General features: G+C 34.7%; 11 protein-coding genes and 2 long non-coding RNA genes across 14 annotated transcripts; 3 read left to right on the top strand and 10 right to left on the bottom strand.

The window, feature by feature from the left end:
* Positions 1-7,642: 7,642 nt before the first annotated feature.
* On the bottom strand, positions 7,643-9,242 carry LOC135138686 (uncharacterized). Its single transcript, XR_010282036.1, has 6 exons — positions 9,160-9,242; positions 8,965-9,099; positions 8,683-8,887; positions 8,481-8,626; positions 8,100-8,380; positions 7,643-7,974 (listed from the first exon to the last, which is right to left on the bottom strand). It is a non-coding gene; the product is annotated as an uncharacterized LOC135138686 (long non-coding RNA).
* A 104-nt stretch (positions 9,243-9,346) lies between these two features.
* On the bottom strand, positions 9,347-11,028 carry LOC135138385 (putative nuclease HARBI1). Its single transcript, XM_064068353.1, has 4 exons — positions 10,691-11,028; positions 10,137-10,631; positions 9,931-10,078; positions 9,347-9,874 (listed from the first exon to the last, which is right to left on the bottom strand). Exons 2-4 carry the CDS (start codon positions 10,266-10,268, stop codon positions 9,471-9,473), a joined length of 684 nt encoding a protein of 227 aa, XP_063924423.1. The 5' UTR covers positions 10,269-10,631; positions 10,691-11,028; the 3' UTR covers positions 9,347-9,470.
* Positions 11,029-34,030: 23,002 nt separating this feature from the next.
* Positions 34,031-35,182, bottom strand: LOC135137924 (serine/threonine-protein phosphatase 6 regulatory ankyrin repeat subunit C-like). Its single transcript, XM_064067704.1, has one exon. The coding sequence runs from the start codon at positions 35,180-35,182 to the stop codon at positions 34,031-34,033; it is 1,152 nt and encodes a 383-aa protein (XP_063923774.1).
* A 4,382-nt stretch (positions 35,183-39,564) lies between these two features.
* LOC135137922 (uncharacterized) lies at positions 39,565-40,288 on the bottom strand. The gene is made up of 2 exons (XM_064067702.1): positions 40,201-40,288; positions 39,565-40,145 (listed from the first exon to the last, which is right to left on the bottom strand). The coding sequence occupies exons 1-2, from the start codon at positions 40,286-40,288 to the stop codon at positions 39,565-39,567; spliced, it is 669 nt and encodes a 222-aa protein (XP_063923772.1).
* Positions 40,289-49,454: 9,166 nt separating this feature from the next.
* LOC135137921 (cyclin-dependent kinase inhibitor 2A-like) lies at positions 49,455-50,388 on the bottom strand. Its single transcript, XM_064067700.1, has 4 exons — positions 50,353-50,388; positions 50,279-50,298; positions 49,727-50,142; positions 49,455-49,642 (listed from the first exon to the last, which is right to left on the bottom strand). The coding sequence occupies exons 1-4, from the start codon at positions 50,386-50,388 to the stop codon at positions 49,455-49,457; spliced, it is 660 nt and encodes a 219-aa protein (XP_063923770.1).
* Positions 50,389-50,452: 64 nt separating this feature from the next.
* LOC135137920 (uncharacterized) lies at positions 50,453-53,898 on the top strand. Its single transcript, XM_064067699.1, has 8 exons — positions 50,453-51,248; positions 51,729-52,081; positions 52,413-52,441; positions 52,786-52,980; positions 53,023-53,174; positions 53,244-53,549; positions 53,622-53,803; positions 53,851-53,898. Exons 1-8 carry the CDS (start codon positions 50,453-50,455, stop codon positions 53,896-53,898), a joined length of 2,061 nt encoding a protein of 686 aa, XP_063923769.1.
* A 1,026-nt stretch (positions 53,899-54,924) lies between these two features.
* On the bottom strand, positions 54,925-61,501 carry LOC135137919 (uncharacterized). Its single transcript, XM_064067698.1, has 5 exons — positions 61,340-61,501; positions 61,148-61,278; positions 61,038-61,094; positions 55,211-58,664; positions 54,925-55,140 (listed from the first exon to the last, which is right to left on the bottom strand). Exons 2-5 carry the CDS (start codon positions 61,154-61,156, stop codon positions 55,076-55,078), a joined length of 3,585 nt encoding a protein of 1,194 aa, XP_063923768.1. The 5' UTR covers positions 61,157-61,278; positions 61,340-61,501; the 3' UTR covers positions 54,925-55,075.
* Positions 61,502-62,327: 826 nt separating this feature from the next.
* Positions 62,328-73,748, bottom strand: LOC135137917 (uncharacterized). The gene is made up of 3 exons (XM_064067697.1): positions 73,631-73,748; positions 73,521-73,577; positions 62,328-66,671 (listed from the first exon to the last, which is right to left on the bottom strand). Exons 1-3 carry the CDS (start codon positions 73,637-73,639, stop codon positions 62,328-62,330), a joined length of 4,410 nt encoding a protein of 1,469 aa, XP_063923767.1. The 5' UTR covers positions 73,640-73,748.
* Positions 73,749-79,674: 5,926 nt separating this feature from the next.
* LOC135138714 (uncharacterized) lies at positions 79,675-80,814 on the bottom strand. Of its 2 annotated transcripts, none has more exons than XR_010282041.1 (2): positions 80,474-80,814; positions 79,675-80,426 (listed from the first exon to the last, which is right to left on the bottom strand). It is a non-coding gene; the product is annotated as an uncharacterized LOC135138714 (long non-coding RNA). The 2 variants fall into 2 exon arrangements; XR_010282040.1 differs by having other exon boundaries at positions 79,675-80,418.
* Positions 80,815-80,852: 38 nt separating this feature from the next.
* Positions 80,853-82,847, top strand: LOC135138713 (zinc finger Y-chromosomal protein-like). Its single transcript, XM_064068698.1, has 2 exons — positions 80,853-81,062; positions 81,110-82,847. Exon 2 carries the CDS (start codon positions 81,120-81,122, stop codon positions 82,767-82,769), a length of 1,650 nt encoding a protein of 549 aa, XP_063924768.1. The 5' UTR covers positions 80,853-81,062; positions 81,110-81,119; the 3' UTR covers positions 82,770-82,847.
* Positions 82,848-93,337: 10,490 nt separating this feature from the next.
* Positions 93,338-104,371, top strand: LOC135138394 (transmembrane protein 53-like). Its single transcript, XM_064068364.1, has 5 exons — positions 93,338-93,951; positions 103,386-103,593; positions 103,644-103,796; positions 103,843-103,971; positions 104,029-104,371. Exons 1-5 carry the CDS (start codon positions 93,659-93,661, stop codon positions 104,188-104,190), a joined length of 945 nt encoding a protein of 314 aa, XP_063924434.1. The 5' UTR covers positions 93,338-93,658; the 3' UTR covers positions 104,191-104,371.
* A 73-nt stretch (positions 104,372-104,444) lies between these two features.
* Positions 104,445-105,903, bottom strand: LOC135138395 (cyclin-dependent kinase 1-like). Its single transcript, XM_064068365.1, has 5 exons — positions 105,773-105,903; positions 105,509-105,669; positions 105,341-105,457; positions 104,864-105,292; positions 104,445-104,822 (listed from the first exon to the last, which is right to left on the bottom strand). Exons 2-5 carry the CDS (start codon positions 105,634-105,636, stop codon positions 104,570-104,572), a joined length of 927 nt encoding a protein of 308 aa, XP_063924435.1. The 5' UTR covers positions 105,637-105,669; positions 105,773-105,903; the 3' UTR covers positions 104,445-104,569.
* A 139-nt stretch (positions 105,904-106,042) lies between these two features.
* On the bottom strand, positions 106,043-113,181 carry LOC135138252 (T-complex protein 1 subunit zeta). The gene is made up of 4 exons (XM_064068183.1): positions 112,983-113,181; positions 111,585-112,675; positions 111,383-111,534; positions 106,043-106,390 (listed from the first exon to the last, which is right to left on the bottom strand). The coding sequence occupies exons 1-4, from the start codon at positions 113,114-113,116 to the stop codon at positions 106,175-106,177; spliced, it is 1,593 nt and encodes a 530-aa protein (XP_063924253.1). The 5' UTR covers positions 113,117-113,181; the 3' UTR covers positions 106,043-106,174.
* Positions 113,182-120,505: the final 7,324 nt, after the last annotated feature.

Below are 120,505 nucleotides of genomic sequence, written 5' to 3'. Positions count from 1 at the left end.
CCTTTTTGTGCTAAAAAAATTAATGCTAATTGTCTTGATCGCATGTTATTTAAATTCTTCACTGACGGAATACTAGACTCTGTTAATGTGTAATCTTTTTTAATTATTATGTTTATCTTTTGTTTAGCTGACTGTTCCCTTTTGGTATTATGAGTCATTTTCATTTATTATGAAATAATATCTTCCTAATAAATGGATAAAAAAGTTTGTAAAAACTGCAATACTGAAAAAGATTTGGACAATTTTTATCCAAATAAAAAAAGCAAAGGTGGTTATTCAACTTTGTGTAACATGTGTTGGAATAAACAATATAGAGGTAAAAAAATATTATGTAAGTGCGGTAAATTAGTAGGAAAGCAATACTATCCAAAACATATCTTACTAACATATTATAATCATTGATAAAGTTTAAGAGTTTTGAAAAAAATATTTTGCAAAAACTTTTTTCTTATAAATGGAGATACAGAAAGATCAACTTCTTAAAATGAGTCTTGAGGAAATTGTAAAACTTACTAAAGGGGATTTAAAAAAAGTGGGTGAGATAATTGAACAAATGAATAAAGATATCCCGTCCTCGAGTTCACCTTTGGCCGGCGGAGCAGCATTGATGAATAAATATTTTTTAACACCAACATCAGATAATGAAATTGTACTAAATAAACTAAATTTGAAAAAATTAAAAACCGTTGCAAGAAGGCAAGGTTTAAAGAACTACTCAAAATGTAACTCAAAAACTAAATCAGATCTTGTAAAATTAATTTTAAAAGAAGAACTCAATGCTGGAGATTGGCATAACAAACTAAGCAGGATTAGTATTAAAAAATTAAAATCAATTGCTAGCAAACTAAACTTAAACATAAAGAGAAATAGTAAAAAAATAGATCTATATTGAATCAAATTTCAGATAATGTAAACAATGATAATATAAACATTCTTCTCAACGAAATCAAATCACCTAGTTTGAAAGAATTATTGAAAGAAGAACCGAAGACTGGCAGAGCCAGCCCCGAGCCAAAGGCGAAGACAAATATGTATCAAACGTTAAAAGAACTAAGAAAAATTGCTTTTGATACAATTGGTAGTATGATAGCTTTCTATGGTCAATCTTATTATTGTAAAAAATGTGATAAACCATATCAAAACAAAGATAAACATAAATGCAAAACAAAGGATAAAATATGCATAATGTGTTTCAAATCTAATCACAAAGAAGACTCTGCTAAAAGAATATATTGCGAAAAATGCGATAGATACTGTTTTAATCAAGAATGTTTAGAAAATCATTCTGAAGTTTGTGAAAGATTTCATAAATGCTTAAAGTGTAATAAAATACTCAAAAGAGGTGATAAAATGGTTGACGAAGGTAAAAAAATGATTGAAGAAGGAAATAGATTAATTTGTACAAAACCGAAAATGGTCCAAAAATGTAATAAAATTATTGAAAGAGGTAATAAAATGATAGAAGAGGGTAGTAAAGAACACAAATGTGGCTGGGAAAAATGTATAAATTGTTATAAAGAGGTTGAAACACGTAAACATAAATGTTACATGCAATGGAAGCGGCAAAAAGGTGGAATCTGTCAAAGAAAAATAAAAGACGGTGGTAAAGAATACAAAGTAAAAGGTTGTAAAAATTGTGATAGAAAAGGTTGTACAGTAACTTTTCCTGATAAAACAAACAAAAGAGTAAAATATCACATTTATCAATGTAAAGAATGTGAAAATTGTGTTAAAACACCAAGAAAGACTGGCAGGGCCAGCCCAGAGTCAAAGACGAAGAACGAAAACGGTTATCAATGTTTTAATTGCGGATGTTTATTTAATACAACTAAATGCGCTTACACACAAAAAAAAATATTCTTTGAACGTGCAAACACGTACCTAATTTAGTTATAGCTCACGATTTTTACGGTAATGTTGATTCTTTTAAGACTAACAAAGATTTCTGTAAATGGTTAGTTTCTAGAGATCATAAAGGATACACAGCTATTGCACATTATGGAAAAGGTTATGATTCTTACTTTATTCTAAAATATTGCGTTGAAAACGGTATTAAACCTTTCTGCATATATAATGGATCTAAAATAATGTTAATGGAAATAAAATCAATTAATTTAAGAATTATTGATAGTAGTAATTTTGTTCAAGGACCTTTAAAAAACTTCCCCAAAACATTCGGTCTAAACGAACTTAAAAAAGGTTATTTTCCACATTTTTTCAATACAACAGAAAATCAGAACTAGGTATATTGGAAAAATACCAAATACAAAATACTATGGTGTTAATTCTATGAAAATAAAAGATAGGCAAGAGTTTTTAGAATGGCATAAACAAAAAATTGGTCTAAAGAGTTTAGACAGTACTTCCCTCGCTGTCGGAAACTTGACGACTGCATGCCTATTGTGTTTTTTTTTCTCATTACATTTTTGTAGTGGGAATTTAAAAAAAAAATGTTTTAATTGTTGACGGTGAAATTCACAATTGGTTGATTATAAACATGTCTATTCCACATTCGCGGAACCAAGTGAGCGCATAAAACAAATGCAGGTCTGTAATGTTAAAGTCGATGTAAATAAGCGTGCTACTCTTATGTTTCAACCGAGTTTTTCCTTTAACAAATTTTGTGTCTACCAAATTGGGTTGGTTGGGGTGTAATACTAATAATAAGTGTTGCCTTTAATTTAATCAATAAAATAAATTGACTTCATTATTTTTTTTGAACCACCTCTTAAGAAAATCTAAAAAATATGAATGGAATGATAAATCACAAGTACAAACTCATCATATTTTTTGCATTTTAGATAGGATTTATTCAGCAAAATTTAAGGGTGACGTCATCAATTTTTTTAGGAGGGATGAACAAATACATTTTGAACAAAAGTTTACCATGCTTATAATAACTTTAAAATATTCCCAAGATTTCAAAGCATTCGGTTTTGTAATTCCTGATTAAATCGATAAAATAAATTCACGCATTCATTAATTTTTTTGAGTCACCCTGCATATGCAAATCCAAAAATATGAATGGAATGATAAATCACAAGTACAGACTCATTATATTTTGTACATTTTAGATACGATTTATTCGGCAAACTTTTGAGCTGACGTCATCAGTTTTTTGTAGAAGATAACCAAATATATTTTGACTAAAAATCTATTATGCTCTTTATAACCTTAAAACATCTGCAAGATTTCAAAGCATTCGGTTTTGTAGTTTCTGAGTAAATCAGTAAAATAAATTTACGCATTCATTAATTTTTTTGAGTCATCCTGTATATGCAAATCCAAAAAATATGAATGGAGTGATAGATCACAAGTACAGACTCATCATATTTTGTACATTTTAGATATGATTTATTCCACAAACTTTTGAGCTGACGTCATCAAGTTTTTGCAGGGGATAAGCAAATATTTTTTGACTAAAGATTTATGATGCTCTTTATAGCCTTAAAACATCTGCAACATTTCAGAGCATTATGGTTAGCAGATTAAAAATTAAATTTCAAAATGTTGTTTTATAATTTTGATTTTTTTTCCAAAAATCTGGACGTTTCGGGTGAAAAGTCGATTCAGAGTTGTAAACTACATGTGTAGGACTATGTTATTTTATACAATTGAAAACCCATTTACTATGTACAATTTTGAAGTGACGTCATCGCATTAGTGGTGGGGATGATTAGACAAATTTTGGTTAGCGTTTTACCATCTACATGACATACTTAATATAAGTACAAAATTTCACAACAATCGGTTGAGTCCTTTCGGAGATTATCTGTCTAATAAAAATCCGGGACGGCAGACGGACAGACGGACAGACGGACAGACGTACAGACGGACAGACGGACAGACGGACGGACGGACAGACCGACAGACGGACAGACGGACAGACGGACAGACGGACGGACAGACGGACGGACAGACGGACAGACGGACAGACAGACGGAAATGGGAGACCTATTTCTTCGTCTTCTAGGGGTCATGAAAGATCGAGAAAACGTAAAAGTAGAGAGTCGGCCGACGGACTCGATTACAATACTTCCTTTGCTTACGCTCGGGAAGTAAAAATATGAATGGAGTGATAGATCACAAGTACAGACTGATCATATTTTGTACATTTTAGATATGATTTATTCGGCAAATTTTCGAGCTGACGTCATCAAGTTTTTGGAGGGGATAAGCAAATATATTTTGACTAAACATTTATTATGCTCTTTATAACCTTAAAACATCTGCAAGATGTCAGAGCATTCCGTTTTGTAGTACCTGATTAAATCAATAAAATATATTTACGCATTCATTAATTTTTTTGAGTCACTCTGTATATGCAAATCCAAAAAATATGAATGGAGTGATAAATGACAAGTACAGACTCATCATATTTTGTACATTTTAGATATGATTTATTCGGCAAACTTTCGAGCTGACGTCATCAAGTTTTTGGAGGGGATAAGCAAATATATTTTGAGTAAACATTTATTATGCTCTTTGTAACCTTAAAACATCTGCAAGATTTCAAAGCATTCGGTTTTGTAGTTTCTGAGTAAATCAGTAAAATAAATTTGCGCATTCATTAATTTTTTTGAGTCAACCTGTATATGCAAATCCAAAAAATATGAATGGAGTGATAGATCACAAGTACAGACTCATCATATTTTGTACATTTTAGATATGATTTATTCCACAAACTTTTGAGCTGAAGTCATCAAGTTTTTGGAGGGGATAAGCAAATATTTTTTGACTAAAGATTTATGATGCTCTTTATAGCCTTAAAACATCTGCAACATTTCAAAGCATTCTGGTTAGCAGATTAAAAATTAAATTTCAAAATGTTGTTTTATAATTTTGATTTTTTTTCCAAAAATCTGGACGTTTCGGGTGAAAAGTCGATTCGGAGTTGTAAACTACATGTGTAGGACTATGTTATTTTATACAATTGAAAACCCATTTACTTGTTGGCGGAAATGAAAACACCACGGAATCGGTTACTAACGTATATTACATTATGGCACATTACAAGAGAATATTCGACGAGCGTAACATAGTCGCGCTGGTAGCCACGCGGACGGACGTACCAGAAGTGTCTAAAAATATGGCGTCTTCAAGTGGCGCTGTGTCGCTCTGCGCAATATAGCCATCTCGTGAAGGCGACTACACGAGCGAGCCTCGCACGGCCGACACTAGGTGTCGCTCCAACACTTCCCCTCGAGGTGACGGTCGTGTAAAAATGTCCACTAATCAACAACGTCAAGTCCGCACGACTTCGCGCGCCTCACATGCTTCGGCTTTGACAGTCCTTTAGTTAAGAAGTCCGAAACTTGATCGTCTGTGGGCACATAACTAACCCTGACTTGTCCGTTCTTGAGAACATCGCGCACGAAATGATGGCGGATGTCTATGTGTTTGCTTCTCCCGTGGAAGGTGGGATTTTCAGCAAGCTGCAGGCAACTTCGGTTGTCGCAATGAATGACCAAGTTAGCTAGGTCGTCAAACCCCAGCTCCCGGAGAAACCTCTGCAAGTACAGACCCTCCTTGACGCACTCCGACAGGGCCATGTACTCCGCCTCCGTTGTGGATAATGCAACCGTCCGTTGCTTCTTCGCTTCCCACGACAAAGGCCCACCGTTCAAAAGGAATACATAACCGGTGTACGATCTCCGGTCCTCAGTGCTCGCTCCCCAGTCGGCGTCGGCGAATGCCCTGATTGGCCCATCGTCCGCTCCGAATGCGAGCCCCACGTTCATCGTCCCCTTCAGGTATCGCAGAACTCTTTTGGCTGCCCTCCAGTGCTCTGGGCCATAGCAGTTGTTAAACTGCCCCAGACGACTCACAGCGAAGGCGATGTCGGGCCTCGTAGTCGATGATAAGTAAATGAGCGCCCCCACGAGCTCGCGGTACGGGAGCGCGAGATCCTCTTGACTCTGGTCGATGTTTTTCTCTAGCTTCGTCCCTAGATCGATCGGCGTTGCGACCGGCTTGCAGTCAGACATGCCGAATCGCGAAAGTACGTCCTTTATGTACCCTCGCTGATGCATCGTTACCCGGCCGTCCTCTCTCTGAAACTCCACGCCCAAACAGTGCTTTACATCTCCCAGGGCCTTAATTTCGAATCGTTGGGCCAACTCTCTTCCTATTTCGGCGATCTTCTTTCGGTTGCGGGACGCGATCAATATGTCGTCCACATAGATCGCGATTAACACCACGTCCCGCCCTGATTTTAGGCGAAACAAACACGGGTCTGAGGCCGTCGGGATTGCGCCGAGCTCTTTCAGAGTCGAGTCCAACTTTGTGTAACAGTTCCTACCGGCCTGTCGTAGGCCGTAGAGCGATTTCTTGAGCAAACAAACTCTATCGCCTTTGCGCAACTCCTGGAGCAGACTGGTGGCCTTCGCTACAGTCGAGCTGTCGGTCTCGTTGTCGATGATGCTGCCAAGGGCCCTCTGAAGCTCCTTCGGCGGTTCCATGAATACTTCCTCGTTCAGCTCGCCGTTCAGATACGCAGTTTCGACATCAAACTGCTTAATTGCCATGTCGTGGCGGGCGGCAAGGGAAGCCATCAGCCTAATGGAGCTGAAACGAGCAACAGGAGCAAATGTCTCGGTAAAGTGTATACCTGGTTGTTGGCTGAAGCCCTGGGCGACTAATCTAGCCTTCCTTCTCTCAAAGGTTCCGTCCGATTTGTACTTGTTTCTGAGGACGATGCGACTCCCCACCACCTTGTCTCGCTGTGGACGCTCCACCAAAGCGAAAGTGTCGTTCTTGATGATGGACGTTAGCTCAGCCACTATGGCCCGTCGCCATTCGTCTGCATCGGGACCGCTCAGCGCCTTTTTCATTGCAACCTCGGATACGAAGCTTTGTTCGATGGCATCGACGATGTTGGCACCGGGATTCGGCACCGTCCGAAATTGCTTCCTGGGTCGGCCACGTCGACCTGTTCTTACAATTCTCGGGCGACCTGGAGCCCTCGCACGATCCGCATTGTTGTCATCGTCGATGATGTCGCGCTCGTCATCTTCTTCAGCAGTCGTCACGTCCCGCTCCGACCTATCGTTCGATTCACCGTCGGCGTAGACGCCGTCTGGGACGTCGGCGGGGCGATGGACCTCGACCTCGACCTCGATGACGTTCCGCGGGTCGTTGACCGTCGCCGGCGGCGCTCCACCAGCTGGAGGAGGGTGCACGATCTCGACCGAACGCCGAACCTCCGGCGAAGTCTCTCTGCTCTGTTGGGTCTGAGCAGGATTGTCGACGTGACGCCGTTCCTTGTCGTCCTCTACGAACACGACGTCGCGGCTTATCAGTACGGTCCTTTTTACTGGTGACCAGCGGTGGGATTTTGTTTCTCACCGAAGCCGAAGCGAAGCGATAAATATCGGTTGAGACGTCATAGTTTTCGGTGCCTACCGTAAAACGGAATTTTGTTTCTCATATTTATCGCATCGGTGTATTAATTTTTATGGGTTGGTAACCCCCAACCGATAAAATGACATAACCTAACTTTTTCACGTTATGCTAGGCGACGCCAAGCGAAGGCGCCAAAAAGAAGATTGATTGAGCACCAGACGAGTGTGGTGTTCCTTCTTTCAAGTTTTATTTGCGTTGTTTTTGGAAGGTTGAAACCGTGTGCGAGGTAATTGCAGTATTTATTTAACATATCGTGTATATTATAAATAAAACATGATTAACATAAACATTTTTTTATTTAAAGAACAGTTTCAGTTTAATTAAGTTGTAGAAAGATATTTAAACGAATTTCTGATATTTAGATGGAGCCAAAGCGAACTGCAAAGGCTTCACAACAACAGAAGGCAATAATGCTGGAGTTTATGCATGACCATTTGCCTTTTGCCAGGGGTCAAATTTCAGATTCGGCCATGGTATCAAAACTGTGGAGTAATCTAACCATTGAACTAAATGCGGCAGGAGGTGCCATGAAGGATCGAAAACAATGGCAACGGGTTTGTACTCCTATTCCTTAAACAAAATAGACCTTCACTCCTACACTCACTTATGTAAACATGCCTCATTCATCCACTTAAAACTACATTCCCTATTTTCAGTAATACACAAACTATGATACATTTACAAAATCAATTTACCTATAAATTTTTAAATATAAAACTTAGTGTTGGAGTGACTGGAAGTCAGTCGTTAAGTCTAAAGCTGCACAACTGAAGGCAAAACAGCAAAGGACTGGAGGTGCTGGGCCATCAAATGATTCGACTCTCTCTGGTTTAAGTGAAATGGAGTGCCGAATTTTAAGCATCATTGGCCCAGATTATTGTGGTGATGGGAAAACTCCAGAGTTTCCCTCTGTTTCAATAGTAGAAGTAGGTATTTCGTATTTGATGTTCACATGGGTTGTTACCCATAAGGAGTCCTGAAAAAAAAAAATGTTTTATACTGATTCACATTCAATTAACTTAATTTTAAGCTTTCATATGCGACATTTCACACACATACAAAATAAAATAACTCACTCATTTTTAGAATATTCCTTCTGTTCCTGTTATAACACCAGTCATACCATCTGGCTCCAAAGCTCCCATTGTTGTACCAACAGCCATACCATCTGGCTCTGAAACTCCTCCTTCTCCTCCACCAATGTCAGGTTCACCAGTGCCTCCTGAAGAAACAGCAATTGTATTGATTTATGCATGCAAAGTTTGACAACAGTAATACCTTTCATTTCTAGAATTCTGTTAACATCTCACCATCCCCATATTTGTCCTTACCTTCACGAAAAAGAAAGCGTCCAAGCCCAGAAACCCTACCTGAAAATCTGCTCAAAGCAGAGAAAGAGGCCAATATTCTTCGTGAACGGCAAGCCATTGCTTTGGAGCGAATAGCTGATGTCAACACCAACATTTTGCAAGCGTTGCGGGAACTAATTGATGTGATGATGTTGCGTTAATTAAGCTTCGTTTTTTTTTTGTTTTTTTTTTTTTCTAACTGTAAACTCACCAATGTCTTGTAGTAGTTTCTCTCATTGCAAATTCATTTCGAATGCTTCCTTTACACATTAAAGAAAACGTGGTCTGTGAATACATGTAACCACCAATTAACCAAGTAGGTATAAAATATGAATCCTGAGTAGATCTAAAACACAATTCAGAAAAAGTGCACGTATGTACAAGAATAGAGAAAACAATCACTCACCACTTACGGCCTGCAACCCATTTTACACCTTTGTATTAAGTTAAGTTATCTTCTGCAATGTTTAATCTTAAGAGTCTTTAAACAATAAATATTAAGCTAAGAAAGTTAAAGAGCATATTTTCTGCTGCACACACAATTAGAAACTAAAGCACTTTTAACAACAATGTTGTAGAAGTGAAATTTTTGTTATTTAAATCTGCGCGGTTACACGAGCTGGTAGATACCGTGAACCGCTCTCGTAGAGATAATTTAAGACATTTAACAAACAAACAAAAAACAAAGAAAGAATATGTCGTGTTCTGTGCGTAAAACTAACGGAAGTAATTACGTGCAATACGTGCACGATTTTGCGCTGCAGCAGCTCGGTTCTCAGGGGCTTCAATTTGATGGTCGGGGTGGTCGTCATCTTCGTCGGCCTGGTGTTGGTAAATTGCATTTAAAATATCAACCTCCGGAGGCAACGGCAAATCGCGCTCAACCATAATGTTGTGCAGTATCACACAGGCATTGATTATGGTGCCGGCTTTTGGTGGAGAGTACCGTAATGCGCGCTCAGACAGAAGGCATCGAAATCTGGCTTTTAGAATCCCAATGCACTGCTCTATACAAGAACGAGCCCTACGATGCGCATTATTAAATCTCGATTCTGGGGTGTTCTCAGGTGGATGTGGAAAAGGAGTTAGTAAGTAGGGCATGAGAGGATACCCAGAATCACCTGGAAAGGAAAATTATAAATTTACAAGTGATTTAGTGTACTTGTTTATAGATTACCCAAAAGCCAAGAATTTCTGTCACCATCTTCTGTGAGACGCATTTGTAACATGGTGTTAATGTTACTCGTTCGCCAAATAAATGCATCATGAGATGCGCCTCCGTGTGCTGCATTTACTGCATATACTCTGTTGTTGGGACCACAAATCTGAATGAAGTGTAGAAGGTAGTTAGAAAAGGTGAATATAATAAAGGAAAACAGTTACAAGTTGAACATTCTTTGAATGGTATCCCTTGCGGTTGAGGTATTGGTGCTCTCGATCTCTACCTGGATTCAAAATAGCAACGTGCGTGCCATCAACAAACCCAATGACACCTGGCAAGTTAAAACGTTCCATTACTCTATATAGACAAAGTAAAATAGAGAAAAAGTTCTTATAGAAAACATGAGACTTTCATACGTCCGTTTTATGGCAGGGTATTCTTCTTGACTTGGGAAATTAATAAAATGGTTCAGATGGCGCTCAATTACATGGGTTACTTCATTAACAGCAATAGAAATTTGAGATTGCGATAAATTAATGAAGCAGTCCTGTCCCACGCAACGTTGGTAACTTCCACAAGCCAAAAACCTTATTGCTGCCAAAATTCGAATTTGCCTACTGATTCGATGACCTCGTTGGCCTGGCATCATGTGAGGCTCGATCATGTCAATCACCTCACGCATTGTACGTTTATCAAATCGAAATAATTCAATAAATCTGGAAAATTGATGTATCTTGTGTAATACATAAGTATTAACTAAAATTGCTTTTATTACCGTTGATTGGGCAAATCGAAAGGATCATTTGTGATTCTAGCGCGTCTTTTAAGTCTCCGTAAATAATTACGGTCGTCGTTGACGAAATAAGGCAGAAAACGTGCCATTTGAAAAAAAGCGCAAATCTAAATTAAATTCGAAACTGTCAAAAAACAATAATGAAGGTAGCTGCATTATCGGAATATATGTGGCAACACTGCACAAAATATCGGTGCGGTCGAAACGTCAAATCATTTATCGCTTCGGTTGCCCACGAGAAACAAAATACCGATTTCGTCGACGAACGTTAGCAGCCTACGATATTTTAGCGGTGACCGATATTTATCGGTCGAGAAACAAAATTCCACCCCTGATTCGGTATGCCTTGGATTCGTCGGCATAACCCAAGAAAACGCCTTCTTCTCCTCGCGGGTCGAACTTCCCTTTCCCCGGTCGCCTGTCTAGGTAGTATACCCTGCTGCCGAAAGCTCTGAAATTGGAGATGTCTGGTTTCTTACCGGTCCATGCCTCGTACGGGGTTCCACCACCCAGGCATCTGGTGGGCAGGCGATTTCGCAGGTAATTGGCAGTGTTAACCGCCTCCGCCCAGAACGAGTCCGGTAACCCGGCGTCAATCAAGAGACACCTGGCCGTGTCTAGTAGCGTGCGGTTCTTCCGTTCTGCGGTGCCGTTTTGCTCCGGATTGTACGGCGCCGTCAGCCTCCTCGTAATTCCTCGCGCCTTGAGGTACCGGTCGAAGTCGCGGCTTGTGTACTCGCCGCCGTTGTCCGACTGTAAGCACTTGACGGTTTTCCCCGTCTGGTTCTCGACGAGAGCCAAGTACTCCGTCGTGGCCTGGAACACCTCGTCTTTCGATTTCAGGAATCGAGTCTCGCACCATCTGGACTTGTCGTCGATGAACTCTACGAAGTACTTCGCGCCTCCGAGAGATGACGTCCTCATCGGCCCGCAGACGTCGGTGTGCACCAGGTCCAGTAGCTGCTCTGTGCGCCGGTTAGAGCACTTTGGGAAGGGGGACCTGGACAACTTCCCCTGGATGCAGATGTCGCACTTAACCGCCTCCGCACAATCCTTCAGCTGGACGCCGCTCACTCGATTATTTCGTATGGCCTCGACGAGGTCGCTCGCGTTCGCGTGTCCCGATCGCTTGTGCAACAGTCCGAGCGGAATTTTGTCCTCACCACAAGCCGAGCGCGCATCATGCTTGTGTCCGCTCACGTAGTATAGGTCTCCTATTCGTTCCGCACACAACAGCACGTTGCCGTCTGGATCCACTACCACCGCTTCGTCGCGCCGAAAATTAACCTCGAGTCCGCGGTCCGTGATTTTGCTCACGGACATTAGATTGGTCCTCAGATCGGGCACATGCAGAGTCTCACTCAACGAAACGTTTGCTGTTTCGCCTAGCACGCGAGCCGCGAACTGCACCGTACCAACACCCAATGTCGCGGTAGACGATTCGTTCGCGAGGTTCAAAATACCTGTTTTCGATCTATCGATCTTCGTGAATTGGCCCCCATCATTGCACAAATGCGCTGAGGCCCCACTGTCCAGGCACCAGTCCGAGCTTGAGTTGGCGGTTTCTTCGCGCTCACTCATTCGCAAACATACGTTCCTTGCGTGTTTCGCGCTCCTTTCCTTGCTCCGGCACTCTGATGCCTTGTGCCCTAGTCGCCCGCATTTGAAGCAGCGAAGTTTGGAGCCCCCGTTGTTCCGTCTTCCGTTGGGACTTCCGCCAGCTTCCGCTCTCTCCTTGTTTTCCCGCCAGCCGCCATTTTTGTTATCCCGCCAACCGCCATTTTTGTTGGCGACCATGGCGCCGGACGTGCCGCTTCCGCCGTGTGCGCAGTTCTTGCGCGCGTCGCTCTCTTCCACGACCTTAATGCGCAGCGCTTCCGGCGACGGTAAATCATCTCGCGATTCGATCGCACATCTAAAAACCTCGAAACTCGCGGGTAGGCTGTAAATTAGTAAGATGGCCAGGAGATCCGGATTGATGTCGACGTCCATGTCGTTCAGTTTATCCACGGAGTCGAAGAACTCGCGCAGATGCTCGCGCACGTCGCCCCCATCGTCCATTTTGCATAAGATCAAGCGTTTCAAGAGTGTCGCATTTCTCGCAGGCCCCTTCGACTGGTAGATCTCCTCCAGGCGTAGCCACATGCTTCTGGATGTGTCGCAATTTTTTATTTGCTTCAGTTCTGTCGGACTGATCGAGAGCACAATATCCGACCTCGCCTTGCTGTCGTTCTTGACCCATTCAGCAATGGCCGCCGCGTTCGTCGCTGTTGCCTCAGGCATGGGCGCCCATAGGGGGGGGCCAAGGGGGGCGATGGCCCCCCCTGAGATTCTGCGTCAATTTCCTTTTTATTTGTCAAAATTAAACTTCAGCACATTTGTAAGAGTAGGTACATACCCTACACTTTCAGTTTTATTGCCACACAAACACAGAAATGTGACAAACTTAGACCATTTGGTTTTGAAACCCTCTGTTCGGCCCAGATTTGCCTGGAAACATCATAAATCTATCCTTTTTAACCGGTACTGAATTATGGGTTGTTTCGTTATTTGCTTTTTACAGTTATTACAATACAAGAGCAAACATTTTATTGCTTACGTCCAAAAATTCAATCCGTTTTCACTTTTTATCTGTGGTGAAGTGACGTGTAAAGACGAGCAGTTGTTAAACCGGCGTTTTGTTGACTATACTTTTTATTATTTATTTATTTAAAAATACAAGCTTAAGTACTCTTGATTAAATGTCTGTTTAAGTTTTAAGTTTAATATTTTATTTAAAAACAGAGAAATATAGATATTTGAAATTTCTTCAAGAGAAAAATTACAAATACTGATGATGATACTTCAGCTAATAAGAAGTATAAAATAAGTGGTGTTATTTATTACTACTGATGGCGGTTTTTCAGAGTAGCCATCGACTTCGAGTGGAAATTTCGGTTGCTCCAGAACTGTTTCACCTGTGGGCGTGCGAACTACAACACAGATAGCATAGAAAATTATTTTGGCACTTTTATTCCATACCTGGATCATTTCATTATTTCCTTAACGACATGAGTTTCCGAAACAAAAGTGTCATCATACTCATTATTTTCCTTACATCCAAAGAATGTACATAACTTAAAACCAAGTTGCTTTAAAGGGTTGGGCGAATTTTACTCCACTGACAATTTATCGGACGAAATCCAAAATTGGCAGGATTTTGTTATTATTTTGAGAGTTAATGCCGAAGAAACATCTATTGGTACAGTAATTGACGATTTTGGCCAAGAAAAAAGAAATTAGCAATTTGTTTTTGATTAATTTTATATTTTTATAACTTTTTAATTTTAATATTTTACACTGTTTTGTTAATAATAAGAATAATGATGTTGTAGGGTTATTTGCGAGTAGATTTGATTAACGTGGTTGATGATTAAAATATATATTTATAATAGTAAAGATTTCTATCATTATATTATTTATATATACAAGAACAGATATTACAAAAATTTCAGGGTGGCCCCCCCTGAGAAAGGTTTCTATGGGCGCCCATGGCCTCAGGCTTGACGCAAGTACCGCTCACGTACTCCCACAGGTCGCCTTTGATCAGCACCGCCTGCATTTGTAATTTCCACGTATCGAAGTTGTCCTTCCGCAGCAACTCGATGCGCGACGAATTTCCGGCGTTCATCTTGACGGCGTACTTTAACACAACACGTGCACACACTTCAGTACCTTCGAATATACGCGATTCCGTTTATTCGCGCTCTGGGCCCATAACCTGTTGGCGGAAATGAAAACACCACGGAATCGGTTACTAACGTATATTACATTATGGCACATTACAAGAGAATATTCGACGAGCGTAACATAGTCGCGCTGGTAGCCACGCGGACGGACGTACCAGAAGTGTCTAAAAATATTGCGTCTTCAAGTGGCGCTGTGTCGCTCTGCGCAATATAGCCATCTCGTGAAGGCGACTACACGAGCGAGCCTCGCACGGCCGACACTAGGTGTCGCTCCAACATTACTATGTACAATTTTGAAGTGACGTCATCGCATTAGTGGTGGGGATGATTAGACAAATTTTGGTTAGCGTTTTACCATCTACATGATATTCTTAATATAAGTACAAAATTTCACCACAATCGGTCGAGTACTTTCGGAGATTATCTGTCTAATAAAAATCCGGGACGGCAGACGGACAGACGGACAGACGGACAGACGGACAGACGGACAGACGGACAGACAGACGGAAATGGGAGACCTATTTCTTCGTCTTCTAGGGGTCATGAAAGATCGAGAAAACGTAAAAGTAGAGAGTCGGCCGACGGACTCGATTACAATACTTCCTTTGCTTACGCTCGGGAAGTAAAAAGAAAAGAAAATTATTTATTTGATTTTAAAAATGAACTTTATGATTATTGTAATTCTGATGTGGATGTATTAAGAAGAGGATGTCTTGAATTAAGAAAACAATTTCTAGAAATAGCTAACATAGATCCTTTTAGATACATTACAATTGCTGGTGTTTGTATGGCTATATGTAGATCAAAATATATTAAGAAAGATATAATTGCAGTTGTTGATAATCTACAAAAAGATCAATATTCTCAACAATCAATTTCTTGGTTAAATAGTTTTCATAATCAAAATATAAAACATGCATTAAACGATGGTGAAGTGAGAATATGTGGATCAAAAGTTGATGGCTTTGATGAAGAAACTAATACAGCCTATCAATATCACGGTTGTTTTTGGCATGGTTGTACAAAATGTTATAGTTCAAATTTTATTAATAATAAGAATAAAACAACCATGGAAGATCTTTATGAACAAACAATAGAAAGAAGCGAGCAAATAAAAAAAGCTGGCTATAATTTAATAGAAATGTGGGAATGCAATTGGATTAAATCTAAAGAATATAAAGAAGAAATGAAACAAATTAAGAGCAAATATACAGAAATTGAAGAACTTAATCCTAGAAATGCGTTCTTCGGAGGAAGAACTAATGCTACAAAACTAAAAGTTAATGGAAAGAAAATGAAATATATAGATATTTGTAGTTTATATCCAACAGTACAATGTTATGATGATTATCCAGTTGGACATCCTACGAAAATATTCAAACCTCCTACGTATAATTCAAAATGGTATGGTTTAATAAAATGTGCAATTTTACCACCAAGAGGTTTGTATCACCCTGTTTTACCTGTTAAAAATAAAAGGAAATCTGGCGATGAAAAACTAACATTTCCATTATGTCAATTCTGTGCAAAATTAAACAATCAAAAAGATAAATGTACTCATACGGAATCTCAAAGAATTGTCAGAGGAACCTGGTGTACAAACGAAGTAAAAAAAGCAATTGAAAAAGGATACAAAATAATAACTATTGATGAAGTTTGGCATTTTGAACAAAAATCGAGTTATTTGTTTAAAAGATATGTAAAAGCATTTATGAAAATAAAGTTAGAGACAAGTGAATGGAGAAATGATTTTGAATCAGAAGAAGAATATAGAAAAGCCGTAAAAAAAAATCTAGGTATTGAATTGGGTAAAATAGAAAATAATCCTGGAAAGAGAGCTGTTGCAAAAATCTGTTTAAATTCCTTATGGGATAAATTTGGTCAAAGATAAAATATGGGCGCAACAGAATATGTTACAGATATTAAGAGATTTTATGAAATTTTATTAGACGACAGACTTGATAATATACATATCAATGAATTAAACGAAAATATGTTACAGATTGATTACAAGTATAAAGGTTGCTATGTAGAAAATGATTTCAATACCAATATATTCATAGCTGCTTTTACAACTGCAAATGCAAGGCTAAGATTATACGAAATGTTAGACATATTAGGAGAAAGTGTAGTATATTATGATACTGACAGTATTGTATATATAGATGACGGGAGAAACACTGTCAAAACAGGATGTCTATTGGGAGATTGGACCGATGAATTAGGTAAGGGCGTATGGATTGTTGACTGGGTATCAACAGGTCCAAAAAGTTATTGTTATAAGACTAATATAGGTAAAGTTGTTTGTAAAATAAAAGGATTTACATTAAACTATGAAACGTCCAAAAAGATTAATTCCGATAGTATAAATAATATTTTACAACACAAAGACAGTAAAATCAGTACACAATATAATCGAATTACCAGAGATACTAAAACTAAAGAACTTTTAAATAAAATAGAAACAAAGAAATTTGGTTTTGTTTATGACAAGAGAGTTATCCTAGAAAACTTTGATACAATACCGTTTGGATATTAATCCTTTTCGTTAATAATGAATAATTTATTATACCGGGTGTAGGATAACTTCAAGTATATAACTATAACTTTAGAGGAGGAAGGTGCATCTACAGTTTAGTATAAAGTAAATAATGACAATCTAGACGAAGAACTTTTTAAAACAGGTCGGAATCTTTATGTATATACGCAACCAATCAAACTTAGATGTTTCCACTTATGATTCCAATGTAAAAATCCCTAGAAGACACTGGCACAGCATAGATATCAATCAGTAGAGACAGCTCGTGTCGGCGCCTTTGTTCTTTCTGACCCGAATTTTAAGCCGTCATGGATGGTCGTTGCCTAAACTATTCCTAGATGTCGCCACCCAATTTAAAAAGTATCACTTCATTTACAATTTCAAAAATTGATTCGTGTACGCAATATTGCAAACGGTGTAGTTTGCTCAAATCGTATAATCGTGAATCGCAATAAGAAAAAAAAAAGTCGATATTTAAATTATAAACACGATGATTTGTTACAGTTTTTATTTTATTACTTATACAATTTGACAATTCGCACATTCTTTCCCTGAATACTTGAGGTTTAATTATCATTGTAAAAATAATGTAATAAATACATCAAAAAGAAAGAGGTTTATTTAAGAAAAAATAAATAAATAAAATAAAAATTAAATTACAAAAAGGAAAAAAGTTAATGCTGTCAAATTATTTTTTTTCTATTAATTTTTTCACCTTTGGCATTTGTAAATTTAAAGCTAGCATTTACAAATCCGGAAATGGTACACTTTGTAATGGACCGTAGGTAAAGAAGTATTTTATGAGGACTAAATATTTTTCGAGAATAGACTCTTTTAGTTATTAAAGAAAGTATCCATCTTATTTATATATGTAGAAAGCTAAAAAAAAGTAGAGAAATAAACAGACAGGCATGATATTGTAATTATGGTAATTACTTTAAACAAGAATAAATATAAAAATAAGAACAGCACCTGTTAAATTGTTTAATAATTTCAAAAATTTTACGAAAAAAACGCATTTTACCTAACAACTTAACCCGTAAGCGTAATATCATATAAAGTGAAATTTTTATTTAAAAAAAATTATTACAAAAAAAATACATATTTGTCGACTCGCATAAAGTGCAGGTAATTGGTATGGGTCGACGCAGGTAAGAATAATTAAGGAAATCATGAAACCGGAAGTCCATAGGAATTAAGCGAAAAAAGATATTTGACAAAATGTACGGCTTGGGTCATTTTTACCCACGTGCGACTGCTTATGGGTTAAGCAACGTCTCAAAATAAAACTCAAGATTGTGTAGGTCAAAAAAAATATATATATACATGATGAATAAAAAAATTGTTTATTGAGTGAAGGTCTGCTTATATAATTTTTTGTTACGTGTAGTTTGTTTCTTATTATTTTTATATTTAATTTTACCCAACAACGGAATCATATATAATAAATTTTTTATATTTATTTCATAACCACCGTTGTTGTTCGTTTGCGACGACTTTTTAAACAAAAAGTGTGTTATGTTTACTATCTTTTCCAAGAATTCCAAACACGAGGGAGAGAATAAGGCGCACAACAGGGATCCTGTATGAAAATTCATCGGACAAAGATTTTACCTTTTATTGTGAAAATTACATTTTTATACTATTTGTACAATTCTACTGGAAAAGCAGTCTTAAACAAGCAAAACCGGCAAAAATATTGTAACAAAACTGCCAAATTTCAAATATTTTAGACGTCAGTTGGGCGCCCTCATTCGGTCATAAAGCGAACGACCACCCACGAAAACGGGTCACGAAAAACGGCGAGCCGTCTCTACTGATTGATATCTATGCTGTGACACTGGTCAGTAAAAGTGATAGTTAACACATGATAACAATAACAACAATGTTATCAATTCCTAAAGTTTGCTAATATTTTTACATTAAATTTTTGTAAGGTCCTAACGTTTTTTTAGTAACAACAATAGCTTTCTGTCACTGTTGAGCAGCATGGAGTATTATGATGGGTAAGTAATATTGAAATATGTTGCACACTGTATCATTTTAAATTTAATATAGTGAGGTTAGATCAATGATCGCAAGTGATTATTTTTTGTTGGTATAAGTTGCATTTTTTTTATTATATTTTTTAGTGGTGTCAAACTATCACCAGCACTATCACGTGCATTAATAGAAATTCGGGTCAGGTCAGGTCAGGTCAGGTCAGGTCAGAGTTTTGTGCAAAAAGTTTGTGCGAAATCGCGAAGTGCTCTTTGTAAAATTTGACCGAAATTCGCTTAATACAAAGAGAAAGATTGAAAAAGAAAATGACTGACCAATGTACTATTGGGGATGTCAAAGTAACTTATGTGGTTAGTGCAATGTGCAATAAAACATATAATGGGGCTGTAGTCATTGAGAGTATTGGAAATGATTTTGTAATTGTTTTACGTTCTGGGGGCAAAACACTTGTGATCGTGCCATGTGGGCAAATAGTAAGGCACAGTATACAGAAGTATATGGTTATTGTGCAATTAGCAGAGGCAGAGGCTTATATAATGGAGAAATGCAGTTTCGAATTTTATAGTGAAGAACAGGCCCAGGTTTTCACGGACAAATTAGCACCTATTGCAAGACCCTTAGAGCATAATAATTCGTCCAAAAGGTAAGAAAGGCTTGAACTTGGTTATTTCTAAAATCTTCTTTGCAGTTGGGATACAGATTTCGATGATTCGGGGAATGAAAAAACGGAAAACTTTGAAGAGAACTCATTCGATGAAGATAATCCATCTGATGAATGAGATAATTAGGGTGGATGTACCAGTAGCAAACCGATTAAGCGACATTTTGAAAGTAATTTTGATGCTGTGACTCAATTATCACAACAATCATTACATGAAAAGAATAATGTACTCCTTGTATACCATAGAGTTATATAGCTTACTCCGATTTTCTTAATAGTTGTTATTATTATTATTATTATTATTATTATTAATATTATTATTGCAAACATAGAGCAGAGGCTGAAGCCTGTTATGCTCTCCGAACACATAATGAGTAGCTAGGCATTTACTACTTGTCCAAGAGAGGGTGTTCGATTTACAGATAAAGTTTTATTGTGTTTTAATTTACACTATCCACCTTTGGTTGGATCTACCATAAGCAACCGGCATGTTGGTCAACACCTTTTTATAACATTATACAGTTTTTAGGTTATTCCGAAAGATTGTCTGAACTCAATTATTATTTTACAATTACGACGTAATTAACAAGATAATTATTGACTGAATTAGAACGAAAAAGCTAATACATGAAATGGAACTAAGTAATATTTAAAGAGTTTGAACTATGTATTAAGATGAATAAATTATTAGATAACTATACTTTCAATGACACTTTCGATCAGGGGCGGACTGGCCAGGCGGGCTACCGGGCATACGCCCGGTAGGCCGTCTAACTGACGGGCCGGTAGGCTGGTTACGCTGAATAGACAATATCAATAATTTCTCAAAGTCAAACTTTTAAATTTTGTTTAACCATGTTGGCGCCACCGCCGACGAAATATGATACACCGTGATATTAAGCACGTACTATTTTCACACTCTTTTAATTAATGCTTAACAAAATATACAATCGGCCTAATCGAAAACTTATCTTTCTCTAAGAATCAGTCTTATGTCTCTGCTTAACCATTGAGGGTGTACGTAGATCGTGAGGTTTCCATTAAGTGACAATTTATAATCATCACTGTAAGGTAAATTACTTTTTTTTATCTGCAAAAATAGTATTTGCATTATGGCTTTTTCAAAACTAGTTTGTCGAAATGGACAAACCAAGCACAAGTGGGAAGGGTGTTAAAAGAAAAGCGGTTAAAGGCGGTGCGGAAAAATTACGCGAAAAGAAAAAAAAAGCTTTGGAGGAACAAGCCAAATTTTACAAGCCCTTGTCTTCATTTATTAAATTGCGTAAAGAAAATGTTGAAGGTGACAGTCAACCTGCACAATCTACAAGCACTACTCCTATTGAACCTGTTGAAGCGGTGGAACTTGGATTGAAGCAACCTACTACTTCAACGATTCTGGAAGATGTTTCTTCACAACAAAAAGTATCAGAACAAGAGTTTCTGCCACCCGTCGAAAGCAATAAATTTTTTTCTATACCAGCAAAAAGTGACATTGATAGCTTTTTTAAATTTCATCCAATTCAACCATGTGATGTAAAAGACTTACCATTCAATCCGATTACACTGTTTCGCAGGAAAAGTGGGGTGCGGCGTACTTGGTTAACTTATAATGAACACTCAAAAACTTTATTTTGTACAGTTTGTATGGTTTACAGCAAAGAATCTAGTATATTTAAAAGTGGTGTAAAAAGTATTCATCCTAAACATATTTACAGCAGAGTGGATGAGCATGAAAAAAGTCAAAGTCACAAAAGTTCTGCTGAAGCACATTTGATGCAATTGAAAAAATTAAATATACTGTCTTACGTACCAAAACAAGAAAATATTCGTTTAAGTCAAGTTCAGAATAGAAGAGATATTTTACTGCGAATTATAGAAGTAATAAAAGTAATTGGTAAAAGTGGTATTGCTTACAGAGGTCACAGAAATGAGGATATTCTTTCTTTGGCCAATTCAAAAATTAATCATGGTAACTTTTTGGAACTTATTTTACTGCTAAAAAAATTTGACCCCTTATTAAATTCACATATTAATCGTGTTATTTTAGAAAAGCAAAAGCGATATACACGTGGCAAGAAAGGTAGGGGTAATATTGTGTCTTTTTTGTCCAAAACAACTATAAATTCCATTGTAAATATTATCAAAAATTTAATAACGCCTAAGATTTCAGAAAAAATTACCAATATCGGAATGTATTCAATTCAAATTGATACAACACAAGACATTACAGTTAGAGATCAAACTTCTATTATTATTAGATATGTAGATGATGAATCTGTGCATGAAACATTGCTTGCATTAAAAAGTACAAGTTCTACAAAAGGCCAAACTCTTTATGAGTTAATAGCAAAAGTGTTGGCCGACAATAATATCAATTTAAAATATTGTGTAGGTAGTAGCACCGATGGTGCTGCAAATATGCAAGGGCAATATAATGGTTTTAGTTCTTGGATGGCTACTTCTAATCCTGAACACATACATCTCTGGTGCTATGCTCATATTTTAAACTTAGTAATAACAGATATTACACAAAAACCACATCAGTGTACATCTTTATTTGGTTTGTTAAATGGTATTGCTGTTTTCTTTAAAGAATCTCACACTAGAATGGACATTTGGAAAGAGTCTTCTCGAAAAGTTTTAAGTACAATACGAGAAGCAAGATGGGATTCTAAATTTAATGCAGTGTTAAAAATTTTTGAAAGTTATGGTGACACAAGTAATGTCCTTTTTGTTACAATTATAGAGGTTCTTGAAGGTATATCAAAATCAGAAATTTTAAATTCTGACACACGATATAAAGCAACTTCCTACTTAAATTCACTTTCAAAATATGAAACCATTTTAACCGCCAATATGTATTTGAGAATTTTTCAGAATACTTCACCTACATCAAAATATTTACAAACATCTAGACTAGATCTAATTACAGCGCAAACAATGATTACTGAAACAAAAAATTCTTTAACTGCAGTCTCCAGAGATTTTGATCATTTAAAGTTAACAACAGATAAATTTGTAGAATGGGCAAATAATGAATTGGGAAAAGAAAACGACGCGTCTACGGTAATAATCAATTCGCAATTAGATATTCTGCGAATTCGTAAAAAAAAATGTTGTCGGGTGAAAAAACTTCAGACTATTGTATTGATAACCCCTATGAAAAATATAAAATTGATGTATACAATGTAGTTATGGACGTTCTTGTGCAAAGTTTTAGTACAAGATTTACCAAAAACGAAAAAATTTATACTATGCTTGCTGTATTTAATCCCCGACAATTCAACAATATAAGTTCTGAAACTCTAAATTCAGATTTATTTGTTCCACTATGCAATATTTTACTAAAATTTAATGCCGAAATTACACCGTCTCAAATACGAGAAGAGCTTTTAGATTTTGCTGCAAAATGGGATCAATTAAAACAAACAGTATCCGAAGAGTCAACTTTACTGACGATTGTGGTAACCAAAAATCCTGCAAATCCTGCAAACAGTGTACTTTGTGTTGTTATACATTTTTAATTAAACACAATCTTTATTCAAGTGCTTATGAAAATCTGTTTCTTGTGTATAAATTTTTGTTAACTCTATCTATTTCGTCTGCTGGTTGTGAAAGGAGTTTTTCGAAGCTTAAAATTGTCAAAAACAGATTACGAAATAGTTTGACGGATGATCATTTGGAAGCATTTACAATGATGTTTGTTGAAAGTATCATGTTAGATGACATTGACTGTAATATTGTTATAGATACACTGTCGGGTCAAAGTGCCGTTATGGCTAAATTATTAAAATAATGTGTATAATATAGGTATAATGCATATAAAAAATAAAATTGCTACAACTTTTTACTTCCTGAGCGTATTTCTAAATAAAATTCGTTATTTTAACCTTATTAATTAATAGATAAATGTAAAATTGTTGATTTTACAATATATCACAGAAAAAATTTACTATAAGTAGTAAATGAGGGTCGCCTCCAGGGCCGGTTAAATCTTTTGCCCGGGCCACTTTCAAAGTGCCAGTCCGCCCCTGCTTTCGATTTACTATTAAATTACTTTAAATCAATGGAAGTTAACCGTAGTGGGCCACTTCACATACGCAAAATAAGTCTAAATAGGGGACTTATAATAATGACTTAGCTGCTACGCAAGTTGGGACTTCAAGCTGGATTTGCCTCGAGACCTGGGGGACCTTCTAGTCGTTGTGGTGGGACCAACGAGTAGATGGAGAAGTTTGTATCAATCCGGCCAATTTCCTTCCAACACGAGTTCCAGGAAAAATCCACGAGATGTAGGGGAAAAAGATATATCCCAGTGGGAGAATAAAAAAAAAGCCTGTAAGTGTAAATACTACTAGTATGAAGGCCATAGGAGACAAAAACAGACGCCACGAACAGGGAAGACATCTCGACCACATGGGGAAGCCCAACACCTTGTGGTAAGAGGAATTTCACGGAAATACATATACCATTTACTCCACCACATGAAGAGACTCATTGACAACAGATAATTACCTTTGGATGATCCAAGGCTCTTTTAATAATTACGAATTTCCAATTTTCAATAGCCGACCAAGGTCGAGTTGCTCCCAGCGTTATAATCCGATAGAATCGAAGGGGAGGGCATCAAACGTTGCTTGAATGTACAGGACATCCAATTAAAATATCTAAATTCTGCACCTACACCCGGAAATCACTTGGAGAAGAATTTGGAAGATTCGACGTGGTTGATCACTCTTCAACAGAAGGATGGAAAATAGTCTCGCCCCGTTTCCGCTACTGATTTTATTGAAAACCAAGGAAGAAAAAACCGGAAACGACATTTTGACGCAGATGGAGTTGGCCAATAGAAGAGCACGGGGATAGTAGAAGGAGGGAGGAGGGATTCGATTTCATTCATAAATCGAGTTGTTTACATTCTAGAAAAATCCTAACCTATTTTGTGAATCGGACAGATGGAAAACAATAATTATAATCAAAGCCCTTAGTTGTTGTATATAAAAGTGATTTTCATAAAATATAGGGTATGTGGGTGATATAATTATTGATCAAGTTATTGTTTAGGTGGTCTTTTCAGGTTCTTTGACTTAGTGGTATTTTTGGCTGTTACAGCTAATCTCAGATCATTTTTAAGGATATTTATTAGCGTATTTACGATGCTGGTCATAATCGAATTGTGAACCAGAAATCTTATGTCTCCCATAGTAGCTTTTTTGTCTTGGCTCTCTTTATAAAGTATTGAGTAATCCAAGGTTTTGCAATATTATATTTAGTTTTGAAGACACTGGTATTTTTTTGGATAAGGTTTCCTAAAATGCAGGTGAATATACTCCACGCTTCAATACTTTCTTGACTGTTGTGTAATCTTTTCCAATTTGCATCTAGGAGGTCAGAATTTAAACTTTCAAAATTTATTTTTGCAAATTGACGGATGTTATATCGTCTTTCAGATGGTGTGTGGTACTGTATTGAAGTTTCTATGACACAATGATCTGAGATACCGATTGGTGGACATTGCTTAATATCTCCTAACATATTTGAGTCGTTTGTTAGAATTAAATCAAGTATTACAAGCTGGGCTAAGCTTGTTTCAAGGATCATATCGGTAAACAGAATGGAAGACTCATCGTTGTCATGTAACTGCATATTTGGCCACGAAATGTTAGGAAAATTGAAGTCTCCAAATATCATTAGGTTTTGTTTTTGGCCGCTTAGTAATTTTATCTTGTCACACAGCATTTGGTCATTATAGAGAGAACTAGATGGAGGTCGGTATATGCACACCATGGAGAATATTTGAGAATCGTAGGTGCAGTCAACACCAATTACCTCTATGCTACCGTAGTTATAACTAAAACTGTTGATAGTAAAGTGTTTGAACACAGCTTTTTTTAAGAATATACAAACGCCTCCACCACGCGAATCACGGTCTGTGCGGTATAGGTCGTAGTCAGGTATTTCAATCATAGAGTCAGGTATAACAGGGGATAACCATGTTTCCGATAACAAAATACAGGCAGGGTTTTTCTCATGGACGTACAAAGTGAAGGAGTCTAATTTGGCTAGTAGTGACGCTATATTTGTATACATAATTGAAATGTTGACTAGTGTGTTGGTTTCATGTGAGGATGGTGTAATCTTATGCTGAGGGAGATTTGTAGCTCTGAGCTATGCGGAAAAAATATCCGTTTTCAGTTTCGAAAGGGCCGCTTGGTATACAGTACAGTTATGGTCCCATACCGCGTGTTGCGTGTCAATTTGTTTATTTTCTTTTGAAACTAATCTAGTGCAATTGACACATTTGAAACTGTCAGATTGGCAGTCGGCTATTCTGTGTTCACAGCTACATTTTGGGCAGGAGATTTTTTCTTTACAAACGCGGGACGAGTGACCGAAATTGTTACAGTTAAAGCAACGGTTGACCTCTAAACCTTCGAAAGCATTGCAATAATCGTAATCTGCAAAAAGACCACCCGCAGCCATTAATCGGTCGTATGATATTTTATCGACTTGTAGAAGGGCTTGGTATACCGATGGTATCTTCTTAGTCGGCCAGAATCTTAAAATTCTACATGTAGATTCGGGATTAAATATGGTATTGTTGACTACCATAATACGATCAGCTAAATCATTTAATTCATCTTCAACCGATCAGCATGCCCCCATTTTTTGTACTTTTTACTCTCTGAATTGTATTTTAGCATAGACCGGGTCGATACGAGATGTAACGTCAGTTTTTGTTTGGACAAAGTTTTGTTCCCGATTTTTTGGTTCAACAATGATGGCAGGTTTTGTTTTGCTTTTAAGAATGACAGAAAAAGGTGTCACAGGTTTGGGATCATGAGAGGCGTCCTTTATTTGACGTTCAGCGCTTTGTACGAGATCAGTTTTTAATTCAGTAAAAGTATCTTTTAGATTGTTAATCATTTCATCAAGTTTTTGTACAAGAAAGGCATTCAGAGAGTCCGAATCAAGACAAAAATATTTTTTTTCGCATTCTGCACACTTCCAGTGGAGACCGAGAACGCTAGCAATATCAGGTAGGAGGCTATCTGGAATATCTACGCATTTAGAATGAAATTGTTTTCCACAAGTACCTGAACAGGTCAAATGATTAGTACTTGGGGGCGTTTTTATAGCGCCATGACATTTCCCGGAGATCGGTAACATCTCAACAATAAAGTAATACCGACAGGTGTACAACTAAAAAATTTGTTTGGCTTAACAATAATAAAATATGATTAATGTTAACTCGCAGTGCAGGTCAGCGTACCATCCGCAAAAACGGAGGTCGCTGGCCAATCTAGAGGAAAAAAACAACGCTGCACTGATAAGCGACAATGAGCGATATACTACGACGTGTAAATGTAGAGATCTCACCAAATGATGATTGTCAGTAAAAACTATTGGCTTATGTATTTTGACGAGGCTGTGTTGCCTTCCAAATTTTCTTCAAGGGTTGAGATTTAATTCGGAAAGTCTGAGCCACATTCACTATTAAACCGCAGAGCCGCGCACACACCACACCACAGTTAGCGAATATGTTAGGTTTTTTTTTATTTAAAAATTAATGTGGAAAGTCGTAATGTGCCTAAGGTTGACCAGATTGTACCAGTAATAGACCAGACATTGTGCCAATAGTAAACCAGTAAATAAAATGATTGCTTTTAATGAAGAAAATTTTTATTGTTAATACTAACAAGTTTAGTACTTAATAATCATCACAATTTTTCATCAGTCTACAAGTTTTAAGTAATACTTAAATACTACAAGGCTTATAATGTTGTTTAACTAATTTAATAACTAGATAATTATTAAGAGATCAATATCACTTACACAAGTATCACAATCATAACTTGCAATAAAGTATTTATGAATTAACATGAATAAAAAAATATGAAATAAAAAGAAAACAATGTAAGTACTTATAGAAAAATTAAAAAAACAATTACATTTTTGGCATAAATTTATCCATTTCAGGAATTCTATAAAAACCTCGATTATTAGCCAAGGTCGGAACTGCGATCTTCTCTTCTATCGCATCTTTCAGATACCAGATTTTATCACATTTTTCTGACCAACGAAAAGTATTTCCAGCAGAAAATATCATAGTACTTATCTCATATAGATCACCATCAATATTCTCTACAGTCCCTGGAAAATATTCTCCTTCATACCTGACAATCACGTAATCGCCTTTCTTTGGTTTTGCAGTGACCTCCAAAGATTTATGTACAATTAAAGGTACATTATCATCATCAGAGTCTGAATATATTCGAAGTCGTCTCATCTTTCTCGGAGCTGCTGGTATTTCTTCGTCTGAACCTGTGTCCTTTTTTTTATTCTTCGTTGACATTTTTCTATTAGCTGCCTTAAGAGCTTTTTTTTCTTCTTGTTTTTTCTTAATGTCTTCTTTTTCATTCCAATATTGCATCCATTCGCCGCTATCTATTTACTGCATCAGGTAGGCGAACTTTTTTACGCCTTTTCTGATTGCCTTTAACTGGAGATTCAGAGGGCCACACAATTGCTGATGCAAATGCAGGGCTTATTGGTTGAAGATGTTTTCTCGTAGAAGGAGATTCTAACTCGATGTGCTTTGTGTTAATAATGACTGAAGATTCAGGTTGAGATGGCGTTCTAATATTTAAATAGTCAACATTGCTATTAAAATCCTCGTTTATTTGTTCTGTTGTTATTTGGTGATTTTCTTCCAAATTAATGTCGTTTTCACGAGGTGTAACATTTTCTTCCAAAGTGGGTATATTTTCTTGCATTGTCTGTAGAGTTTCTTGCGGTGTCTGTGGATTGATTTCCAACTTAGGCTCTTGTTCCTCTGCTACTTGCATTACTCTCTTGGCTATTTTTCTGCCACACATAAAACAACTCCTTTGCTGATTCGTCGCCAGTCCACGAAGAATCTTGGTTTGCACGGAATTCTCGAACATGGGAGCAAGACATCAATGATTCCAAATACAATAAATGTTCAGGACCAATAACAGCTGGTTTCTCTGGTATGCTGTGTCGAGTAGTATCAGTCATACATTTTTCGTAGCTAATTGCGTTAGCATCGAACGGATACAGTCCACATTTTCTAAAACCATTGCAGATGACTTCTTTTGAGAGATCATTGAATGTGGCTTCTAAAAGGGGTGCAAATAGAGCTTTGGTAACGCATCGATGCCCAGTTTTTAATTTCCAATCATTAACAACTTTCTTCCAAGAATTCTTCAGTGGTCGAAAAACAGATACGTCAGCTGGTTGAATGATGTGTGTAGCGTTCGGATAGAGTGAATATAAAATAATACAATTATCTTTACACAATTGAGACACTTCTCGATTAATGTGAGACTTGTGGCCATCTATCAGCAACAAAACAGGAAACTTTGTATTGTTTTCTTTTAATTTTGGGATGAGAGTATTTGCTATATAGCCGTAAAAAACTTTTGATGTCATCCATCCCTTTTCTGACTTACCAACGCTCCATTCTTTATTAATTTGACTAACGATTTCAGATGGAATTCGTGCATATGGGTATATAATCAAGGGTGGTAATATGGTACCAGATGCTGCAAAGGTTCCCAGTACGGTTATGTTCTCCTTCTCTTTTTCTTTGATTTCATAAACATTTTTAAATCCTCGCGGACCTAACACTAAATCAGAAGAAGGGCTTGTTTGAAATCCGGATTTTTTTAGCAGGTCGGATGAATTAAAATTCTTCGTTTTTTGTTCAACATTTGAATAAAAAACGAAAAATATTTGCCAAAAAATTTCAAAGAAAATTGACATAACGTACCAACGTCGCATCAGAACTTCAATAGTAGACTGTGGTTTGAGAGGTCAATTAAAGTATGTAAACTTGTACAAGTGTTGTATTTCAAAAAGTAAGTTGTATGTTACGCCTTAAAACACAAGTGTTGCTTAATTTTTAATTTTAGAGTGTAGTTCTCAAACAACCGTACAACTTAGGTCTTTGACTTTTCTTAGTCTCACCCTGTATGTATGGATGTGTTTAGCCACATTAATTTTCATATGGCAGATAAACCAGTGTTGCCATATACCGGGTGTCCCAGCGTCCCTGTTCCACTCAAATATCTCAATTATTTTTAAACATAAAAAATTGAAATTTGGCATGTTGAATATACATAACATAGTCTATTAAATGGAGAGATGAAATGAAGTAAGTTTTGTTTTTTTTTTATACAAAAGCATGTAATTTTTCAATACATCAAATAATACTCTTTTTTAATTAAGATATACAGAGTGAGTCAGAAAAAAGGTAAAAACCAAAGTTGTGCGGTTCTTTCAGGACTATATGCTCTAAAATTGCGTTTAGCTCTCCAGAGTGTTGTGTTCTGTTTTTACGGCGCAACACACAATTTAGTTTTTCTTTCAATAAAACACTCTTTATATTTTTAGAAATTTTGACTGACCTCTTCCTAGGCTTTACAACCACAGTTTATTTTTCAAATTCTAATGCCACGTTGCCACATTATTCCAGTTTTCTTCACAAAAAAAATCGCAGTTGGGTTATTTTTAAAGTCTGTGTTATAATATTTTATGCAAAGATAAATAAATGTATGCACTTTGTTGTGGTATAAACGGAATGACATTGTCGCATACAGGGTGTTTATAAAAATGTTTGATTATGATAATTTCTAAATATCAATATTTTAGTTTTTTTTCAAATAGAACACCCTATATTTTATTACTGCATCTGTTTTTGTTTTTTATTATTGAATTTTTTTACTTTTTTAAGACACATCGATGGATTATAATACTGAGAACAAAAATATATAAATAAAATATGTTCTTTCTGAAAAAACTAAAACAACTAAATTTGAAAATTATAGAGTTTTTGAAACATTCTGTATTTTTAAATTGTGATTTAAGTGAGACCACAAGAAAGCGCATAGTTTATTTATTCTTCCACAAAAGATTGTAGCATAGATATAAAAAATAACTCTGTTGCGAATTTTTTTGTGAACCCTTCCATTGCTAAAAAAATTCAACAGAATTGGAAATTCATGACAACGTCGCAACAGCATTTAACAAGGAAATTATGGTTATACAGCGTAGGAAATAATTGCATCTCACATTATAATGACTGGTTGCTTATTTAGCCAATACTCGTAATGCATTGACACTATCATTTTAAAACTGAACGTACCCCAAAATTACCTATGCTAACACATAGAAACTATACAAAAACGCTAAATAAAGCATAAAGTCAAACAATTTATTAAATTTTGCAGGTGATCTAGCACTTATAAAAATTTGTGTCTGTTTCACTATCTGGTGCAGGTTTTTATATATCTTATTTATAGTTTCAACTTGTCCGTTTTTTGGTGTATTCGAATTGTCATATACACTGCGTTTCAAATAAAATGCACCACCTAGAAGGAGTAGGCGTAGAATGTTGAAATTTGGTGGAGAAGACTGTTGCATATGGACAAACATTTGATTAAAATATGAAAGAAAAACTACAATTTGTCTAGATAATATACCAGATGTTATTCGATTTTTATTAATTTTTTGATTATGTTTTAAAGACACTTGAGAAAGACTTTTTTGCAATTTTACTTGACGTTTGTCATTAGTGCGCTTGCAAAAATGCTACGAGTTCGCACACGAGGTAATTTTCAACAGATAACACCTATTGAAAGAGGGCGAATTATTGGGATGCATGAGGCTAGTTTACCATTTCGGGAAATCACCAGAAGACTAGGCCCAACGCATTCTACGATATTAAGAACAAGTCGAGACTGGAACAACGAAGAGCTACAAATGCGTCGCAGGGGTACCGACCGTTTCAGAATCACCCATGAACGCGAAGATCATTTGCTAAGAAGAAGTGTTATTCAATACCCTTGGTAACCATAACGATCAGTCGGGATGGACTGGATGACAGCAATTGGGCACAGAATCCGAGGAGTACCATCTACCGCCAAATTCGTTCCTTTGGCTTGAGATCTTATCGTCCAAACTACAAACTTCCCTTACCACAAGAACACAAAACTACCAGGCTTCACTGGTACCAAGACAGGCAGCAATGGCTGTAATAGTGGAATGTCATAATGTTTAGGAACGAGTCTAGGTCATGTTTGTGGCACTCTGATGGACGCATACGTGTTCGAAGGCCTCGAGGCCAAAGGTAAAATCTGGAATTTCTACAGAGACGTCATATTGCTCTAACACCTGGAGTGATGATATGGGATGGTATACACATCTGTTGAAGTACCCCTTAGTGTTCATTCCAGGCACGCTAAATGCCCGGCGTTACATCGTTAACGTGTTAAATCAATTTCTTTTTCCTTACCTCTAGAACCGTCGAAGAACATCTTTTGAACAAGATAATGCGTGGCCTCATGTGGCCATATTAACTTAAAGAGTGTTTGACGAAAATAACGTCAACTTCTTACCCTGGCCTGCCCGATCACCAGATTTATCAACAATCGAAAATGTTTAGGATTTAATGCATAGAAGGCTGCGCAATTTACCACATCCTCCAAAGACTTTGGAAGAATGTCTACAACAAATTCAAAATGCCTGGAATGAGATGCCCCAGCAGGCAATAGATCATCTCATTTTAAGCATGCCTAGAAGAATACAGTCTTGTATTCGTGCACGTGGAATTTTAACCCATTATTAACATTTCTTGTGTTAGACATTTTATTTTTTCTTTGAAATTTTAATCAAATGTTTGTCTACGTGCAATAGTCTTCTCCACCAAATTTCAACATTCTACGCCTACTCCTTCTAGGTGGTGCATTTTATTTGAAACGCAGTGTATTTTACAGAAGTAATTTTGCAACAAGGTAATGCTCGTCCTCATATCGCTAACATGAGTTTAGACTTCTTGGCCGAAAATAATGCCAATTTTTTGCCATGGTCGCCACGGTCACCTGATTTAAATCCAATCGAACTTGTCTAGATAAAAGACTGCGTCGTTTACCGTATCCTCCCAATACATTAGATGGATTACGTATACAGTTGCAGACAGCCTGGGACACGTTGCCTCAAGAAGAAATCCATCCATTTTTTGTAAAGAAATATTATTAGTTTTTGTGTAAAATTTAATCAATTGTTTGACTTTATGCCTTACTTATGTCTACACGTCATATACCATAAAATAAGTCAGGTTTAAGTGATGTTTTTGAACAATAAACTAACATTTATTATTTATGACTTACTGAGGAAGAGTTTTGAGATGGATCATTCATTTCGTCGACATTTGTGCTTTTCGTAGTCTGTAAGTTTTATTACAAATAGTTTTATTTAAAAAAAAATGTATTAATAACTTACGTTTGTCATCTTGAATTACAACAAAATGTTATTATAGTTATAGCATGCTATTTTTATGTACCTGTGGGTGGAGATCATAACTTCATATCTATAATGTGTATAATTGGTTGCCTGATTTTCTCATTTTTAATTTAAATTTATTAAAATACTTTGCATAATGCTTAATTATCATATTTTTGTTATTTTTGTCTTTTCTATCTTCTTCCTTTTACGGTTGTTTTGTTGTTTAAAACATCTCCATCCCCTTTGTGTCTGTTCTTCGTCGACGCTCCAATCGGAACATTACAACCTTTCTTCTAACTTTCCCAACTTAACTATCTCTTTCTCTTAGCTTCTTGCTCTTTTCACACTGTCCCTCTGCAAGTCAAACCCCTAGAATAATTGCAGATTTCGCTTATCTAACCTAGAAAGCTGGGTACTTTACCAAATGTAAAATGTGTCATTCTGCCATCTTTGCACCTCACCACTCAATAAACACGTTTGACTGGTGTTAAGTAAAGTCGACTCTATATACGGGACACAAAAGATCGAACCAGGACGGTTCCATGGTAACGAATGCGGTAAAATAGAGAAATGGAATAAAGTGTTAAAGGAGGTCGCTCATATTATTTTCACATTTTCACTCCGGTAACCACCCATCAGGGGAATCATAGCGAGGAGACAAGTAGTTAATGCTGTAGTTTCGGAGTTTTTTTCTTTTCTAATAAAATTGAAATTTACAAAACAACTTTATTATCAAGTTTACAAAAACCAATCACAAAAAAGGGTACATTTAATTTTTAAATTATTCCATTTTTATATAGACAATTTGCGCCCCCATACCTTGTCCATGGACACTTCTACTCACACTCATACCACTTATACTTTTTTCATCCACATGATGCGCATTTATATGTCTGTTTAAGTTAGCTGTTGCCAAGATTCCGTTGGACAAATAATTATGATGATAAATTTCAAAATTTGACTAAAAAACCTCGACGACAAAGTGCATAAGATAGAGAGAGGACAAGTTTTACCTGGGTATTTCCACCACTATACTTGTTTGTGACTAATTCTGTAATTATTTTGTTCGGTACGATGTTTTAGACTTACGGAATTTCATTTTGCTCTGTCAAAAATTTAGTGATTTCTTTAGCAAAGTTTTCATTTTTACTTGCGTAATCCACCGGCAGTTGCCCATCACCGTCCCGAACCGTCACTTTCGCACCATTCGTTACCAGGAATTTCACCAGATCTAAATTTCCATGTTCACAGGCATAGTGAATGGGTAGTCGACCATCCCCATCTGGAGAATCCACTTTCGCACCTATTTCTATCAAAAATGGTATAATTTTGTACCAATAAGCGTCATTTAAACACGCGTAATGCATGGACAGCCGACCATTTCCATCCGGAGCATCCACTTTGGCTCCATTAGTTACTATTGACTCCACTTCAGTCACAAATCCATGTTCACAAGCATAATGAATCGGCAGTCGACCATTTGCGTCTGGGCAATCTACTTTAGCACCTTTTTCGATCAGCAATGATATAATGCTCCAGCCGAAGTAAAAGTGTTTACATGCATAATGAATAGCTAGTAGACCATCTTTATCCGGAACATTGACTTCCGCACCATTCTCTAGCAGGAATTCAACTGATTCTAATTTGGCATTGACACAAGCATAATGAATCAGTAGCCGACCATCTGCGTCGGGGGAATCTACTTTAGCACCTTTTTCGATCAAAAATTTTATAATTGTAAAACCGTAGTGAAAATTTTTACATGCATAATGAATGGGCAAGAGACCATCTTTATCCGGAGCATTGATTTCCGCACCAATCTTTAGCAGGAATTCTACTGTCTCTACATCTGCATCGCCACAAGCATAATGAATCGGTAGCCGACCGCTTCTATCCGGAATGTCCAGTTTCACACCATTAAGGATTAATAAACTTAAAGTCTTAATTAGGCGGTACTCAGATGCAAAATGTATCAGCAACTGACCGTCCGAATTTGGAACATCTAATTTAAACTCTTCTAACTCTAACATAAATGCAAATATTCTCTCCGTTTCCATTAACGAAACCCGTAAATCCAAGACACAGTCCCATTCGAAGTAATCTTTTTCTTCGGAAAATAGTTTGTTCAGAATTTTCTTCGATCGATTATCAAGAGCTACAGCTAAAACACTCCTTGTACTAATATTACTGTATGTGTTTTTTAACGGGAGAGAATTTTCGATGCACTCAAAAATCATTGAAAAATCAAACCTAACTGAATAGTACAAAACTACTCCTAAATAATCATCAGCAAACTGATTCCCGTCATACAACGGAATCAAAAATGGCAAGAAAATCAGCAACTTTTGAAAACAGGCACTAGTGGAAGAACTAAATTTGATAAATTTGGGCCCTACGTCACGATAACTTAGATAATAATAATAATAATAATAAATTTATTGCTCATATGTAACAGAAGTACATTAAAGCTCGTCAAAAAAAAAGTTATATAATTGTTTAACATATAAGATTGTACACAAAACATATATACATATATAGATTCACAAACACTTAAAAAATGACTACATTAAATTTCCGTTAGCACAAAAGTTTATAAACTCGCTAATACAGTAAAAACTATGTGATTGCAGCATTGTTTTGATTCTACTTTTAAAGCAATTTCTTGGAAGACATTTGACAGTGTATGGTACAGCATTAAACAATTTTACAGAGATGAAGTTTACCGACTGTTGTGTCTTTTGCAAACGGCAATAAGGAATAGTTAATTGACTGCGATTTCTTGTATTGTAGCAATGATTGTCAGAGTTTAAAAAAAATTTGGATTGATTATCAAAAATATAGATTAAAGTGTAGTAGATAAACGAACAAGGCAGTGTTAATATATTTAGAGATTGAAAAAAATTTTTACAAGAAGTTCTTGAACTAATTTTACAAATTATCCTTAAGGCTTTTTTCTGAATTTTAAATATTCGTATGGCACTAGAAGATACTTTTCGACCTTTTCATTTTTAAACATCCAATCTGGGTTAAAATCGCAATCTTTTAAAGCTGTGTTATTTTTCGCAATCGGGTAATTTTTGGTCCATGCACAAGCCACTTCCAAAATGTCTCGACCAATGACATCTTTTTGCTTTAAATCTGCCTCAGTGAGTTCTCTCAAAATCCCAAGATTTTTGTAAATAACACCTACGAAACCTTTACACTGTAATTGTTGTCGTCGAATTACTAACGGAAACGGTTTTAGTACAGGTTTATTTACAATACCAACTACAAAAATGATAACAAGGCCCAAGGTTGTATGTGTATGTCCACGTGGAGGTCTTGAAGAGGAGAGGACGTCTGTACACGGTGAGTGGTCGGAGAAGAAGAGAGTCTGTTTTACGTTTCCACCGTGGCGTTTCCTCTTTAGGCTTGCGCGTTGTAACTGCCAATCCGGAGGCTGCATTATGTATGTATAACTGGTTGCCTACTTCCAGGCGGCCACAGTAGTCCCCTCCCAGTGACTACGTTTCGTAGTCGCGGAATTTCACTGGTGGCCTGGCTGTTCTTCCTGACCTTGTAGTGGTGCTCGTCGACGCAGGTGTTGTCGGGACCTGTTGCGTTGGGGGCTGTACATGAGGCGGAGTGCAGGACTCTGCCGATATGAAAGCCGGTTTTACTCGGTCCAGGCTCACTGTGGTTTCTCTTCCATTCATGCTTATGACTATCACCTTGTCTGTACGTCGTAATACGTGGTGTGGTCCGGTGTATGGTGGTTGTAACGGCTTCCTGACTGAGTCATCTCTGAGGAAGATGTGGGAACAGTCAGACAGCTCTGGGTGTACAAAAGTCTTGTGGTGGCCATGGTGGGTTGCTGGCCTTGGTCGGACGTTGCGCATGTGGAGCCTCAGCTTGTCGACGAAATTGCTGGGGTCGACTTCTGGCTCGTCGTTTGCGAAGAAAAATTCCCCCGGGATTCGTAGTTGCGTGCCGTAAGTCAGCTCGGCTGGGGAACACTGAAGGTCGTCCTTGATTGTTGTCCTTAAACCTAACAGCACCGTAGGTAGGATGTCGTACCAGTCACTGGTCTCGTGGCACATGATGGCGGCTTTGATCGTTCTGTGCCACCTCTCGATCATCCCGTTGCACTGTGGTCGGTATGGCGTGGTTCGGCAACGTTTAGTGCCCAAAAGGTCTGTGAGGGCGGACATCAGTGTGGCCTCGAACTGCCGGCCTTGGTCAGTTGTAATACGGTGGGGGCAACCGAACCGCGCAACCCAGGTTGCGTAAAAGGTTTTCGCCACCGTCTCCGCCGTCATGTCCGTCATGGGAATTACTTCTGGCCATCGGGTGAACCTGTCTGTCATCGTGAGGCAGTACCGGTGTCCCTGTGATGGTGGTAATGGCCCAACGATGTCCATGTGTACATGTTCGAATCGGCATTCTGTAAGTTCAAAATGTTTTAGGGGTGTTCTAGTGTGCCTACTTACCTTTGACCGCTGGCAAGGAAGGCATTCGCGCGCCCATTTTTTTATGTTGCGTTCCATGTATGGCCACACGAAACTTTTATGTACCGCCTTGAATGTGGCTTTGCCGCCTGGGTGTGATTTAGAATGTACCATGTCAAATACCCTTTTTCGTAAGTGGAGGGGTATGTAGGGGCGAATTCTCCCCGTGGCTGTGTCGCACCAGATCGCCGTATCCGAGTTCATGGGTGTGAGATTCTGGAGTTTCAAACTGGTACTGGAATTCAGCAGGTTTCTCAACTCCAGGTCTTGTTCTTGGGCGGAGGCGAGTTCGTCCGGGTCGATCACTGCTGCCGTGTGAACTTCGCTGATTCGGGATAATGTGTCCGCCACCACGTTGTTTTCGCCCGGTATGTGTTCTATCTCCGTAGTGAACTGACTGATGAAGTCGAGTTGGCGTAGCTGCCTCGGGGAAGCTTTCTCTGAGTTCTGTTTGAACACGTAAATCAAAGGCTTGTGGTCCGTTCTAACCGTGAAGACTCTCGCTTCTACCATGTAGCGAAAGAATTTGATGGCTTCGTATATCGCGAGCAGTTCGCGGTCGTACGTGCTGTACCTTCGTTGGGTGTTGGTCAACTTTTTTGAGAAAAATCCCAGGGGTTGCCAGTCGCCTTTAACCTCCTGCTCCAACACAGCCCCCATGGCTGTATCCGAAGCATCGGTGGTCAATCTTAATGAGGCGTTCTCGGAAGGGTGTGCTAGCAGCGCAGCACTGGACAACTCGCTCTTGCACTGGCTGAACGCTTCTTCCGCCTCGTTGGTCCAGCTGATTGGCGTCTTGTCATTTTTTTTCGAATTTCGCAGATACACATGTAGAGGTGCTTGGATAGATGCGGCATTTTTGACGAAGCGACGATAAAAGTTGATCATGCCGAGAAACTTTCGTAAGTCCTTCACAGTTTGCGGCTTAGGAAACTCACTTATCGCCGTCACTTTCGCGGTTGCTGGACGGGTCCCGTGAGTCGAAATGCTATGTCCTAGGTACTCCACTTCGCTTGCCCCGAACACGCACTTTGCTGCATTAACCACGATTTGGTGTTGCTTCAGTCTTTCAAAAAGCGTTTTTAAATGTCGCACGTGCTCCTCTGGGTTCGCGGAAAAAACTAAAATATCGTCTATATATGCGAAACAAAAGTCTAAATCGTTGAGCACATTATTGAGGTGTCTTTGAAAAGTTTGCGCGGCATTGCGTAGGCCAAAAGTCATCACTGTGAACTCAAATAAACCGAATGGCGTACACACTGCAGTTTTTGGGATGTCCTCGTCGGCCACTCGAATTTGGTGGTAAGCACGTACCAAATCTATTGTGGAGAACACCGTTTTTCCCTCTAGTCTGGCCGAGAAGTCCTGGATGTGTGGTATGGGGTATCTGTCTGGGATTGTTACCCCGTTCAGCCTCCGATAATCCCCACAAGGACGCCATTCCCCAGGATTCTTCTTCTGTACGAGGTGCAGTGGGCTGGCCCATGGACTGCTGGAGGGGCGACACCACCCTTGCTCCAACATGTACTGGATCTCAGCTTTGGCAGCCTTGAGTTTCTCCGGTGGTAGTCTGCGTGGTGTTTCAGCTACAGGAGGGCCGGTTGTGTATATGTGATGCACTACGGAGCTGGATATTTGACTTCCCGGACGTGGTGCTTTCGTCAATTCCGGGTATTCCGCCAGCAGGTTGTGGTAGCTGGAGGTTTTTGCCACCGTCGTAATACGTGGTACGGAGCAGGCCAATACGAAACCAGGGGAAGAGAGATGTGTCAAGGGGTCTACCAGCTTCCGGTTTCTCAGGTCCGGTAGGAGGTGGTAGTACTCGAGAAAATCGGCCCCTATTATTGGCTTCTCGACGTCCGCGAGGATGAAAACCCATTTAAAAGTTCTGCGTAGTTTCAAGTCAACCACCATGAATTTCTGGCCGAACGTGCGGATGGGTGTGTTGTTCGCTGCAAATAGGGCGGGTGTATCTTGTGTCTGTGACTGAGCCTTACCTGAAAACGTTTTCGGCAGGACTGAGACCTCTGCTCCGGTATCGACTAGGTACCTGATACCGGATTTGGGATCCGTGACGAAGAGACGATGATGACGCGCGTCGTCGTGTACCGCCTCGATACCCGACGGCGCCTCTAGTTTTCCGGCTGTACAAACGTGCAGGGTTTGAAACACTTTCGGGCGTTTACACCGAACTTGGCGTGGTAATAACAAACGCCATTTTGATCCGTGCGTTGCCTGCTGTGTGTCCTTGACCGATTTCGGCTGTCATTTTGCCGTGCTTGTGGACTGCGCCCTCTCGTGTTGGTTAGATGAGTTACGGCTACCGATAAGGCCGCCATCTGTTTCTGGAGGTCTGCAATTACCGTAATGAGGTTAGTTTCCTGCGTTGGTACGATGGTGTTCTGCCGCGTCGTGTCGCTGGTGGCGCCTATCGCGTTGATACTGGAAGCCATAGCGTTGCTTCTGTGTATTTCCGCCAATTTGTCCGCGATTTCTGCCATCTTTTCCAGCGGTACTCCCTCGCTCGCCGACAGCACGAGTTGGACATGTGGTGGAAGTCGCTGTAGCCAGAGCGTTTTTATGACTTCGGTATTCATCTGTTGCCCCGCGAGTGCCTTCATTTCGCGGAATAACTGGGATGGTTGTCGGTCCCCTAGCTCCATCTCGTTTATCAGCTTGCGTAGCTGCTTCTCCTGTGAGTCGGTGTAGGCGGCTATCAGTTTCTTCTTAATTGTGTCGTACCTCTCTTTGTCTGGTGGGTTCGCTACGTCTGTGACCGGCTGGAGTGTGCTCTAGCTTCCGGATGGCTTCTTGCTGTTTTTCGAGTTGCTGTTGCAGTTCTTCGGCAGTCGGCATGTTCGTACCCGTAGTTCTTCGATCACGTCGGGGTCACCAATTGTAATTGTTGTCGTCGAATTACTAACGGAAACGGTTTTAGTACAGGTTTATTTACAATACCAACTACAAAAATGATAACAAGGCCCAAGGTTGTATGTGTATGTCCACGTGGAGGTCTTGAAGAGGAGAGGACGTCTGTACACGGTGAGTGGTCGGAGAAGAAGAGAGTCTGTTTTACGTTTCCACCGTGGCGTTTCCTCTTTAGGCTTGCGCGTTGTAACTGCCAATCCGGAGGCTGCATTATGTATGTATAACTGGTTGCCTACTTCCAGGCGGCCACAACACTTTCTCGTCAACATCAAGTCTAAAAAAAATCGAATATTGTTATAACGACCGTTCGAAATAAATTTCTTGTCGCGTGCTTTTGAACTTCGATGTTCAAAGAGATAGAGAGCTGCAAAATATTCCCCGTAATGTGGTGAACCGGAATTTCAACCCTTAAATTAGCCCTACTGTGGCACACAGTATTTTTTCATAACGAGCCTACTCTTCATTATCAGGGGAACCAAAAGTCCGAACTTCCCAGTATTGTCAATTAACATAATCTTCAAGGCAAGCGATCGCTTCCCATGGCCCCACACAGTCACACTTCATTCCAGGAATAATCAGCAAAATGCATTCCATGCCCAAATATGGAGAACATCGTCACGTCCAATCAAATCAATCCAGTTGCAACTAATATGCACATTTGCATGGGAAACTTGGGGTCAATACAAACACTTGAGATCAAGGCCAATAAGTCTGACGAATGCGTTATCATTCTGGGTGGTCCGATGCCAATTAATTATGGGAAATGCACTGATAAAAACACTTGCCGCCGTTTCCGGTGACGGAATTGCGAGAAATAGATTTTTTTTGCTACATTATCTTCGATATTCTCACGCTCGAGAACCCTATAAAAACAACCGGATTAGAATTAGAAGGCAATTCGATTCCGATTCAGTCTCGCGTGCGGATGGGCCTGCTTCCTAGTCTAATCGTGATACCCAACTTCCGGCCGCTGTGCTAGTGCCAAGTACGGAAGGACAGCTTCCAACACGACCTTCTCCATTGAGTGACAGTGGCGCTTCGCCGAGGTTCCCCCCCTCCGACTTTTCCATACAATCGCTGAACTGCTGACATGTAAGTCCCACTGACCTACTTATGCGGTTCTGCCCTTGCGAAGGCCGCCTTATCGGCGCTTACCGGCGATTCGACGGTGACTCAACAGGCCCGCGGTATGAATCTGGTTCGACAAGTCAATGATCCACCGTATCGGATCAGCTTCTTCCGGCTTGATGTGGGCCCTCCATGCCGAACCGCAAGGGTTCGTGCCCCCCGTTTTTGCCCAACGCTGTATCTTGTCACCGCCCTCAATTTAATAAACGGACAGTTCTACGTTCTCAAGGCCCGGGTGCCACCTGCAGGCTCGCCCATACACTTTGAGCGCCTGGAGTAACCAAAAGCGAGACCCGCTACCCTTCCAGGCACTCGTGACCCTGTTACCACGATTGATCGCAACTCCCCCCCCCCCCCGACAACCCTCAGTTAAAAATGTTATAGGCTAGTTTAATGTTCATATGTAATACGTTTCTATGTTCTTCCGTAACGAAGGCATAAATTTATACTCTTATAGATAAGATTCCGTCGCTTACTGCTTGATATGCGTTTATTCAGTAATCTTAACGAGATACCGGGGTTCACCGCCCTGGTCTCTCTATGTCCATATATTAACGTAAGATGCACAGTTAATGTTCCTAATACTGTAACCGTAATCACCCCTTTTTCTTGTTTGAGTATGTAACTCTCCGATAACTGTTAGCTCGTCAAAAATGTGTTACCAATTTACAATAGATAACCTATGGAGCGAGACTGCGTCTCATTTGCCCTTCTCATTCCCCGAATCGGCCCTCACGGGCCAGGACCTAAGGGGCACTCTTTTGTGACGGCCCTCGGCACAAAAACTCGGACACTAAATACAAATAAGCAAAATAGCCAAAGACCCGACGGTGCCGCCACAGTAAGAATTGTGGGCGAATTCAACGTCGTCAGATGTAACCCGGGATATGAATCCTACATCATCGCCCTCACTTTTAATTTTTTCAAAAAAACTTTTAACCTCTTTGTCGACACGGCGATTTATCTTGAAAAGTTTTTCCACAAATGAGTTGTAAATGTAAGAGCTGGCAGCCAAACGTTTGTAGTAATTCATTTTAGTTTCTTTTTCTTTGACAAAAATTGTTTCATTTTGTTCATTCGATAGAACGATTTCTTTTTTCTCTTCGTACAAAACCTTGAATTTTTCGTCGACAAAGTGTTCATACAAATCGAGAACAGTGAAAATGTAGTTCAACAAATCCAGATATTTTTCTTTGTCTTGTAAAAACAATTCTGTCAACATATAAATTTGTAGAGGAATGCCCAAGATTTCATAATTCGGAAAAGCCATTACATTTTCTCTTATTTTAGTAATAGTTTGAGATAACTCTTCCTCAGGGAGCTGTAAGCGACTCCTGATGTACTCTCGTTGCTCGTCGTCGTCAAACTCCTTTATACTTCGTGAAAACGTAGCAAGTGTGTTTTCTAACACACTTTTCAAGTTATTTCGAGAAGTTACCCACTGTTTCACGTTTCTTTCCGAAAAAGTTTTCACTAAACTTAAAACCGACATTTGAGTGGCATCAGACGCTTCATCCAGTCCATCCCATGCTACTTCTATTCGATCCTGCTCCAGCATTGTCTTAAAAACTATTTGGTGCAATGGGTTTGAGTACTTCTTACAAGTGATTTTCAGCACGTATTTCAAAAACTTGTCCATATCTGATTTGTTTTTTCTAAAGTGGTGAGCATGATTCCTTGTGTAGATTAAAATGATCCACTTCGACGAAAAACTGACACTTTTCAAGCTCTTCATTAACGTGCTTTTCCCCATACCAGGATCTGCACAAATAATGTTAATATTTTGCCTCGATTCACTGAAATATTGTCGTTCGTCTATGAATCCCATGTATTCGGTTTGTCGCTGGAAATTCTCAAGTTTTTCAAAAGATTCACAATTCTCACTTCTTAGCCACTCCAAACGATGTTCGTCCAAATATTTAAAGTGATGAAATTGAAAATCTGAATTCTTTTTGCACAAAGTATCAAATTTCTCGTGTGACATATCAGTTTCACTAGTAATGTAAATCTTCAGACTATGAATTGTGTCTTGAATCGTGTCTACATCATTTATTATGGTGACTACTACATCTGACAAATTTTGTTGAAATGAGTTAACATTTGTCACAGAGTCAATTAAAGCAACTGCATTCGGGTCAGTATTTTTCAAAAAGTTAACATCTATCAAAATTTTTGTTAATCTTCTTTCGATATGACTTGGTGGCAGAACTTCTTGTAACTTTCCAATCAACAATGGAGTATCCAACATTTCAACTAAATCATCTGTAGAAATCAAATTATCAACATCGCACATTTCTACTAGAAATTTCAACTCAATTTCTCTTTGACCTTCCAACGAATACGTAAAATTCTTTATGATTTCTTCGTATAATTGTGTGTGTTTTTTTAAATCGGACAAATTTTGAAGTAGAAACGTTTCCCTTTCTACGATTTTGTCGTTAAACGTCTCTTGGTCGTCGAGTATGATGAGATTTCGAGCTTGACATGTTTTTATTGCTTGATAAACTTGTGGGCAACCTTCAACGACCAATGGGCTTTTTCCCAGTAACCACATGAGCCTCGATACTTTCAAAAGATCTGCACTATATAGACTTGCTTTTGTGCTTATATCGTCTTCTATAAGTTCGTACAAGTTATTAATTTTGCTCGTGCTTTGTACATCGTCTAAATCGTCGACAACGTCTGACCAAATCGATTCGATTCTTTCAAAATTATGTTCATCAATGACAGCTAAATCACATTTAGAAACAGCTTCTCTGAAAATTTTTTCTTTGTCATTGACAGATTTACCCTCAACGAAGGACAGTGGTTTAGTGAACGGAGAAAACACGCAAAGGGCTATCACGTGTTTCATCCATGTTTTATTCAGTTTTAATTTTTCACCTTCTTTCATACTCCACTGAGTTATGAAATCTACGTACTCACGACAAACACTTTCATTACTACCGAATTGTGTCTCTAGTGTCTCAAATATTTCCTTTTTAAGCTGTCTGACATCTGGTTGATCACTACAGAGAGACAAATTTTTGAAAAACAATTCATACTTCTCCAAATTGTCTTCACTTGCTTCGAATGTATAGCAGCTACCTTCCGAATATGAAATCAAATTATTTTGTTCGCATGGTGTCAATTTTCCAAATTTAAACCGATTTAGGTGCTCAGTGTTCAATTTACAATTAGTGAATAGAACCATTTTCACAGATGGTTCCTTTAACTTTTCATGCTTTTTGAAATTTTCGTAGTACTTTTCGATGCTAAATTCACCACTCGGTGAGTTTAGTCTCTCAATGAGTACTACTTTTCTTGTGACGTGTTTCAGCTGGACGGCGTATGTTTCTGTACGATCTTTGAGTATTATTTTGACTACAACGTCGTCGAAAGAACCAAATTCGTCATCATTCGAAGACAAATAAAAATTTTCGACGGTTTCGTCAATTATTAGTTTTAAAACTAAGCTGGCAATGTAGAGGTGTTCGTAGTCTTTGCCTTTGTCAGTGGTGCCACGTCTCTTTACGAACATCTGTAAAAAAAAACGTTAAATTATGTTTTTACTAGAATATACCGGGAGTTTTTGAAACAGGACCATGTTCAGTTTCAAAACGATAGAAAACTTGATAATTAGGCAACCCACAATTACACTCTAAGGACAAATTGTAGTTATAGTATTATATTATTCAGCGACCACATAATGTAAGCTATTATTCAAGAGGAGTGAATAATGCAACTCTAATCACATAACTGAGGAAAATCTGGAGTCCTCTGAGAGGCAATGTCCAAATTCTTGAAAGTAGAATTCAACGAAAGTAGCAAAAAATTCTAAGTTGTATAATTTCAATTTTTAGAGGGTCGAGTGATTTAAAATTCTTCGTTTTTTGTTCAACATTTGAATAAAAAAAGAAAAATATTTGCCAAAAAATTTCAAAGAAAATTGACATAACGTGGCAACGTCGCATCAGAACTTCAATAGTAGACTGTGGTTTGCGAGGTCAATTAAAATATGTAAACTTGTACAAGTGTTGTATTTTAAAAAGTAAGTTGTATGTTACGCCTTAAAACACAAGTGTTGCTTAGTTTTTAATTTTAGAGTGTAGTCCTCAAAGAACCGTACAACTTTGGTCTTTGACTTTCTTATTAGCGTCCTATTCTGTACGTACGGATGTGTTTAGCCACATTAATTTTCATATGGCAGGTAAACCAGTGTTGCCGTATATAGGATGTACCTGTTCCACTAAAATATCTCAATTATTTTTAAAAATAAATATTATTTCAATATACATAACATAGTCTATTAAATGGATAGATGAAATGACATCAATTTTATTTATTTTTTTTTATACAAAAGAATATAATTTTTTTATACATTAAATAATATTACTCTTTTTTAATTAAGATATACAGAGTGAGTCAGAAAAATGATAAAGACCAAAGTTGTGCGGTTCTTTCAGGACTATGCTCTAAAATTATTTTTAGCTCTACTGAGTGTTCTGTTTTTAAGGCGCAACACATACTTTAGTTTTTTTTTCAATAAAACACCCTCTATATTTTTAGATATTTGGACTGACCTCTTCTTAGGCTATACAACCACAGTTCTTTGAAATTTTAATGCCACGTCGGCACATTATTCCAATTTTCTTCCCAAAAAAAATCGCAGTTTGGTTATTTTTAAAGTCTGTGTTATAATATTTTATGGAGGGATATATAAATGTATGCACTTTGTTGTGGTATACACGGAATGACATTGTCGCATACAGGCTGTCTATAAAAATATTTGACTATTACAATTTCTAAATATCAATATTTTAAGTTTTTTTTCAAATAGAACGCCTTGTATTTTATTACTGCATCTGATTTTGTTTTTTATTATTGTTTTTTTTTTTACTTTTTTAAGTGACACATCGATATATTAGAATATTGAGAACAAAAATAAATAAATAAAATATGTTCTTTCCGAAAAAACTGAAACAACGAAATTTGAAAATTCTAGAGTTTTAGGATTTTTTTAAACATTCTGTATTTTAAATTCTGATTTAAGTAAAACCACAAGAAAGCGCATACTTTATTTATTTTTCTACAAAATATTGTAGCATAGATTTAAAAAATAACCCTGTTGCGAATTTTTTGTGAAACCTTCCATTGCTAAAAAAATTCAATAGAATTGGAATATCATGACAAAATCGTAACAGCATTTAACAAGGAAATTGAGGTTATAAAGCCTAGGAAATAACTGCACCTCACATTATAATGACTGGTTGTATATTTAGCCAATACTCGTAATGCATTGACACACTTTTAAAACTGAACGTACCCCAAAATTACCTATGCTAACACATATAAACTATACAAAAACGCTAAATAAAGCATAAAGTCAAACAATTTATTAAATTTTGCAGGTGATCTAGCACTTATAAAAATTTGTGTCTGTTTCACTATCTGGTGGAGGTTTTTGTATATCTTGTTTATAGTATTAACTTGTCATTTTTTTGGTGTATTCGAATTGTCATATATTTTACAGAGGTAATTTTGCAACAAGGTAATCTCCGCCTTCATATAGCTAACATGAGTTTAGACTTCTTAGCCGAAAATAATGTCAATTTTTTGCCTTGGCCGCCACGGTCACCTGATTTAAATCTAATCGAACATGTGTTGATAAAAGACTGCGTCGTTTACATCACCCTCCCAATACGTTAAATGAATTACGTCCACAGGTGCAGACAGCCTGGCACACGTTTCCTCAAGATGCTATCAATCAATTTTTTGTAAAGAAATATTTATTAGTTTTTGTGGAAAATGTAATCAATGGTTTGACTTTATGCCTTACTTATATAACAATAAACTAACATTAATTATTTATGACTTACTGAGGAAGAGTTTTGAGATGGATCATTCACTTCGTCAACATCTGTGCTTTTCGTAGTCTGTAAGTTTTATTACAAATAGTTTTATTTAAAAAAAAATTATTAATAACTTACGTTTGTCATCTTGAATTACAGCAAAATCAGTCGTTATATATAGTATTAAAGGAATGATACAAAATCAACTGTTATTATAGTTGTAGCATGCTATTTTTATGTATCTGTGGGGGGAGATCATAACTTTATATCTTTAACGTGTATAATTGGTTGCCTGATTTTATCATTTTTAATTTAAATTTATTAAATTACTTTGCATAACGCTTAATTATCATATTTCTGTTCTTTTTGTTTTTCCTATCTTCTTCTTTTTACGGTTGTATTGGTGTTTAAAACATCTCCATTCCCTTTCTTTCTGTTCTTTGTCGACGCTCCAATCGGAACATTACAACCCTTCTTCTATCTTTCCCAACTTAACTATCTCTTTCTTTTAGCTTCTTGCTTTCCTCACACTGTCCCTCTGCCACTTTACACCTCACCACTCAATAAACACGTTTGACTGGTATTAAGTAAAGTCGACCCTATATACGGAACACAAAAGATCGAACCAGGACGGTCAATAGTTCCATGGTAACGAATGCGGTAAAACAGAGCAATGGAATAAAGTGTTAAAGGAGGTCGCTCGTCTCACTTTTACTACGGTAACCACCCATCAGAAGGATCAGAGCATGCAGAGTTTATCACACCATCATAGCGAGGACACAAGTAGTTGATACTGTAGTTTCCGAGATTTTTTTCTTTTCTAATAAAATTAAAATTTACAAAACAACTTTATTCTCAAGTTTACAAAAACCAATCACAAAAAAGGGTACATTTAATTTTTAAATTATTCCACTTTTATATAGACAGTTTGCGTCCCCATACTTTGTCTTTTATACGGATACTTCTCACACTCATACCAGCTAACACTTTTTTCATCCAAGTGATGCGCATTTATATGTCTGTTTAAGTTAGCTTTTGCCTTAGCCTTATATGATAATAAGAATAATAGATTTATTTCCAACGAGCACAGCACGCAGTTACAGGAAATTAAATATACGAAAATTAGATGTAAGTCAAAGTACAAAGTAAAATAACAAAAACAAAAGTAATTATTTTTACTATTATAGAAAAAGAAATGAGAATCAAAATAACTAGTTCTCTAAAGAATAAATAATACTGTGCGAAATAAATTTGAAGGAGTCACAATTGATCCAGTCAGGATTAAAAAACTCCCGGCGGTTCCTCTAAAAAAATCCAAATATTTTATAAAACTTTATTCACTCAATCAACAATGTGTTTATTTTTCTAGAGTAAGTGCCTACGAACCATTTCTTTTTGTTTAAGCATAATTGATTCTGAATACTCCAAGAGAACAACTGGTTTAAGTTGGTCTGCAAACTTTAACAATCTTCAGTGGAAATGATTGACAAATACCTAAAGTTTTAAATCGTCGGCAAAGAGTAGCTTCTGATAGAAGAGTTCATTTGCAATGTCGTTAATATATGTCGTTAATATATATACTATATATAATAATATATACGCATAATACGAGGAGCAGAGGTATCAGGTTGGATCCTTGTGACACCCCCGATGTAGGACAGAAACGATCGGACAAGAAATTACGATACTTGACAAAAAGAATTCTGTTAAATATGTAAGATTCGAACAACGATATTAAAGAACTGGAAAAGCCAAACAAATTGAGTTTACGAATAAAAATATGATGGTCTATTTGATCAAAAGCTTTGTAGATACAGTCCACTTGAGTATTATGGTCCAGCGCTTCTGATACATACTGACTGAAACAGGCAAGATTTGTGACAGCGGGCCTTTTAACCTTAAAATAAAGTCCTTTATAGAGAATGATTTCAAAATTTTTTGAAACGTTGGAAAGTATGCAGATAGGTCGGTAATTTTTAATAATTGTGGGATCTCCTTTCTTGAAAACTGGTGAAATACTGGCTTTCTTACAAATCGTGGAAAATGATGAATATTTGATAATACGTATATTAAACAAATAAAATAACAATGTTACAAATATTGAGGCACAATCAATTATGAGGAAACTCGGGATATTATCCACACCGGCTGTCATTGAGTTTCCAATATTTCCTCTTGAGACATATCCCATCAATCTTTATTTGCAGATTATTGGACTCTTCGTTTCTTATATTAAAATTTGTAGAATGTGGACGGGCGTAGACGCTTATATAGAATTCACCAAATGCATTAACAATATCTGGCGGTGTTTCAAGTTCTTTATCTAGATATTTCATGACTCATTAGAAAAAGTTTTACAATTATGGACTTCCACTTTGCTTTATCAAAAATTTTGTGATTTCTTTACCATACTCTTCATTTTTACTTGCGTAATCCACCGGTAGTCGCCCATCACCGTCCCGAACCGTCAGTTTCGCACCATTCGTTACCAATGACTTCACCACATCCAAATCTCCATGTTCACAGGCATAGTGAATGGGTAGTCGACCATCCCCATCTGGAGAATCCACTTTTGCACCTTCTTTAATCAAAAATGGTATCATCCTGGAAGAATCAATGATATTCATACACGCGTAATGCATGGACACGCGACCATTTCGATCCGGAGCATTCACTTTGGCTCCATTTACTACTATCGACTCTACTTCATTCACATCTCCATGTTGACAAGCATAATGTGTGTGAACGTGAGTGTGAGTGTACAACCAAGTTCTTAGCTCTCCAATGTTCTGTGATTTAGTGGGTTTTTCGTTGTAATTTATACTAAAAGTGGTGCCGTTAGAAAGCGTTTCATGCAGCAGTTAAGGTGGTAATTAGAACATCGCCTTTTTTTTATGATTAATGAAGTAAAAATCACTTCTTGTCCCGTCTAATTGTGGTTATAATAGCTTATCGTAACTTTTTCTGTGGTATAGCTGACTGAGGTTTTTAACGTAGATGTGAATGATTTAGTCCACCCGATAAATTTCTTACTGTATCTTTTTCTACTGAACTGAGGTTGACTTGCATTATTTACTATCTTTGATTTGATATAATATTGGCGTATCAAACCCCCTCTGGGGGTTTGTAAGAAATGGCGATTAGGTGTAAGAAATGCAATAAAAATATAGGGAGGAATGATGAGTATATTAACTGTCGGCAAACATGTGGTGCGAACTATCACATATCATGTGTTAACCTTAGCAAATCTGCATTTTCTTCATTGAAAGAAAGCAGATTAATTAATGAATGGAGTTGTGGTCTATGCAGTACATCCTCTCTTACGGTTGATGATTGTCAAAAAAATGAGTTAACTGCTTCTATTCCAAGTTCTGTAACTAGTGACAGTCTGAATATACTGCCCGATACACTAGCAACTATCTTCAATGACTTTTCCTCTGCTGTTAATAAAAACTTTTTCATACTTAGCCAACAAATTACCGATTTAAAAAATGAAAATACGAAGCTCCGAGAAGAAATCTCCAAACTAACTGCAAAGTTGCATGTTGAAGTCCCTCAGGTTGTCAATGATACCGTAAAGTCTCCTTCCTATTCAGACACTCTTAAAAATACTACTGCAGTTGTAATAAGACCTAAGGACGTTACTCAAACCATAGCAAAAACCAAATCTGATATCATATCCAACATTCAACCTGATAGTGAACCGGGCATTGCAAAAGTTAAATTTATTAAAAATGGTGGTATAGTTCTTAATTGTGAACATCCTAGTGAACTCAAAAAATTATCTCAGTTAAAAGACTTGAGTGATAAGTATGAAATAAGCGACTTAAAGACTCCAAAACCGAAGCTGCGCATTTCTGGCATATCCAGTGATATTGATGAGCAACAGATAATTCCATTTCTTATTAAACAAAATAAACATATCTTCAGTGAATCTTCTCAGTGCAAAATTCTTAAATACTTTCCTATAAAAAATCGTAATAATTATTTTCAAGTCATATTAGAGGTTAACATCTCTACATACAAAAATGCTCTTCTTTATGGTCATTGCCTAATTGGGCTTGATGGTTGTAACATCTATGACGCTATTGATGTAATTAGATGCTTTAATTGTAATGGTCTTAATCATTCGTTAAAGACTTGTAAAAAAAAAATCTCTTGCCCTAGGTGCTCTGGTCCACATAGGGTAAATGATTGTCATGCTACTAATGAACAACTGCGATGTATCAACTGTGTTAGCATTCAAATTAAAGACAATTTAAGTGATGAGGACATTTCCCATGCTTGCTGGGACATTAACAACTGTTTTTTTTATAAACGGACTATTGAGAAAATCAAGTTAGATGTCTTTGGGATATCTAGCTTGTAGCAATTAAACTATTTTCCTAACTTAATTCCTTCCTCATCAGCATCATCTCCAGCAATATCGAACAAGAGTGTAGATAAAGGAAATATATCTCTCTATTATCAAAATGTTCGTGGTCTCAATTCCAAGCTGTTGCGGTTCTCCAATGCTGTAGCTGCCTGTGCCTATGATTTAATCGCACTTTCTGAGACATGGCTGCACAGTGGAGTTAATGACAGTGAAGTCTTTGACCAAAACTATGAAATCATTAGAAGGGACAGAGACTTGTTGCGTACCAACAAACAGACAGGTGGTGGTGTGCTTATTGCGATTAGATTGGGACTCCATTATACTGAAATTAATCTATCTAACACTCCTTTTAATAACCTTCACCTTATTGACATTGTCTGTGTTAAGGTATTGATTGCTTCTTTATCTATCACAATATTTGTCCTATATATTCCTCCTTCGTTGGCATTAGATTACTATCAATTAATCTTTGAAGCGTTTGCAACGTTAGAGCTGTTGGATGACTCCAATATTCTTATAATTGGTGACTTTAATATACCTGAATTTTTTTCATCTCTTAGTAATCCTCATTGTATAAAAAGTTTGGAATTGTGTAATTTTATGAAAATGTTTGAACTGAAACAGTTTAATACCATTTTAAATTGTGATAATCGGCTTCTTGACATCGTCTTATCCAATATGTGCTGTTCAGTATTAACTTCTGATGATCCATTTGTAGATGAAGATCCACGTCATCCTTCTCTCCATGTAGGTGTATTTGTGAATAACATATCATCAAGCAATTTTCTGAAAGCAGCGTCTAATGGAACCAGTTACAATTTTCGTAAGGCCAATTTTCTTAATCTATATGAGGATATTCTAAATACTGATTGGTCTCTCCTTAATAAATCCACTGATATTAACTCTGCCTGTTGCTTATTTTATGATCTAATATATAAACTGTTCGATAAACACATACCTATGTATAAAAAAAGGGAATATACCTACCCTGCATGGTTTTCACCTGAAATTATTCGGCAGGTTCGTTCAAAAAATCAGCTTAGAAGGAGATATTTAAAGTACGGAAATACAGCTGATGCGCTTGCATTCAGGGAATTGAGACGTAGCATTAAGCGAGAAATATCAATAGCTTATAATGCATTTATCAAGAATTCTGAAGACATGATTAACACAGATCCGTCAACTTTTTGGGGTTATATACGACGTAAAAGACGACACACCGGGATACCATCTTGTGTGACTCTTGGTGATACTGTTGTAACAGGAGCAAAAAATATTGCTAATGCGTTTGCACAATTTTATGAATCAACCTATATCCCTAGTTCTAGCTGTAACCTTAACAAAGTTAAATATGACAATACAAATGTGAACATAAATGTGTCTATCATAAGTGAAAATGAAGTGCTTGAAGCTATCAACAGAATTAAATCGAACAATGTTCAGGGTCCTGATGGTATACCAGCATTTATCATAAAAGATTGTGCTCGGGTTTTAATTAAACCGTTATCTGTTCTTTTTAATCTCTGTGTTAACTTAGGAACATTTCCAGATTGTTGGAAGCTTTCCAAAATCATTCCTGTTCATAAAGGCAAAATTCGAACTGCTGTTGAAAACTATCGACCTGTCTCAATTCTTAATAATTTTGCAAAAATCTTTGAATCTTTAATTTATAAACAACTGTATTTTCAAGTAGCCGCTTCAATTACAGAGCGTCAACATGGCTTTATGAGTGGCCGCTCTACAGTTACAAATCTTCTTTGTGTGACACAGTTTATCGCAGACTCTATCGATTGTGGACTACAGACCGATGTAATATATCTTGATTTTTCAAAGGCTTTTGACAAACTAGATCATGGTATATTAATTGATAAACTTTATGCTTTGGGCCTGAATATGCAATTAATTACCTTTTTTGGGTCGTACTTAGGTGACAGAAAACAATATGTCCATTGCTGTGGATATGATTCTGATGTCATTACTGTTTTATCGGGAGTACCACAAGGTTCTGTACTTGGTCCGCTTCTTTTTTTATTGTTCATCAATGATATCTCGAATGAATTAGATGTTGAATTTTCTTTATATGCAGATGACATCAAGATATACAATAGAGTAAGTTCAACTGATGACTGCCTTAAGTTACAACATAATTTGAATAGGATTGTGGTATGGTGCAATTTGAACAGGCTTTTGTTAAATCAAGATAAATGTTGTGTAATGTCATTTTCTTTAAAGCGATATAATATTCACTTTGAATATGTCCTTAATGGGGTAGTCTTAGCCAGGCCTCAGACCGTTTTGGATCTTGGGGTTGTTTTTGATAGTAGGCTCACATTTGCTTATCATATTAACAAAGTTGTGGCAGACTGCATGAAAACTTTGGGTTTCATCATAAGGAACTCTAGAGATTTTCAACACTGTGACACTATCATTCGACTTTTTAATTCATTAATTGGCAGCAAACTTTACTATGCTTGCATTATTTGGTGTCCTCATCATAACATTCATTTAATGCATCTGGAACGTGTCATACGAAGGTTTCTTAAATATTTGTTTTACCGAGAGAATGGTTTTTACCCACCTATTGGTTTTCCTCAATCTGAGCTTTTAAATCGCTTCACTTTCTCCAGTTTTATGGAAACTTGTAAAAAATTCTTTGTGTTGTTCCTAGTTAAAATGATAAATAACAGTGTTGACTGTCCTTTAATGCTAGCCAGATTATCATTTAATGCACGTCCTCGAAGTCTAGTATCTCGCCACTCTGAAATTTTCTACATAGCCTGCCCGAGAACTGATATCGCCAAATTCTCTCCTATGTCCACTATGTGTAGGATCGGTAATAGAACACATAATAAGATTGATCTTTTTTCAACATCACTGCGGGCTCTTAAATTCTTTAATTATTCCCAAATTTAGTAGGCTTTCACATTACTTCGTAAGTTAATTTACTATCTGAATTAACTGATCCTCCATGATTATTGATTGATTACACGTATATTTTGACCTACCTAATCTGAAAATCTGCATTGGGATTTGGAGTAGCTTTAAACTTTTCCTTTTTGGGATTCACAGTAATTTGTAGCTGCTGATTAGTTATTCTACTTCTTATCATTTGCTTTCGGTTATTTGTTGGTCTGTAATTGGGTAAATAACCTGTTGACCGACTATATATATAATAATAATAATAATAATAATAATAATGAATCGGCAGTCGACCATTCGCGTCTGGGGAATCTACTTTAGCACCTTTTTCGATCAAAAGTGGTATAATTTTGTATCCTTTGGGAAGATTTTTACACGCATAATGAATGGGCAGTAGACCATCTTTATCCGGAACATTGACTTCCACACCATTCTTCAGCAGAAATTCTACTGGTTCTAATTCTACAGAACCACAAGCATAATGAATTGGTAGCCGACCACTTCTATCCGGAACGTCCACTTTCGCACTTTTAAGAATTAATAAATTTAGAGTCTTCATTAGGTGATTCTTAGAAGCAAAATGTATTAGCAACTGACCTTGCGAATTTGGAACTTCTAATTTAAACTCTTCTAACTCTAACATAAATGCTAACATTATGTCAGTTTCCACTAGTGAAATCCGTAAATCCGTTACATAGTCCCATTCAAAGTAATCTCTTTCTTCGGAAAACAGTTTGCCCAAAATTTTCCTCGATCGATTATAAAGAGCTACAGCTAAAACACTCCTTGAACTAATATTACTGTATGTGTTTTTTAAAGGGAGAGAATTTTCGATGCACTCAAAAATCATCGAAAAATCAAACCTAACTGCATAGTACAAAACTACTCCTAAATAATCATCAGCAAACTGATTCCCGTCATACAACGGAATCAAAAATGGCAAGAAAAGCAGCAACTTTTGGAAACAGGCACCAGTGGAAGAACCGAATTTAATAAATTTAGGCCCTACGTCACGATAATTTAGATACTTTTCGACTTTTTCCTCTTCATCTTTAATTATCCAATATTCATTAAACTCGGACTGTTTTATAACAGTCTTATTTTTCGCAACCGGGTAATTTTTGCTCCATGCACACGCCACTTCCAAAATATCTCGACCAATGACATCTTTTTGCTTCAAATCTACCTCACTAAGTTCTCCCAAAATCGGAAGATTTTTGTAAATAACACCTAAGAAACCTTTACACTTTCTCGTCAACATCAAGTCTAAAAAAAATCGAATATTGTTATAACGACCGTTCGAAATAAATTTCTTGTCGCGTGCTTTTGAACTTCGATGTTCAAAGAGATAGAGGGCTGCAAAATATTCCCCGTAGGAATTGTGGGCGAATTCGACGTCGTCAGATGTAACCCGGGTTATGAATCCTACATCATCGCCGTTATTTTTAATTTTTTCCAAAAAAATTTTAACCTCTTTGTCGACACGGCGATTTATGTTGAAAAGTTTTTCCACAAATGAGTTGTAAATGTAAGAGCTGGCAGCCAAACGCTTGTAGTAATTCATTTTAGTTTCTTTTTCTTGGAAAAAAATGTTTTCATTTTGTTCATTCGATAGCACGATTTCTTTTTTCTCTTCGTACAAAACCTTAAATTTTTCGTCGACAAAGTGTTCATACAAATCGAGAACAGTGAAAATGTCGTTCAACAAATCCAGATACTTTTCTTTATCTTGTAAAAACAGTTCTGACAACATATAAATTTGTAGAGGAATGCCCAAGATTTCACAGTTCGGGAAAACCATTACATTTTCTCTTATTTTAGTAATAGTTTCAGCTAACTCTTCTTCGGGGACCTGAAGGCGACTCCTGATGTACTCTCGTTGTTCGTCGTCATCGAACTCCTTTATACTTCGTGAAAACATACCTAGTGTCTTTTCTAACAAACTTTTCAGGTTATTTCGAGAAGTTACCCACTGTTTCACGTTTCTTTGCGAAAAAGTTTTCACTAAACTTAAAACCGAAATTTGGGTTGCATCAGACGCTTCATCCAGTCCGTCCCACGCTACTTCTATTCGATTCTGCTCCAGCATTGTCTTAAAAACTATTTGGTGCAATGGGTTTGAGTACTTCTTACAAGTAATTTTCAGCAGATATTTTAAAAACTTGTCCATATCTGATTTATTTTTTCTAAAGTGGTGAGGATGATTCCTTGCGTAGATTAAAATGATCCACTTCGACGAAAAACTGACACTTTTCAAGCTCTTCATTAACGTGCTTTTCCCCATACCAGGATCTGCACAAATAATGTTAATATTTTGCCCCGATTTACTAAAATATTGTCGTTGGTCCATGACTTCCAAGAATTCTGTTTGTCGCCGGAAATTCTCAAGTTTTTCGAAACACTCACAATTCTCACTTCTTAGCCACTCCAAACGATGATCGTCCAAATATTTAAAGTGATGAAATTGAAAATCTAAATTCTTCTTGCACAAAGTATTAAATTTCTCTCGTGATATATCAGTTTCACCAGTAATGTAGATCCTTAGACTATGAATTGTATTTTGAATCGTTTCTATATCATCTATTTTCGTGATTACTACATCTGGTAAATTTTGTTGAAATGACTTAACATTGGTCACAGAGTCAATTAAAGCCACTGCATTCTGGTCAACATTTTTCAAAAAGTTAACATCTATTAAAATTTTCGTTAATCTTCTTTCGATATGACTTGGTGGCAGAACTTCTTGTAAGTTTCCAATCAACAACGGAGCATCCAACATTTCAACTAAATCATCTGTAGAAATCAAATTGTCAACATCGCACATTTCTACTAGAAATTTCAACTCAATTTCTCTTTGACCTTCCAACGAATACGTAAAATTCTTTATGATTTCTTCGTATAATTGTGTGTGTTTTTTTAAATCGGACAAATTTTGAAGTAGAAACGTTTCCCTTTCTACGATTTTGTTGTTAAACGTCTCTTGGTCGTCGAGTATGATGAGATTTCGAGCTTGACATGTTTTTATTGCTTGATAAACTTGTGGGCAACCTTCAACGACCAATGGGCTTTTTCCCAGTAACCACATGAGCCTCGATACTTTCAAAAGATCTGCACTATACAGACTTGCTTTTGTGCTTATATCGTCTTCTATAAGTTCGTACAAGTTATTAATTTTGCTCGTGCTTTCTATATCGTCAAAGTCGTCGACAACGTCTGACCAAATCGATTCGATTCTTTCAAAATTATTTTCATCAATGACAGCTAAATCACATTTAGAAACAGCTTCTCTAAAAATTTTTTCTTTGTCATTGACGGATTTACCCTCAACGAAGGACAGCGGTTTGGTGAACGGCGAAAACACGCAAAGGGCTATCACGTGTTTCATCCATGTTTTATTCAGTTTGAATTTTTCCCCTTCCTTCATACTCCACTGAGTTATGAAATCTACGTACTCACGACAAACACTTTCATTACTACCGAATTGTGTCTCTAGTGTCTCGAATATTTCCTTTTTAAGCTGTCTGACATCTGGTTGATCACTACAGAGACACAAATTTTTGAAAAACAATTCATACTTCTCCAAATTGTCTTCACTTGCTTCGAATGTATAGCAGCTACCTTCCGAATATGAAATCAAATTATTTTGTTCGCATGGTGTCAATTTTCCAAATTTAAACCGATTTAGGTGCTCAGTGTTCAATTTACAATTGGTGAATAGAACCATTTTCACAGATGGTTCCTTTAACTTTTCATGCTTTTTGAAATTTTCGTAGTACTTTTCGATGCTAAATTCACCACTCGGTGAGTTTAGTCTCTCAATGAGTACTACTTTTCTTGTGACGTGTTTCAGCTGGACGGCGTATGTTTCTGTACGATCTTTGAGTATTATTTTGACTACAACGTCGTCGAAAGAACCAAATTCGTCATCATTCGAAGACAAATAAAAATTTTCGACGGTTTTGTCAATTATTAGTTTTAAAACTAAGCTGGCAATGTAGAGGTGTTCGTAGTCTTTGCCTTTGTCAGTGGTGCCACGTCTCTTTATGAACATCTGGAAAAAAATGAAATTATGTTTTTACTAGAATATACCGGGAGTTTTTGAAACAGGGCCGTGTTCAGTTTCAAAACGATAGAAAACTTGATAATTAGGCAACCCACAATAAACCGTAAGGACAAATTGTAGTTATAGTATTATATAATTCAGCAACCACATAATGTAAGCTATTATTCAAGAGGAATGAATAATGCAACTCTAATAACACTACTGAGGAGAATCTGGAGTCCTCTGAGAGGCAATGTCCAAATTCTTGAAAGTAGAAGTCAACGAAAATAGCAAAAAATTCTAAGTTGTATAATTTCAATTTTTAGAGGGTCGGGTGAATTAAAAATCTGCGTTTTTTTTTGTTCAACATTTGAATAAAAAATGAAAAATGTTTGACAAAAAATTTCAAAGAAAATTGACATAAAGTGGCAACATCGCGTCAGCATTTCAAAAGTAAACTGTGGTTGTAAAATCCAAGGAGAGGTCAATTAAAATATGTAAAGTTATATAGGTGTTTTATTTCAAAAACTAAAATGTGTGTTACGCCTTAAAACGCAATGCAGCTTAGTTTTAATTTTAGAGTATAGTCCTCAAATAACCGTACAACTTTGGTCTTTGACTTTTCTTAGCGTCTCACCCTGTATGTATGGATGTGTTTATCCACATTAATTTTCATATGGCAGTAAACCAGTGTTGCCGTATACCGGGTGTCCCAGCGTAGCTGTACCACTCAAATATCTCAACTATTTTTTAACATAAAAAATTGAAATTTGGCATGTTCATTATACATAACATAGTCTATTATAAATGGATAGATGAAATGACATAAATTTTGTTTTTTTTTTTTATACAAAAGCATATAATTTTTCAATACATTAAATAATACTCTTTTTTAATTAAGATATACAGAGTGAGTCAGAAAAAAGGTAAAGACCAAAGTTGTGGGGTTCTTTCAGGACTATGCTCTAAAATTATTTTTAGCTCTCCAGTGTTCTGCTTTTAAGGCGCAAAACACAATTTAGTTTTTCTTTCAATAAAACACCTTTTATATTCTTAGATATTTTGGCTGACCTCTTCTTAGGCTTTACAACCACAGTTTATTTTTCAAATTCTAATGCCACGTTGCCACGTTATTCCATTTTTCTTTACAAAAAAATCGCAGTAGGGTTATTTTTAAAGTCTGTGTTACAATATTTTGTGGAGAGCTAAATAAAGGTACGCACTTTGTTGTGGTATAAATGAAATCACATTGTCGCATACAGAGTGTTTATAAAAATGTTTGATTATTACAATTTGTAAATATCAATATTTCAGTTTTTTCAAATAGAACACCCTGTATTTTATTACCCCATCTGATGTTGTTTTTTGTTATTGATTTTTTTTACTTTTTTAAGAGACACATCGATAAATTAGAAGAATGAGAACAAAAATATGTAAATAAAATATGTTCTTTCTGAAAAAGCTAAAACAACGAAATTGGAAAATTACAGATTTTTTTAAACGTTCTGTATTTTTAAATTGTGATTTAAGTGAGACCACAAGAAAGCGCATACTTTATTTATTCTTCCACAAAATATTGTAGTATAGATTTAAAAAATAACCCTGTTGCAAATTTTTTTGTGAACCCTTCCATTGCTAAAAAAATTCAACAGAATTGGAATATCATGACAACGTCGCAACAGCATTTAACAAGGAAATTGTGGTTATAAAGCCTAGGAAATAATTGCACCTCATATTATAATGACTGGTTGTTTATTTAGCCAATACTCGTAATGCATTGACACTATATCATTTTAAAACTGAACGTACCCCAAAATTACCTATGCTAACAGATAGAAACTACACAAAAACGCTAAATAAAGCATAAAGTCAAACAATTAATTAAATTTTGAAGGTGATCTAGCACTTATAAAAATTTGTGTCTGTTTCACTATCTGCTGGAGGTTTTTATATATCTTGTTTATAGTATTAACTTGTCATTTTTTTGGTGTATTCGAATTGTCATATATTTTACAGAGGTAAGTTTGCAACAAAGTAATCCCCGCCTTCACATAGCTAACATGAGTTTAGATTTCTTGGCCGAAAATAATGTCAAATTTTTGCCTTGGTCGCCACGGTCACCTGATTTAAATCCAATCGAACATGTGTAAATGAAAGACTGCGGCGTTTACCTTGTCCGCAGGTACAGACAGCCTGTGGCACGTTGCCTCAAGATGCAATCGATCATTTTTTTGTAAAGAAATCTTATTAGTTTTTGTGTAAAATTTAATCAATTGTTTGACTATAAGCCTTACTTATGTCTACACGTCATATACCATAAAATAAGTCGGGTTTAAGTCGTGTTTTTGAACAATAAACTAACATTAATTATTTAGGACTTACTGAGGAAGAGTTTTCAGCTGGATCATCCAATTCGTCGATATTTGTGCTTTTCGTAATCTGTAAATTTTATTAGAAATAATTTTATTTAAAAAAATGTCTTAATAACTTACGTTTGTCATCTTGAATTACAACAAAATCAGTCGTTGTATGTAGTATTAAAGGAATGATACAATTTCAATTGTTATTATGGTCGCAGCATATTATTTTTATTTACTTGTGGGCGGAAATCATAACTTGATATCTAAAATATGTATAATTGGTTGCCTGATTTTCTCAATTTTAATTTAAATTTATTAAATTACTTTGGATAACGCTTAATTTTCATATTATTGTTCTTTTTACGGTTGTGTTGTTGTCTAAAACGATCTCCATTCCCTTTCTTTTTGTTCTTTGTCGACGCTCCAATCGGAACATTACAACCCTTCTTTCTATCTTTCCCAACTTAACTATCTCTTTCTCTTAGCTTCTTGCTTTCTTCACACTGTCCCTCTGCAAGTCAAACACCTAGAATAATTGCAGATTTCGCTTATCTAACCTAGGAAGACGGGTACTTTACCAAATGTAAAATGTGTCATTCTGCCACTTTACACCTCACCATTCAATAAACACGTTTGACTGGTGTTAAGTAAAGTCGACCCTATATACGGGACACAAAAGATCGAACCAGGACGGTCAATAATTCCATGGTAACGAATGCGGTAAAATAGAGCAATGGAATAAAGTGTTAAAGGAGGTCACTCGTATTATTTTCACTCCGGTAACCACCCATCAGAGGGATCTACGCATCCAGAGTTTATCACACCATCATAGCGAGGACACACCTTTTTATCTAGATTTGAAGTACTGTAGTTTCCGAGATTTTTTTCTTTTCTAATAAAATTAAAATTTACAAAACAACTTTATTATGAAGTTTACAAAAACCAATCACAAAAAAGGGTACATTTAATTTTTAAATTATTCCATTTTTATATAGACAGTTTGCGCCCCCATACCTTGTCCATGGACACTTCTACTCACACTCATACCACCTAATACTTTTTTCATCCACATGATGCGCATTTATATGTCTGTTTAAGTTAGCTGTTGCCAAGATTTCGTCTGACAAATAATTATGATGACAAATTTAAAAATTTGACAAAAAAACTTCGACGACATACTCAAAATTTGGTAATTTTTTGTCACACAAAGTGCATAAGATAGGGAGGGGACAAGTTTTACCTGGGTATTTCCACCACTATACTTGTTTGTGACTAATTCTGTAATTATTTTGTTCGGTACGATGTTTTAGACTTACGGAATTTCATTTTGCTCTGTCAAAAATTTAGTGATTTCTTTAGCATACTTTTCATTTTTACTTGCGTAATCCACCGGCAGTTGCCCATCACCGTCCCGAACCGTTACTTTCGCACCATTCGTTACAAGGAATTTCACCATATCTAAATTTCCATGTTCACAGGCATAGTGAATGGGTAGTCGACCATCCCCATCTGGAGTATCCACTTTCGCACCTTTTTCTATCAAAAATGGTATAATTCTGCGCCAATCAGGGTTTGAACACGCGTAATGCATGGACAGCCGACCATTTCCATCCGGAGCATCCACTTTGGCTCCATTAGCTACTATTGACTCTACTTCAGTCACATATCCATATTCACAGGCATAATGAATCGGCAGTCGACCATTTGGGTCTGGGGAATCTACTTTAGCACCTTTTTCGATCAGCAATGATATAATGCTCCAGCCGAAGAAAAAGTGTTTACATGCATAATGAATAGCTAGTAGACCATCTTTATCCGGAACATTGACTTCCGCACCATTCTTTAGCAGGAATTCAACTGACTCAAATTCTGTAGACTCACAAGCATAATGAATCACTAGCCGACCATCTGCGTCGGGGGAATCTACTTTAGCACCTTTTTCGATCAAAAATTTTATAATTGTAAAACCGTAGTGAAAATTTTTACATGCATAATGAATGGGCAAGAGACCATCTTTATCCGGAGCATTGATTTCCGCACCAATCTTTAGCAGGAATTCTACTGTCTCTACATCTGCCTCGCCACAAGCATAATGAATCGGTAGCCGACCGCTTCTATCCGGAACATCCAGTTTCACACCATTAAGGATTAATAAACTTAAAGTCTTAATTAGGCGGTACTCAGATGCAAAATGTATCAGCAACTGACCGTCCGAATTTGGAACATCTAATTTAAACTCTTCTAACTCTAACATAAATGCAAATATTCTCTCCGTTTCCATTAACGAAGCCCGTAAAATCCAGACACAGTCCCATTCGAAGTAATCTTTTTCTTCGGAAAATAGTTTGTTCAGAATTTTCTTCGATCGATTATAAAGAGCTACAGCTAAAACACTCCTTGTACTAATATTACTGTATGTGTTTTTTAACGGGAGAGAATTTTCGATGCACTCAAAAATCATTGAAAAATCAAACCTAACTGCATAGTACAAAACTACTCCTAAATAATCATCAGCAAACTGATTCCCGTCATACAACGGAATCAAAAATGGCAAGAAAATCAGCAACTTTTGAAAACAGGCACTAGTGGAAGAACTAAATTTGATAAATTTGGGCCCTACGTCACGATAACTTAGATACTTTTCGACCTTTTCATTTTTAAACATCCAATCTGGGTTAAAATATGAATTTCTTAAAACTGTGTTATTTTTCGCAATCGGGTAATTTTTGGTCCATGCACAAGCCACTTCCAAAATGTCTCGACCAATGACATCTTTTTGCTTTAAATCTGCCTCAGTGAGTTCTCCCAAAATCCCAAAATTTTTGTAAATAACACCTACGAAACCTTTACACTTTCTCGTCAACATCAAGTCTAAAAAAAATCGAATATTGTTATAACGACCGTTCGAAATAAATTTCTTGTCGGTTGCTTTTGAACTTCGATGTTCAAAGAGATAGAGAGCTGCAAAATATTCCCCGTAGGAATTGTGGGCGAATTCGACGTCGTCAGATGTAACCCGGGTTATGAATCCTACATCATCGCCTTCATTTTTAATTTTTTTCAAAAAACTTTTAACCTCTTTGTCGACACGGCGATTTATCTTGAAAAGTTTTTCCACGAATGAGTTGTAAATGTAAGAGCTGGCAGCCAAACGTTTGTAGTAGTTCATTTTAGTTTCTTTTTCTTTTACGAAAAGTTTTTCATTTTGTTCATTCGATAGTACGATTTCTTTTTTCTCTTCATACAAAACCCTAAATTTTTCGTCGACAAAGTGTTCATATAAATCGAGAACAGTGAAAATGTAGTTTAACAAATCTAGATACTTTTCTTTGTCTTGTAAAAATAATTCTGTCAACATATAAATTTGTAGAGGAATGCCCAAGATTTCATAATTCGGAAAAGCCATTACATTGTCTCTTATTTTAGTAATAGTTTGAGATAACTCTTCCTCGGGGAGCTGTAGGCGACTGCTAATATACTCTCGTTGCTCGTCGTCGTCAAACTCCTTTATACTTCGTGAAAACGTAGCGAGTATGTTTTCTAACACACTTTTCAAGTTATTTCGAGAAGTTACCCACTGTTTCACGTTTCTTTCCGAAAAAGTTTTCACTAAACTTAAAACCGACATTTGAGTGGCATCAGACGCTTCATCCAGTCCATCCCATGCTACTTCTATTCGATCCTGCTCCAGCATTGTCTTAAAAACTATTTGGTGCAATGGATTTGAGTACTTCTTACAAGTGATTTTCAGCACGTATATCAAAAACTTGTCCATGTCTGATTTGTTTTTTCTAAAGTGGTGAGCATGATTCCTTGTGTAGATTAAAATGATCCACTTCGACGAAAAACTGACACTTTTCAAGCTCTTCATTAACGTGCTTTTGCCCATACCAGGATCTGCACAAATAATGTTAATATTTTGCCTCGATTCACTGAAATATTGTCGTTCGTCTATGAATTCCATGTATTCGGTTTGTCGCTGGAAATTCTCAAGTTTTTCAAAAGATTCACAATTCTCACTTCTTAGCCACTCCAAACGATGTTCGTCCAAATATTTAAAGTGATGAAATTGAAAATCTGAATTCTCTTTGCACAAAGTATTAAATTTCTCCTGTGATATATCAGTTTCACTAGTAATGTAAATCTTCACACTATGAATTGTGTCTTGAATCTTGTCTACATCATTTATTATGGTGACTACTACATCTGACAAATTTTGTTGAAATAAGTTACCATTTGTCACAGAGTCAATTAAAGCAACTGCATTCGGGTCAGTATTTTTCAAAAAGTCAACATCTATCAAAATTTTCGTTAATCTTCTTTCGATATGACTTGGTGGCAGAACTTCTTGTAAGTTTCCAATCAACAATGGAGCATCCAACATTTCAACTAAATCATCTGTGGAAATCAAATTGTCAACATCGCACATTTCTACTAGAAATTTCAACTCAATTTCTCTTTGACCTTCCAAAGAATACGTAAAATTCTTTATGATTTCTTCGTACAATTGTGTGTGTTTTTTTAAATCGGACAAATTTTGAAGTAGAAACCTTTCCCTTTCTACGATTTTGTCGTTAAACGTCTCTTGGTCGTCGAGTATGATGAGATTTCGAGCTTGACATGTTTTTATTGCTTGATAAACTTGTGGGCAACCTTCAACGACCAATGGGCTTTTTCCCAGTAACCACATGAGCCTCGATACTTTCACAAGATCTGCACTATATAGACTTGCTTTTGTGCTTATATCGTCTTCTATAAGTTCGTACAAGTTATTAATTTTGCTCGTGCTTTCTACATCGTCTAAGTCGTCGACAACGTCTGACCAAATCGATTCGATTCTTTCAAAATTATGTTCATCAATGACAGCTAAATCACATTTAGAAACAGCTTCTCTGAAAATTTTTTCTTTGTCATTGACAGATTTACCCTCAACGAAGGACAGTGGTTTAGTGAACGGAGAAAACACGCAAAGGGCTATCACGTGTTTCATCCATGTCTTATTCAGTTTGAATTTTTCACCTTCTTTCATACTCCACTGAGTTATGAAATCTACGTACTCACGACAAACACTTTCATTACTACCGAATTGTGTCTCTAGTGTCTCAAATATTTCCTTTTTAAGCTGTCTGACATCTGGTTGATCACTACAGAGACACAAATTTTTGAAAAACAATTCATACTTCTCCAAATTGTCTTCACTTGCTTCGAATGTATAGCAGCTACCTTCCGAATATGAAATCAAATTATTTTGTTCGCATGGTGTCAATTTTCCAAATTTAAACCGATTTAGGTGCTCAGTGTTCAATTTACAATTGGTGAATAGAACCATTTTCACAGATGGTTCCTTTAACTTTTCATGCTTTTTGAAATTTTCGTAGTACTTTTCGATGCTAAATTCACCACTCGGTGAGTTTAGTCTCTCAATGAGTACTACTTTTCTGGTGACGTGTTTCAGCTGGACGGCGTATGTTTCCGTTGGATCTTTGAGTATTATTTTGACTACAACGTCGTCGAAAGAACCAAATTCGTCATCATTCGAAGACAAATAAAAATTTTCGACGGTTTCGTCAATTATTAGTTTTAAAACTAAGCTGGCAATGTAGAGGTGTTCGTAGTCTTTGCCTTTGTCAGTGGTGCCACGTCTCTTTATGAACATCTGTAAAAAAAAAACGTTAAATAAATAAATTTTTAAATAAATAAATTTTATTGACTAACAGAACAAAGTTCCAAAATAGACAATAGTTTAAAAAAAAAAACAAAATATGAAATAAGATGTCCTTAAAACTACAAACGTCTTAAATAATTGTTAAACATATGTTGCGAGCAACTGAAGATGTCTATATCTACTAAGTTATTAACCGCCAATCCTATTCTATTTACTACAGAAGTGTTGTAACCGAGATTTGTTCTTTTAAACGAACATAAGATTGTGTCCTGGTTCCTAGTATGTACCAAAGGTACTCTAAAATTAAATAAGGATAAGAATTCGGCACTATCAATTTGATTATTGAACAGTTTATATGCAAACTTAAGCTCAAATTTTAACTTACGCTGTGTAAGAGTCTCTAGTTCTGTTATAGCAAGTCTTTGATTATAATTGTAATTTGATTTATTGAGACCCATTTTAAACATTAAATAATTACAGAACTTTCTTTGTACCCTTTCGAGGCGAGTTTCGTGAATTGCATATGAAGGAAACCATATAAGAATGCCATATTCTAAAATTGGTCTAACCATGGTAATAAAGAGCTTACGAATTGCTATGATGCTATGGAAATCTGCAGTCATTCTTCTTATGAAACCACTAACTCGAAAAGCCTTATCGATTACAAAATCTATATGCTTAACAAAACTTAAAGTCGAATTAAAAATGATCCCCAAGTCCCTAATTTCGCTAACAGCCTCCAGGATTTGGTTGTCAATGCTATATGAAAATTTTATAGTGGATTTTTTCCTGGAGAATGTTATTTGTTTACACTTTTTGTTATTTAATTGCATGCTATTTTCACTACACCAGTTGGTTATTTTTATAAGAGTATATTGCATAGCTCGACAATCTGCAAGGTCGCTAACTTTAATGAATATTTTAAGATCGTCCGCAAAGAATAAAAATCTAACAAAATTAAGTGATAGTGCCAGGTCATTTATAAATATTAAAAATAAAATAGGACCGATGTGACTGCCTTGTGGGACTCCCGAGGGAATAGAAATAGCATCTGATAAAAAGCCTTTCACTGAGATTTTTTGGGTACGATTTAATAGGTAAGAAGCTAACCAGCGGTGAAGAGAACCTCGTATGCCATAAATCTTTAATTTCTTTAAAAGAAGGGCATGGTTGACTCTGTCGAAAGCTTTACAGAAATCTAGATATACAGCGTCGACTTGAGCTGCCTCCTCTAAAGCATCAACGATATATTCATTGTAGATGGCGAGATTTGTTACTGTGCTTTTTCCTGGCAGAAATCCATGCTGATGAGGTGTCAAAACCTTTGCAAAAGATCTAGTTAATGTATCACTGATGATTGCTTCGAGACCCTTGCATAAAGCTGCTATAATCGAAATAGGACGATAGTTTGTAACATCTTTTTTGTCACCTGATTTGTACAAAGGTATGACATAAGATTGTTTCCAGATGTCTGGGCATGTACCAGATGTCAAAGACTTACTATATAAAATCCAGATTGGCCAGGCAAGACTGGAAGCACACTGCGTTAAGAAGAATGAAGGAATACCATCTGGTCCAGGATTAAAACTAGATTTAAGGGACAGTAATTTATTTTTTACTTCATCGATGCTGATATCTATGTCGTGTAAATCGATATAGTTGTTGACGCTTGAAAGGCCTAGTGTCATATTAGGGTCGATAACATCCTGATTAAAAACAGACTTGAAAAAATTGGCAAACATATTGGCAATGTCTTTAGGTTTTGAAGAGCAGGTGTCACCAAAATTCATACATTTGGGAAAATAAGATTTGGAGTTTTGACTTTTGGAGTTGATAAAACTGTAGAAGATCTTCGTATTATGATTTAAATTGGTTTGTATGTACGTTAAGTATTTTTTGTAATCATTTTTGATAGCCGTTTTAGAAAGGCTACGAAGATGTCTATAAGAATTGTAATGACTTTCATTTGAAGTTTTTCTATAGAGGGCTAAAGTTTTACGTTTTTTGTTAATAAGTTTGATGGTGTCAGGCTTGTACCATGCTGGAAAATGACAATTATGTAGTCTAGATTTAGGAATACATATATCGATAGCAGAAAATATAATAGAATAAAAAGAGTCAGTTGCTGAGTTTATATCGTTATAATCTAGTAGGAAATTCCAATTAAGTGAAGAAAAGTAGTCGTTTAATTCGCTATAGTTGGCATTTTTAAAATTATAACGCCAACTTGCCAATGGAGCAATAGAGGGTGTAGAATATGGAAGATTAATAAGCGTCAAAAGCGGCGGATGGTGGGAATCGATTGGAACTAAACCTTGAGATAACTTTTTTACAAAGGTATTTGGTATTGAACTAAGTATTAAATCGAGGATAACGTCGTTGTTATTAGCTACGCGATTGTATTGAATTAAATCTAGTGAAGAGAAGCTGTCACAAATAATTTTATCTTTATCACTAGTTCCTGTTATAAGGTTTTCTATAGTAGATGAATAAACAAGGTTTGGTAAGTTATAGTCTCCTATATAAATTATGTTTTAACTAGAATATACCGAGAGTTTTTGAAACAGGGCCATGTTCAGTTTCAAAACGATAGAAAACTTGTTAATTAGGCAACCCACAATTAAACTGAAAGGACAAATTTTAGTTATAGTATTATATAATTCAGCGACCACATAATGTAAGCTACTATTCAAGAGGAATGAATAATGCAACTCTAATAACACTACTGAGGAAAATCTGGAGTCCTCTGAGAGGCAATGTCCAAATCCTTGAAAGTAAAAGTCAACGAAAGTAGCAAAAAATTCTAAGTTGTATAATTTCAATTTTTAGACTGTCGGGTGAATTAAAATTCTTCGGTTTTTTGTTCAACATTTCAATAAAAAGTGAAAAATGTTTGCCAAAAAATTTCAAAGAAAATTGACATTACATGGCAACGTCGCATCAGAACTTCAATAGTAGACTGTGGTTTGAGAGGTCAATTAAAATATGTAAACTTGTACAAGTGTTGTATTTCAAAAAGTAAGTTGTATGTTACGCCTTAATACACAAGTGTTGCTTAGTTTTTAATTTTAGAGTGTAGTCCTCAAAGAACCGTACAACTTTGGTCTTTGACTTTCTTAGCGTCCTATTCTGTATGTACAGATGTGTTTAGCCACATTAATTTTCATATGTCAGGTGAACCAGATTTGCCGTATGTAGGGTGTACCTGTTCCACTAAAATATCTCAATTATTTTAAAAAATAAATATTATTTCAATATACATAACATAGTCTATTAACTGGATAGATGAAATGACATTAATTTTGTTTTTTTTTACACAAAAGAATATAATTTTTCAATACATTAAATAATATTACTCTTTTTTAATTAAGATATACAGAGTGAGTCAGAAAAAAGGTAAAGGCCAAAGTTGTGCGGTTCTTTCAGGACTATGCTCTAAAATTATTTTTAGCTCTACAGAGTGTTCTGTTTTTAAGGCGCAACACATACTTTAGTTTTTTTTTCAATAAAACACCCTCTATATTTTTAGATATTTGGACTGACCTCTTCTTAGGCTATACAACCACAGTTCTTTGAAATTTTAATGCCACGTTGCCACATTATTCCAATTTTCTTCACAAAAAAAAATCGCAGTTTGGTTATTTTTAAAGTCTGTGTTATAATATTTTATGGAGAGATAAATAAATGCATGCACTTTGTTATGGTATACACGGAATGACATTGCCGCATACAAGGTGTTTATAAAAATATTTGATTATTACAATTTCTAAATATCAATGTTTTAGTTTTTTTTTCAACTAGAACACCTTGTATTTTATTACTGCATCTGATTTTGTTTTTTATTATTGTTTTTTTTTTTTTATTTTTTTAAGAGACACATCGATATATTAGAATAATAAGAACAAAAATAAATAAATAAATAAAATATGTTCTTTCTGAAAAAACTGAAACAACGAAATTGGAAAATTACAGAGTTTTAGGATTTTTTTAAACATTCTGTATTTTTAAATTGTGATTTAAGTGAGACCACAAGAAAGCGCATACTTTATTTATTATTCCACAAAATATTGTAGCATAGATTTAAAAAATAACCTTGTTGCGAATTTTTTTGTGAACCCTTCCATTGCTAAAAAAATTCAACAGAATTGGAAAATCATGACAACGTCGCAACAGCATTTAACAAGGAAATTATGGTTATACAGCGTAGGAAATAATTGCATCTCACTTTATAATGACTGGTTGCTTATTTAGCCAATACTCATAATGCATTGACACTATCATTTTAAAACTGAACGTACCCCAAAATTACCTATACTAATACATAGAAACCATACAAGAACAATAAATAAAGCATAAAGTCAAACAATTAATTAAATTTTGAAGGTGATCTAGCACTTATAAAAATTTGTGTCTGTTTCACTATCTGCTGGAGGTTTTTATATATCTTGTTTATAGTATTAACTTGTCCTTTTTTTGGTGTATTCGAATTGTCATATATTCTACAGAGGTAATTTTGCAACAAGGTAATGCTCGTCGTCATATCGCTAACATGAGTTTAGACTTCTTGGCCGAAAATAATGTCAATTTTTTGCCTTGGCCGCCACGGTCACCTGACTTAAATCCAATCGAACATGGGTGGCTAAAATACTGCGTCATTTACCTTACCCTCCCAATAACGTTAGATGAATTACGTCCACAGGTGCAGACAGCCTGGGACACGTTGCCTCAAGATGCATTCGATCGATTTTTTGTAAAGAAATATTATTAGTTTTTGTGAAAAATGTAATCAAATGCAGTGGCGTAACAATCAAACTGCGGGCCTGTGCTCTACAACACTGTAATGAACAGCGAAATAAAAATATTTAAAAATACGAGTATAATGAGTAAAGAATGAGTAGATTGTAATTAGCGCTAACGTTTTATTAAAATCATTCTACCTGAAACATTGAATTAAAAAAATAAAATACAATAATTACCTGGAGACATATAATTAAAATATATACAATATTAGAAACTAGCCGACCCGGCAAACGTTGTTTTGGCATTTCTAGTGAATATTTTGGTACATAGTTAAATAAAAAATTAAATTAAAATAAATACATAAAAATTTATCGTACGACAATGATTATATTCAATGGCCATCTTGCAACCCTATTGCGCATCTGTGGATGAAAGCAAAGATACTCATATCGTTATTAAAAAATGGGGGTTGGTGGTAGAAGGGTTAAAATTTAGGGTTATATGTATTTTTTGATGCCAAATCTTAAAAAAATAAAAATAAAAAATGTTGTTTAAAAAATAAAAAAAGTTTGGTGGGTCACCCTTATCACTTAGGGGTTTAAAAAATAGTTTATTAGACCTACCGAATATACACAAAAAATTTAATAAAAATCGGTCAAGGCGTTTCGGAGGAGATTGGTTACAAACACTGTGACACCAGAATTTTATATTAAAGTATTTTAGAAAAAAATTCATTACCATAAAAAAGGTTATACTGAGTCGACCTTAAAAGATTGACGTATGCTGTCGCGGACTTTTTTTTAGAACTTTTAGAAGGGAACAATTCCATCATACATGATTTTTATGTAACTTTAACCGTTTAATAAGCAGCGTAAGCAACGGAAGCTGTCAAAGGACGAATAATTTTCCCGTTTTTCCGATATTTTTCATTGCTGCTCCGCTTCTATTAATCATAGGGTGATGTTATATAGTCTATAACCTTCCTCGATAAACGGACTTTCCAACACAAAAAGATTTTTTGAATTCAAACCAGTAGTTTCTGAGATTGGCGCGTTCAACCAAACAAACTCTTCAACTTTATAATATAAGTAAGTATAGAAGTATAGAAGTATGGATAAAATCCCCATTTTTTTTTTAATCTCAAAATTGTTTTCTTCTTGCTTTTCAATGGGCACAAGTTGATACAAAATTTGACACATCTAAGCTTCTGGCAATTTGATTTCCATTTGAGAGATTCAATGAAGGTAATCTGCATTGGCTCACTGTTTCTTAAAAAATTTTTAGTCATTTTTAATTTCGAAAAAGATCTTTCCGCTGAAACCACCGAAAGAGGTATTGTAAGAAAAGTGAAACATGCTGTGATAATTTCAGTGACACTAGTACAGGTAGGTCATTCTGTAATAATTTCCCAGTCCAGTTTTTTTTCTACTTAAAAAATTAGTTGTAACATACGTCAGATATATTTTATTATTCCAAAAAAGCACCACAAGTACAAAATTAAAATAGTTTTGAAAATACGAAAATTTTCATAAAACACAACTGAAACTGATTTTTTTTTCACGTTTTATTACAGCATGAAGTTTCACTGTAGAACTGAGGACAAAATTTAAATATTTTGTTGTCTTGCATCATAAATTAGTCATACTTTTGTCGGATAAAGATTGGTAATTTACTACATGGGGTGTTAAATTTGCTACAATGGGATTGCGACACTGCGACAGGTTTATTACAAACAGATGCTGCTGCATTTTCGACCGCCTGTGCCGGTCGCTAAAACCCGCCCTTTGCAGCAAAAAATTCGTAAATAGCAATCGACCATCGATCCTGGGATTACCGCACATTTTCGAATTTTTTATTTCAGGATGTAATTTGGGCAATAATATAAAAAAAATCTAATAAAAAAATGTTCGTGTGACTGAGCCGGGCCCCTTGAAGCAGCGGCCCGTGTTCCGCCGAACACGTGGAACACCGGTAGTTACGCCACTGATCAAATGCTTGACTTTATGCCTTACTTACATCTACACGTCATATACTATAAAATATGTTGGGTTTAAGTTGTGTTTTTGAACAATAAACTAACATTAATTATTTATGACTTACTGAGGGAGAGTTTTCAGATGGATCATCCACTTCGTCGACATTTGTGCTTTTCGTGGTCTGTAAGTTTTATTACAAATAATTTTATTTAAAAAAATGTATTAATAACTTACGTTTGTCATCTTGAATTACAACAAAATCAGTCGTTATATATGGTATTAAAGGAATGATGCAATTTCAATGGTTGTTATGGTTGTACCATGCTATTTTTATTTACCTTGGGGTGGAGATAATAATTTCATATGTAAAATGTGTATAATTGGTTGCCTGATTTTATCATTTTTAATTAAAATTTATTAAATTACTTTATACAACGCTTAATTATCTGATTTTTCTTCTTTTTGTCTTTTCTATCTTCTTCCTTTTAGGAAGACGGGTACTTTACCAAATGTAAAATGTGTTATTCTGCCACTTTACACCTCACCATTCAATAAACACGTTTGACTGGTGTTAAGTAAAGTCGACCCTATATACGGGACACAAAAGATCGAACCAGGACGGTCAATAGTTCCATGGTAACGAATGCGGTAAAACAGAGCAATGGAATAAAGTGTTAAAGGAGGTCGCTCGCATTACTTTCACTCCGGTAACCACCCATCAGAGGGATCTACGCATCCAGAGTTTATCATACCAACATAGCGAGGACACACCTTTTTATCTAGATTTGAAGTACTGTGGTTTCGGAAATTTTTTTCTTTTATAATAAAATTAAAATTTACAAAACAACTTTATTATCAAGTTTACAAAAACCAATCACAAAAAAGGGTACATTTGATTTTTAAATTATTTCATTTTTATATAGACAGTTTGCGCCCCCATACCTTGTCCATGGACACTTCTACTCACACTCATACCACCTAATCCTTTTTTCATCCACATGATGCGCATTTATATGTCTGTTTAAGTTAGCTGTTGCCAAGATTTCGTCTGACAAATAATTATGATGATAAATTTAAAAATTTGACAAAAAAACTTCGACGACATACTCAAAATTTGGTAATTTTTTGTCACACAAAGTGCATAAGATAGGGAGAGGACAAGTTTTACCTGGGTATTTCCACCACTATACTTGTTTGTGACTAATTCTGTAATTATTTTGTTCGGTACGATGTTTTAGACTTACGGAATTTCATTTTGCTCTGTCAAAAATTTAGTGATTTCTTTAGCAAAGTTTTCATTTTTACTTGCGTAATCCACCGGCAGTTGCCCATCAGCGTCCCGAACCGTCACTTTCGCACCATTCGTTACAAGGAATTTCACCAGATCTAAATTTCCATGCTCACAGGCATAGTGAATGGGTAGTCGACCATCCCCATCTGGGGCATCCACTTTCGCACCTATTTCTATCAAAAATGGTATAATTCTGTACCAATCAGCGTAATTTAAACACGCGTAATGCATGGACAGCCGACCATTTCCATCCGGAGCATCCACTTTGGCTCCATTAGCTACTACTGACTCTACTTCAGTCACAAATCCATGTTCACAAGCATAATGAATCGGCAGTCGACCATTTGGGTCTGGGGAATCTACATTAACACCTTTTTCGCTCAAAAATGGTATAATTGTGCATCCAAAGATAAAATTTTTACATGCATAATGAATGGGCAGCAGACCATTTTTATCCGGAACATCGATTTTCGCACCATTCTTTAACAGGAATTCGACTGACTCTAATTCGGCATTGACACAAGCATAATGAATCGGTAGCAGACCGCTTCTGTCCGGAACGTCCACTTTCACACCATTAAAGATTAATAAACTTAAAGTCTTAATTAAGCGATGCTTAGATGCATAATGTATCAACAGCTGACCTTCCGAATTTGGAACTTCTAATTTAAACTCTTCTAACGCTAACACAAATGTGAACATTCTGTCAGTTTCCATACGTGAAATCCGTAAATCCGTTAGATAGTCCCATTCGAAGTAATCTCTTTCTTCGGAAAACAGTTTGCCCAAAATTTTCCTCGATCGATTATAAAGAGCTACAGCTAAAACACTCCTTGGACTGATATTACTGTATGCGTTTTTTAACGGGAGGGAATTTTCGATGCACTCAAAAATCATCGAAAAATCAAACCTAACTGCATAGTACAAAACTACTCCTAAATAATCATCAGCAAAGTGATTCCCGTCATACAACGGAATCAAAAATGGCAAGAAAAGTAGCAACTTTTGAAAACAGGCACTAGTGGAAGAACTGAATTTGATAAATTTGGGCCCTACGTGACGATAATTTAGATACTTTTCGACCTGTTCATCTTTAAACATCCAATCTTGGTTAAAATCGAAATCTTTTAAAACTGTGTTATTTTTCGCAATCGGGTAATTTTTGGTCCATGCACAAGCCACTTCCAAAATATCTCGACCAACGACATCTTTTTGCTTTAAATCTGTCTCAGTGAGTTCTCCCAAAATCGCAAGATTTTTGTATATAACACCTACGAAACCTTTACACTTTCTCGTCAACATTAAATCTAAAAAAAATCGAATATTGTTATAACGACTGTTCGAAATAAATTTCTTGTCGCGTGCTTTTGAACTTCGATGTTCAAAGAGATAGAGGGCTGCAAAATATTCCCCGTAGGAATTGTGGGCGAATTCGACGTCGTCAGATACAATCCGGGTTATGAATCCTACATCATCACCTTCATTTTTAATTTTTTGCAAAAAAGTTTTAACCTCCTTGTCGACACTGCGATTTATGTTGAAAAGTTTTTCCACAAATGAGTTGTAAATGTAAGAGCTGGCAGCCAAACGTTTGTAGTAATTCATTTTAGTTTCTTTTTCTTTTACGAAAAGTTTTTCATTTTGTTCATTCGATAGTACGATTTCTTTTTTCTCTTCATACAAAACCCTAAATTTTTCGTCGACAAAGTGTTCATATAAATCGAGAACAGTGAAAATGTAGTTCAACAAATCTAGATACTTTTCTTTGTCTTGTAAAAATAATTCTGTCAACATATAAATTTGTAGAGGAATGCCCAAGATTTCATAATTCGGAAAAGCCATTAGATTGTCTCTTATTTTAGTAATAGTTTGAGATAACTCTTCCTCGGGGAGCTGTAGGCGACTCCTGATATACTCTCGTTGCTCGTCGTCGTCAAACTCCTTTATACTTCGTGAAAACGTAGCAAGTGTGTTTTCTAACACACTTTTCAAGTTATTTCGAGAAGTTACCCACTGTTTCACGTTTCTTTCCGAAAAAGTTTTCACTAAACTTAAAACCGACATTTGAGTGGCATCAGACGCTTCATCCAGTCCATCCCATGCTACTTCTATTCGATCCTGCTCCAGCATTGTCTTAAAAACTATTTGGTGCAATGGGTTTGAGTACTTCTTACAAGTGATTTTCAGCACGTATTTCAAAAACTTGTCCATATCTGATTTGTTTTTTCTAAAGTGGTGAGGATGATTCCTTGCGTAGATTAAAATGATCCACTTCGACGAAAAACTGACACTTTTCAAGCTCTTCATTAACGTGCTTTTGCCCATACCAGGATCTGCACAAATAATGTTAATATTTTGCCTCGATTCACTGAAATATTGTCGTTCGTCTATGAATTCCATGAATTCGGTTTGTCGCTGGAAATTCTCAAGTTTTTCAAAACATTCACAATTCTCACTTCTTAGCCACTCCAAACGATGTTCGTCCAAATATTTAAAGTGATGTAATTGAAAATCTGAATTCTTTTTGCACAAAGTATCAAATTTCTCGTGTGATATATCAGTTTCACTAGTAATGTAAATCTTCAGACTATGAATTGTGTCTTGAATCGTGTCTACATCATTTATTATGGTGACTACTACATCTGACAAATTTTGTTGAAATGAGTTAACATTTGTCACAGAGTCAATTAAAGCAACTACATTCGGGTCAATATTTTTCAAAAAGTCAACATCTATCAAAATTTTTGTTAATCTTCTTTCGATATGACTTGGTGGTAGAACTTCTTGTAAGTTTCCAATCAACAATGGAGCATCCAACATTTCAACTAAATCATCTGTAGAAATCAAATTGTCAACATCGCACATTTCTACTAGAAATTTCAACTCAATTTCTCTTTGACCTTCCAACGAATACGTAAAATTCGTTATGATTTCTTCGTACAATTGTCTGTGTTTTTTTAAATCGGACAAATTTTGAAGTAGAAACGTTTCCCTTTCTACGATTTTGTCGTTAAACGTCTCTTGGTCGTCGAGTATGATGAGATTTTGAGCTTGACATGTTTTTATTGCTTGATAAACTTGTGGGCAACCTTCAACGACCAATGGACTTTTTCCCAGTAACCACATGAGCCTCGATACTTTCAAAAGATCTGCACTATATAGACTTGCTTTTGTGCTTATATCGTCTTCTATAAGTTCGTACAAGTTATTAATTTTGCTCGTGCTTTCTACATCGTCTAAGTCGTCGACAACGTCTGACCAAATCGATTCGATTCTTTCAAAATTATGTTCATCAATGACAGCTAAATCACATTTAGAAACAGCTTCTCTGAAAATTTTTTCTTTGTCATTGACAGATTTACCCTCAACGAAGGACAGTGGTTTAGTGAACGGAGAAAACACGCAAAGGGCTATCACGTGTTTCATCCATGTTTGATTCAGTTTAAATTTGTCCCCTTCTTTCATACTCCACTGAGTTATGAAGTCTACGTACTCACGACAAACACTTTCATTACTACCGAATTGTGTCTCTAATGTCTCGAATATTTCCTTTTTAAGCTGTCTGACATCTGGTTGATCACTACAGAGACACAAATTTTTGAAAAACAATTCATACTTCTCCAAATTGTCTTCACTTGCTTCGAATGTATAGCAGCTACCTTCCGAATATGAAATCAAATTATTTTGTTCGCATGGTGTCAATTTTCCAAATTTAAACCGATTTAGGTGCTCAGTGTTCAATTTACAATTAGTGAATAGAACCATTTTCACAGATGGTTCCTTTAACTTTTCATGCTTTTTGAAATTTTCGTAGTACTTTTCGATGCTAAATTCACCACTCGGTGAATTCAGTCTCTCAATGAGTACTACTTTTCTTGTGACGTGTTTCAGCTGGACGGCGTATGTTTCCGTTCGATCTTTGAGTATTATTTTGACTACAACGTCGTCGAAAGAACCAAATTCGTCATCATTCGAAGACAAATAAAAATTTTCGACGGTTTCGTCAATTATTAGTTTTAAAACTAAGCTGGCAATGTAGAGGTGTTCGTAGTCTTTGCCTTTGTCAGTGGTGCCAGGTCTCTTTTTAAACATCTGGAAAAAAGGTTCAATTATGATTTACCTACTAGAATATACCAAGTGTTTTTGTCTCGATTCGATAAATAGGCAACCAACAATTAGGTAGGTAATGCCAAAATTGCAACGGGTTGTATTTTTAAACAAAAAGCTAATAGTAATTTTATGACTTACTGAGGAAGAGTTTTGAGATAGATCATCCACTTCGTCGACATTTGTGTTTTTCGCAGTCTGTAAGTTTTATTACAAATAATTTTATTAAAAAAAAATGTTATAATTAACTTACGGTTGTCATCTTGAATTACAACAAAATCAATCGTTATAGTTTTAAAGGAATGATACAATTTCAATTGTTATTATGGTTGATCATTTCTTATATGTATTGTGTATAATTGGTTGCCTAATTGTATAATTTTTAATCTAAATTTATTAAATAATTTTACACAATGCTTAATTATCACATTTGTGTTCTTTTTATCTTTCCTATTTCCTTCTTTTTACATTTGTGTTGTTGTCTAAAACGACTTCCATTCCCTTTCTTTCTGTCAACGCTCCAATCCGATCAATACAACCCCTTTTCTGTCTTTCCCAACTTAACCTATTATCTCTTTCTCTTAGCTTCTTCCTCTCTTCACACTGTCCCTCTGCAAGTCAAACACCTAGAATAATTCCTGATGTCGCTTATCTAACCTAGAAAGCCGGGTACTTTACCAAATGAAAAATGTGTCATTCCGCCATCTTTGCGTCTCACCACTCAATAAAAACGCTTGACTTATGTAGTAAAGTCGACCCTAAATACGGGACACAAAAGAATCAATAGTTCCCTCTCAGTGAGGACACGCCTTTTAATATAAATTTGAAGTAGTTGATACAGTAGTTTCAGAGATTTTTTTTCGTTCTAATCAAATAAAAATTTACAAAACAACTTTATTATATCAAGTTTACAAAAACCAATCACAAAAAATTTACATTTTTAAATTATTCCACATTTATGTAGACCGTTTGCACCGCCATACTTCGTCCATCCACATGGTGTGCATTTATATGTCTGTTTAAATTAGCTTTTGCCTTAGCCTTATATGGACATTCTTGGCATTCACACGTGACACTTCAAAGCAAAATTATGTTTAGATTTGTATGGACAATGTTTGCATTCGTACCATTTAACATCGCGTTCATCTAAACGGTGCACGTTTATGTGTTTTTTCAAACATGAATTGTATTTGGCTTTGTATGGACATTTTTGGCATTCATGCCATTTAATGTCGCTCTCGTTTAAATGGTACGCATTTATGTGACGTTTTAAGTGGGGTACAATTTAGCTCTATAGGGACAATCTTGGCATTCATGCTATTTAAAGTTTTGCTTGTTTAAATGGTATGGACAATTTGTTAGTTCACGATTTTCTTTATTTTTCATACATCTTATAGTGTGCTGGAACCATTTCATTGCAAAATATGTTTCAAAGCTACATTTACCACAAATGTAACTTTTAATGGTAACTTCATGGTTTTGTTTTCTACGGCCATGGTAGTTTTTAACGTGCTGTTTGAACAAAATAGACAGGTCTGTTTTGAAATTGCAGTCCTTGCAATCATAACTTTCAATGTAGCTGTGTTCACACTTCCAAGATGCCAAAAGGGGCATTTTAGTTTAACTACAACACTTAAGTGATTAATTATGTTATATAAAAAAAATTAAAGCATTCTTACCCAAAATTTGAGACAACCATCAAAGGGCACACATAACCTCAAATGTCAAATTCACGTAATTAATTCGTAATCGTATTTTTTGTGTATGATGTGAAAAGTGGTTCGATTTTTTACAGAGTGATTTTTTTCTTTAATTACAAGAGCAAAATTAGTAGTGCCAAAATGTTTATTAGGTGTCTTAAAACTTCAAAAATTTGGTTACTTTGGAAGTGCCTCGGATGCCGGTATTTAAAAAAATATAGGAAAGACGGATATTTTGCTTTATAATGGCAATATTCTCGGTAAAACAAATCTATAACACGAGTATTATCGAAAAATTAGTGACACAGTCCTTATTTACGGTGATAATATTTATATTGACACCTAAGCACCGTAGTCTTGTCGACACTTGAGCCACTTCAGCGCTTTGAAGAAGAGATGCCAAAAATTTGACATTTCGATTTTACGAAACTTTTTTAATTCATAAGTTTACTCAAACTCAACACCAAAAATCACCTTCAGTGGGTGCTACGCTACCACCAAACGCATTTCTCGTACGCACCCGTGAATTCCACTTTTGAGGTTATGTGCAACGATTTTCAAATTTTTGGTAAGACTCAAATTTGTCTCCACGATATAAACATTGAATAAATATAGGTGGACCGAAATGTCGCTGCAATACTCAGAGAAGCTGGTTCGTGTACAACCATCGCCTCACCATGTCCATGATTGTAAAATTTGCCCGTATTACACTTCATCCTTGTTCCTCATGGTAAACCACGTCAGACGCCATACGTTACCATTGGTACCCCGTAGCTGCGAATCAAGCAACATTGAAAACTATTTGTGCACGGACTGCAATTTCCAAACTGAGGTAACAATCCTTTTCAAACAACACATCAAAAAGTGCCATGGTACCAGAAAAGAACACCACGAACTCCAAGAGGTGGAGTACACCCTCAGGAGTTACGTTTGTTCGAAATGTGGCTTTGAAACCTACTTTATAATGAAATGGTTACAACACACCACAACCTGTATTGGAAACAAAAACAACAAAAAGAGTGTTACTATATGGTATAAATGTGTCAAGTCTGACTTCCAACAATCTGTAAAAATACACAAAATCCTTCAACACCTAAACAATACCACAGCCACTTGCAACAAAAACTTTAAATGGTTTGAATGTGAACAATGTCCATACAAAGCCAAAGAAAAATATATTTTAAATAGACACATAAACGTCCACCATTTGACTAATCAAGACATTAAATGGTACCAGTGCCAATATTGTCCATACAAATCTAAACATAACTGGGTTTTGCGGTGTCACGTGAAAGCGCACCATTTATCAGAAAACGAAATTAAATGGCATGAATGCCAAGACTGTCCCTACAAAGCTAAAATGAAAGCACACTTAAAACGACACATAAACGCATACCATTTAAACGACAGCGATATTAAATGGCACCAATGCAAAAAGTGTCCCTACAAAGCTAAAGAAAAATCCAATTTAAACAAACACGTAAATCTTCACCATTTGGATAAACACAACGTTAAATGGTACGAATGCAGGCATTGTCAATACAAGTCTAAACACAACTTTGCTTTAAAATGCCACGTGAATACGCACCACTTAGACGAGCGGAACATTAAATGGTACGAATGCCAAGACTGCTCATTTAAAGCCAAACTAAAAACGTATTTAACTCGACACGTAAACGCGTACCACAAGGATATTAAATGGCACGAGTGCAAAAGGTGTTCATTTAAAACTAAGCAAAAGTATGTTTTGACAAAGCACATTAAAAAAATCCATCTGGAAGAACCGGATATTAAATGGTATGAATGTAAAAGCTGTCCATTTAAGTCAGAACGGAACTATGATTTGAAGAGTCATTTAAAATCGCAGCATTCGGAACAATTAAATGCCAAAAGGTACATTTGTAAAATGTGCTCATATTCCGCTAAGGAGAATTCCAGTTTAAGGAGGCATATAAATGTTCATCATTTGGATGGAGGTGATGTCAAGTGGTACGAATGCAAGCTATGTCCATACAAATCTAAACACAACTTTGCTTTAAAATGTCACGTGAATACGCATCATTTAAGTGGAGGGAATATTAAATGGTATGAATGCCAAGAGTGTCCTTATAAAGCTAAGGCGAAAACGAACTTGAATAGGCACATAATTGCCCGACATTTGGACGAAAAAGATATTAAGTGGTATGAATGCGAAAAGTGTGTGTATAGAGCTAAAGAACGGTCGAATTTAAAGAAGCACGTAAAAATTCACCATGTAGATGAAGATGTAAAGTAGAAAACATTGTTTTTCTTGTTGTAAACAACGTTTTAGTTGATTTTTCAAATTTTGTATTTCCATATACATATTTTTTTGCGTGATAATAAAATATATACATTCTAAAAGACCCAGTAATATTAAACTAAAATCTATAAATATCACTGTTTTCAAGAAGAAATATGCGAATTTTTGATTGACGCTAACACGTGGTGTAAATTTGTTTTATTGTTTGTAAATTCACAGTTCATATCAGGATTTTAATCGTTAACTGGTTCTAACTCAAGATACAGTGCTTGTTAAAGAGATTTCATGAAATTCACTTAGTCAGAGCTCATTTTTTGCTTACCAAGTTATAAATAAGGTTTCTACATGCTTATACTTAAGTGTTAGGTTAGGTACATTATAACACTTCTTAATTCCTCATACAAGATTGCTAATAGTAATTTTCTTTGCTGTATAATTTAAATTGAACGTAAATTTTCATGCTCTGCAAATTATTCAAATAAGAATTTTAATTCAAATTCGGTCACCACAGTACGTCATTTGCAGTGATTGGATATTTTAAAAAGTAATACATTACAATTACTCATTATTCAGTAACAATAGTAGTTCATTACAATTACAAATTACTTTTTGCACTTTGAAAAATTTGATAAAGACAAAATTTTAGACATTTGTTGTATGCGACTATATTCATAATTTAAATTCAATAATAACTGACATTCAAAATTAGAATTACTCATAGGTTGTTCTATACTATCGCAAGCACTGCAGCACAGCACATGCCGTACGAGCAAGTCGTTACGGTCGCAAACTCATGGTTGGGTCCCGGCTATTGGAACAAGCCGACAGCGTCACGTCATCCCGACCGCCCCTGACTTCTATTCTAGGCCTGCATTCTTTGTGCAGATGGCGCGACCGCCAGCTCGACAAGGAACCGCGCACTCCGCTTCCGCCACGTGTTTCTATGTTATTTACCTGAATTAACAACACTTAAATTCGTCATACACTCTCGTGAAATTTGAAGCAGCAAAGAATTCTTATCTGAGATTAAAACAATTTCTATGATGGAAACATTAATCAACAAAATATTTACATGGTCAAAAAAAACTAGCAAAGATTTATAAAACAACAAAAAATCTGGTGTGAAGTAAAACTTGTGCAGATAAAAAAATTTACGTAGAGTTAGGAACTGCAGAACATGAAAATTTACGTTCAGTTTAAATTATACGGCAACCAAAATTACTGAGGCTATAATTGCGAGATAGAGAAAAATTGCAAAGCTAACAAATTTACATGAAGTTAAATTAAGCCACACTTTATCAACGATTCAAGCAAAGAATTTACGTAATGTGAAATGATGCCATGATTCAAGTGGCTGGTGTTTATATTTTCCAATTTTCGATTTTTTGATTTTTCCATTTTTCGATTTTTTTTTAATTTCTCAATTTTTGGAACTTCTGGATTTCTCGGTCTTTTGATGTTTCAGTTTTTGAGTTTTTCGATGTTTCGATTTTTTGATTTGTCGCTTTTCCAACGTTTTGATTTCTCGATTAATAGATTTTTTGATTTTCCCATTTCTTGAATTTTCGACTTTTCTTCAGTTTTTCTTCCACTTTTCAATTTTTCGATATTTCAACTTTGTGATTTTTCAATACATATTTCGATTTCTCATTTTTCCATTTTTTGGTTTTTTGATATTTCTGTTTCTTGATTTGAATTTTCAACTTCTGGGTTTCAGATTTTTTAATTTTTCGATTTTTCGATTTTTTTATTTTTCGAATTTTTGATTTTGGCCAATTTTGATTCAATTTTTCGATTTCTGGATCTATTCATGCTTCAATTTCTCGATGTCTCAGTTTTTGAATTTTCCAATGTTCCGGTTTTTCGACTTTTGGGCTTTTCGATTTTCAAATTTTACGTGTTGATACCTTAATTTTTCGATTTCCCAATTTTTGGCCACTTCAGTTTTGGAAATTTTCAATTTTTCGATATTTCAGGTTTCCAATTACAAGTTTTTAATTTTTCGATTTTTTAATTTTTCAATTCATCGATATTTCTCTTACGGTTTTTCAAATTTTTATATTTTCGATTTTCGGGTTTTCGGCGTTTCAATTTCTCTTTCTATTTTTCGACTTCTCGGTTTTTCGACTTTTGGGCTTTTCGATTTTCAAATTTTACGACGTGTTGATACCTTAATTTTTCGATTTCCCAATTTTTGGTCATTTTAGTTTTGGAATTTTTCAATTTTTCGATATTTCAGATTTCCAGTTCTACGATTTTTACTTTTTCGATTTTTTAATTTTTCAATTCATCGATATTTCTTTACGGTTGTTCAAATTTTTATATTTTTGATTTTCGGGTTTTTGGCGTTTCGATTTCTCTTTCTATTTTTCGACTTTTCGGGTTTATATTTTCCAATTTTTCGATTTATCAAGATTTCGATTTTTTGATTTTTCCATTTTTCATTTTTCTGTAATTTCTCGATTTTTGGAACTTCTGGACTTCTCGATCTTTTGATGTTTCCGTTTTTGAATGTTTCGATTTTTGTGATTTGTCGCTTTTCCAACGTTTTGATTTCTCGATTAATAGATTTTTCGATTTTCCCATTTCTCGAATTTTCAACTTTTCTTCAGTTTTTCTTACACTTTTCAATTTTTCGATATTTCAACTTTGAGATTTTTCAATACATATTTCGATTTCTCATTTTTCCATTTTTTTGGTTTTTTGATATTTCTCTTTCTTGATCTTTTGAATTTTCAACTTCTGGGTTTCAGATTTTTTAATTTTTCGATTTTTAGATGTTTTTTATTTTTAGAATTTTTGATTTTGGCCAATTTTGATTCAATTTTTCGATTTCTGGATCTATTCATGCTTCAATTTCTCGATGTCTCTGTTTTTGAATTTTTCAATGTTCCAGTTTTTCGACTTTTGGGCTTTTCGATTTTCAAATTTTACGTGTTGATACCTTAATTTTTCGATTTCCCAATTTTTGGCCATTTCAGTTTTGGAAATTTTTAAATTTTTCGATATTTCAGGTTTCCAATTCCACGATTTTTACTTTTTCGATTTTATAATTTTTCAATTCATCGATATTTCTCTTACGGTTTTTCAAATTTTTATATTTTCGATTTTCGGGTTTTCGGCGTTTCGATTTCTCTTTCTATTTTTCGACTTTTCGGTTTTATATTTTCCAATTTTTCGATTTATCAAGATTTCGATCTTTTGATTTTTCCATTTTTCGATTTTTTTTAATTTCTCAATTTTTGGAACTTCTGGATTTGTCGATCTCTCGATGTTTTAGTTTTTGAATTTTTCGATGTTTCGATTTTTTGATTTGTCGCTTTTCCAAGGTTTTGATTTTTCGATTAATAGATTTTTTTATTTTCCCATTTCACGAATTTTCGACTTTTCTTCAGTTTTTCTTCCACTTTTCAATTTTTCGATATTTCAGCTTTCCGATTTTTCAATACATATTTCGATTTCTCATTTTTCCATTTTTTTCGTTTTTTGATATTTCTGTTTCTTGATCTTTTGATTTTTCAACTTCTCGGTTTGAGATTTTTTAGTTTTTCGATTTCTAATTTTTTTATTTGTCGAATTTTTGATTTTGGCCAATTTTGATTCTTCAATTTCTCGATGTCTCAGTTTTTGAATTTTCCAATGTTCCGATTTTTGGGCTTTTCGATTTTCAAATTTTATGTATTGATACCTTAATTTTTCGATTTCCCAATTTTTGGTCGTTTGTTTTGGAATTTTTTTCAGTTTCTCGATGTTTTAGTTTTTCGCTTCTTCAATTTTCCAATTTTACTATTTTTCGACTTTTCAATTTTGACGTTTCTAAATTTTCAATTTTTCTGGTTACTTAAAACAATTAGCTTTGAAACTTTATATCGTTTTCGGCGTTTCGATTTCTTTCTCTTTTTCGACTTTTAAGTTTTATATTTTCCGATTTTTCGATTTATCAAGATTTCGATTTTTTGATTTTTCCACTTTTCGATTTTTTTTTAATTTCTCAATTTTTGGAACTTCTGGATTTCTCGATCTTTTGATGTTTCAGTTTTTGAATTTTTCGATGTTTCGATTTTCCCATTTCTCGAATTTTCGACTTTTCTTCAGTTTTTCTTCCACTTTTCAATTTTTCGATATTTCAGCTTTCCGATTTTTCAATACATATTTCGATTTCTCATTTTTCCATTTTTTTCGTTTTTTGATATTTCTGTTTCTTGATCTTTTGATTTTTCAATTTCTCGGTTTGAGATTTTTTAGTTTTTCGATTTCTAATTTTTTTATTTGTCGAATTTTTGATTTTGGCCAATTTTGATTCTTCAATTTCTCGATGTCTCAGTTTTTGAATTTTCCAATGTTCCGATTTTTGGGCTTTTCGATTTTCAAATTTTATGTGTTGATACCTTAATTTTTCGATTTCCCAATTTTTGGTCGTTTGTTTTGGAATTTTTTTCAGTTTCTCGATGTTTTAGTTTTTCGCTTCTTCAATTTTCCAATTTTACTATTTTTCGACTTTTCAATTTTGACGTTTCTAAATTTTCAATTTTTCTGGTTACTTAAAACAATTAGCTTTGAGACTTTATATCGTTTTCGGCGTTTCGATTTCTTTCTCTTTTTCGACTTTTCAGTTTTATATTTTCCAATTTTTCGATTTATCAAGATTTCGATTTTTTGATTTTTCCACTTTTCGATTTTTTTTTAATTTCTCAATTTTTGGAACTTCTGGATTTCTCGATCTTTTGATGTTTCAGTTTTTGAATTTTTCGATGTTTCGATTTTTTGATTTTCCCATTTCTCGAATTTTCAACTTTTCTTCAATTTTTCTTCCACTTTTCAATTTTTCGATATTTCAACTTTGGGATTTTTCAATACATATTTCGATTTCTCATTTTTCCATTTTTTTCGTTTTTTGATATTTCTGTTTCTTGATCTTTTGATTTTTCAACTTCGCGGTTTCAGATTTTTTAGTTTTTCGATTTCTAATTTTTTTATTTTTCGAATTTTTGATTTTGGCACATTTTGATTCTTCAATTTCCCGATGTCTCAGTTTTTGAATTTTCCAGTGTTCCGATTTTTCGACTTCTCGGTTTTTCGACTTTTGGGCTTTTCGATTTTCAAATTTTACGACGTGTTGATACCTTAATTTTTCGATTTCCCAATTTTTGGTCATTTTAGTTTTGGAATTTTTCAATTTTTCGTTATTTCAGATTTCCAGTTCTACGATTTTTACTTTTTCGATTTTTTAATTTTTCAATTCATCGATATTTCTTTACGGTTGTTCAAATTTTTATATTTTTGATTTTCGGGTTTTTGGCGCCTCGATTTCTCTTTCTATTTTTCGACTTTTCGGGTTTATATTTTCCAATTTTTCGATTTATCAAGATTTCGATTTTTCGATTTTTCATTTTTTTGTAATTTTTCAATTTTTGGAACTTCTGGACTTCTCGATCTTTTGATGTTTCCGTTTTTGAATTTTTCGATGTTTCGATTTTTTGATTTGTCGCTTTTCCAACGTTTTGATTTCTCGATTAATAGATTTCTTGATTTTCCCATTTCTCGAATTTTCGACTTTTCTTCAGTTTTTCTTCCACTTTTTAATTTTTCGGTATTTCAACTTTGGGATTTTTCAATACATATTTCGATTTCTCAGTTTTCCATTTTTTTGGTTTTTTGATATTTCTGTTTCTTGATCTTTTGAATTTTCAACTTCTGGGTTTCAGATTTTTTAATTTTTCGATTTTTAGGTTTTTTATTTTTCGAATTTTTGAATTTGGCCAATTTTGATTCAATTTCTCGATGTCTCAGTTTTTGAATTTTCCAATGTTCCGGTTTTTCGACTTTTGGGCTTTTCGATTTTCAAATTTTACGTGTTGATACCTTAATTTTTCGATTTCCCAATTTTTGGCCATTTCAGTTTTGGAAATTTTCAATTTTTTAATTTTTCAATTCATCGATATTTTTCTTACGGTTTTTCAAATTTTTATATTTTCGATTTTCGAGTTTTTGGTGTTTCGATTTCTCTTTCTATTTTCCGACTTTTCGGTTTTATATTTTCCAATTTTTCGATTTATCAAGATTTCGATTTTTTGGTACTTCTGGATTTTTCGATCTTTTGATGTTTCAGTTTTTGAATTTTTCGATATTTCGATTTTTTGATTTTCCCATTTCTCGAATTTTCGACTTTTCTTCAGTTTTTCTTCCACTTTTCAATTTTTCGATATTTCAACTTTGGGATTTTTCAATACATATTTCGATTTCTCATTTTTCCATTTTTTCGTTTTTTGATATTTTGATTTTTCAACTTGTCGGTTTCAGATTTTTTAGTTTTTCGATTTCTAATTTTTTTATTTTTCGAATTTTTGATTTTGGCAATTTCCCGATGTCTCAGTTTTTGAATTTTCCAGTGTTCCGATTTTTCGACTTCTCGGTTTTTCGACTTTTGGGCTCGATTTTCAAATTTTACGTGTTGATACCTTAATTTTTCGATATCCTAATTTTTGGTCATTCCAGTTTTGGAATTTTTCAGTTTCTCGATGTTTTAGTTTTTCGCTTCTTCAATTTTCCGATTTTACTATTTTTCGACTTTTCAATTTTGACGTTTCTAAATTTTCAATTTTTCTGGTTACTTAAAACAATTAGCTTTGAGAGTTTACATCGTGGACTGTCCCCAGCTTATCCCAGAGTGGGACGACGTTAGGTTAATTTAACTGCCGTAAATGAACTATTGGCAACCTTGTTTATAACTTGATGAGTCCTGACTAAGTAAATTTCATTAAACCTCCTAACCAGTACTTTGACTAAACAATCTCAGGACCGTTAAACTGTGTTAGAACCAGTTAACGATTAAAATCCAATCACGAACTGTGAATTTACAAACAATAAAACAAATTTACACGTGTTGGCGTCAGTCGAAAATTTGTATTTTTCCGCTTGGAAAAACCGCAAGAATTACGCGTGTTGGGGAAAACTGTACGATTAATTTTCGATTTTTCAATTCGAAGTGATTCTTGAAATAATTTTACAGTTAACGACAAAAACATCCATTAAAGAAATATTAAAATTAGACCAACTGAACAAAACTTACCTGAATATGTCCAAACTGGTACCTATTTTACAGGAAATTGATTCAAGATCACGAATCCGTGATTATGTTGTCATTTGCCAAAATCAGTCTTATCTTAGAAGGAAATAAGCCCCGCCCACCCACCCTCTATTTTCTTATAAGGTACGTGATTTGCCAAAATTGTAAATTATTTGGAAATAGCGTTTAAATCAATTTGTCACGCTGGTACCTTTATTTCAGTTTCAGTACCCCAGCCCCGTAGCTAGAAAACTTATTCGGGGGGGGGGGGGGGGGGGGGGCAAGTTTGTCGACAGAGGGGGCTTCATGTAAATATTTATATTTTAATAATACACTCAGATAACTACTTTATTTTTTCTGAGTTTTTATATTTGAAAGAAAATTAAAATAATTGGAAACGTCGATTTTTTACGCTAAATTTTCGTAAAACCCTGTCGAAGTCCAAAAAATTGGTACGGTACTTGGTTAAAATGCTGGTTAAAATAGAGAATGTAGATTCACAAACAGCTGTACTGCATCCAAAAATTTGTGTAGTGGCCATATAGGTAACATCCAATTTGTTTGAGTTTATTTTTTTGCATGTTTAGTACATATTTTAAAAATCCGACTTTGAAACCAAATATTTCGAAACTTTTGGTACGGAACCATGAACTCGTCATGTTTTTTTAAACTCGTCGAGATGTGTATTTCAGAATTTTTTGTCAACTTTAACAAAAGCTCAATTTTTGGAAACCCATATAAAATTTTTGACTTTTCCCAAGCATTTTCGAAAATTACCAAAAAAATTCCTTTGTTCATCTCGATTTCTTCCAAAAATCGTTTTGGATTCAATTTTTTTGAAAATTCTTACATTTTTTGCAGAATCGACGGAAGAAATATGGCAATTTTTGAGAACCTGTATCAAATTTTTGACTTTTTTCAAGCACGTTCGAAATTACCAAAAGGGATCCCTTTATTGATTTCGATTTCCAGATGTTGTTTTTGGTTGTTTTTTCGAAAATTCGTACAATTTTTCCATAATCGCCAAAAGAAATATGGTAATTTTTGAGAAATTTTGAAAATTCCAGCTCGAAACCGAGTATTTCGAAAATTTTGATGCGGAACCTTGAACCTGTCATGTTTTTTTAAGCTCGTCGAAATCTATATTTCAGAATTTTTTGTCAACTTTTACGAAAGTTCAATTTTTGAAAACCCATATAAAATTTTTGGCTTTTCCCAAGCATTTTCGAAAATCACCAAAAGAAATTTCTTTGTTCATGTCGATTTCCAGAAATCGTTTTGGATTCAATTTTTTTGAAAATTCTTACATTTTTTCCAGAATCGACGGGAGAAATATGGCAATTTTTGAGAACCTGTGTCAAATTTTTGACTTTTTTTCAAGCACGTTCGAGATTACCAAAAGGGATTCCTTTATTGATTTCGATCTCCAGATGTTGTTTTTGGTTGTTTTTTCGAAAATGCGTACAATTTTTCCACAATCGCCAAAAGAAATATGGTAATTTTTGAGAAATTTTGAAAATTCGAGCTCGAAACCGAGTATTTCGAAAATTTTGATCCGGAACCATGAACCTGTCATGTTTTTTTAAGCTCGTCCAAATCTGTATTTCAGAATTTTTTGTCAACTTTACGAAAGTTCAATTTTTGAAAATCCATATAAAATTTTTGACTTTTTCCAAGCATTTTCAAAAATTATCAAAAGAGACTCTTTTGTTCATCTCGATTTCCAAAAATCGTTTTGGATTCAATTTTTTTGAAAATTCTTACAATTTTTCCAGAATCGACGGAAGAAATATGGCAATTTTTGAGAACCTGTATCAAATTTTTGACTTTTTTTCAAGCACGTTCGAGATTACCAAAAGGGATTCCTTTATTGATTTCGATCTCCAGATGTTGTTTTTGGTTATTTTTTCGAAAATTCGTACAATTTTTCCACAATCGCCAAAAGAAATATGGTAATTTTTGAGAAATTTTGAAAATTCGAGCTCGAAACCGAGTATTTCGAAAATTTTGATCCGGAACCATGAACCTGTCATGTTTTTTTAAGCTCGTCCAAATCTATATTTCAGAATTTTTTGTCAACTTTTACGGAAGTTCAATTTTTGAAAACCCATATAAAATTTTTGACTTTTCCCAGGCATTTTCAAAAATTACCGAAAGGGATTCCTTTATTGATTTCGCTCTCCAGATGTTGTTTTTGGTAAAATTTTTCAGCAATCGCCAAACGAAATGTAATTTTTGAACTTTGAAACCGAATGTTTCGAAAATCTTGATCTGGGACCATCTAGACCTTGTGTTTTTTGATTGAGCTCGTCGAGATCAACATTTCAGATTTTTTTGTTGATTTTTTGTTAATTTCAACAAAAGCTCAATTTTTGAAAATCCACATACATTTTTTGACTTTTCCCAACCGTTTTCGAAAATTAGCAAAAGGGATCTCTTTATTGATTTCGATCTACAGATGTTATTTTTGGTTTTATTTTTTTGATATTTCGTCGAATTTTTCCACAATTGCATAAAGAAATAACTTTTTTTTAAGTCACTTTTGAGATTTTTTAGAAATTTTAGGTCGAAACCCAATATTTCGTAAATTTTGCTCCGGGAGCATGAACATGTTTTTCGATTAAGCTCATCGAGATCTATATTTCAGAATTTTTTGTCAACTCTAACAAAAGCTCAATTTTTGAAAACTAAATAAATTTTGACTTTTCTTAAGCATTTCCAAAAATTACCAAAAGTCATTCTTTTATTTATTTCAATCTTCAGATGTTGTTTTTGGTTTTATTTGATCGAAAATTTGTAAAAATTTTCTAGAATCGTCAAAAGAAATAGGAGTATAATTTTTGAGAAATTTTAAAAAGTCGACTTGGAAACCGAATAGCAGCAAGACCTTATGTTTTTTGACTAAACTCGTCGAGATCTACATCTCAGAATTTTTTGTAGATTTTTAGCCAATTTCAACAAAAGCTCAATTTTTGAAAATCTATAAAAAAAATTTGACTTTTCCCACGCATTTTCGAAAACTAGCAGAAGGGATCTTTTTATTGATTTCGATCTCCAAATGTTTTTTTTTTGTTTTATTTTTTCGAAAATTCGTACAATTTTTCCAGAACCGCCAAAAGAAATGTAATTTTTGAGAAATTTTGAAATGTCGACTTTGGAACCGAATTTTTAAAAAATCTTGGTCTGGGACCATCAAGACCTTATGTTTTTTGATTAAGCTCATCGAGATCTACGTCTCAGAATTTTTTGTCGATTTTTTGTCCATTTCAATAAAAGCTCAATTTTTAGAAAATCCATATAATATTTTTGACTTTTCTCAAGTACATAGTAGGCTATGGAATAAAATGTGACATGTTCATTTTTTTATAGGGTGATATTGCCAAATAATATACCCTGTAAGAAAATAAAGGTGGGGCGCGTGGGGCCAGTTAATATGCTTCGGCAATCAGCATTATATTGAAATTTTATTACTAATTTGAAATTTATAATGTATAAGTCTTCCAGGGGGGGCAACCACAACTGCTAGGGGGGGCTCAGCCCCCTCTTGCCCCCCCCGTAGCTACGGGGCTGCAGTACCCTCAGTTCTATCATTTTTAAATTTTACCATGTTGGGAAAAAATAAAATAATGCATGTCAAGCATAAAATTTGAAAAAAAAACACAGAAACTAGAATTTGAGTCTTTTATTTTGAAACTTCAAACACCTCCAGAAAGTGACTTGCGAAACGTCAAAATCGCGTAACCATCAAGCGTCCCCCTGTCAAACCTGACCCGTGTGATGTCAACGTTCGCACCTCAGCTCCGCACCAGCTCAAACAATGGCATTTCCTTTTCCTCAATGGAAAGCCATGGCTCGTTACCAAAAAAACAATTCGCGATCGATAGACCACCGCGTCGCGCGCACCGATTTGAAAATGGCCGCCGATTTGGACAACCTAGAATATTACATCAAATTTCCCAGTCCAAACTTCAACTACAACCAGCAGAACGGTGAAAGTGACTATGTTTTTGTGGTGAACGAAGAAAAAATACCCGTTATCCTTTTGTTCGGATGGGCCGGCTGCCAGGATAAGTACTTGGCCAAGTATTCGCAGATATACGAGGACAGGGGGTGAGTGAAAGTGCGAAGACCGGCCGGCTTTTCCCTGTAGGGGTGTTATTAGGGGTGGTATTGATGGCAGCGGGGTCACTAATGAGAGACAGAGTCGGGGTTCGTCTAGGGAAAGAAAGCGGGGTTTCTTAATTATGTTTTTAAATTATTAAGAACAATTCGTAAGTGGTTGGAGATTGGATGAACTTAATTGCAATTTTATGTCTTTTATTATGTTTGTGTCGTATTGTGTTCGTGTTTAACAAACAATAATAAATTGTTTATTTTGTATATCGACTTAAAATGTGGGTACAAGGTCCACTTAACGATGGCGAATGTCGTGGTTCTATGGCTTATGAATATACAAAAGTAGGTCCCCTATTTATCTGCCGTCACTTCAAAAGTTTATTGTATGTTAATATGTCAATACATATTTATTTTGTTGTTTTTTTTTTTTTAGTTTATTTATGTATTCCTGTCTGGTTATGCAATCATTATTACTATTACTATGGTTGTAGTGTTCACAAATATGTATATAATCAAAATTAAAGAAGCTACATTTAAATTTTTACATAAATAAAATCGTTTTAGTGATTACAAAACATGGCTTTGCTATTAACTTTAACTCTACTGAAAAATACTTTACGCAGCAACTGTGTTTTCTTTGCGTAAATACATTGTAATTATGTAAAGTTTAGTTAGTGACTTTTGTCGTACGCTGTCTGCGATCTTTTTTTTTGGTATATGTACAAGTACATGTATTTCATCGAATTGGTAGTCCTTTCAGTCGCGTAATTTTCAGTTGTAATAAAATGTGATAAGCTGATAAGTTAATCAGTGCGCTAATCAAATGTCTGCTCGTCCCCACCAACAATGGAATGACGTCATCTTCAAATTTTACAATACTAAATGTAAGCACCAAAATTTTTGAAAAAAAATTGTATATATAACTAATTTTCGATGTTCCAGTTTTACGATTTTTCAATTTTTCACGTTTCTAAATTTTTAATTTTTCGATTTCCCAATTTCTCGACAATTTTTTGAATAGAATTTCTCGAATTCTCAATTTTTCGATTTTTTTTTTCAATTTCAAATTTTTCAATTTTTAACTTTTCGATTTCTCGATATTTCAGTTTTTGAATTTTCCGATGTCCCGATTTTTCGATATTTTGATTATTCAGTTTCAATTTCCCCATTTTTGGTCATTTTAGTTTTGGAATTTTTCAATTTTTCGATGTTTTAGTTTTCGGTTCCTCAATTTTTCGATTTTTTAAATTTTGGATTTCTGATTTCTCGACTTTTTAATTTTTCGATTTTGACTTGATGTTGAATTTTCAATTTTTTTATTCTTCGATTTTAAAATTTTTCGTTATTTCAGTTTTTCAATTTTTCAAGATTTCGATCTTGTTGATGTTTTGTTTATTCAATTTCTCGATTTTTCGATTTTTTTTAGTTGTTCAATTTTTCGATTTTTAACTTTTCTGTTTTCGTCTATTTCAATTTCCCAGTTTTTCGATCTTTGAAACTTCTCGATCTTTCTTCGATATTCTTTCAGTTTTACAAATTTTCGGTGTTTTGATTTTTGAGTTTCTCGATTGTTTAGTTTTTCGATATTTCTATTTTTCAAAAATTTTACATTTTTCGTTTATTCAATGTTTCGATTTTTCAATGTTTTGAATTTTTCGAATTTCAGTGTTGCGACTTTTTTAAATATTTGCTTTTTCGATGTTTCATTTATCTTTTCAAATTCTCGATGTCTCAGTTTTTGAATTTTCCGTTGATCCTACTTTTCGACTTCTCGATTTTTCGACTTTTGGGCTTTTCAAAATTTTCGATTTCCCAAGTTTTCGTCATTTCAGTTTAGGAATTATTCAATTTCTCGAGGTTTTAGTTTTTCGCTTCTTTAATTTTCCTATTTTTCGTTATTTTAAATTTTGGATTTTGGATTTCTCAATTTTTTAATTCTTCGACTTTTCGACTTTTCAGTTTTGGGATTCTTCAATTTTTCGATTTGACGATTTTTACTAATTTTTTAATCTTTAAATTTAAAATTTTTCAATTTTCTATTCACCAATATTTCTATTTTACGGTTTTTCGAATTTTTCTATTTTTCGATTTTTTGGTTGTTTGGTGTTTGGATTGGTTTTCGACTTCTCAGTTTTAGATTTTTCAGTTTTTCGATTTATCGAGTTTTCGACTTTTTAATTGTTCAATTTTTCGATTTTTTTATTCTCTAATTTTTCGATTTTTAACTTTTCCATTTTGGCCTATTTCAATTTGTCAATTTTTCGATTTTTGGAACGTCTTGATTTCCCAATCTTCTGATGTTCCAGTTTTTGAATTTTTCGATTTTTCAAGTTTCTGATTTTTTAAATATTCGATTTTTCAATGTTTCAGTTTTGGGATTTTTCAATTTTTCTTCCACTTCTCAATTCTTCGATATTGTTATTTTTCAATTGTCCGAACTTTTATGTTTTCGATTTTTTCGCTTTTTGATATTTCCATTTCTTGATCTTTCAATGTTTCGACTTCTCGGTTTTAGATTTTTCCGTTTTCGATTTTTTTTTTAATTTTAAAATTTTCGATTTTTTAATTTTTCGGTTTCTCTACTTCTCTATTTCTCGATCTTTGCATGTTTCAATTTCTCCATGTCTCAGTTTTGGTCATTTCAGTGATGGAATTTTCCAATTTTTCGATTTTTTAAATTTTGGATTTTTGATTTTTCGATTTTTTAATCTTTCTAATTTTTAAATTTTCAATTTTTGACATTTCTAAATTTTCAAGGTTTTGATTTTCCCATTTCTCGATTTTTCGATATTTCAGTTTTGGGTTTCAATTTTTTGATTTTTATTTTTTCAATTTTCTGATCTTTAAATTTAAAATTTTTCAATTTTTAGTTCATCGATATTTATATTTTACGCTTTCTCGAATTTTTGGAATTTCGATTTTTCAATTTTTCAATTTATCAGGATCTCGATCTTTTGATTTTTTAAATGTTGAATTTTCAATTTTTTTTTTCTTCGATTTTTCAATTTTTCAATATTTCAGTTTTGGGATTTCAATTTGTATTTCGATTCTTCAGTTTTCTAATTCCACTATTTTTACTTTTTCAATTCATCCATATTTCTTTTACGATTTTTCGAATTTTTATATTTTCGGTTTTTCAGTTTTTTTTGGAGTTTCGATTTCTCTTTCCATTTTTCGACTTTTCGGTTTTATATTTTTCAGTTTTTCGATTTATTAAAATTTCGATTTTTTTTTAAATTCTCAATTCTGGATTTCTCGATCTTTTTATTTTCGTGTTTCTCGATTTCTCGACTTTTCAGGTTCCCAATTTTCGAAGTTTCAGTTTTAGAATTTTTAATTTTTTTAAATTCAATTTCTCAATTTTCAATTTTTCGATTTCTCGGTATTTTCATGTTTCAGTTTTTGAATTTTTCGATGTTTCGATTTTTTGATTTTCCCATTTCTCGAATTTTCGACTTTTCTTCAGTTTTTCTTCCACTTTTCAATTTCTCGATGTATCATTTTTTGTATTTTCCAATGTTCCGATTTTTCGACTTCTTCGTTTTTCGACTTTTGGGCTTTTCGATTTTCAAATTTTACGAAGTGTTGATACCTGAATTTTTCGATTTCCCCATTTTTTGCTCATTTCGATGTTTTAATTTTTCGCTTCTTCAATTTTGCGATTTTTCAATTTTTCGATTTTTCAATGTTTCAATTTAAAAAAAATTTTTCGTTATTTCAGTTTTTCAATTTTTCAAGATTTCGATCTTTTGATGTTTTGTTTATTCAATTTCTCGATTTTTCGATTTTTTTTAGTTGTTCAATTTTTCGATTTTTAACTTTTCTGTTTACGTCTATTTCAATTTCTCAGTTTTTCGATCTTTGAAACTTCTCGATCTTTCTTCGATCTTCTTTCAGTTTTACAATTTTTCGATCTTTCGATTTTTGAATTTCTCGATTGTTTAGTTCTTCGATATTTCTATTTTTCAAAAATTTTACATTTTTCGTTTATTCAATGTTTCGATTTTTCAATTTTTAGAATTTTTCGAATTTCAGTGTTGCGACTTTTTAAATATTTGCTTGCGATGTCTCAGTTTTTGAATTTTCCGTTGATCCTATTTTTCGACTTCTCGATTTTTCGACTTTTGGGCTTTTCAAATTTTTCAATTTCCCAAGTTTTCGTCATTTCAGTTTAGAAATTATTCAATTTCTCGAGGTTTTAGTTTTTCGCTTCTTTAATTTTCCTATTTTTCTATTTTTCGTTATTTTAAATTTTGGATTTTTAATTTCTCAATTTTTGAATTTTTCGACTTTTCAATTTTTTACGTTTCTAAATTTTCAATTTTATGATTTTCCCATTTCTCGAATTTTCGACTTTTCAGTTTTGGGTTTCTTCAATTTCTCGATTTGACGATTTTTACTTTTTCGATTTTCTAATTTTTTGATCTTTAAATTTTAAATTTTTCAATTTTCTATTCACCAATATTTTCTATTTGACGGTTTTTCGAATTTTTCTATTTTCGATTTTTTGGATTTTGGATTCTCAGTTTTAGATTTTTCAGTTTTTCGATTTATCAAGTTTTCGACTTTTTAATTGTTCAATTTCTCGATTTTTCGATTTTTTACTTTTCTATTTTGGCTTATTTCAATTTGTCAATTTTTCGATGTTTTGATTTTTGAATTTCTCGATTCTTCAATTTTCCGATTTCTGAAATTGTGAATTTTCGATTTCTGGATTTTTCAATTTTCTATTTCTCGATTTCTAGACTTTTCAGTGTTTCGATTCTTCAGTTTTTCAATTTTTCGATTTTTCAGTTTTTCTTCCACTTCTCAATTCTTCGATATTTGCTATTTTTCAATTGTCCGAATTTTTATGTTTTCGATTTTTTCGTTATTTGATATTTCTAAGAAATAGAACTTCAACTTCTCGGTTTCTGATTTTTCCGTTTTCGATTTTTTAATTTTTCGGCTTCTCACTTATCGATTTCTCGATTTTTACATGTTTAAATTTCTCGATGTCTCAGTTTTGAATTTTCCGACGTTCCGATTTTTCGACTTCTCGGTTTTTCGATGTTTCGGTATTTGGACTTTTTCGATGTTTTGATTGTGCAATTTTTCGATTTCTCCATTTTTGGTCATTTCAGTTGTGGAATTTTCCAATTTTTTGATTTTTTAATTTTTCTAATTTTTAATTTTTCAATTTTTGACATTTCTAAATTTTCAAGGTTTTGATTTTCCCATTTCTCGATTTTTCGATATTTCAGTTTTGGCTTTCAATTTTTTTATTTTTATTTTTTCAATTTTCTGATCTTTAATTTAAAATTTTTCAATTTTTAGTTCATCGATATTTATATTTTACGCTTTTTCGAATTTTTGGAATTTCGATTTTTCGGTTTTTTTGTAATTTCGTTTTCGCTTTCGATTTTTGGACTTCTTGGTTTTAGATTTTTCAATTTCTTGCTTTTTTTTAATTTTTCAATTTTTCGATTTCTAACTTTTCTATTTTGGCCCATTTCAATTTGTAATATTTTTCAATTTTTGGAACTTCTCCATTTCTCGAACTTTTAATTTGAAACATTAAAAGTTCTCGATGTTTTAGTTTTTCAATTTTCTGATTTTTCTATTTTTAATATTTTGGATTTTTGATTTCTCGATTTTTCAATTTTTGACGTTCCTAAATTTCCAATTTTTTTATTTTCCCATTTCTCGATTTTTCAGTTCCGATTTTCCGGTTTATCAATTTTTCGATATTTCAGTTTTGGGATTTTCTAATTATTTAATCTTTAAATTTTTCAACTCATCGATATTTCTATTTTACGGTTTTTCGAATTTTTATATTTTCGATTTCTCGATCTTTTGATGTTTCACTTTTGAATTTTTCGATGCTCCGACTTTTCGATTTCTTGGTTTTCCGATTTTCCGGCGTTCCGATATTCCAATTTTTGGTCATTTCAGTTTTGCAATTTTCAATTTCTCCATGTTTTAGTTTTTCGATTTTTCTATTTTTCAAATTTTGGATTTTTGATTTCTCGACTTTTCAGTTCCGATTCTTCAATTTCCCGATTTTTACTTTTTCGATTTTCTATTTTACGGTTTTTCGAATTTTTATATTTTCGATTTTTCGATCTTTTAATGTTTCGATGTTTCAGTTTTCGATTTTTTTTATTATTCCTATTTTTCGATTGCTCGCATTTTTGACTTTTCGATTTTTTAGTTCTTCGAGATTTCTATTTTTCAATTTTTTAAATTTTACATTTTTCAATTTCTCGATTTTTCGATTTTTTACTTTTCTATTTTGGCTTATTTCAATTTGTCAATTTTTCGATGTTTTGATTTTTGAATTTCTCGATTCTTCAATTTTCCGATTTCTGAAATTGTGGATTTTCGATTTCTGGATTTTTCAATTTTCTATTTCTCGATTTCTAGACTTTTCAGTGTTTCGATTCTTCAGTTTTTCAATTTTTCGATTTTTCAGTTTTTCTTCCACTTCTCAATTCTTCGATATTGCTATTTTTCAATTGTCCGAATTTTTATGTTTTCGATTTTTTCGTTTTTTGATATTTCTAAGAAATAGAACTTCAACTTCTCGGTTTCAGATTTTTCCGTTTTCGATTTTTTAATTTTTCGGCTTCTCGACTTATCGATTTCTCGATCTTTACATGTTTCAATTTCTCGATGTCTCAGTTTTGAATTTTCCGTTGTTCCGATTTTTCGACTTCTCGGTTTTTCGATTTTTCGGCATTTGGGCTTTTCGATTTTCAAATTTTTCGATGTTTTGATTGTGCAATTTTTCGATTTCTCCATTTTTGGTCATTTCAGTTATGGAATTTTCCAATTTCTTGATTTTTTAATTTTTCTAATTTTTAATTTTTCAATTTTTGACATTTCTAAATTTTCAAGATTTTGATTTTCCCATTTCTCCATTTTTCGATATTTCAGTTTTGGGTTTCAATTTTTTGATTTTTATTTTTTCCATTTTTAGGTCATCGATATTTATATTTTACGCTTTTTCGAATTTTTGGAATTTCGATTTTTCGTTTTTTTTTTTGGTATTTCGTTTTCGCTTTCGATTTTTCGACTTCTTGGTTTTAGATTTTTCAATTTTTCAATTTATCAGGATCTCGATCTTTTGATTTTTTAATTGTTCAATTTCTTGCTTTTTTTTAATTTTTCAATTTTTCGATTTCTAACTTTCCTATTTTGGCCCATTTCAATTTGTAATATTTTTCAATATTTGGAACTTCTCCATTTCTCGATCTTTTAATGTTTCGATGTTTCAGTTTTTGAATTTTTCGATATTCCGATTTTTCGATTTCTCGCTTTTCCGACTTATAGATTTTCCAATTTTCCGATGTTTCGATTTTTCAATTTCTCGATTTTTTAGATCTTCGATATTTCTATTTCTCAATTTTTAAAGTTTTACATTTTTTGTTTGTTCAATTTTTCGATGTTTCAATTTCTCGATTCGTCGATTTTTTGATTTTCGTATTTCTGAATTTCTCGACTTTTTAATGTTTCAATTTTTCAGGGTTTTGATTTTTTAAATATTCGAATTTTCGATGTTTCAGTTTTGGGATTTTTCGGGTTTTCGATTCTTCAATTTTTCGATTTCTCGATTAATAGATTTTTTGATTTTCGATTTTGATTTTTGATCAATTCATTCAATTTTTTTAATTTTAGATTTTACAATTTTTAACTTTTCGATTTTGGCCCATTTCGATTTTTCAATTTTTCGATTTCTAACTTTTCTATTTTGGCCCATTTCAATTTGTAATATTTTTCAATTTTTGGAACTTCTCCATTTCTCGATCTTTTAATGTTTCGATGTTTCAGTTTTTGAATTGCTCGATATTCCGATTTTTCGATTTCTCGCTTTTCCGACTTACAGATTTTCCAATTTTCCGATGTTTCGATTTTTCAATTTCTCGATTTTTTAGATCTTCGATATTTCTATTTCTCAATTTTTAAAGTTTTACATTTTTTGTTTCCGACTTCTCAAACTTTTGATGTTTAGATTTCTTGGTGTTTCGATTTTCCGGCGTTCCGATGTTCCAATTTTTCGGATTCCCAATTTTTGGTCATTTTAGTTTTGTAATTTTTCAATTTCTCGATGTTTTAGTTTTTCAATTTTCTGATTTTTCTGTTTTTAATATTTTGGATTTTTGATTTCTCGATTTTTCAATTTTTGACGTTCCTAAATTTCCAATTTTTTTATTTTCCCATTTCTCGATTTTTCAGTTCCGATTTTTCGGTTTATCAATTTTTCGATATTTTAGTTTTGGGATTTTTCAATATTCTGATTCAATTTTCCGATTTTTACTTTTTCGATGTTCTAATTTTTTAATCTTTAAATTTTTCGAATTCTCGATCTTCTGATGTTTCAGTTTTTGAATTTTTCGATGTTCCGACTTTTCGATTTCTTGGTTTTTCGATTTTCCGGCGTTCCGATATCCCAATTTTTGGTTATTTCAGTTTAGCAATTTTTCAATTTCTCGATGTTTTAGTTTTTCGATTTTTCTATTTTTCAAATTTTGGATTTTTGATTTCTCGACTTTTCAGTTTATCAATTTTTCGATATTTTAGTTTTGGGATTTTTCAATTTTCCGATTTTTACTTTTTCGATTTTCTACTTCACGGTTTTTTCGAATTTTTATATTTTCGATTTTGTTTATTATTCCCATTTTTCAACTGCTCGCATTTTTGACTTTTCGATTTTCCAATTTTCGATGTTCCGATTTTTGAAATTGTGGGTTTTCGACTTCTCGATTTTTTAATTCTTCGATATTTTGATTTTTCAATTTTTCGGTTTTTTAAATTTCACATTTTTCGTTTGTTCAATTTTCCGATGTTTCGATTTCTCGATTAATCGATTTTTTTATTTTCATATTTCTCGACTTTTCGATGTTTCGACTTTTTAAATACATATTTGATTTTTCGCCGTTTCAGTTTTCAGATTCTTTAATTTTTCGATTTTTCAATTTATTCAATTTTTTAAATGCCAATTTTCAGTTTTCAACTTTTCGATTTTAGCCTGTTTTGATTTCTTAATTTTTCAGTTTTTCACTTTCTCGACATTTTGAGGTTTCGATTTCTCGATCAATTTTTAAATGTTTTTCGATATCCATTTTGATTTTTCGATTTCTCAATTTTCCAACTTTTAAATTTTGGGGACTTTCAATATCTGGGTTTTTCGATTTTTCGAAAAGCAGGCTACAATTCTGTCGCAATAACCTTCCACCATTTTTTTTATTATAACTCAGCAAAATTTTGATATGACGTCACAGGCTTTAGTGGAGTGAGTTGGCCAACTTTCACAATATAATAGACACACTGACAGAAAAGGAGGACCTACTTTTCCGTATATACTAAAAGCGACGTATTACCATTACATCTTTTAATATATTTCGGCAGATAAAACACGCAATATGTAAATCATTAACTATTTTTAGACTGATTACCTTGAGATACACAGCCCCCGTGAAATGTCTCTTCTGGAAACGCCTCCAGATGATCACAATAGGGGAGCGTCTGGTAAAATTGCTGGTGGACCTCAATTTCGAAAATCACCCCATCATAATCCACTGCTTCTCCAACGGCGGCGCTTTCCTGTACCAGAATTTTTCTCTGGCACTTGAGAAAAGCCCAAAACCTATACAAGTAAGTGAAAACACACAAATCCACCTTTTTTTATTAATTTCTTGTTTTAGATAAAGGGGGTGATTTTCGACTCCGCCCCCGGCAAGAGGCGCATCGTGAGCCTATTTCGTGCCATTTCGGCCATCCTCGGCGGAAAACCTCTCTACAACATCCCCATGTCGGTCCTCATGACCATGTTCCTGTCCATGATATGGCTTTACGAGGTAAACCCCATAAACCAATCCGCTTTCACGCAACTTTCGCCCGTAGGTAATTAGCAACTATATCAACCCCAAGACGACATTCCAGTCCAACCCTTTAGAGAACTTAAAGAACGAGAAAAACACGTGGCCGCAGCACTTCATCTATTCTAAGAAGGACGTCCTGATTCCGTTCACGGTAAGTATTGACGTGTGTCGCAGCTCGTTTTTTTTTATTTTAATTGTTTTTTCGAAGGATATCGAATATTTCGCCGACTATCGAAGATCGCTGGGTGTTGACGTCACGAGTCTTTGCTACGAGGGCAGTCCACACGTCAAACACTACACGGAACACAAAGAGAGCTACGTAAACAGTGTATGCAATTTTTTAAACAAGTGTCTCAACGGCACAAACTGAAATTCCCCGACACTCTGTAGTATCGATTACACGCATGTTACCACTTCGTTACGGTTTAGGTTCATAGGCGCTATTTTTTTAGAAATTTGTTATTGTATGCACAACTTTGTTAGGCATTTTGATCTAAATTATGGTGCTATCAAATGTATATTTATTTTGACTTATTAAAAAATGTGATCAAGAGGGCGTTTGAATGGAGTGCGCATGCGTAGAGGGCGTGGCTAAGTCATGTGACCTAACCTCAAAATCAAGTCGAAAGAATACAAATATATTACGCACATGAAGATAATTCACAATGATGATATGTTAGAATTAGTTTATAAAACATTGTCTTAACAAGAACACAATTCCCTCTCGTGAGAATAAATACCTAACCTAGTCATTTAAAATCGAAAATGGGCTTCACTGACCGGTCCACGTTCCGGAAATACGCATGAAGAGCGATTCTCTTAGCCGAGATCCGTTTAGCCGGGTCATACACCACCATTTGTTTCAACAAATCCACGGCATCTTTGTTCATATTTTTCACTTGTGTTTCCAAATTGTACGAAGTCCAGCGCGGAAAAGTGGCTTTGTAGTCGGGCAGACTGGACACGTTGGGCCACAAATCATCAGTCGGGGTTCTCAAAACTCTAAATTTGGGTTAGTACTCCCATGCACCGGCCACACTCACCTGAATATCCTAAACAATTGGTCTATCTCCGAATCCCCTTGGAACAACGGGCGTTTGGTGGCCATTTCGGCGAAAATGCACCCCAGCGACCAAATATCAATGGGGCAAGAGTACCTCTGGGAGCCCAGGAGCACCTCCGGTGCTCGGTACCACAACGTGACGACTTCATGGGTGTACACCCTCACGGGGATCCCGAACGCCCGCCCCAGCCCGAAATCGGCCACCTTGATGGTACCGTCGCGCGTTATGAGCAAATTCTGGGGCTTCAAGTCCCGATGTAGCACGCGTCTTTGGTGGCAGAACAAAATCGCTTCGTTTATTTGGAAGAGATAGCTTTTGACTAGCTCAGGCTCCATGTACTTGCCCGGCTTGATATTGTCGAGGTAGTTTTTCAAGTCCATTGAGAGAAATTCGAAGATTAAATAAAGTCTGGAAAAGACAAGTCAAGATTGGGGGGCCCCGTGCACAACCACCAACCTTTTTTCCTCCATCATGACGTCCTCAAGCGAGACCACATTCGGGTGGCGCAGCTCCTTTAAAAGCGAAATTTCGCGGATTGCCGTCGATGGAACCCCTTCGTCCTCAGCCTCCAGTCTACAAAATCAACACACTTGTAAAATCTTTCACCGAAAGCGTCCATTATACCTGATTTTTTTCATTGCAACGAGTTGGCCAGTCTTTTTATTTTTACCCTTATAAACCACGCCATAAGTACCTTCGCCGATTTTTTCGATTTTGAGAAAATCGTCCATGTTGCTCGATTGCTTCGACATTGTTGTTTATCTGAAAGAACACGAAAAAAGACCCTACAAGGGTCAAACTTAACCCCTTTTCCAATCAACCGAAAAGCGCGTTTTAGTTAATCGGTCGCACGAATCGCGCCTTACACACCTCTAACTACCCACTTACTTGCGATTTGAGTAAATTAAATTAATAATTTACGAGTTTTGAACAAATAACGGCTTCTACTAAAAACATGGAGAAAGAAGTTTGACGAATTTGAACCGACCAATCACCTTCGAGCAACAAACAAAAGTCGTTATCTTGCTCCGACTGACCTCAATTTCGGTCGAGCTGTCTCTTTCTAGTGACAGTTGGGCGCGTTGCCAACAGCTGGACGAAATATCCCCAAATATAGTTCAAACACGTTTCAAACGAATAATGAATAACAGATTCGTGTGTTAGTTAAGTTTGCGTTTATTTTGTTTATTAAAGTCAATTGCATTGCAGAATAAATACAAAAGTTAATTACTTAAGTGAACACTTTATGTTAATACCAAGCTGATTAATTATGGAAAAATCGAGAGTTGATTAACCCTTCAAGCTGCTCATTCCGGCTCTCATGATTTCGTCAACTAGCAGCAGGTTGCTGGCAATCACGGAGCACGAGTTGATTATTTGCTTTTTGACGACGTAGTTGTCGAGAATGCCTGCGTCTTTCGGGTTGATGGGTTGTCCGGAGGTCAGATCGAGCCCGATGGGTTCTGGGTTGAGGCGAGATTCTTCTTGGAGTTTCACGATTGTGTCCTGGGGGCAAGCAAATGTGGAGAATTAGTTTTGGTTTTTTTGAAAACTTAGTAGGTCATGAAATTTATTTCTAAAATAATAATGTTGGCAACACCAAAGCGTTGCTTGACTGGTTTGACAGTTACTTTCAAATTATGTCATGATAATTTACACTTGAAACAAAAAATTAGTTGAACGTTATTTCCACGGAACTTCCCTCGTCTCTGAAGTGCAGTAGCAGTGCGGCCAATGGGAAATATATTTAAACAAAAATCGAAAAACTTAAAAATCAAAAAAAAATTTAAATTGAAAAATCCAAAAATTAGAAAGTCCCCAAAATTGAAAAAAATCGAAAAATCGAGAAATCTAAACATCAAAAAATTGGTAAATAAAAATATTTTAAATTCATAAAATTGAAAAATATAAATATCGAAGAACTGAAAAATCGGGAAATCGGAATAATTAAAAATTGAAAAATTGAAAATTAAAAAAAGATAAACCGAAAAATCCAAAAATTGAACAATTGAAAAACTAAAGAAACCGAGAAGTCAAAGAATTGAAAAATCGAAATATGGAAGTTTAAAATTTAAAATTAAAAAAAATAGACCGAAAAATCAAGAAAAATTGAAAAACCATGAAACCTAAAACCGAGAAGTTGAAAAATCTAAAGATCGAGAAATCGAAACATCAAAAAACTGAAAAAGGTAAAACTAAAAAATTCGAAATATTCAAAAATCGAAAAATTGAAAAATCGAGAAATTATAACATCTAAAATTTTAGAAACTGAAAAATTACAATATCAAAAAAATGAAAAATAGGGAAATCGACACTTAAAAAAATTGAAAAATGAAATTTAAAAAAGTAAAAAATAGAAAAATACAAATAACGAAAAATTGGAAAAACCAAAAAATTGAAAAAATATAGAAACATTTTAAGATGGAGAAATCGAAAGTTGAGATACTGAAAAATCAAAAAAGGCAAAATTGAGAAATCGAAGTTTAAAATTAAAAAATTTAAAATAAGAAAATTGAAAAAATTAAAAACAGAAAAGCAAAAATTTTAAAAATCGAAAAATGGAAAAACCGAAAAATCTAAAACCAAAAATCAAAAAATTGAAACATCAAAAAACTGAAAAATCTAAACTTGAAAAATCGAAGAACCGAAAAATCGAAATTTGGAAGTTAAAAATTGAAAATAAAAAAAAAATATAAACCGAAAATGAACAATCAAAAATCCAAGATTTTCGAAATTGAAAAACCAAAATTTCAAATACATAAATAGAGAAATCTAAAATTCGGAAAGTCGAAAAATTTTTAAAATCCAAAAACCGAGAAATTAAAACAAAATTGAAAAATAGAAATATCGAAGAATTGAAAAATGCCATTGAGAAAATAAAAAAAAAGCAAAATTAAAATATCGAAAAAATAAAAAACCGAGAAGTCAAAAAATCGAGAAATCGAAATATGGAAGTTGAAAATTGAAAATTAAAAAAAATAGACCGAAAAATCGACAAAAATTGAACAATCAAAATCGAAATCTCGATTAATCGAGAATAGAAAAATTCAAAAACCAAAAAGTTTAAAATCAATTAGTTGAAAAATCTAAAACTGAAAAATTCGAAATATTGAAAAATTAAAATATCAAAAAGATGAAAAATAGGGAAATCGAAAAATCAAATTTAAAAAAGTAAAAAATGAAAAAATTGATTTGAAATACTGCAAAAAATTAAAAATTCGAAAAATTTAAAAATAGAAATAACGAAGAACTGAAAAAGTGGGAATCCAAAAATTTGAAATTACAAAAATTGAAAAATCGAAAAAATAAAAAATCGAAATTGGAATAGTTAAAAATTGAAAAATTTAAAATTTAAAAAAATAGCTAAACCGAAAAATTCACAATTTGAACAATAAAAAATTCGAAACATTGAAATCTCGATAAATCGGGAATAGAGAAATAGAAAAATTGAAAAATCGAGAAATTGAAACATCAAAAAACTGAAAAATCTAAAACTTAAAAATTCGAAATATTGAAAAATCGAAAAACAGAAAAATCAAAATATCGAATACATTAATAGAGAAATTGAAACAAAAAATCGAAAAATCACATTTGAAAATCGAAAAAATAAATCGAAAAACTGAATAATTGTATTGCAAAATCCTAAAACTAAAATATCAAAAATTGAAAAGTCAAAAAACTAAAAATTCGAAAAAATTGAAAAATAGAAATAAGGAAGACTGAAACATCACAAAATTGAAAAACCTGAAATTAAAAAAAAAAGAAAAATCGATAAATTGAAACATCAAAAAATTGAAAAATTTAAAAACCTCAAAAAAAGAAAAACAGGAAAATTTAAAACTCGAAAAATCAGAAATTTGAAAAATGGAAAAACTGAAAAATCTAAAACCGAAAAGTTAAAAAATAGAAAAATCCAGAAATCGAAACAACAAAAACATAAGAATCGAGAAATCGGAACATCAAAAAATCGTAAAATCAAAAAATTGAAAAATCAAAAATTAAAAATTTGAAATATGGAAGAACTGAAAAATCGAGAATTCGAAAAATCAAAAATTAAAATACATATGGACAAATTGAAGAGTCGAAAAGGTGAAAAATCGAGAAATCTCAACTTCAAAAAATTCAAAAAAACCCAAATCTAAAATTCAAAATTTAAAAAATTGCAAAAAGTGAAAAATTGAAGAATCGAAAAAGTGACAAATCGAAGAATTCCAAAACTGAAATAACGAAAAATTGGGAAATCGAAAAAATATCGAAAAATTTTAAGATGGAGAAATCGAAAGTTGAGATGTTGAAAAATCGGAAAAGGCCAAAATTGAAAAATCGAAGTTAAAAATGAAAACATTTAACATAAAAAATTGAAAAAACGAGAAATTGAATAATCAAAACATTCAAACACTATAATCTCAATAAATGAAGGACCAGAAAAATTTAAAAACGAGAAGTTGAAAACTCCAAAGATCGAGAAATCGAAACATTAAAAAACTGCAAAATCTAAAATTAAAAAATTCGAAATATTGAAAAATCGAAGAAATGAAAAGTCGAGAAATCCTAAAATCTAAAACTTTAGAAATTGAATAATTAAAATATCAAAAAGATGAAAAATAGGGAAATCGAAACATCAAAAAATCGAAAAATCAAATTTAAAAATCGAAAAACTGAAGAATCGAAATAATACATATTTCGATCCCGAAATAAAAAATAGAAGAACTGAAAAATCAAAAAACTATAAATTGGAAAAATTGAAAAATAGAAACAACGAAAACTGAAAAATCGGGAAATTGAAAAACCTGAAATTAAAAAAACAGGAAAATTGAAAAGTCGGAAAACTGAAGAATCGAAAAACTGAAAAATTCCAAAACTGAAATGACGAAATTTTGGATAGTTGGAAAAACGAAAATCAAAAAACCAACAAATCGAAAAAACATCGAAACAAATCAAAAAGTTGAGATATCGAAAAATCGAAAAAGGGCAAAATTGAAAATTTTAAAATTAAAAAACTCGAAAAAACAAGAAATTGAATAATAAAAAAATCGAAACATCGAAATCTCAATATATCTAGAAAGAGAAAAATTGAAAAATTTCAAAACAGAAAAGTAAATATTTAAAAAATTGAAACATCGAGAAATCGAAATATAAACTTCAAAATTCGAAAAATTGAAAAATCAAGGAACTGAAAAATCAAGAAATCTAAAGTTTTATAAATTCAAAAATTAAAATTTCGAAAACTTTAAAAATCGAATAAGTAAAAAATCGAAAAATGGAATGGTTAAAAATTGAAAAATTAAAAAAAAATTGATAAACCGAAAAATCGAGAAATTGAACAAACAAAAAATCGAAATGTCGATAAATCGAGAATAGAAAAATTCAAATACCAAAAAATCTAAAATCGAGAAGTCGAAAAATCGAAAGATTGAGAAATCGGAACATCAAAAAACTGAAGAATTTGAAAAATTAATATATCCAAAAAATGAAAAATAGGGAAATTGAAACATTAAAAAATAGAAAAATCGAATTTAAAAATTTAAAAAGTAAAAAATCGAAAAACTGAAAAATCGAAAAATTGAAAAATACTAAAATCCCAAAACTAAGACATGGCAAAATTGAAATAACGAAGACTGAAAAACGGGAAATCGAAAAACAGGAAAATTTGAAAGCCGAAAAACTGAAAAAATAGAAAAATCGAAAATTTGAAAAATGGAAAAACTGAAAAATCTAAAACCGAAAAGTTGAAAAATCGAAACGTCAAAACACAGAAAGATATAAATTTAAAAATTGAAAAATTTAAATCTCGAACAATCGAAAAACCGATTAATCAAAACATCAAAAAATCGTGAAATAAATAATTAAAAATTCCAAAAATTGAAACATAAAAATATGGCAAAACTGAAAAATCGAGAAATCGAAAAACTTCAAATTAAAAAAAATTAAAAAGTAAAATACATATGGACAAATTGAAGAATCGAAAAAGTGAAAAATTCCAAAACTTAAATAACGAAAAATTGGGAAACCGAAAAATTGAAAAATAGAAATTTAAAAAAATTGGAAAATCGAAAAGTCGAAAAACCAAGAAATCGAAAAAATAATACATTAAAAGATGGAGAAATCGAAAATTGAGAAAACGAAAAGTCGAAAAACTGAAAAAATTCAAACTTTAGATATGTCAAAAATTGAAAAATCGTAAAACAAACATCGGAAAATTGAGAAATCGAAAATTTGAGGAATTGAAAAACTGAAATCGAGATATTGAAAATTAGAAAAATTGAGAAATCAACAGTTGAAAAATCGAGAACTCAAATGCAGAAAAATTGTTATATCTAAAATTTTGATTTTTTTTACAAAAATCTCGATGTGTAGGATAAAAATTCATAACGGATTCATAAACCACAACTTCAGGACTATGTTACTTACTACAGACAGACGGAAACGGGACCTATTTTTTCGTACTCTAGGAATTACCTTCCGCTCAGGAAGCAAACTTTCAAATTCATTACAAACCTGAGCATCAAATCCGGAATTTGTTGCCAAAACTTTCGGAATGATCAAAAGGGCTTCAGCATAGGCGCCAATGCCTAAACGAGACTTGCCCTTGACTGAGTCCTTGTAAGCCATCAGTTGTTTGTGGGCGGTGACCTCAAAGGCGCCAGCACCTGTAACACCCTTAGAACAAAAGACCAAAAAAAAATTACACAATTCTCACCAGGAATCAACGCCTTATCTTCAATCGCATTATTAATAGCCCTTAAACCATCCCTAACAGCGTCCTTGATCTGAGTCAAAGTGTGCTTATTTGGACCCTTCATCAAAATGGTCACAGACTGCGGGACTTTACATTCCTCCACAAACGTGTATTTGTTCTCCCCTAAAACGTGCTCATACACGACCCCGGCATATCCTAATTGGCTCTCCTGGATGTCATCCAAGTGGTTCAAAGCCACGCCTCCACACGCCAGAGCCAACCTCTCCATGTTCCTCCTTTTGGCTCTCCTCAAGGCCATAATTCCCTCCTTAGCCAGAAGATCCAAACTCATGGGATCTATCCCCTTTTGGTTGATCACCACAAACGTTTTATCCGTCCCGTCGCACAACTTTTTCTTCAAAGCCACGACTTTCTTGACCCTCTGTTCAATAAACTCCCGCTCCGCTTGAACCATCTTTTCGCGCTCTTCCGCCGTCTTGTAGAAGAACCCAGAATTGACCTCGCTCTTTTCGTACTCCATTGACACATTACAAGTCAGAATGTAGCAATTTTTGAGCCGCTTGGGCATGTCGGGGTGCCGCGAGCCGTGGTCGAGCACCAACCCCTTAATCAAGGCCGTATCTGTGGCCGTCTTGTGCTGCATTTCCATCAACTCGACCATGTGCAAGTCCGCTGGTTTGTCCTTGGGCTTGATTGCAAGCACTGCGTCCACGCAGATGTCGGTGAGAACGTCGGCTAGTCCTTGGTGGAGTTTGGTCCTCAAGCTCGTTCGACACACTTCTAACAGATTCTCTTTAGTGATTTCGATAGGGATTTTAATGGATTCGAGAATTTCGAGGGTTTTGGCGCGGGCTTTATCGAAGCCTTCGGTAACGACGCGGGGGTGGAGCCCCTCTGAGATGAGAATGTCGGCTTGCTTGAGGAGTTCGCCTATCACGAGGACCGTGGAAGTGGTGCCGTCGCCGGTCATGTCGTCCTGGGCGGTGGAGGCTCGGGCGATAAGCGAGGCTGTGGGGTGCTGGATTTGCATCTCGTGGAGGAGGACGTTGCCATCTTTGGTGATTTTAATGTCACCAGCCCCGGAAACCAACCTACCAAACAAAAAAACAAAAACTTCAAGGGGGTGCAAAAGTGAGGTTATGTAAAAACTTTACAAAACGTGCAATAAGTCACTTGATTGTGACTAAGTCCTCACTCAAAAATTAACCGTTTTGGGGGTGTGGAAAAAGTGAGGTTATGTCAACCCGGGTCACCACTCCTCTTCAAAAATCACATTTTGCAAATCTAGGATGCAAATTCGTCGCTAGTTTTGGCGTTTTCGTCACTTTTAGCGTCCGCGGGCCCCAAATCGGGGGCTTTTTAGCGAAAACCGGGGTCATGTGTTCTTTGACAGCTTACATTTTCACGGTTCCTTTAGGGCCGAGATTCGATTTCATCACGTCCTGGATGCCCTTAGCTGCTGAAATATTGACGGCTAGGGCTTGGGCGGCCCTTGCCACTTCAGCTTTGGGGTTTAATAAGCTGATTGCCATTATTTCTAAATGCCGAAAGAATTAACTGCACAAAACAAAGATCGCCGGTCACTGTCGGAAACGGAAATGTCGTAAGTGAACTACCAACCTAATCGGCAAAAGTTACTAGAAATGCTACTAGAATAGTTTAGGCAGTGGCGGCGCAATAAGGTGGATCCTGGATAAACTAATTTTTTTAATTTATTACAACAAATAAATAAATAAATACATCAGTAATGAGTAAACTATCTAGCTTGTACTTTTTCGTTCAACTCCCCTGCATATTTGGCACAACTGTAACAACAACAGTCGTCGTTGTGGGGCACTGGAACTGGAGTCATGGGGGCTGCCATAGACACGGGTTGGAACACAGGAACATAAATAAACTTCCCTCCTGAACCATCTGTCACTATACTAGTCTGCGGGGGCACCACTGACAAAACAGTAGGTCTTCTATACACCATAGTCCTCACAGGGTCAACATAGTACCCCGAACCCCCTGACACCGAATACCCGCTTTGACTACACTGAACCACTGGCGGTTTCACCGGAACCACAACCTCATTCGGTCTATTAAAAATGGGGTACGTCACCATAAGCTTGGGCTTCTGCTTCGGAAGAGAGTACGGAATTAGACAATTTTGCAGCTCTTTCTTCGACGATTTAGAACCCACTTTATCTAAATCCAAACTCACGATTTTAAGATTAGGCGAAAATTCATTCGGTTCTAACTTATTCGACACCTCCTCTAAACATTTAATTTTATTAAGATCTTCACCCGCTGGTTTAATAGTGTCTTCGGAAAGTTCAACAGTCTTGAGAATTTGGGGATGATTATCGTGTTTAATTTCACTATTCTCTGGTTGTTCGTTTTCGTCGATCACGTTCCCGTTTTGGGCGTTCTTTTCCTGTGGTGCTTCTTGAGGTGTGGGAGGGGCTAAAACCGGTTTCGGGACGTAGTAATACGGGACTTCTTCTTTTGGTGGCGCGATGTAGTAGTACGTTGGATGTTCATTAGGTGTGGGCGGAGCTAAATTCGGCATTGTGGGCGGCGCACACAGGCAATAAGGAAGCGGGGTGAGAACTGGTACGTAGTAGGGCTCTCGTTTGCACTGACAGACGTCGCCACACGCGCACTTCCCTCTCTCCGCATTGTCTCCAAAACGCAGCATTACTTGGGCGTTAGCGAAGGCTCTGAGGGGCGTGTCTGTTGCTGGGTTGGTGGCACCAGCGGGGGTGGGGCTAGCGTCGAAATTTGACCGTTCCAGAATTTCTAGGTCGTCGTAGTTGCGTCTCGACGGGATGTGGAATATGGATTTTAGGTCTTGGGTTGATGAGCACGTGATCTGTAGTTACACATAAATAAATGTATTGAATTTGTATAGTGTGAACCTTACCTGTGTCGTTATTGTTAATAAAGTGTAACAAACTAAACGAATCATTTTTGTTACTGATGGAGTTTTTGTTTCAGTTTTTGCTTTTATAATGGTTTTGCGGTGCTGAAGCACGTCTCGGGTGGCCGTGGCGGCTTTTGTTTTTGTTAATGCGGTGGTGTAGCGATTTTGCTGAGTTGCGAATGGGTGTTGCAATGCGGTGACCTTGACCATTGTTTTGTTGTGGTTTGTACGAGCTATTAAAGGTATTGATTGAAGAATTATGTTGAAAAAAAAAATAAGTAATAAATTTTAAATTACGGTTTTTGTAGTTTTGTTTTCAACGAAATTGAATATGTATTATTTTTTTGTATTCAAAAATTTTGGCAGTTTTTCAAAATTTTTCTTAGATTTTTATTTCCCGAACGTAAGTGTAAGCTTTTCTCGTTTTATAACCCCTAGGCTCTGAAAAAGTAGGTCTTACGTTTTCGTCTGTTTGTCATCTGTTGGCGATTTTATTAGGCAGATAATTTACAAAACTACTGGACTGATTTTATGAAATTTTTTGTATATCGTTATACAGACAATAAATCGCTAACAATTTTTGTTTGTTTGTTTTACGTAATTTTTAAAATTCTAAAATGTACAAAATACTATGGGTTTAGTTTTGTGGTTTATCAATGTATTTTTATTTTTTGTAATTTTTTAGCTCTACTTCGTCTTTTCTTCTCGCTTTTTTTGTAGGATTTTTGTTGCTTGGTTTGTTGTTTATTGTTTGTAACATGTTTTTTTCCTCATTTGGTTTTTATTGGATTTTTGGGGTCGCTTTTTGTTGATTTATGTCACCTTTTATCGTCATGTTTTTTAGTCGCGTTTTTTTGTTGTTTTATTTTCGTTACTTCTTTTAATGTTTTTTGTTGCATTTTGTAGCACTTCTGTTTTCTTAATTTTTTTGCTTTTTGTGACCACTTTTAGTAGACTTTTTATATTATTATTTGTTGCTTTTGGCATTTTGTTGTTTTTTGTTTGTAGCCATTTCTGGAAGCGTTTTTCCTAGGCTCTTTTTTGTCATGTTTTTAGCCGTATTTTTTGTTTTTTGTGTTTTTTGGTCGTTTTCTTATTATTATTATTATTATTATTATTAAAATGAAGCGTTCGGGCAGAGACCGAAGTCTGTTATGCCCGCGCAAGACGACAATTGATGCAATCACAAATTATTTTAAATATAATAAATTATGGATATAACTATATACAACTATCTACGGTTTCGAAAGGTGTCGTAGTTGACCTTAAATCTAGGAACGGAAGCACTTTCAACAACTTCAGGGGGTAATGCATTCCATTCGGTGAATACCCTGTTAGTGACGAACGTCTGACGAATGGAAGTCCGAAAATTGTCCTTCTCCAATTTGAACCGGTGACCTCTGGTTCGTCCATCAATGTTGACAGGAAAAAGATGTCTGATAGGTGAACTAACATTTGTAAAAGCCTGAAATGTTGTCAACATGTCACCTCTTACACGCCTGTCGGCTAACGATGGCAATTTCATAAGATTAAGTCTGTCAGGGTAAGAGGGGCGCACTTGTCCGTACGGTATTCTTGTGGCACGACACTGGACAGATTCTAGTAAATTGATATCACGTTGTAATGTTGGAACCCAAACGCAGTTGGCATATTCTAATATCGGTCTAACATAAGTTTTATACAGTTTAGTTACAGTATTTACATCAGCTTTAGCAAATGTCTTTCCGAGAAGATATAGTATCTTGTTGGCTTTTTTCACGACTTTTGTGATATGTTCAGACCATGTCAAAGTAGACGTTACGATAACACCCATATCCGACAAAGAAACACACTTGGTAAGCTCGGTGCCGTTGATATAATAAGTTTGCTTTGGATTGTCGCTGCCTAAATAAAGGATATTACATTTGTCCGCATTAATTGGAAGTAACCATTTTAGTGACCAGTTATAAATAGTTGCTATATCCTTCGTTAAGACTTCATAATTGGAACAAATATTGTAGATTTTCAAATCGTCAGCATACATTGCCCAAGGAGAAATTAAGCAATCTTTTATGTCGGATACATACGCTAAAAACAACAAGGGTCCTAATACAGAGCCCTGTGGCACACCGCTCAGAACTGGAAAAGGAGAACTAAACATATCACCAACCTTAACCTTAAATATTCGGTCAGAAAGAAAAGATTCAATCCACCTGAGAAGACTATCTTGGATTCCATAATGTCGTAATTTCAAAAGGAGTCGGCGTTTCGGCACACGATCGAAAGCCTTCGAAAAATCAAAGTACGCGATATCTACTGAGCCACCAGAATCGAGTTCTCTAGTCCAGTTGTCTAAACAACAGAGCAAATTGGTCGCTATGGACTTTCCAGGTGTGAAACCATGTTGCTCACGAGGTATAACCTGGTGTGCTGTTAAAAACGCCACCAACTGATCGTAGATGATACATTCCATTAGTTTCACTACTGCTGAAGTTAAACTTATAGGCCTATAGTTCGCCGCATTAAACTTGTCCCCTTTTTTGAACACAGGTGTGATGGTGGCAGTTTTCCAATCGTTTGGCAATCGTCCTGACCGAAATGATTGCTTCATCAACATGCAAAGCGGGCGAGCAAGGGAACTGCCACACTCTTTTAAAATTTTTGCACTAATACCATCAGGACCAGGAGATTTGGTAGTATCTAATTTGTGCAATTTATCTTTTATTAAATCGTGCCTTTCTTTTTGGGTTACAGACTCTTGGTTGCTTTTGTCGTTCGTTTTTTTTTCTTTGTCGCAGCTCTCTGTTGCTATTTGTAGCCGTTTTTGTAATTATTTCTCTTTTTTCTGGTCTATTTGTCGTTTTTTGTCCCTTTTGTTATGGCCTTTTTTTGTTGTGCTTTTTGGTTATGGATTATTTCTATTGCTTTTTTGTTGATTTATTGTTTGTAGCCTTTTCCTGCTGTCTTTTTTGAGTACTTTTCTTCTTGTTGTTTTTTTGTTACTTTCTATTACAGCTTTTTCTTTGTCGCTTTTCTTGACAGATTTTGACTTTTTGGTTGCCGTCTTCTGTGGTAATTTTATTTTGCTTTCTCATTACTTTTTTGTAGTATTTTTTTATCGTCTTTGTAGCCTTTTTTCCTATGTCTCTTTTTTGTTTCGTTTTTTAGCCGCGTTTTTGCTTTTTCGTGGTGCTTTTTGTCGTTTTTTTGCCTCTTTTTTGGTAACTGATTTGCTTTTTTGTCGTTTTTTTCTATTTTTTTAGTCGTGACTCATTGTTACATTTTTGTAGCTTTTTGTGTTTTTTTAATCGCATTTTTTGCGTTGTGTTTTTGGGTTATGGGTTTTTGTTCTTTTTTTCTTTTAAATTTTCCCTATTGCCTTTTTGGGCTTGTTTTTTGTTTCTTTTCTTACTTTTTATTGTAGCCTCTTTGTCCCTTTTTTTGCAGATTTTGCGATTTTTTTTTTAACTGGTGTCGGTTTTTATGGTTGTTTTTTATTCCTTGTTTCCGTTACGTTTTCTAGTCTTTTTTTCGTCTTTTTCTGATTTGATTTTTGGACGTTTTTTTTTTGTTTTGTTATTTTTTATGGCCCTTTTTAATCTTTTTGTTTATTACGTTTTTTTGGTTCTAGGCTTTCATTGTTTTTTGTTTGTAGCCTTTTCTGGAAACATTTTTTTATTTTTTTATTGTTATTGTAGCCTTTTTTGTATTTTTTTTTTGTATTTTCTGTTGGCTTTTATTGTCGCGTTTTTTTGTTGCTTTTTGTATTTTTTGCTCGTTTTTTGCTTTCCTTTTTTGGTTTCAGATTTTTGTTACCTTTTCTCTCTTGTTTTTTTCGTTTTTTTTTTTTTGTCGCAACTCTTTGATGCTGTTTTGTAGCCTTTTCCTATTGCTTTTTTGAGCATGTTTTTTTTCTAGGTTTTTTGTCACTTTTTGTTGTTTTTGTCTTTTTTTATTGTCGTGTTTTTTAGTTGTAGTATCTTTTTCTAGACTTTTTTGTCACGTTTTTTTTTGTTTTTTGTAGCACTTTTGTTTTCTTTTTTCTTTTTTTGCTTTTGATGGCCTTTTTTTATCTTTTTGTTTGTTACGTTTTTTTGGTTATGGGCTTTTGCTGTTTTTTGTTTGGAGCCTTTTTCTGTTGCCTTTTTGTGGATCTTTTTTTTTTGTTTTTTTTTATTGTTATTGTGGCTTTTTACGATTTTTTTTGTCGCTTTTTTTAATTTCGCTTTTCATTGGCTCGGTTTTTTGTTACTTTTATCGCTAGTTATTTATAGCACTTTTTACCGTTTTTTTTGTAGCCTATTTTTTATCGTCTTTTTTTATTGGTTGTTTTTGTCTTGTCTTAAAACCAACATTTTTTTTGTGTGTTTCTTGCTTTCCTTTTTTGGTTAAAGATTTTGTTGCGTTTTTTCTTTCGTTTTTTTTTGTCGCAGCTCTTTGTAGTCTTTTTTTGTCGTTTTCTTTTCCGATCTATTTGTCGTTTTGAATCGCTTTTGTTATGATCTTTTTTTTGTTGTGCTTTTTGGTTATGGATTATGGTTTTTTTGTTACTTTTTATTTCAGCTTTTTCTTTGTCGTTTATTTTTGACAGGTTTTATAACTTTTTGGTCGCTTTTTGTTGCTCTTGTGTCGCTTTTTGTTGTCGTGTTCTATGGTCGCTTTTTTTATTGCTTTTTCATTACTTTTTTAATAGCATTTTTTATCGTCTTTGTTTGTAGCCTTGCTTCTTTTATGTTTTGTTTTTTAGTTACATCTTTTGTTTTTTTGTGATCATTTTTTATAGTCTTTGTTGGTAGCCGGTTTTATTTTCACTTTTTTTGTTTTTTTGACGGTTCTTTTAATATCATATTTTTGAATTTTTTGGTTATGGGTTTTTGTAGCCTTTTTCGTTGTTTTTTTTTTCACTTTTTTGTGACTTTTTTGTCACGTTTTGTTGTTTTTACTTCCCGAGCGTAAGCGACCTCTCGACCTTTCATGATCCCTAGAGTAGGAAGAAATAACGTTTCTGTCTGTCTGTATGTCCGTCTGTACGTCCGTCTGTCCGTCTGTCTGCCGTCCCGATTAATTTTCTTCTAATCTTTTTTCGTCTTTTTCTGACTTGATTTTTGGCCGCGTTTTCTTTTTATTTTTTTCGTGTTTTTTTTTACTAGCTTTTTTTAATTGGTTTTTGGTTGTGGATTTGTTGCTTTTTTGTCGTGATTTTGATTATTGCTTTTTATTGCTTTTCTTGTTTTGGGTCTCTTATTGTTACTTTTTATTCTAGCCTTTTTTATATTATTTTCTTGCCTCTTCTTTCTTTTTTGTTTGTTTTTTTTTGTGGCCACTTTTGGAGCTTTCTTGTTGCACTTTCTATGTTTTAATTTAATTGTTCTTTGCCTTTTTTGTCGCCATTTTTTTATTGTCCTTTTTTTATTCTTGTTAAATGTTCATACTTGTTTCACAAAGTTTTATTATAAACAACTCTTTTGAAATATAGGCATACTATGCTTGTTTCGTTAAATTCTACAAGAGTAATCATAAAAACCATTCCATGCTACTAATCAGTTTTTTTTTCATCTTACTTACGTGTTTCCAACTATCAAAAATAAAACTACTGTTAGAAATCACACTTTATTAAACATCTACAGAAAATCTTGTGCAACACTTCAAGGAAAATTCCAACCAACCACAAGAGTGATAAATTCATAAATTTCAAAAACCGACACTTTAGCAGCCTCATTTTGTACTAATTAAGTTGCTTATGCTATGTTTTTTAATTAATTAAGGTCAACAGCGTCTTTATCAGTACGTACAAGTACACCCCGGTTAGCATTACGCATTAATTTATCTTGTGGAATTGGCGCCTCGTTATTTTTGAACTGTATTACAACAATCATATAAGAAACTACAGCGGCAGCCATCTACAAAAAAATAAAATAAATTCACCCAAAGCAATCAAACATCGGAAATTGCGTCTACCGAAAGCAACACCGAAGGATCCAAAGAGAACATTCCAAAAATTTTAACACGTAGACGGTTTTCCTTAATCATGAAA

The sequence above is a fragment of the Zophobas morio genome, unplaced genomic scaffold, assembly GCF_036711695.1.
Source record: "Zophobas morio isolate AGI-343-1 ecotype UQ-CSIRO unplaced genomic scaffold, CSIRO_AGI_Zmor_V1 ptg000030l, whole genome shotgun sequence".
Taxonomy (NCBI): Eukaryota; Metazoa; Arthropoda; class Insecta; order Coleoptera; family Tenebrionidae; genus Zophobas; species Zophobas morio.
Note: the sequence above shows the minus strand (reverse complement) of the source record. Positions and strands in the feature narration are given on the sequence as shown.

Coding starts and splice junctions, on each gene's coding strand:
- LOC135137924 (XM_064067704.1), bottom strand. CDS start 35,182: ATGATTTTTGAGTGCATCGAAAATTCTCTCCCGTTAAAAAACACATAC.
- LOC135138395 (XM_064068365.1), bottom strand. CDS start 105,636: ATGTCGAAGCAATCGAGCAACATGGACGATTTTCTCAAAATCGAAAAA. Junction 105,293..105,340: donor GTCATGATGGAGGAAAAAAG/GTTGGTGGTTGT, acceptor TGTCTTTTCCAG/ACTTTATTTAATCTTCGAAT. Junction 104,823..104,863: donor CAATTGTTTAGGATATTCAG/GTGAGTGTGGCC, acceptor ACCCAAATTTAG/AGTTTTGAGAACCCCGACTG.
- LOC135137917 (XM_064067697.1), bottom strand. Junction 66,672..73,520: donor CATCTGAAAACTCTCCCTCA/GTAAGTCATAAA, acceptor TTTTTTTTACAG/ATGTTCATAAAGAGACGTGG.
- LOC135137921 (XM_064067700.1), bottom strand. CDS start 50,388: ATGCAAGTCAACCTCAGTTCAGTAGAAAAAGATACA. Junction 50,299..50,352: donor GTTCAGTAGAAAAAGATACA/GTAAGAAATTTA, acceptor TAAAAACCTCAG/TCAGCTATACCACAGAAAAA. Junction 49,643..49,726: donor AAGTAAAAATGAAGAGTATG/GTAAAGAAATCA, acceptor TGAAATATCTAG/ATAAAGAACTTGAAACACCG.
- LOC135138252 (XM_064068183.1), bottom strand. CDS start 113,116: ATGGCAATCAGCTTATTAAACCCCAAAGCTGAAGTGGCAAGGGCCGCC. Junction 112,676..112,982: donor CCTAAAGGAACCGTGAAAAT/GTAAGCTGTCAA, acceptor TTTGTTTGGTAG/GTTGGTTTCCGGGGCTGGTG. Junction 111,535..111,584: donor AGATAAGGCGTTGATTCCTG/GTGAGAATTGTG, acceptor AGGGTGTTACAG/GTGCTGGCGCCTTTGAGGTC.
- LOC135138385 (XM_064068353.1), bottom strand. CDS start 10,268: ATGGAACGTTTTAACTTGCCAGGTGTCATTGGGTTTGTTGATGGCACG. Junction 10,079..10,136: donor ATTCAAAGAATGTTCAACTT/GTAACTGTTTTC, acceptor CACTTCATTCAG/ATTTGTGGTCCCAACAACAG. Junction 9,875..9,930: donor CAGAAATTCTTGGCTTTTGG/GTAATCTATAAA, acceptor TTTCCTTTCCAG/GTGATTCTGGGTATCCTCTC.
- LOC135137920 (XM_064067699.1), top strand. CDS start 50,453: ATGGCGATTAGGTGTAAGAAATGCAATAAAAATATAGGGAGGAATGAT. Junction 52,981..53,022: donor GCAAAAAATATTGCTAATGC/GTTTGCACAATT, acceptor CCCTAGTTCTAG/CTGTAACCTTAACAAAGTTA. Junction 53,175..53,243: donor AGCATTTATCATAAAAGATT/GTGCTCGGGTTT, acceptor GAACATTTCCAG/ATTGTTGGAAGCTTTCCAAA.
- LOC135138713 (XM_064068698.1), top strand. CDS start 81,120: ATGTCGCTGCAATACTCAGAGAAGCTGGTTCGTGTACAACCATCGCCT.
- LOC135138394 (XM_064068364.1), top strand. CDS start 93,659: ATGGCATTTCCTTTTCCTCAATGGAAAGCCATGGCTCGTTACCAAAAA. Junction 103,594..103,643: donor AAAGCCCAAAACCTATACAA/GTAAGTGAAAAC, acceptor TTCTTGTTTTAG/ATAAAGGGGGTGATTTTCGA. Junction 103,797..103,842: donor CCATGATATGGCTTTACGAG/GTAAACCCCATA, acceptor TTTCGCCCGTAG/GTAATTAGCAACTATATCAA.
- LOC135137919 (XM_064067698.1), bottom strand. Junction 58,665..61,037: donor CAGCTGAAAACTCTTCCTCA/GTAAGTCCTAAA, acceptor ATTTTTTTCCAG/ATGTTCATAAAGAGACGTGG. Junction 55,141..55,210: donor AGAAGTTCCAAATTCGCAAG/GTCAGTTGCTAA, acceptor AATTCTTAAAAG/TGCGAAAGTGGACGTTCCGG.
- LOC135137922 (XM_064067702.1), bottom strand. CDS start 40,288: ATGCCGACTGCCGAAGAACTGCAACAGCAACTCGAAAAACAGCAAGAA. Junction 40,146..40,200: donor CACTCCAGCCGGTCACAGAC/GTAGCGAACCCA, acceptor AGAAACTGATAG/CCGCCTACACCGACTCACAG.